The 144,179-nt window shown below is 47.8% G+C and overlaps 1 protein-coding gene across 1 annotated transcript; it reads right to left on the bottom strand.

The window, feature by feature from the left end:
* Positions 1-35,622: 35,622 nt before the first annotated feature.
* On the bottom strand, positions 35,623-139,367 carry sync (syncoilin, intermediate filament protein). The gene is made up of 4 exons (XM_078238357.1): positions 139,328-139,367; positions 97,401-98,174; positions 45,276-45,400; positions 35,623-37,318 (listed from the first exon to the last, which is right to left on the bottom strand). The coding sequence occupies exons 1-4, from the start codon at positions 139,328-139,330 to the stop codon at positions 37,264-37,266; spliced, it is 957 nt and encodes a 318-aa protein (XP_078094483.1). The 5' UTR covers positions 139,331-139,367; the 3' UTR covers positions 35,623-37,263.
* Between the last annotated feature and the right edge of the window lie 4,812 nt (positions 139,368-144,179).

Here is a 144,179-nt window from a genome sequence, read left to right as displayed (position 1 = left end):
ATGAGGCGACCAGAACTGAGCACAGTACTCCAAGTGGGGTCTGACGAGTGTCTGATATAGCTGCATCATTATCCCCGGACTCCTAAACTCAATCCTTCGATTGATAAAGGCCAGCACACCATGCACCTTCTTAACCACCTCCTCCACCTGCGGGGCCGATTTTAGAGTCCTATGGACCCGGACCCCAAGGTCCTTCTGATCCTCTACCGTACTAAGAGTCTTTCCCTTTATATTGTACTCCTTCATCCCATTTGATCTGCCAAAATGGACCACTACGCATTTATCTGGGTTGAAGTCCATCTGCCACTTCTCCGCCCAGTCTTGCATCCTATCTATGTCCCTCTGTAACTTCTGACATCCCTCCAGACTATCCACAACCCCACCAACCTTCGTGTCGTCGGCAAACTTACCAACCCATCCCTCCACTTCCTCATCCAGGTCATTTATGAAAATGACAAACAGCAAGGCTTCCAGAACAGATCCCTGGGGCACACCACTGGTGACCGACCTCCATTTAGAAAAAGACCCATCTATACTCACTCTCTGCCTCCTTTGGGCAAGCCAGTTCTGGATCCACAGGGCAGCAGCACCTTGGATCCCATGCCCTCTCACTTTTTCTCGAAGCCTTGCATGGGGGACCTTATCGAATGCCTTGCTAAAATCCATATAAACCACATCTACCGCCTTCCCTTCGTCAATGTGTTTAGTCACATTTTCGAAGAACTCCACCAGGCTCGTAAGGCACGATCTGCCTTTGACAAAGCCATGCTGAGTATTCTTGAGTATACTAAACCTCTAAATGCTCATAAATCTTGTCCCTCAGGATCTTCTCCATCAGTTTACCAACCACTGAGGTTAGACTCACCGGTCGGTAATTACCTGGGCTATCCCTATTCCCCTTCTTGAAAATAGGAACCACATCCGCAATCCTCCAATCCTCCGGCACCTCTCCCGTCTCCATTGACGACGCAAAGATCATCGCCAGAGGCTCTGCAATCTCTTCCCTCGTCTCCCACAGTAACCTGGGGTACATCCCATCCGGACCCGGCGACTTATCTATCTTGATGCCATTCAAAGATTCCAGCACAACCTCTTCGTTATAGTCCACATACTCAATCTTTTCAGTCCACCGCAAGCCCACAATACATCCACCCAGGTCCTTTTCCTCAGTGAAAACCGAGGCAAAATATTCATTAAGCACCTCTGCCATTTCTACTGGTTCCATACAGACTTTCCCGCCTTCACCTTTTATAGGCCCGATTCCTTCATGTCTCATCCTTTTACTCTTAACATATTTATAGAACGCCTTAGGGTTTTCCTTAATCCTACCTGCCAAGGCCTTCTCGTGACCCCTTCTGGCTCTCCTAATTTCCTTCTTTAGTCCCTTCCTATAAGCCGTATACTCATCTAGATCCCTATCTTCGCCAAGCTCTCTGAGCCTTTTGTACGCTTTCCTTTTCTTCTCGACTCGGTCCCGCACAGCTTTCGTGCACCACGGCTCCTTTAACCTACCAACTCCTCCCTGTCTGCTCGGAACATTGTCCTGTAGAACCCTAGACAGACATTCCTTGAAAAACTGCCACCTCTCTTCAGTACATTTCCCCGAGAATACCTCCTTCCAACTTACTCCTCTAATTTGCTGCCTTATCATAGAAATCATAGAAACCCTACAGTGCAGAAGGAGGCCATTCGGCCCATCGAGTCTGCACCGACCACAATCCCACCCAGGCCCTACCCCCACATATTTTACCCGCTAATCCCTCTAACCTACACAACCCAGGAGTCTAAGGGACAATTTTTAACCTGGCCAATCAACCTAACCCTAATATGTCTTCATATTTCCCCTTACTCCATATAAACGCTTTCCTAGCGTGCCTGATCCTCTCTTTTTCCAATGCAAGCATAAAGGAGATAGAGTTATGATCGCTATCCCCAAGATGCTCTCCCACCAAGAGATCTGACACCTGTCCAGGTTCATTGGTCAGTATCAGATCAAGTACAGCCTCTCCTCTTGTAGGCTTGTCCAAATGCTGTGTCAGGAAACCCTCCTGAACACACCTAACGAACTCCTCCCCATCCAATCCCCTTACCCTAGGGATATTCCAATCTATGTTTGGGAAATTAAAGTCTCCCATCACATCAACTCTGCTATTATTGCAACTCTTCAGGATCTGTTTCCCTATCTGCTCCTCCACCTCCCTGTCACTATTGGGCAGCCTATAGAAAACTCCCAGCAAAGTGACCGGTCCCTTCCCACTCCGAACTTCCACCCACAGAGACTCTGTAGACAAACCCTCCACAGCATACACCTTCTCTACAGCTGTGACACTATCCCTGATCAGCAGTGCCACTCCACCCCCTCTCTTGCCTCCCTCTCTCTCCTTCCTGAAACATCTGTAGTATCCAGTCCTGTCCCTGTGACATCCAAGTCTCCGTAATGGCCACCACATCACACTTCCAGGCATCGATCCGTGCTCTGAGCTCATCCCCTTTATTCACTATACTCCTGGCATTAAAGTAAACACATCTCAATCCTTTGGTCTGAGCTCTCCCCTTCTCTATCCCCCGTCCATCCTCCCTCTTGCACCGTCTATAACCCTTCTCTGTTTGCGAGCTAACTTCCTCGCTCCCAGTCACCTCGTCTCGATCCCCTCCCCCCAACCTATCTAGTTTAAACTCTCCCCAGTAGCCTTAGCCAGCCTTCCTGCCAGGATATTGGTCCCCCTGGGATTCAAGTGCCACCTGTTTTTTGTGAACAGGTCACACCTGCCCCTGAAGAGGTCCCAATGGTCCAGGAACCTGAATCCCTGCCCCCTGCACCAGTCCCTCAGCCACACACTCATCCTCCACCTCACTCCATTCCTCCCCTCCCGTGGCACAGGCAGCAATCCTGAGATTACTACCTTTGCTTTCCTCCTCCTCAGCTGTCTCCCTAATTCCTTATACTCTCTTTCCATGACCCCTTCCCCCTTCCTTCCCACATCAGCGGTACCAACATGTACCGCTACCTCTGGCTCCTCTCCCTCCCCCCTCAGGATTTCTGGGAGTCGACCAGCGACATCCTGGATTCCGGCCCCAGGGAGGCAGACCACCATCCGAGACTCCCGCCTGCCTCCGCAAAATCGCCTGTCCGTCCCCCTGACTGTCGAGTCCCCGATTAATACTGCCTTCCTCCTCCTTTCCTTAGCCCTCTGAGTTACAGGGCCGAACTCCCCTCCTGAGACATGGCCACTGCTGCTTCCCCCAGGCGGGCTGTCCCCCCCAGCAGTACTCAGGCAGGAGTACTTGTTGTGTAGGGGCACACCCACCGGGGTGCTCTCAATCACCCGAGCTTCACCCTTCCTGGCCGTCACCCACTTGGCCTCCTCTCTTGGCCCTGGTGTGACCACCTGATGATAGCTCTTGTCTATCACCTCCTCATTCTCCCATAACAGCCTAAGATCCTCGAGCTGCAGTTCCAGCTCCTTAACACGGTCCCTGAGGAACCGCAGCTCGACACGCCCCTCACAGATGTGGATGTCCGGGAGGCCAGGTGCCTCCAGGACCTCCCACATCCTATACTGGGAACAACACACTGGCTTCACACTCATATTTGCCCCTTTATACCAAGGTACACAGAGAAAAGTAGTAAGAATGAAAAAAAAAACTCACCCCTGCTCGCCCTGTCCCCGAAGCCCTGTGAGCCAAAGCCCTTATAGCTCACACTCTGCTCCCTGCTCACTCCTCTGCCCACTCCCGACACTGCCCGCTGTATACTGCAGCCTACCTTTTATACTTTGCGCGCTTAAAATTAAAACCCTTCCCAGACTCCTTAGCAGCCCACTTCCGGTTTTCAGTTTAAAATTAAGAAAAGAAAAATACTACTCCAAAAATAAAGGCAAAAAAAACACACTAACTGACTAAATAAATAAATAAATCTCTCACCAGCACTCCTGCCACAAATCACTCCCTCTCTGCTTGCTCCAGTGGAACAACTCGATGGGCCAACTGGCCTCCTCCTGCACTGTAGGGATTCTATGATCCAATTTTTAACATATGCTCATATCAACTCATCCCCACGAGCCAGTTGTAATGTGGCTCATGTATCGAATGTTTTTTTGGAAATCCAAATATTGGCACTGGTCCCACTTATCTCCCCTCCTAGTTACATCCTCAAAAACTAATAGATTTAGAACATAAGAAATAGGAGCAGGAGTAGGCCATCTAGCCCCTCGAGCCTGCCCCGCCATTCAATAAGATCATGGCTGATCTGACGTGGATCAGTACCACTTACCCGCCTGATCCCCATAACCCTTAATTCCCTTACCGATCAGGAATCCATCCATCCGCGCTTTAAACATATTCAGCGAGGTAGCCTCCACCACCTCAGTGGGCAGAGAATTCCAGAGATTCACCACCCTCTGGGAGAAGAAGTTCCTCCTCAACTCTGTCTTAAACCGACCCCCCTTTATTTTGAGGCTGTGTCCTCTAGTTTTAACTTCCTTACTAAGTGGAAAGAATCTCTCCGCCTCCACCCTATCCAGCCCCCGCATTATCTTATAAGTCTCCATAAGATCCCCCCTCATCCTTCTAAACTCCAACGAGTACAAACCCAATCTCCTCAGCCTCTCCTCATAATCCAAACCCCTCATCTCCGGTATCAACCTGGTGAACCTTCTCTGCACTCCCTCCAATGCCAATATATCCTTCCTCATATAAGGGGACCAATACTGCACACAGTATTCCAGCTGCGGCCTCACCAATGCCCTGTACAGGTGCATCAAGACATCCCTGCTTTTATATTCTATCCCCCTCGCAATATAGGCCAACATCCCATTTGCCTTCTTGATCACCTGTTGCACCTGCAGACTGGGCTTTTGCGTCTCATGCACAAGGACCCCCAGGTCCCTTTGCACGGTAGCATGTTTTAATTTGTTTCCATTGAGATAGTAATCCCATTTGTTATTATTTCCTCCAAAGTGTATAAGAACACTTTGTCAAACACTATTTCCCTTTCATAAAACGATGCTGAGTCTACCTTGTTCACATCTCCTTAATAATGGAATCCAGCATTTTGGAGTGAAGATGGACTAACTGCCTGTTTATTTTTATTCATTTGTCAGACATGGGCTTTGCTGGCTTTCCAGCATTTATTGCCCAATCCTAGTTGCCCTTGAGAAGGTGGTGGTGATTTGTCTTCTTGAATTGAGTTTGTGTCTGTGGTGGACCTCAGTTGTGCCTTTGTCCTGTCTGGACCACCGTTGTGTGTGTTTGTCATACCTGGACACATCCCCTCCCGGTTTGGTTCCTCCCCTCGGCACCTAGTATAAAGGTGGCTGTCTCCTCCCCCTTGTTCAGTCCAGGTCAGTTATTTGTTGGGATGTGCTCCTGATTCTGTTGTGAATAAAAGCCTACACTTGTACTGGCACACAGGTAGTCTTTCGCCTTATTGATAGCGCATCAATTTTATTCACAACAGTTGACCAACATGGAGGAGTTCCTAAAACCCGACAAGTTAACATTAGACCCTCAAGAGGTCGGAGCCGCTGATAAATTTGATCATTGGCTGGACTGCTTCGAAGCATTCGTCGACACCGCTACGGCCATCGACACCGACGACGCTAAACTCCACGTGCTCCGTGCCCGGGTAAGCGAAGCTGTCTATGGAATCTTCCGGGACGCTGCTACTTACGCGGACGCTATCGAACTCCTAAAAGGGCAGTTCCGAAAGAGCCCTAACGTGGTTTACGCCAGACATCTCCTAACTACCCGCAAGCAGCAGCCAGGAGAATCGTGCGCCCAATTTCTGCGCGCCCTGCGGGTCCTAGCTCGAGCTTGTGACTGTAAGGCTGTTACAGCAGCTCAGAACACGGAGGACCTGATCCGCGACGCCTACATTGCGGGCATTGAGTCTACATACATTCGGCAGCGCCTGCTGGAACAAGATGGCCGAGATCTCCAAAGAACGGCCACGATGGCTGAAACGCTAGAAGCGGCCTCTCACAACCTCGGGTCCTACCCCGCATCCCGTTCTATCAACGGCTCCACCGCGACGGCTGTTCCGGCGGGGCCCAAATGTTACTTTTGTGGCCTACCCAAGCACCCTCGGCGTCGCTGCCCGGCGAACGACGCGATTTGCTCCGGATGCAGTAAGCTAGGCCACTTCGTTAAAGTCTGCCGGGCGAAGCCGCTTCTGAAGCCTCGTGGCGCCACATGTGTTCTGCGGGCGCAGCCATCTTTAATGCAGGCGGCGGCTGCGCGCGAATCGCCATCTTTAATGCGGTCACCGGAAGTGCGGGACTCGCCATCTTTGATGCGGTCACCGGATGCGCGGGAATCGCCATCTTTGAGACTGGCATCAAGACGCGCCGAGCAGGAAGATTTATCCGTGACGTCATCAGACGCGGACGAAGATGGATTCTTCCTGGATTCGACGGTGGCATCGATTTGCCTGGACCAGTCGCAGCCTCATCAACTCTCCAAGTCAATAATGGAGATCAAGGTAAATGACCATGCAGAAAACTGCCTGTTCGACTGCGGGAGCACAGAAAGTTTTATACACCCTCGCACAGTGCGTCAATATGCCCTTCCCGTGCGACCCTGGAGCCAGACCATCTCCATGGCCTCGAATTCCCACTCAGTGGAGGTCCTCGGGTGCTGCTTGGTGACGCTGACGGTACAGGGCACAGTCTACGAGCGTTTTCGGCTCCTCATGCTGCCGCGACTCTGTGCAGCTGTACTGCTGGGGTTAGATTTCCTCAGCCATCATAGGCGCGTCACCCTGCAGTATGATGGCCCTTATCCCCCGCTCTCCGTCTGCAATGCGCCGTCACTGCAGCGCCCCTCGCGCACCAACTGCAGTCTCTCGATCCTCAAGATCACCCCCCCCCCCCCCCTTATTTGATAACCTCACCCCGGATTGTAGGCCTATAGCCACCAAGAGTAGGCGCTATAGTGCGGATGACCGGGCCTTCATTCGGTCCGAAGTACAATGTTTGCTCAGGGAAGGGATTATCCAGGCCAGCACCAGCCCCTGGAGGGCGCAAGTGGTCGTAGTTAAATCGGGGGAGAAACACCGCATGGTGATTGACTACAGCCAGACCATAAACAGGTATGCACAACTAGATGCGTACCCTCTTCCCCGTATCGCGGACATAGTCAATCGCATCGCGCACTATAGGGTTTTCTCCACGATTGATTTAAAATTGGCTTACCACCAGCTCCCTATCCGCTCGGAGGATCGCCCATATACTGCCTTTGAGGCGGACGGTCGCCTCTACCAGTTCCTCCGAGTCCCCTTTGGTGTCACCAATAGGGTCTCAGTCTTCCAGCGGGCCATGGATCAAATGGTGGACCAGCACGGGCTACGGGCCACTTTCCCGTATCTGGATAACATCACCATCTGCGGACATTACCTGCAGGACCATGATGCCAACCTGCAAAAGTTCCTCCGTACTGCCACTCTCCTGAACCTCACATATAATGAGGCGAAGTGTGTTTTTCGGACACGCCGCCTCGCCATCCTTGGGTACGTGGTGGAAAATGGTGTCCTTGGTTCTGATCCAGCCCGTATGTATCCCCTTATGCAGCTTCCCCTCCCTACTACCCTCAAAGCATTGAGGAGATGCCTGGGCTTCTTCTCCTACTATACCCAGTGGGTTCCCCGTTACGCGGATAAAGCCCGTCCGCTTCTAAAATTGACCTCTTTTCCCCTGGCGGAGGAGGCCCGTTGGGCCTTTGACGACATCAAAGCGGACATCGCGAAGGCCACGATGCACGCTGTGGACGAATCCATCCCATTCCAAGTGGAAAGTGATGCATCCGACTTTGCCCTAGCCGCCACCCTTAACCAGAGGGGCCGTCCGGTGGCCTTCTTTTCCCAGACCTTACAAGGCCCTGAGATTCGACACTCCTCGGTCGAGAAGGAGGCCCAGGCCATCGTGGAAGCCGTCCGGCACTGGCGCCATTATCTCGCGGGCCAACGATTCACCTTAATTACGGACCAGCGGTCAGTTGCCTTCCTGTTTAACACCAGGCAAAAGGGCAAGATTAAGAATGACAAGATCTTGCGGTGGAGGATTGAGCTCTCCACCTACAGATATGACATCCTGTACCGGCCTGGAAAGCTCAATGAGCCCCCAGATGCCCTGTCCCGTGGATCATGTGCCAGTGCCCAACTAGACCAGCTACAGTCCCTCCATAACGACCTCTGTCACCCGGGTGTCACCAGAGTTTTCCACTTTGTCAAGTCCCGTAACCTGCCCTTCTCCCTCGAGGAAGTCCGGACGATTACCAGGCAATGCAGGGTCTGCGCTGAGTGCAAACCGCAGTTCTACCGGCCAGGTAGGGCGCACCTGGTAAAGGCCACTCGCGCGTTTGAGCGCCTTAGCATTGATTTTAAAGGCTCCCTCCCCTCCTCTAACCGCAATGTTTATTTCCTGAATATCATTGATGAATACTCATGTTTCGCTTTTGCCTTCCCCTGCCCGGACATGACCACGGCTTCAGTGATTCGGACCCTGAACAAGCTCTTCACCCTGTTCGGCTTCCCAGCCTATGTTCATAGCAACCGTGGGTCCTCTTTCATGAGTGACGAGCTGAGGCAGTACCTGCTCGCCAAAGGCATTGCCTCCAGCCACACCACTAGCTATAACCCCAGGGGAAATGGTCAAGTAGAGCGGGAGAACGCAACCGTCTGGAAGGCCATTCTATTAGCGCTACGGTCTGGGGGCTTTCCAGTCAGCCGTTGGCAAGACGTCCTTCCGGACGCATTACATTCCATTAGGTCACTCTTGTGCACAGCGACCAATACGACCCCTCACGAGCGGATGTTTTCGTTTCCCAGGAAGTCCTCTTCGGGTACTTCGCTCCCGGATTGGCTGATGTCCCCGGGGCCCGTTCTGCTTTGGAAGTATGTCCGGACCCATAAGGCAGATCCCTTGGTCGAGGAGGTCCAATTGCTCCACGCTAATCCTCAATACGCTTATGTAGCGTACCCTGATGGGCGGGAGGACACGGTTTCTGTCCGTGACTTGGCACCCGCGGGTGCCCCTGAGGCCACCACGTCCTTCCGCCCCACGGTTCCTGGTGTTGTCCACTTGGAGACTGCTACGCCTCTTCCTCCCTCAGTCCCTGTCCCCAATGTAGTGCGCCCAGAGCCTGTTGCGGCCCCCCACCCCCCAGCTCCGGTTCCCACTGTTCCCCATACGCCACCAGGACCACTGCTCACTCCTCTCGCCCCTGTGTACAGCTCGCTTGAGTCACCGGAGCCGTCGCCACGCAGTACCCGACGACTGGATGGGACGACGGATCGGTCCGCTTCACACCACCTAGCGCCTTCTCTCGACGCTCACTGTACGGAGCCTGGGCCGACATCGCTCCCTGCTCGGACGACTCTGCGACCTGCACTACGACGATCGCGACGACGGATCAAGCCACTGGTTCGTCTGGACTTGTAATATTGTTTCCGCTTCACCCCCGTGTTGTTTTTTTTAAAGGAAGGGGTGAATGTGGTGGACCTCAGTTGTGCCTTTATCCTATATGGACCACCGTTGTGTGTTTGTCATACCTGGACACATCCCCTCCCGGTTTGGTTCCTCCCCTCGGCACCTAGTATAAAGGTGGCTGTCTCCTCCCCCTTGTTCAGTCCAGGTCAGTTACTTGTTGGGATGTGCTCCTGATTCTGTTGTGAATCAAAGCCTACACTTATATTGGCACACCGGTAGTCTTTCGCCTTATTGATAGTGCATCAGTGTCTATATATGCCCTGTTTGTGAACACAGCCATTGAAAGGGTGCAGAGGAGATTTACAAGGATGTTGCCTGGATTGGGGGGCATGCCTTATGAGGATAGGTTGAGGGAGCTTGGTCTCTTCTCCCTGGAGAGACGAAGGATGAGAGGTGACCTGATAGAGGTTTACAAGATGTTGAGGGGTCTGGATAGGGTGGACTCTCAGAGGCTATTTCCAAGGGCTGAAATGGTTGCTACGAGAGGACACAGGTTTAAGGTGCTGGGGGGTAGGTACAGGGGGGATGTCAGGGGTAAGTTTTTCACTCAGAGGGTGGTGGGTGAGTGGAATCGGCTGACGTCGGTGGTGGTGGAGGCAAACTCGTTGGGGTCTTTTAAGAGACTTCTGGATGAGTACATGGGATTTAATGGGATTGAGGGCTATAGATAGGCCTAGAGGTGGGAATGTGATCGGCGCAACTTGTGGGCCGAAGGGCCTGTTTGTGCTGTGGCTTTCTATGTTCTATGTTCTATGTTCTACAACTCCCACTCACCTGATGAAGGGGCAGTGCTCCGAAAGCTTATGGCTTGTGCTACCTTGTTGGACTTTAACCTGGTGTTGTGAGACTTCTTGAGGTAATGCATTTTGGAAGATCTAATACAGATAGGAAATATACAGTAAATGGCAGAACCCTTAAGAGTATTGATAGGCAAAGGGATCTGGGTGTACAGGTACACAGGTCACTGAAAGTGGCAATGCAGGTGGAGAAGGTAGTCAAGAAGGCATACGGCATGCTTGCCTTCATCGGCTGGGGCACTGAGTTTAAAAATTGGCAAGTCATGTTGCAGCTCGGCACAACATCGTGGGCCGAAGGGCCTGTTCTGTGCTGTACTGTTCTATGTTCTATATGTTCTTTATAGAACCTTAGTTAGGCCGCACTTGGACTATCGTGTTCAATTTTGGTTGCCACACTACCAGAAGGATGTGGGGGCTTTGGAGAGGGTACAGAAAAGATTTACCAGGATGTTGCCTGGTATGGAGGGCATTAGCTATGAGGAGAGGTTGGAGAAACTTGGTTTGTTCTCACTGGAGCGACGGAGGTTGAAGGGAGACCTGATAGAAGTCTACAAGGTTATGAGAGGCATGGACAGAGTGGATAGTCAGAAGCTTTTTCCCAGGGTGGAAGAGTCAATTACTAGGGGGCATAGGTTTAAGGTGCGAGGGACAAGGTTTAAAGGAGATGTACGAGGCAGATTTTTTAACACAGAGAGTAGTGGGTGCCTGGAACTCATTGCCGGGGGAGGTAGCGGAAGCGGAAGCGGATATAGTAGTGACTTTTAAGGGGCGTCTTGACAAGTACATGAATAGGATGAAAATAGAGGGATATAGTCCCCGGAAGGGCAGGGGGTTTTAGTTAAGTCAGGCAGCATGGTCGGTGCAGGCTTGGAGGGCCGAAGGGCCTGTTCCTGTGCTGTAATTTTCTTTGTTCTTTGTTCTTACTGTTCTTGAATTGCAGCAGTCCTTGTTTTCCTTCCCTACTTGAATACCAGAGTTACATTCACTAACTTGCAATCTGCTGGGACCACTCTGGAATCCTGGCAATTTTGGTCCATTATCTGCAGCCATGTTGTAGAACCCTAAGATGGAAATTTGGCAGCTTTAGTTATCTTCATTGACAGCTTATCAATTTCATATTGACTCACTGTAGAGCAATCCTGTTAGTCCCATTCCCCTGTTCTTTCCTTGTAGCTCTGCAAGTTTATTTCCCTCAAATGCCTATTCAATTTCTGTTTGAAATCATTCATTATCTCTGCTTCCAACGCTCCAATGGGCAGCAAGTCCCAGATCATTTCCAAGTCACTGTGTAAGGAAAGTTCTTTATATTCACTAATTCTATGTCCTCTAGTCCTTTTACTATCAGCAAATGAGAACACCTTTTCTTTGTCTTCCTTATCTTACTGTCAATTTAGTACACATCTATTAAATCTACTCTCAGTCTCCTTTCCACAGGTGGAACAACCCTAGCTCCTGCCACATGGCTTGTAACTAAAGTCCCTCAACTCTGGAAGTGTAAACCTCTGCGCCCTCTACTTCCCTAATTTCTGATGACCAGAACAGGAACCAGTATTCTCGTGGTCTAGCCAGAGCTTTATAGAACATAGAACAGTACAGCACAGAACAGGCCCTTCGGCCCACGATGTTGTGCCGAGCTTTATCTGAAACCAAGATCAAGCTATCCCACTGCCTATCATCCTGGTGTGCTCCATGTGCCTATCCAATAACCGCTTAAATGTTTCTAAAGTGTCTGACTCCACTATCACTGCAGGCAGTCCATTCCACACCCCAACCACTCTCTGCGTAAAGAACCTACCTCTGATATCCGTCCTGTATCTCCCACCACGAACCCTATAGTTATGCCCCCTTGTTATAGCCCCATCCACCCGAGGAAATAGTCTTTGAACGTTCACTCTATCTATCCCCTTCATCATTTTATACACCTCTATTAAGTCTCCCCTCAGCCTCCTCCGCTCCAGAGAGAACAGCCCTAGCTCCCTCAACCTTTCCTCATATGACCTACCCTCCAAACCAGGCAGCATCCTGGTAAATCTCCTCTGCACTCTTTCCAGCGCTTCCACATCCTTCTTATAGTGAGGTGACCAGAACTGCACACAATATTCCAAATGTGGTCTCACCAAGGTCCTGTACAGTTGCAGCATAACCCCACGGCTCTTAAACTCCAACCCCCTGTTAATAAAAGCTAACACACTATAGGCCTTCTTCACAGCTCTATCCACTTGAGTGGCAACCTTTAGAGATCTGTGGATATGGACCCCAAGATCTCTCTGTTCCTCCACAGTCTTCAGAACCCTACCTTTGACCCTGTAATCCACATTTAAATTTGTCCTACCAAAATGAATCACCTCACATTTATCAGGGTTAAACTCCATTTGCCATTTTTCAGCCCAGCTTTGCATCCTATCTATGTCTCTTTGCAGCCTACAACAGCCCTCCACCTCATCCACTACTCCACCAATCTTGGTGTCATCAGCAAATTTACTGATCCACCCTTCAGCCCCCTCCTCTAAGTCATTAATAAAAATCACAAAGAGCAGAGGACCAAGCACTGATCCCTGCGGCACACCGCTAGCAACCTGCCTCCAATCCGAAAATTTTCCATCGACCACCACCCTCTGTCTTCGGTCAGACAGCCAGTTACCTATCCAATCGGCCAACTTTCCCTCTATCCCACACCTCCTCACTTTCATCATAAGCCGACCATGGGGGACCTTATCAAACGCCTTACTAAAATCCATGTATATGACATCAACTGCCCTACCTTCATCAACACACTTAGTTACCTCCTCAAAAAATTCTATCAAATTTGTGAGGCACGACTTGCCCTTCACGAATCCGTGCTGACTATCTCGGATTAATCCGCATCTTTCTAAATGGTCGTAAATCCCATCCCTAAGGACCCTTTCCATCAATTTACCAACCACCGAAGTAAGACTAACCGGTCTATAATTACCAGGGTCATTTCTATTCCCTTTCTTAAACAGAGGAACAACATTCGCCATTCTCCAGTCCTCTGGCACCATCCCCGTGGACAGTGAGGACCCAAAGATCAACGCCAAAGGCTCTGCAATCTCATCCCTTGCCTCCCACAGAATCCTAGGATACATTTCATCAGGCCCAGGGGACTTATCGACCTTCAGTTTATTCAAAACTGCCAAGACATCCTCCCTCCGAACATCTATTTCCTCCAGCCTATTAGCCTGTAACACCTTCTCTTCCTCAAAAACATGGCCCCTCTCCTTGGTGAACACTGAAGAAAAGTATTCATTCATCACCTCGCCTATCTCTACTGACTCCATACACAAGTTCCCACTACTGTCCTTGACCGGCCCTAACCTCACCCTGGTCATTCTTTTATTCCTCACATAAGAGTAAAAAGCCTTGGGGTTTTCCTTGATCCGACCCGCCAAGGACTTCTCATGTCCCCTCCTAGCTCTCCTGAGCCCCTTTTTCAGCTCATTCCTTGCTAACTTGTAACCCTCAATCGAGCCATCTGAACCTTGTTTCCTCATCCCTACATAAGCTTCCCTCTTCCTTTTCACAAGACATTCCACCTCTTTTGTGAACCATGGTTCCCTCACTCGGCCATTTCCTCCCTGCCTGACAGGAACATACTTTATAAAGATTCAGCACAACTTTCTGCTTTTGTATACAATGCCTCTATTTATCAAGGATCCCAGGTGCAATGCTAACTATTCTCTCAATTGGCAGGATTTTCAACCTTGAGACAGGAAGCAGGAGTTGGAAAAATTACTGGCTTGGTCCATGTGCCTCCAGAAGATGCGATTTTCGTTCCCTGGCAGGTGTCAGCCAACCTGGGAAAGATTTTGGGGGCGGCTGGTGCTGAGCTGGGCCTCTTCGAAGGCCTTTGTCCAAATTATGCTAAAAGCAGAGAGGCCCTCATTTCTCCCCATCCCCATTCCCACACATTCTGTGCCACCCATTCCTCCATGGCCCCTTGTACCCTCCATGCCAATGTATTTCTTCTACCCCATGCCAAGGTGTGCCCCCACCAGAGGGATCTGGGTGTCTTGGAACATGAATTACAAATGGCTAGTATACATGTACAGCAAGTAATTAGGAAAGCTAATAGAATGTCATTTATTGTGAGGGGGATTGATTCAAAAGTAGGGAGATTATTTTGCTTCATTTGTACAGGGCAATGGTGAGAACACATCTGGAGTATTGTGCAGAGTATTGGTCTTATTTATGGAAAGATGTACGTGCATTAGAAACAGTTCAGAGAAGGTTTATTAGTGTCATGGTCAAGATGTGAAAGATAAATATATTCACCAGCTGGACTATTTTATAAAGTTGTTTTGTGCTTTTTCAAAATGGACGATAGCTGAGCGGACACGATAGTTCAGCTGGTCACAGAATACCTTGTAGCAGTTTCAAACAATGAGGAGAGATTGAATAAACTGCGATTGTTCTCCCTGGAAAGACGGAGGCTGAGGGGCAACCTGATAGAAGTGGATGTTGTCTACCTGGATTTCAGCAAGGCCTTTGACAAGGTCCCTCATCGGAGGTTAGTTAGGAAGGTTCAGTCGCTGGGTATACATGGGGAGGTAGTAAATTGGATTAGACACTGGCTCAATGGAAGAAGCCAGAGAGTGGTTGTGGAGGATTGCATCTCTGAGTGGAGGCCTGTGACTAGTGGTGTGCCGCAGGGATCGGTGTTGGGTCCATTGTTGTTTGTCATCTATATCAATGGTCTGGATGATAATGTGGTAAATTGGATCAGCAAGTTTGCTGATGATACAAAGATTGGAGGTGCAGTGGACAGTGAGGAAGGTTTTCAAAGCTTGCAGAGGGATTTGGACCAACGAGAAAAATGGGCTGAAAAATGGCAAATGGAATTTAACGCAGACAAGTGTGAGATATTGCACTTTGGAAGGACAAACCAAAGTAGAACGTACAGGGTAAATGGTAGGACTCTGAAGAGTGCAGTTGAACAGAGGGATCTGGGAATACAGGTACAGAATTCCCTAAAAGTGACGTCACAGGTGGGTAGGGTCAGAAAGAGTGCCTTTGGTACATTGGCCTTTATAAATCGGAGTATCGAGTATAAAAGTTGGAGTGTTATGGTAAGGTTATATAAGGCATTGGTGAGGCCGAATTTGGAGTATTGTGTACAGTTTTGGTCACCTAGTTACAGGAAGGATGTAAATAAGGTTGAAAGAGTGCAGAGAAGGTTCACAAGGATGTTGCCGGGACTTGAGAAGCCGAGTTACAGAGAGAGATTGAATAGGTTGGGACTTTATTCCCTGGAGCGTAGAAGAATGAGGGGAGATTTGATAGAGGTGTATAAGATTTTGATGGGTATAGATAGAGTGAATACAAGCAGGCTTTTTCCACTGAGGCTAGAGGAGAGAAAAACCAGAGGGCATGGTTTAAGGGTGAAAGGAGAAAAGTTTAAAGGGAATATTAGGGGGGGCTTCTTCACGCAGAGAGTGGTGGGAGTGTGGAATGAGCTGCCGGATAAAGTGGTAAATGCGGGGTCACTTTTAACATTTAAGAAAAATTTGGATGGGTTCATGGATGAGAGGGGTGTGGGGGGATATGGTCCAAGTGCAGGTCAGTGGAACGAGGCAAAAAATGGTTCAGCACAGACAAGAAGGGCCAAAAGGCCTGTTTCTGAGCTGTAACGTTCTATGGTTCTATGGACACACGCATCTCCATTAAGGACGGTTACCTGAGCACCTCACTATACTGCAAGCCCACGGATAACCTCACGATGCTCCACTTCTCAAGCTTCCACCCTGAAAGAAGCCATCCCCTACTGAAGAAGGGAAAGGGTTAATGTTTTTTGTACTCAATGTATTTTGTACCTAAAAGGTTGAACTTTGTACCTGGAATGTATCACAAACCTAACGTTTCCTTGTGGCGAGTCATCCCTTTTTTATATTGCTTCTGGTAGTAGCATAAGCCATTTGTTCATGTCTTTCATCTTTTACTTTAGTATAAGCCATTTGTTCATGGTTCCCTCGCTTGTTTATATCATTCTGATAAAACAGACAGTTGAATATAGATTTTAGTCTTTCTTTCCCGTGGGCTTGTCTATGATTTAAGCAGAGGAAGCAGCGACCAAATGGTAGAGTGCGAGAATGGCCGTTTGAAGGAGGACTCCCACTGGGACAGTTGCACTCAGTCACTCAGTCACTTCAAAGGAAACGCTGCGGGAAGAGCAGGGGACCAGAGGTGACACCTTGACTGCAACGACCAGGAGAATTGTGCTTTATGACCCAAGGATACCAGATAGTCTCTAACCATGATCCAGAGACTATCAGAAGCTGTTAAAGGAACTATAATTTACGATCAAGGACTGTTAACTGGACTTTGCTTCATGACTTGTATTGGGAACCCTGATGTATAAATATCCATGCTTCTTGTGTTCAGTGAGAACTTTGGCTTCCGCTTTCAAGGGGTCAAGTTCTCCCATAAGCTTGTGAGAATAAAGCCTGACTGTATTTTTGACTCATACCAGCCTATAGAGGTATATTTTCCGACTTCACCTACGGACAAGCCCTCCGTATACACAGGATCTGCTCGGATGAGGAGGATCGCAACAGACACCTCCAGATGCTGGAAGATGCCCTCATAAGAACAGGATATGGTGCTCGACTCATCGATCGACAGTTCCGACGCGCCACAGCGAAAAACCGCACTGACCTCCTCAGAAGACAAACACGAGACACGGTGGACAGAGTACCCTTCGTCGTCCAGTACTTCCCCGGAGCGGAGAAGCTACGGCATCTCCTCCGGAGCCTTCAACATGTCATTGATGAAGACAAACATCTCGCCAAGGCCATCCCCACACCCCCACTTCTTGCCTTCGAACAACCGCACAACCTCAAACAGACCATTGTCCGCAGCAAACTACCCAGCCTTCAGGGGAACAGTGACCACGACACCACACAACCCTGCCACAGCAACCTCTGCAAGACGTGCCGGATCATCGACACAGATGCCATCATCTCACGTGAGAACACCATCCACCAGGTACACGCTACATACTCTTGCAACTCGGCCAACGTTGTCTACCTGATACGCTGCAGGAAAGGATGTCCTGAGGGATGGTGCATTGGGGAAACTATGCAGACGCTACGACAACGGATGAATGAACACCGCTCGACAATCACCAGGCAAGACTGTTCTCTTCCTGTTGGGGAGCACTTCAGCGGTCACAGGCATTCGGTCTCTGATATTCGGGTAAGCGTTCTCCAAGGCGGCCTTCGCGACACACGACAGCGCAGGGTCGCTGAGCAGAAACTGATAGCCAAGTTCCGCACACATGAGGACGGCCTCAACCGGGATATTGGGTTCATGTCACACTATCTGTAATCCCCACAGCTTGCCTGGACCTGCAGAGTCTCACTGGCTGTCTTGTCTGGAGACAATACACTTCTCTTTAACCTGTCTTAATGCTCTCTCCACTCACATTGTTTGTACCTTTAAGACTTAATTAGCTGTAAGTATTCACATTCCAACCATTATTCTGTAAATTGAGTTTGTGAACAGAATTCCCACTCACCTGAAGAAGGAGCTTAAGGCTCCGAAAGCTTGTGGCTTTTGCTACCAAATAAACTTGTTGGACTTTAACCTGGTGTTGTTAAACTTCTTACTGTGTTTACCCCAGTCCAACGCCGGCATCTCCACATCTATGGACAGACACATGAATAGGCGGCAATTGGTTTAGATAGGGCAACGTGATCGGCACAGGCTTGACGGGCCGAATGGTCTGTTCCTGTGCTGTACTGTTCTTTGTTCATTAGCAGTCCTAACAGTTTTGACAAAGAGAGCATCAGTTAGTTAACTTGACACCAGTGTCTCCAAAATCAAAATCAAAAGGAATCCCGATTCCAATTAAACTTCAAGATTCCAGTCATCCTGTGTCCAACATTGAGGAAATATGTCTGATTGTTCCCAAGCGATACTATGATATCATCTGTTGGAACTGAATTCTGGCAGTTATTGTTTGACCTCCAATGTGAACAGAACTCCAGCCTGTGCTGTCTAACATCAAGCTGGTGGTAACAGAAAGTTCTCTGACCCTCATAGAATCACTACAGTGCAGAAGGAGACTTTCAGCCCATCGAGCCTGCATCATCAACGATCCCACCCAGATCCTATCCCCGTCATCAAACCCGCCAACTGCTGGAATCTTAAAAGTCAGGAAAATCAGAATAAAAACCATCATTCTGTTTATGGGTGGGTAGAGAACAGGGAAATCAGGGCAATTTAAATTGACCCCCTCCTGTTCGTGAAACCAGACTAACATCAGGAATGGGCGGGCTGTCTTATGAGGAAAGGTTGGAGACATAAGGTTTGTATGCACTAGTTTAGAAGATCGAAACCTTTAAGATCCTGAGGGGTATTGACAGAGTGGATGTGGAGAAGATATTTCCTCTTGTCAAAGAATCTAGAACAAGGGGTCACAGTTTAAAAATAAGTGGTGGCCCATTTAAGACAGAGATGAGGAGAAAATGCTTCAGAGGGTCGTGAATCTCTGGTGCTCACTTCCTCAAAAGACAGTGGAAGCAAAGCCTTTGAATATTGAATGACTCACCTGATGAAGGGGCAGTGCTCCGAAAGCTCGTGCTACCAAATAACCTGTTGGACTTTAACCTGATGTTGTGAGACTTCTTACTTTGAATATTTTTAAGGCAAAGCAATACAGGTTCTTGATCAATAACAGGGTGAAAGGTTATTGGGGTGGCCAGAAATGTGGGGTTGAAATTACAGTCAGACCAGCCATGATCCAATTGAATGATCAAGCTGGCTCAAGTGGCTGAGCGGCCTACTCCTCCTAATTTGTATGTTTGTACACCCACTCTCTACGCCCCTTGTCTCTGATGCCATATGTCCATGCCCATTCACCTACTCTACACTGTATAGAACCAATTAATTCCATTGTCACAATAGAATGTGTAAAACAGGTCATTCATAACATTCTATTTTCTTTTAAAACTTTTTATTACAAGCCAATAGAAAGTATTTTCCATTCCTTTAAACTATCAAAAGCAGAAATTGCAAGCAATTGACAATGTTCCGATGAGACAGGGAGGAGTCGGTAGGTTAAGGGAACCGTGGTACACGAAAGCTGCGCTGAACCTAGTCAAAAAGAAAAAGAAAGCGTACAAAAGGTTCAGAGAGCTAGGCGATGATAGGGATCGAGATGAGTATACGGCTTGTAGGAAGGGACTTAAGAAAGAAATTAGGAGAGCCAGAAGGGGTCATGAGAAGGCCTTGGCAGGTAAGATTAAGGAGAACCCTAAGGCGTTCTATGAATATGTGAAGAGTAAAAGGATGCGATGTGAAGGAATAGGACCTATAAAATGTGAAGGTGAGAAAGTCTGTACAGAACCGGAAGAAATAGCAGAGGTGCTCAATGAATATTTTACCTCGGTGAATTTTATTCACGGTGGAAAAAGACCTGGGTGGTTGTACTACAGGATTGAGGCAGACTGAAAAGATCGAGTATGTGGACATTAAGAAAGAGGATGTGTTGGAAATTTTGAATAGCATCAAGATAATAAGTCGCCGGGACCGGATGGGATAATGATGCAGCTTTATAAAACCCTCGTCAGACCCCACTTGGAGTACTGTGTTCAGTTCTGGTCGCCTCATTACAGGAGGGATGTGGAAATGATTGAAAGGGTGCAGAGAAGATTTACAAGGATGTTGCCTGGATTGGTTGACATGCCTTATGAGGATAGGTTGAGGGAGCTCGGTCTTTTCTCCTTGGAGAGACGAAGGATGAGAGGTGACCTGATAGAGGTGTACAAGATGTTGAGAGGTATAGATCGGGTGGATTCTCAGAGGCTTTTTCCCAGGGCTGAAATGGCTGCTACGAGAGGACACAGGTTTACGGTGCTGGGGAGTAGGTACAGTGGAGATGTCAGGGGTAAGTTTCTCACTCAGAGGGTGGCGGGTGAGTGGAATCGGCTGCCGTCAGTGGTGGTGGAGGCAAACTCGATAGGGTCTTTTAAGAGACTTCTGGATGAGTACATGGAACTTAATACGATTGAGGGTTATAGGTAAGCCTATATATAGCCTAGGTAGGTAGGGACATGACCGGTGCAATTTGTGGGCCGAAGGGCCTGTTTGTGCTGTATTTTCTCTATGTTCTATGTTCTATGAAATACCTTGTGTAAATAAACATTATTCAATTGACAGCATAGATCAGAGAAGCAAAGCTGTCAATCAAACAATACTTTCCCAGATGCTCAGATGTTTCAAATTTTTAATGGATGTCTGGACTCTCACCCCGGAATGCACAATGATACTTGGCTAAGAGCTGAGAAGCTCATTTGAATATTGGTAACCCTGGGAATCCTGGAATCAGGACTCAGCCACCATTTTTAAAGGGCTGCAGAGTCTCCTGACTCTATAAAAATCCAACCCACTAAGTCCTTCCGTCTACAGGATCCGTGTACGTGCAGCTCCAGATCCCTGTGTTTCTGCAACTTCATGGAACTGTGCCATTATATTGTCTGTATCTATTCCTTCTGCCAAAATTAATCTCTATCTCAGGCGAGATAGAGTGGGTGACAAAAGGGGATTGCTTTACTGATTAGGGAGAATGTCACAGCTGTACAGAGTGGGGGGGGGGGACACCTTGGTGGGATCATGCAGTGAGGCCATATGGGTAGAACTCAGGAACAGGAGCGGTGCAATCACACTGTTGGGGTTTTACTACAGACCTCCCAACAGCCAGCGTGAAGTGGAGGAACTGATACGTCAGAATGGACAGGTGATTTTGCGGAGGCAGGCGGGAGTCTTGGATGGTGGTCTGCCTCCCTGGGGCTGGGATCCAGGATGTCGCTGGGCGAGTCCCAGAAAACCTGAGGTGTGAGGGAGAGGAGCCGGAGGTAGCGGTACATATTGGTACCACTGATGTGGGAAGGAAGGGGGAAGGGGTCATGAAAAGAGAGTATAGGGAATTAGGGAGACAGCTGAGAAGGAGGAAAGCAAAGGTAGTAATCTCAGGATTGCTGCCTGTGCCACGGGAAGGTGAGGACAGGAATGGAGTGAGGTGGAGGACGAATGTGTGGCTGAGGAACTGGTGCAGGGGGCAGGGATTCAGGTTCCTGGACCATTGGGACCTCTTCAGGGGCAGGTGTGACCTGTACACAAAAAACAGGTGACACTTGAATCCCAGGGGGACAAATATCCTGGCAGGAAGGTTGGCTAAGGCTACTGGGGAGAGTTTAAACTATATAGGTTGGGGGGAGGGGATCGAGACGAGGTGACTGAGAGTGAGGAAGGTAGCTCGCAAACAGAGAAGGGTTATAGGCAGTGCAAGAGGGCGGATGGACAGGGAATAGAGAAGGGGAGAGCTCAGACCAAAGGATTGAGATGTGTTTACTTTAATGCAAGGAGTATAGTGAATAAAGGGGATGAGCTCAGAGCATGGATCGATGCCTGAAAGTATGATGTAGTGGCCATTACGGAGACTTGGATGTCTCAGGGACAGGACTGGATACTCCAGGTGCTGGGATTCAGATGTTTCAGGAAGGACAGGGAGGGAGGCCAGAGAGGGGGTGGAGTGGCACTGCTGATCAGGGATAGTGTCACAGCTGTAGAGAAGGTGTATGCTGTGGAGGGATTGTCCACAGAGTCTCTGTGGGTGGAAGTTCGGAGTGGGAAGGGACCGGTCACTTTGCTGGGAGTTTTCTATAGGCTGCCCAATAGTGACAGGGAGGTGGAGGAGCAGATAGGGAAACAGATCCTGGAGAGTTGCAATAATAGCAGAGTTGTCGTGATGGGAGACTTTAATTTCCCAAACATAGATTGGAATATCCCTAGGGTAAGGGGATTGGATGGGGAAGAGTTCATTAGGTGTGTTCAGGAGGGTTTCCTGACACAGCATGTGGACAAGCCTACAAGAGGAGAGGCTGTACTTGATCTGATACTGACCAATGAACCTGGACAGGTGCCAGATCTCTCGGTGGGAGAGCATCTTGGGGATAGCGATCATAACTCTATCTCCTTTATGCTTGCATTGGAAAAAGAGAGGATCAGGCAAGCTAGGAAAGTGTTCATATGGAGTAAGGGGAAATATGAAGACATTAGATAGCAAATTAGAGGAGTAAATTGGAACGAGGTATTCTCGGGGAAATGTACTGAAGAGAGGTGGCAGTTTTTCAAGGAATGTCTGTCTCGAGTTCGACAGGACAACGTTCCGAGCAGACAGGGAGGTGTTGGTCGGTTAAAGGAACCGTGGTGCACGAAAGCTGTGCGGGACCTAGTTGAGAAGAAAAGGAAAGTGTACAAAAGGCTCAGAGAGCTTGGCGAAGATAGGGATTTAGAAGAGTATAAGGCTTGTAGGAAGGGACTAAAGAAGGAAATTAGGAGAGCCAGAAGGGGTCACGAGAAGGCCTTGGCAGGTAGGATTAAGGAGAACCCTAAGGCGTTCTATAAATATGTGAAAAGTAAAAGGATGAGACGTGACGGAATAGGGCCTATAAAAGGTGAAGGCGGGAAAGTCTGTACGGAACCAGTAGAAATGGCAGAGGTGCTCAATGAGTATTTTGCCTCGGTTTTCACAGAGGAGAAGGACCTGGGTGGATGTACTGCGGGCGTGCGGTGGACTGAAAGGATTGAGTATGTGGACTTTAAGAAAGAGGTTGTGCTGGAATCTTTGAATGACATCAAGATAGATAAGTCGCTGGGTCCGGATGGGATGTACCCCAGGTTACTGTGGGAGGCGAGGGAGGAGATTGCAGAGCCTCTGGCGATGATCTTTGCGTCGTCGATGGAGACGAGAAAGGTGCCAGAGGATTGGAGGATTGAGGATGTGGTTCCTATTTTCAAGAAGGGGAATAGGGATAGCCCAGGAAATTACCGACCGGTGAGTCTAACCTCAGTGGTTGGTAAACTGATGGAGAAGATCCTGAGGGACAGGATATATGAGCATTTAGAGAGGTTTAGTATGCTCAAGAATACTCAGCGTGGCTTTGTCAAAGGCAGATCGTGCCTTACGAGCCTGGTGGAGTTCTTCGAAAATGTGACTAAACACATTGACGAAGGGAAGACGGGTAATGTGGTTTATATGGATTTTAGCTAGGCGTTCGATAAGGTCCCCCATGCAAGGCTTCTAGAAAAGGTGAGAGGGCATGGGATCTAAGGGGCTGCTGCCCGGTGGATCCAGAACTGGCTTGCCCAAAGGAGGCAGAGAGTGGGTATAGATGGGTCTTTTTCTAAATGGAGGTCGGTCACCAGTGGTGTGCCCCAGGGATCTGTTCTGGGACCCTTGCTGTTTGTCATTTTCATAAATGACCTGGATGAGGAAGCAGAGGGATGGGTTGGTAGGTTTGCCGACGACACGAAGGTTGGTGGGGTTGTGGATAGTCTGGAGGGATGTCAGAAGTTACAGAGGGACATAGATAGGATGCAAGACTGGGCGGAGAAGTGGCAGATGGACTTCAACCCAGATAAATGCGTAGTGGTCCATTTTGGCAGATCAAATGGGATGAAGGAGTACAATATAAAGGGAAAGACTCTTAGTACGGTAGAGGATCAGAAGGACCTTGGGGTCCAGGTCCATAGGACTCTAAAATCGGCCCCGCAGGTGGAGGAGGTGGTTAAGAAGGCGTATGGTGTGCTGGCCTTTATCAATCGAAGGATTGAGTTTAGGAGTCCGGGGATAATGATGCAGCTATATAAGACCCTCGTCAGATCCCACTTGGAGTACTGTGCTCAGTTCTGGTCGCCTCACTATAGGAAGGATGTGGAAAAGATTGAAAGGGTGCAGAGGAGATTTACAAGGATGTTGCCTGGATTGAGTGGCATGCCTTATGAGGATAGGCTGAGGGAGCTCGATCTTTTCTCCTTGGAGAGACGAAGGATGAGAGGAGACCTAATAGAGGTGTATAAGATGTTGAGAGGCATAGATCGGGTGGACTCTCAGAGGCTTTTTCCCAGGGTCGAAATGGCTGCTACGAGAGGACACAGGTTTAAGGTGCTGGGGGGTAGGAACAGGGGAGATGTTAGGGGTAAGTTTTTCACACAGAGGGTGGTGGGCGAGTGGAATCGGCTGCCGTCAGTGGTGGTGGAGGCGAACTCAATAGGGTCTTTTAAGAGACTCCTGGATGAGTACATGGAGCTTAATAGGATGGAGGGTTATCGGTAGGTCTAGAAGGTAGGGATGTGTTCGGCACAACTTGTGGGCGAAGGGCCTGTTTGTGCTGTAGTTTTTCTATGTTTCTATGATAGGAAGATGAAAATACAACAGAGTTACAGTGATGGGCGATTTTAACTTCCCCAACATAGACTGGGATTCCTTTCGTGCCAGTGGCTTGGATAGGGCAGAGTTTGTTCACTGTGCCCAAGAGTGCTTCATGTGGCAATATGTAGATAGCCCAACTCAGGAAGGGGCTATCTTAGACCTGGGAAACAAGCCCTCGTAGGTGATTGATGTCTCAGTGGGGGACCATTTTGGGAACAGTGATCACAATTCTATAAGTTTCAAGATACTTGTCGAAAAGGATAGAAGTCCCAGAGTGAAAGTACTAAACTGGGGGAAGGCTAACCATGACAGTATTAAGCAGGAGCGAGGGAATGCAGACTGGCGGCGGCTGTTTGAAGGTAAATCCACATCCGATATGTGGGAGTCTTTTAAATGCCAGTTGTTAACAATTCAGGACAAGTATGTCACTGTAAAAATGAAGGATGAAGATGGCAAGATTCAGGAACCCTGGATGACAAGAGAGATTGTGATCTTAGTGTGATGTTAGTGTACCTCTAAGAGATTTTTAAAAAATCATGATCTCTGCAACTCTCACAGTCGGGATTTCTCAGCTCACAGCCTTAGCTGATGTCATTATGTGATGAGTAATTTTATTGCTACTTAAGTGGTAAATGGGGTTGTTTGTGTTTATTCTGGGATTAGTTTTACAATCCTTCATTGTTCGGAGGACGGTCATGTATTTTTGGATAGGTTTTCTTCCCAGTGAGTTTAAGGTTTCATTTCTCAGTTTGGAGCTGCAGGTTTGAGTTTTAGTTTTAGAAGGGACAGCAAGCTAAAAAGAAGTGTTTTCCCTCTCTCCTTGTTGGTTTGCTGAAAACAAGTTCTTGTTTTTCTGAAGAGTGAAAATCTGCTGTTGTTGGGAGCTGGACCAGAGTCCCTCTGGTGCTTTGGGAAGCTGTCTTATCAGAGAATCATAGAATCCCTACAGTGCAGAAGGAGGCCATTCAGCCCAACGAGTCTGCACCGACAACAAATTCACCCAGTTCCCATCTCCCTTAGCTACCGTGCTAATCCCTCTAACCTATCACATCCTGGGACACTTAGGGTTAATTTAGCATGTCCAATCAACCTAACCCACGCATCTTTGGAGTGTGGGAGGAAGCCGGAGCATCTGGAAGAAACCCACGCAGACATGGGGAGAATGTGCAAACTCCACACAGACAGTGACCCAAGCCGGGAATCGAACCCGGGTCCCTGGAGCTGTGAGGCAGCAATGCTAACCATTGTGCCACTGCGCCACCCAGTTATCAGTTATCTGCAAACTGTTTGGAGTAAACCCAGAGAACTGCAGACTTCAACCAAAGGACTCAATTTCCATTATCACGTGAGCAGTAGACTTTGCTGTATTGAACCTGTTTAAAGGGTATGATCTATGGTCAGGGTTTTGGTTTGATTGGAACACATTAGATATCTTTGTTAAGGGTTGTTTTGTTTCTTGTTTGTAATTGATAAAAGTTATTGTTAATTTTCTTACTATGCATGTTAACTGTATTCTTAAATAAACTTTGTTTGACAAAAGTGTCTTAGTGGGTCACTTGAATCATGCCTGAAGTGAAACCTATCATGCTTATTCCTAGCCAAATTCAAGATGTAAAACTGATGATCCAGTTGGGCTCCATAGAACACTTTGGAGTTTCTGGACTGAACCATAACATTAGTGAAAAAGAAGAAGGAGGCGTACATAAATTTCAGGAAATTGAAAAAGATCGCAGGAAAGAGCTTAAACAGAGGCTTCGGGCAAAAAGAGGTCATGAAGTGTCCTTGGCAGGTAGGATTAAGGAGAATCTCAAGGCTTTTTAAGGGTGAGCAAGGTAGCTAAGGAAAGGGTAGGTCTACTCAAGGACAGTGGAGGGAATTTGTGTGTGGAGCCAAATGAGGTCGGCGAGGTCCTTAATGAGTACTTTGCATCAGTACTCACAAAGGAGAAGGAAAGGAGGATGTTGACATTCTAGGACATGTTGAGATAAAAAGGGAGGAGGTATTGGAGGTTTTGAAAAATATTAAGGTGGACAAGTACCCAGGGCCAGATAGTGTTCTGGGTTAGATCCTGAGAGAAGCGAGGAAAGAAATTGCTGAGGCCTTGGCCAAAATTTTTGTATCCTCTTTAGCCATGGGCAAGGTACCAGAGGATTGGAGAGTAGCTAACATTGTTCCTCTGTTTAACAAGGACAGAAAAGACAATGTGGGAAATTACAGGCCTGTGGGACTTACATCAGTGGTGAGGAAATTATTGGAGAAGATTCTTAGGGATAGGATGTACTCACATCTGGAAGAGAATAGGGTTATTAGCGATAGGCAGCATGGTTTTGTGAAGGGGAGGTCGTGTCTCACAAACTTGATTGAGTTCTTTGAGGAAGTGACAAGAAAAACTGACCAGGGCAGGGCAGTGGGTGTTGTATATATGGACTTTAGTAAAGTCTTCGATAAGGTTCCTCATGGCAGGCTGATACAGAAGGTGAAGTCATATGGGATCCGAGGTGAGCTGATAAGATGGATACAAAGCTGGCTTGCGCATAGGAAGCAGAGAGTAGCAGTGGAAGGAGACTTTTCTAACTGGAAGTCTGTGACAAGCGGTGTCCCACAAGGATCAGTGCTGGGGCCTCTGTTGTTTGTAATATATATAAATGATTTGGAGGAAAATGTAGGTGGTCTGATTAGTAAATTTGTAGATGATACAAAAATTTGGGGAGTAGCGGATAGTGAGGAGGATTGTCAGAGGATGCAGCAGGATATAAATCAGCTGGAGACCTGGGCCGAAAGATGGCAGATGGAATTTAATCCTGAGAAACGTGAGGTGATGCGATTTGGAAGGTCTACTGCAGAAGACAAGTATACAGTAAATGGTAGAGCCCTTAGAAATATTAGCATCAGAGCGATCTAGGTGTGCAGATCCACAGTTCCCTAAAGGTGACAACTCAGGTGGACAAGGTGGTCAAAAAGGCGTATGGCACGCTGGCCTTCATCGACCGGGGCGTTGAGTATAGGAATTGGAAAATCATGTTGCAGCTGTATAAGACTTTGGTTAGGCTGCATTTGGAGTATTGTGTACAATTCTGGTCGCCACACTACCGGAAGGATCTTGATGCACTGGAAAGAGTGCAGAAGAGATTTACCAGGATGTTGCCTGGTTTGGAGGATATGGACTATGAAGAAACGTTGAACAAACTTGGATTGTTTTCATTGGAGCGTTGGAGGACGAGGGGGGAACCTAATAGAGGTTTATAAGATTATGACAGGCTTGGATAGAGTGGATAGAGTCAGAGTCTTTTTCCCAGGGTCGAAGGGTCAATTACTCGGGGCATCGGTTGAGAGTGAGAGGGGGGAAAGTTTAAAAGAGATGCAAGGGGCAAGTTTTTCACACAGAGGGTGGTGAACGCCTGGAACGCGCTGCCGGAGGAGGTGGTGGAAGCAGATTCTATAACAACGTTCAAGAGGCACCTGGATAGATACATGAATACATGAGCTTGACGTCCGTGGTGGGGAAGTTGTTGGAGAAGATTCTTAGAGATAGGATGTATGCGCATTTAGAAAGGAATAAACTCATTAACGATAGTCAGCATGGTTTTGTGAGAGGGAGGTCATGCTTCACTAACCTGGTGGAGACTTTTGAAGAAGTGACTAGAATGGTTGACGAGGGAAGGGCCGTGGATGTTGTCTATATGGACTTTAGTAAAGCGTTTGACAAAGTCCCTCATGGTAGGCTAGTGAAAAAGGTTGGATTTCATGGGATAAAGGGGGAGGTGGCTAGATGGGTGGAGAACTGGCTTGGTCATAGAAGACAGAGGGTGGTAGTGGAAGGGTCTTTTTCCGGCTGGAGGCCTGTGACTAGTGGTGTTCCGCAGGGCTCTGTATTGGGACCTCTGCTGTTTGTGATTTATATAAATGATCTGGAAGAAGGAGTAACTGGGGTGATCAGTAAGTTTGCGGACGACACAAAACTGGCAGGACTTGCAGATAGTGAGGAACATTGTCAGAGGCTACAGAAGGATATAGATAGGCTGGAAATTTGGGCAAAGAAATGGCAGATGGAGTTCAATCCTGATAAATGCGAAGTGATGCATTTTGGTGGGAATAATGTAGGGAGGAGCTACACGATAAATGGAAGAACCATAAAGGGTGTAGAGACGCAGAGGGACCTGGGTGTGCAAGTCCACAGATCTTTGAAGGTGACGTCACAGGTGGAGAAGGTGGTGAAGAAGGCATATGGCATGCTTGCCTTTATAGGACGGGGCATAGAGTATAAAAGTTGGGGTCTGATGTTGCAGATGTATAGAACGTTGGTTCGGCCGCATTTGGAATACTGCGTCCAGTTCTGGTCGCCACACTACCAGAAGGACGTGGAGGCTTTGGAGAAAGTACAGAGGAGGTTTACCAGGATGTTGCCTGGTATGGAGGGGCTTGGTTATGAGGAGAGATTGGGGAAACTGGGGTTGTTCTCCTTGGAAAGACGGAGGATGAGGGGAGACTTAATAGAGGTGTATAAAATTATGAAAGGCATAGATAGGGTGGACGGTGGGAAGCTTTTCCCCGGGTTGGTGGTGACGTTCACGAGGGGTCATAGGTTCAAGGTGAAGTGGGGGAGGTTTAACACAGATATCAGAAGGACATATTTTACACAGAGGGTCGTGGGGGCCTGGAATGTGTTGCCGGGCAAGGTGGTGGAGGCGGACACACTGGGAACGTTTAAGACTTATCTAGACAGCTATATGAACGGAGTGGGAATGGAGGGATACAAAAGAGTGGTCTAGTTTGGACCAGGGAGCGGCGCGGGCTAAATGTTCTTTGTTTCTCGTTTCAAGGCTTCATTCTATGATCATCTTGCTGGTGCCAGTACAGAGCGAGACTGCGGATAGTTGGGAACCTGTCTCGGGGGCAGGGAATTCAGATGGTGTTCGTAAAGCAGAAGTGGAAATGAATAGGGTTGGGAAGCATTTTCTGATCAGGGCCAGTGTGATCTCCTGGACTCGTTTCGATCGCCTCAGGGGGTCGGAGAGAAATTTCCCAGATTTTCATTTCCCCATATTGGCCCTGGGGTTTTCACTCTGGGTTTTCGCCTCTCCCTGGAGATCACATGGTCTGGAATGGGGGGGTGGGGGTGAGTTAATAGGTTGTGATGAACAAAGCATCGTAGCTGTGAGGGACAGCTCAGTGGATAGGATATTAGGATGTAGATAGGCTGGAAAATTGGGCGGGGATCCTGGATTCAGGATTCAATCCTGGACCGGGGAGCGGCGCGGGCTTGGAGGGCCGAAGGGCCTGTTCCTGTGCTGTATTGTTCTTTGTAATAGGCAGCGAATAGAGGGACATGGACCACGTAGAGGCAAGAAAATATCAGATTAGAGAGGCATCTGTGTCGGCACAGACTTGGTGGGCCGAAGGGCCAGATCCTGTGCTGTACTGTTTTGTTCTTTTCTATAAAATTGCATCCGCTGCTTATCTGCCCATTCTGATAGTCTATTTATGTACTCTTGTAATCAGTTGGTATTATTCTCATTGTTTGCAACACTTAGGTATGGCGTCATTGGCAAATTTTAAATTTTACTCTCTTTTCCCATATCCAAGTCATTTGTCAGTGGTCCTAGCATTGACCCTTGGTTAACACCACCACAGAATCATGGAATTATTGCAGCATAGAAGCAGGCCATTTGGCCTGTTGTGCTTGTGCTGGCTCTCCATAGGGAGCAACTTGCCTCCTACTATGACCCCAGTTCATATTAATATTGGACAAGTCAGATCGAGGAACGTTACTGAACAAATTCACAAGAATCTGCAGATGAACTTTTAAAATAAAGAGTAAAATATTTATTCAACAAGCAAAATAAACCATATTGCATCAGACCAAAAGGTTGTAAAATCTCAATACAAAGATAAGGTTATTCAAATTCACACTATTCCTTTACGCCAGCCATATCTTTACAGATGCATAAACCAGTGAAGAGTTACCACTAGCTTGACACAAAGGTTTCTCACTTGGGAATCACACCGTTGCAATCAGTTTTCTTCCAATGAATTACTAAACCATCGCTTGATGCTTCTCACCAACGTGTTTCTCCCGGAGACATCCAGAAACTGCACTCTAAACTCTTCAACTGCAGAGCAAAGAAATGAGTTCCCCGAACTCAGTTTTCCTTTAGCATCACTGATAGACTAATCATTATACTGAGATCTATAATTGACTATTCCATTAATTACTGTCCTCAATAGCCAGCATTCAACAAAGAGCTTAAAATTCCTGTCCTCTCTCTCCGTTGCTCACTAAATGTTCTCCCTCTCACCTCCTGTCTTTCTTTTGTGTGTGTGTCCCCAGATTACGATCACTCGGTAATGGCACTGTCTTTACCACTTTGTTTATATTTCCTCCAGAATCACAAAACCTTTAATCCTTTTAACCCAACTCCTTAACTTAAAGAGTTGTAAATCCTCATTAAAACATGAATATATATATATATATCACAAATAATCCCTAAAAACCTGAACGTTTAGTTAGGAGTCACAATAGAAACATAGAAGATAGGAGCAGGAGGAGGCTGTTTGGCCCTTTGAGCCTGCTCCGCTATTCGTTACAATTATGGCTGATCGTCCAACTCAATCGCCTAATCCTGCTTTCTCCCCATAACCTTTGATCCCATTCACCCAAAGTGCTGTATCCAGCCGCCTCTTGAATACATTTGGCATCGACTACTTCCTGTGGCAATGAATTCCACAGACTCACCACTCTCTGGGTGAAGAAATGTCTCCTCACCTCCATCCTAAATGGTCTACCCGAATCCTGAGACTGTGACCCCTACTTCTGGACTCCCCCACCATTGGGAACATCCTCCCTGTATCTGTCCTGTATGGAAACAAATGGAAACGAATGTTTCCTATCATTCCAGACCCCTCATGATTTTTAATATCTCTATCAAATCTCCATTCAACCTTCTCCAAGGAAAACAGTCTCAATCTTTCCAATCAAACTGGGTAAGTGAAGTTCCTCATCCTTGGAGCTGTTCTGGTGAATGGTTTGTGTACTCATTTCCAATGCCTTCACACATTTCCTAAAATGTGGTATCCAGCACTGGACATGAAACTCCAGTTGTGGCCAAGCCATTGTTCTGCACAGGTTTAGCAAAACTGCCTTGGTTTTGTAAACTATGCAAAGATCGGTAAAATTAGGATGTTGCATGCTTTACTAAGTGTTCCCTCTATCTGTCCAGCCTTCATCAGTGGGTTATGCACATATACATTATCACAATGATGTGACTTGTGCCCGAGTGATATTAATCCATAATTTCACCATGTAAACAAACATATACTGAACGGTTTACAAAGGACTTTTTAAAGATAAGATATTACATTAACTAAAGATGGCTGCCACAAGTCACCTGATATATAGTATTGCAATTTGACCAGCTTCTAGAAAGTTCCACTGTGAATTGCAATGTAGATATGTCGTGCCACCTTGCTTGGAATTTACTCCTGAGCATGTCAAAAACCACTTCACAGGGATTTATTGAAATGACATAGCATTTCCATTTCTACAAGACTGCCTATCTAGCAGAAACAGAATATTTGCTCGAACAATAGTTTTCCTACCATACCAAGATGGATCATGACTCATTCAGGGGATTAATAGCTGGGATATTATAGAAGCTACTCACCCCACCCCCCACACCTCCTCCCCCTCCCATGAAAGAAAAGCAACTGTTTAGACATTAGATAAAGTCCTTTTGAAATCAATATGAAAAAGAGAGGTCATGTGAGTTTAAAAAATCCAGCACAGAGATAGAGAATCTTCCATTGGAAGGAACAACCTGCAGCATAACTTGTAAATTTGTGAATGTGGGTTACAAAAGTTCAAGAAGCATTGGGTTTGCTTGGGTGGATTTTTGATAAATAACATTTTGTTTTGAACCTCAAGAAAACTTGTCAGACTTGTTCTTTTTGCAATCAGCGCATGAATTAATTCCTTCATCCTAAATCCTTCAATAAACCTGTTACAGCCAGGATTGCAGTGGGCAGATAGTCATCTTTACCCTCTCCTCATGTGGCCATAACAACACCCAGGTCTCTCTATTCCTGAAGCCTCTTTAGAACTGTAGCTTTTATTTGATATTGTCTCCCTTTTTCTTCCTACCAGAATGAAACACTTCAATTTCATCAGCCACTTGTCCATCCATTTCACCTTTTGAAGTTTGACACTTTCCCCTGCAAGGTCTAGGTCATTAACATACAACAGAAACAGCAGAAACAGCCAGGGTCCCAACATCAAACCCGAGGGAACTCTGCTACAAACCTTCCTCCTGTCTGAAAAATATCCATTAATCGCTATCCTTCTATTTCTGTCACTCCGCCAAGTTCAAGAGTGTAATATTTGCAACTCTTCAGTCCTCTGACATCACCCGAGTCTCAGGAAGACTGGAAAATTATGGCTGGTGCCTCTGCAATTTCCACTTTGACTTCTCTCAGCATTCTTGGTTGTAACACCTGGAGCTTTATTAACTCTGAAGTACAAGCAGCCTATCCTATGGCTTCTCCTAATCAATTTTAAAGTGTTTAAAGTCTAAATTGCTTCCTATTTCACCCTGACTTGGGCAGCATTCTCCTTCCTTGGTAAAAACAGATGCAAAGTATTCAATGGTTGAAGGATTAGTCACCAGATTGAATCAATTTAAGATAATTTGTGACAGAAGCGGTGACTATGGTAAAACTGCTTTTAGCAAGAATAACAAACCTAATTAGGTTCAAATATTCAACTTGCATCAATTTGAATTTTCCACCAAAGATGTTTTACAGGCTGACAGGTTTTATAACCGCAGTTTGTACAAAATCTGCACTCATTTTCTGTGGAGACTCTGTTACTGGTGAATCTTTCATATAACCAATTAAACTGCTCTCTGAAATCTCACAGATATGACTATACACCATTAAACAAGTTAAATAAATAATCAGAGCTTCTGACAAGGACCTAATATTATGAAGGAGGAAACCTAAAGGGAGTGTGATCTCCAGAGAGAGGGTTTAGGCTCAACTATAATGTGATGCAGCCACTTAAAGTGGACATATGAAACACATAAACCAAATTTAAAAGTTAGCATCATTCATTGAGATTATTTAGGAGGAATTGTCTTTTAAAACCATGGAAGCAAATACAATGCAGAGGAAAGAGATAAGAGAGGAGAGTCCTTCATTTGTCTTCACACTTTCCCTTGGAGAATACTGTGAAGTATTGGAAAGATTTACAGACTGCTTAACAACCTGATTGGCCACATTATGAATGCTCTTTCGATAACGATTTTCAAGTCATGGGGTGAGGGGCTTAAACTCAGGACCCTCTGTCTTGCCACAGGAGTGTGACCAACTGAACCGCAAAATCTCAATCTTTTGGTCGGTAATGAGGAGATACTGCAGTCAACTCCCTGTTTGATGAATGGTAAAGCAAGTGTCCGCTGTAGATTGCATAAAGACGGGTTGGCTTGTTTGGCACTTAAGGACAATCCCTCAGAGAGTGCCATTCACAATGCCTCACCTGAGGTGACAGGCAGGTTCTTCGGCCTTTTGGCTAAGATCAAGTGTAGTACTGACATGTTGTACTTGGCTGAAGTCAGAAGGTTACATTGAGACTTCCTTTGAAGCAATTTTTAAAAGCGGCATCTTGACCTTTTGGCTAAGATGAAAATGAGATCAAGCCTTGGAGGAGGTGCAATGCCGACTCCAATCAGCTTGGATCATGTAAATCAATCCCAAGGCAGGAAGTGAGAGGCCGTCTTGTCAGCTTGGATCGGGAACGTCTCACTTGATGAGACTCTGAATTGGACTTTGACTGGATTGAATTGGATATATATTACCAAAAAAAAAATTTTGTATATTCTCTGCAAGACCTGGCAGTCATGATGTGGAGATGCCGGCGTTGGACTGGGGTGAACACAGTAAGAGTTTTAACAACGCCAGGTTAAAGTCCATCAGGTTTATTTGGTAGCAAATACCACTAGCTTTCGGAGCGCTGTTCCTTCGTCAGATGGAGTGGAAATGTGCTCTCAAACAGGGCACAGAGACACAAAATCAAGTTACAGAATACTGATTAGAATGCAAATCTCTACAGCCAACCAGATCTTAAAGATACAGACAATGTGGGTGGAGGGAGCATTAAGCACAGGTTAAAGAGATGTGTATTGTCTCCAGACAGAACAGCTAGTGAGATTCTGCAAGTCCAGGAGGCAAGCTGTAGGGGTTACTGATAATGTGACATAAATCCAACATCCCAGTTTAGGCCGTCCTCATGTGTGCGGAACTTGGCTATCAGTTTCTGCTCAGTGACTCTGCGCTGTCGTGTGTCGTGAAGGCCGCCTTGGAGAACGCGTACCTGAAGATCAGAGGCTGAATGCCCGTGACTGCTGAAGTGCTCCCCCACAGGAAGAGAACAGTCTTGCCTGGTGATTGTCGAGCGGTGTTCATTCATCCGTTGTCGTAGCATCTGCATGGTTTCCCCAATGTACCATGCCTCGGGACATCCTTTCCTGCAGCGTGCAGACCTGGCAGTGACAGTGAGACAAATTCAATTTTGTCCCCTGTCTGCGGGAAGCGAGGTTTCAGTGCATCAGTATGTTAATTACCTGAAGAGATGACTGCCAGAGACCTGAGCCAGAATGGGGGGGTTGGGGAGGTGGGGGGAGAGGGGGGGGGGGGGAATAATGCTGATCCAGTTGGAACAAATTTCCAAACCTTACATTAATTGATCCAAGCCAAATTAAATTAAAAGTTTTAAAACCACCTCAGAAGGGAAGTTAGATTGATGCAACAATTCAAAAGCACCTGATATTTGACTCGAGCTCACAGAGATTTGCTGCAGAAAATTTCCACCTGATTCTAAACTAGCAAATACACATTTTACTGCAGTGTCAAACAATGGGGGGGGGGGGGGGGGGGGAGGGGGGGGGGGGAGGGGGGGGGGGAGGGGGGGGGGAGGGGGGGGGGGGAGGGGGGGGGAGGGGGGGAGGGGGGGGGGAGGGGGGGGGCGCGGGGGGGGGGAGAGGGGGGCGCGGGGGGGGGGGAGGGGGGCACCTTGAGCCCGCGTTCACCGTCTCAAGATGAATGGGGGGATGGGGGTACATGGGGGTGGGGTGAAATTGGGCCGGGGTGCTGGGGGTAGATTTAGGTGGGCTGGCTGGTGGTGGGGGATGGACGGTGCTGGGTGGAGGTCGGGGGGAGGTTTATGAAGTTTCTTTAGAAATGGCGCCCCAATCTCTGAGCAGCCGCGTTTTGCCGGCATGTTTAGGTGCCGCGCCCCCTGCATGATGGCGTGAAACACGCCCCCTTGATTTTTTTTGTTGGGGTGTCATAATATCTAGAGAGAAACATGCCGATTTTCTTGCCAGAAATAACAATCTGCCACTTTTTGGTAAGATTTCACCCATAGTTTCTGACCAAGGTCCAAGGGGGATAGATAGAGCGAACGTTCAAAGACTATTTCCTCGGGTGAATGGAGCGATAACTAGGGGGCATAACTATAGGGTTCATGGTGGGAGATATAGGAAGGATGTCCGAGGTAGGTTTTTTACTCAGAGAGTGGTTGGGGTGTGGAATGGACTGCCTGCAGTGATAGTGGAGTCAGAAACTTTAGGAACATTTAAGAAGCTATTGGATAGGCACATGGAGTACTTCGGGATGATAGGGAGGAAATAGCTTGATCTGGGTTTCAGACAAAGCTCGGCACAACATCGTGGGCTGAAGGGCCTGTTCTGTGCTGTACTGTTCTCTGTTCTATGTTATACAACACCCATGACTCTCCCCTCATCTACTGACTGTGTCACCTCATCAAACAGCTCAATTAAATTTGTCAGACCTGACAGCGGCTACTGACACTCTCAAAATGAACTAAAATTGTTGTATAAAGAATTCAAACTTTAGGAGTTCCTCCTAGGTACAGGAGGAGGCTCTTCAGCCAATTGGACCGTAGGTGATCTGTATGCGAACCTTTAATATGATCTTGTCTAACATAAACCTTATCAATTGCAGTCTTGAAATTTTCAATTGACTTTTCTTCTCAGCTTTTGGAGAACAAGTTCCGGATTTTCAGTAACTTTTGCCAGAAAGACTGATTTCTGACATCTCCCTCGAAATACCCAGTTCTAATTTTAATGCCATTATTTTATGGATTCTGCTTGCCAGAGAAAATTAATTTTCTTTATCTATCTTATCAACTCCTTTAATCATCTCAAATAACTCAATTGGATCAGCCTTTAATCTCCTATAATTAAGAGAACACAAGCCGGTGCATCCAATCTGTCCTCACTAATTTAAATCTGTGCTACATGTCCTGTAGAGTAATATCCTCTTCGAGGGAGAATCTGAAATATCCACTGCTGTCTCTATTTACAATCATTCTGCAAATGGCAAGCATTTGTTTGAAATTAAATCATTTATATTTAAATCTGAAAGAAAATAAGTTACAAAAACTCTCCGCCTTTCCACCTCTCTGCCCCTCTTTCCTCCTTTAAATCGCTGTTTAAAACCTACCCCTTTGGTCGTCGAGCCTGATATCTCCTTTCCCAGTGCAGTGTCAAGCTTCTGTGTAGTACCTTGGGTTTTTATTACTTTAAAGGTGCTATATAAATATACATCCTTGTTATTAAGGATTAGATACTTTGTGAAGATGGATTCTAAGCAAGTACATTTTTCACTTTAACAGGAGAAGATGCAAGTGGCCACCAAGAACCATCTGGAAACCACTGGATTGACTCGTGATTCTTCAAATTAACTTGTTTGAGGATTCAATAAGATTTCCGCACGCTGTTAAACTTTCCCTGTAAAGAAAAACACATGGTCAAGAAACTTTTCAAATGGAAAATAGAACTTGAAATAACTTCCATAGAATCATCTTTTTTTTTCCTTCTTCGTTCCTTCTCAAGGACATTAGTTTACAACTGAGTTCAATTTAACATCAAACCCCTGACATTTTTCATCTTAGTTACTAATAAATGACCAAGGGGCCTGTTTGATATTTTTCCGTCTCCAATTGCAATGTCTCTGTTGCTGCTTTGATGAGTACTGCCGACTAAATAAAGACCTTGGATTGACTTTGGGTCACTGTCCGTTTAGTAACAATCTGGGCATTTCCCCACCAGCTGTTGGGAAGTCCTGACTCTGTACTTTTCTCTGATGAATTGTGATGCTGTTGAAATTAATAATCAGTCAAACATTTGACTCCTGAATAAAACTGGCATCTAATAGGATTGTAGAAAAATTAATTTTCGTAACCTGTTTTCACATCACACCTGATTTCATGTTTCGCCCCAGTTCAACATACATGGACTTTCCACTGAGGTTCATGAGAGAGTGATCAACATTGTTAAGTCAGATATTTGATCTACGGGGGCATCAAGGGTTATTGGGGGTGGAGGTCGGGGGAGGGGGGGGTGGGGGAGGCGGGGGGGTGGGGGTGTGGGTAGGTGGCAGGCAGGAAAATAGCATTAGGGCCACAGCACAGCTATCTGGGCGGCACGGTAGCACAGTGGTTAGCACTGCTGCTTCACAGCTTCAGGGACCTGGGTTTGAATCCCGGCTTGGGTCGCTGCCTGTGTGGAGTTTGCACATTCTCCCTGTGTCTGCGTGGGTTTCCTCTGGGTGCTCCGGTTTCCTCCCACAGTCCAAAGATGTGCGGGCTAGGTTGATTGGCCATTCTAAATAGCCTCTTAGTGTCCCGGGATGCATAGGTTAGAGGGGTTAGTGGGTAAATATGTAGGGATATGCGGATAGGGCCTGGGTGGGATTGTGGTTGGTGCAGACTCGATGGGCCGAATGGCCTCTTTCTGCACTGTAGGATTCCATGATTCTGTGATTCTATGATCTCCCTAAACCGGGAAACTGGGTACCTGTACAACGAGCATCTGAGGAATGGGAGCCGTTTAAAATTTAGCAAAGGAGGGCCAAAGGATTGATTAAGAAGGAGAAAATAGAGTGTGAAAGTAAGCTAGTGGGGAACATAAAAACTGACTGTAAAAGTTTCTATAGATCGTGGGCCGAAGGGCCTGTTCTGTGCTGTACTGTTCTATGTTCTAGATATGTAGAGAGAAAAAGATTGACAAAAACAAATGTAGGCCTCTACGGTCAGAAATCGGAGAATTCCTAATGGGGAATAAAGAAATGGCCGAGGAACGAAATTCGTACTTTTCTTCAGTCTTCACAAAGGAAGACATGAATAATGTACCAGAAGTTTTGAGAGAAACTTAGTGAGGAGCTGAAGGAAATCAGCATTAGCAGAGAAATGGTTTTGGGAAATTGATGGGATTGAAGATGGATAAATCTCCAGGTCCTGATAATCTTCATCTCAGAATATTTAAGGAAGTGGCCCTGGAAATAATAGATCCATTTGTGGTTATTTTCAAAAATTCTACGGACTCTAGAATAGTTCCTACAGACTAGAGGGTGGCGAATGGAAACCCGCCATTCAAAAACGGAGGTAGAGAGAAAACAGGGAACTAGAGACCAGTGAGCCTAACGTCGGTACTGGGGAAGTTGCTAGAGTCCATTATCAAGGATTTCATAACTCAGCATTTGGAAGGCAGTGGTATATTCAGACAAAGTCAGCATGGATTTACAAAAGGGAAATCACGATTGACGAATCTATACAGACACCCGGTATACAGGCACCCAGTATACAAATGCCTGGTATACTGACACCCGGTATACAGGTATCCGGTATACAGACATCCGGTATAAGAACATAAGAACATAAGAAATAGGAGCAGGAGTAGGCCATCTAGCCCCTCGAGCCTGCCCCGCCATTCAATAAGATCATGGCTGATCTGACGTGGATCAGTACCACTTACCCGCCTGATCCCCATAACCCTTAATTCCCTTACCGATCAGGAATCCATCCATCCGCGCTTTAAACATATTCAGCGAGGTAGCCTCCACCACCTCAGTGGGCAGAGAATTCCAGAGATTCACCACCCTCTGGGAGAAGAAGTTCCTCCTCAACTCTGTCTTAAACCGACCCCCCTTTATTTTGAGGCTGTGTCCTCTAGTTTTAACTTCCTTACTAAGTGGAAAGAATCTCTCCGCCTCCACCCTATCCAGCCCCCGCATTATCTTATAAGTCTCCATAAGATCCCCCCTCATCCTTCTAAACTCCAACGAGTACAAACCCAATCTCCTCAGCCTCTCCTCATAATCCAAACCCCTCATCTCCGGTATCAACCTGGTGAACCTTCTCTGCACTCCCTCCAATGCCAATATATCCTTCCTCATATAAGGGGACCAATACTGCACACAGTATTCCAGCTGCGGCCTCACCAATGCCCTGTACAGGTGCATCAAGACATCCCTGCTTTTATATTCTATCCCCCTCGCAATATAGGCCAACATCCCATTTGCCTTCTTGATCACCTGTTGTACCTGCAGACTGGGCTTTTGCGTCTCATGCACAAGGACCCCCAGGTCCCTTTGCACGGTAGCATGTTTTAATTTGTTTCCATTGAGATAGTAATCCCATTTGTTATTATTTCCTCCAAAGTGTATAACCTCGCATTTCTCAACGTTATACTCCATTTGCCATATCCTCGCCCACTCACTCAGCCTGTCCAAATCTCTCTGCAGATCTTCTCCGTCCTCCACACGATTCACTTTTCCACTTATCTTTGTGTCGTCTGCAAACTTCGTTACCCTACACTCCGTCCCCTCCTCCAGATCATCTATATAAATGGTAAACAGTTGCGGCCCGAGTACCGATCCCTGCGGCACGCCACTAGTTACCTTCCTCCAACCGGAAAAACACCCATTTATTCCGACTCTTTGCTTCCTGTCGGATAGCCAGTCCCCAATCCACTTTAACACACTACCCCCAACTCCGTGTGCCCTAATCTTCTTCAGCAGCCTTTTATGGGGCACCTTATCAAACGCCTTTTGGAAATCCAAAAACACCGCATCCACCGGTTCTCCTCCATCAACCGCCCTTGTCACATCTTCATAAAAATCCAACATGTTCGTCAAGCACGACTTTCCCCTCATGAATCCATGCTGCGTCTGATTGATCGAACCATTTCTATCCAGATGCCCTGCTATCTCCTCTTTAATAATGGATTCCAGCATTTTCCCTACTACAGACGTTAAGCTGACCGGCCTATAGTTACCCGCCTTTTGTCTCCTTCCTTTTTTAAACAGCGGCGTAACATTAGCCGTTTTCCAATCAACCGGCACTACCCCAGAATGCAACGAGTTTTGATAAATAATCACTAACGCATCCACTATTACCTCTGACATTTCTTTCAAACGTATGCAAACATCCGGTATACAGAACCCCGGTTGGTATTCCGACATCTCGTATACAGACACCTGGTATACAGACACCTGGTATACAAGCACCTGGGAGACAGACACCTGGTATACAAGCACCTGGGAGACAGACACCTGGTATACAGACACCTGGTATACAGACACCTGGTATACAGACACCGGGTATACAGACACCTGGTATACAGACACCTGGTATACAGACACCTGGTATACAGACACCTGGTATACAAGCACCTGGTATACAGACACCTGGTATACAGACACCTGGTATACAAGCACCTGGTATACAGACACCTGGTATACAGACACCGGGTATACAGACACCTGGTATACAGACACCTGGTATACAGACACCTGGTATACAAGCACCTGGTATACAAGCACCTGGTATACAGACACCTGGTATACAGACACCGGGTATACAGACACCTGGTATACAGTCACCTGGTATATAGACACCTGGTATACAAGCACCTGGTATACAGACACCTGGTATACAGACACCTGGTATACAAGCACCTGGTATACAGACACCTGGCATACAGACACCTGGTATACAGACACCTGGTATACAGACACCTGGTATACAGACACCGGGTATACAGACACCTGGTATACAGACACCTGGTATACAGACACCTGGTATACAAGCACCTGGTATACAGACACCTGGTATACAGACACCGGGTATACAGACACCTGGTATACAGACACCTGGTATACAAGCACCTGGTATACAGACACCTGGTATACAAGCACCTGGTATACAGACACCTGGTATACAGACACCTGGTATACAAGCACCTGGTATACAGACACCTGGTATACAGACACCTGGTATACAGACACCTGGTATACAAGCACCTGGTATACAGACACCTGGTATACAGACACCGGGTATACAGACACCTGGTATACAGACACCTGGTATACAGACACCTGGTATACAAGCACCTGGTATACAGACACCTGGTATACAGACACCTGGTATACAAGCACCTGGTATACAGACACCTGGTATACAGACACCTGGTATACAGACACCTGGTATACAAGCACCTGGTATACAGACACCTGGTATACAGACACCTGGTATACAGACACCTGGTATACAGACACCTGGTATACAGACATCTGGTATACAAGCACCTGGTATACAGACACCTGGTATACAGACACCTGGTATACAGACACCTGGTATACAAGCACCTGGTATACAGACACCTGGTATACAGACACCTGGTATACAGACACCTGGTATACAAGCACCTGGTATACAGACGCCTGGTATACAGACACCTGGTATACAAGCACCTGGTATACAGACACCGGGTATACAGACACCTGGTATACAGACACCTGGTATACAGACACCTGGTATACAAGCACCTGGTATACAAGCACCTGGTATACAAGCACCTGGTATAGAGACACCTGGTATACAGACACCTGGTATACAGACACCTGGTATACAAGCACCTGGTATACAGACACCGGGTATACAGACACCTGGTATACAGACACCTGGTATACAAGCACCTGGTATACAGACACCTGGTATACAGACACCTGGTATACAAGCACCTGGTATACAAGCACCTGGTATAGAGACACCTGGTATACAGACACCTGGTATACAGACACCTGGTATACAAGCACCTGGTATACAGACACCTGGTATACAAGCACCTGGTATACAAGCACCTGGTATACAAGCACCTGGTATACAGACACCTGGTATACAGACACCTGGTATACAGACACCTGGTACAGAAACATAGGAACATAAAAAATAAAAGCAGGAAAAGACCATTCGGCCCTTCGAGACTGCCCTGCCTTCATCTTGATCATGGCTGATCATCACATTCAATATCCTGATCCCCCCTTCCTCCCATATCCTTTGATCCCTTTAGCCCCAAGAGCTATATTTAATTTCTTCTTGAAATCACACAACATTTTGGCCTCAACTACTTTCTGTGGTAGTGAATTCCACACATTCACCACCCTCTGGGTGAAGAAATTTCTCCTCACCTCAGTGGAGTTTAGTTTTTATTTATTAGTGTCACAAGTGGGCTTACATTAACACTGCAATGAAGTTACTGTGAAAATTCCCTAATCGTCACACTCTAGTGCCTGTTCGGGTACACTGGGGGAGAATTTAGCATGGCCAATGCACCTAACCAGCACGTCTTTTGGACTTGGGAGGAAACTAAAGCACCCAGAGGAAACCCATGCAGACACGGGGAGAACGTGCAGACTCCACACAATGATCCAAGCCGGGATTTGAACTTTGAACCCAGGTCCCTGGCACTGTGAAGCAGCAGTGTTAACCACTGTGCCACCGTGCTGCCCTTAATCCAGACAAATGCGAAGTGATGCATTTTGGAGGATCAAATTTAGGTGTGAATTATACTGTAAATGGCAGAACCCTTAGGAACATTAACATAGAGGGATCTGGGCATGCAGGTCCACAGTTCCCTAAAAGTGGCAACACAGGTGGCCAAGGTGATTAAGAAGGCAAATGGCATGCCTGTCTTCATTGGCCAGGGCATTGAGTATAAGAGTTGGGAAATGTTGCAGCTATATAAAACCTTGGTTAGGCCGCATTTGGAATATTGCGCGCAGTTCTGGTTGTCACACTACCAGAAGGACGTGGAAGCTTTGTAGAGAGTGCAAAGAAGGTTCACCAGGATGTTGCCTGGTCTCGAGGGTGTTGACTATGAGGAGAGGTTGAATAAACTTGGATTGTTTTCATTGGAAAGATGGGCCTGTTCCTGTGCTGTACTTTTCTTTGTTCTTTGTCCTAGTTCTGAAAGGTTTACCCTTTATCCTCAAACCCTAGTTCTAGATTCCCCCACAATCGAGAACTAAAGTGGAAAACTTCACATTTATCCACATTATACTGCATCTGCCGTGCAGATGCCCACACACTTAGCCTGTTCAAATCACACTGAAGCATCTCTGCATCCTCCTCACAGCTCACCCTCCCACCCAACTTTGTATCATCTGCGAATTTGGAGATAATACATTAAGTTCCCTCTTCCAAATCATTAATATATAACGTGAACAGTTGGGATCCTAGCACAGATCCCTGCAGAACTCCACTAGTCACTGACTGCCGATCAGAAAAAGATCCATTTATGCCAACTCTTTGCCATCCATCTTAAGACATTACCTGCAACCCCATGTGCTTTAACTTTACATAGTAGTCTACTTTGTGAGACCTTGTCGAAAGCCTTCAGAAAGTCTAAATAAAGCACATCCACTGGTTCTCCTCGGTCAACTCTACTAGTTACATCCTCAAACAATTCCAATAGATTTGTCAAGTTTGATTTCCCTTTTGTAAATCCATGCTGACTTTGTCTGATTATACCACTGCCTTCCAAATGCCGAATTATGAAATCCTTGATAATGGACTCTAGCAACTTCCCCAGTACCGACGTTAGGCTCACTGGTCTATAGTTACCCTGTTTTCTCTCTACCTCCCTTTTTGAATTAGCTACCCTCCAATCTGTAGGAACTATTCCAGAATCTAAAGAACTTTGGAAAATAACAATCATTCTGAGATTATTGAAAGCAGCCTACTTAAAGTCTCTTTTATTCTGGGTATAGAAGGCAGACAACTGGCCACAAATTGAATTTGTAAATTAATGGTATGACCTGCTGCTTGAGATAATCTGATGTGGAGATGCCGGCGTTGGACTGGGGTAAACACAGTAAGAAGTTTAACAACACCAGGTTAAAGTCCCACAGGTTTATTTGGTAGCAAAAGCCACACAAGCTTTCGGAGCTGCAAGCCCCTTCTTCAGGTGAGTGGGAATTCTGTTCACAGAGCATATAAAGACACAGACTTAATTTACATGAATAATGGTTGGAATGCGAATACTTGCAACTAATCAAGTCTTTAAGAAACAAAACAATGTGAGTGGAGAGAGCATCAAGACAGGCTAAAAAGATGTGTATTGTCTCCAGACAAGACAGCCAGTGAAACTCTGTGGGGGTTACAAATAGTGTGCCATGAACCCAATATCCCGGTTGAGGCCGTCCTCGTGTGTGCGGAACTTTGGCTATCAGTTTCTGCTCAGCGACTCTGCGCTGTCGTGTGTCGCGAAGGCCGCCTTGGAGAACGCTTACCCAAATATCAGAGGCCGAATGCCCGTGACTGCTAGCAGTCACGGGCATTCGTGAATTTTGTGAACAGAATTCCCACTCACCTGAAGAAGGGGCTTGCAGCTCCGAAAGCTTGTGTGGCTTTTGCTACCAAATAAACCTGTTGGACTTTAACCTGGTGTTGTTAAACTTCTTACTGAGATAATCTGTGCAGTTCTCCAGTCGCAATCATAACACCGTGCAGGGAGTTGTAAGCTTTGAGAATCACCTTCCATGTAAAATCCTTTACCTTCACGGTAAAGATCTTGCGGAGAGTAGGCATTGCTGTGACTTCCTCTGTGGCTATTTGAAACTTACTTGTAATTGAGTAATTCATCAGCCAGACTTTCCTTCAAATGCTTGATGTCATCGTTCTTTTGCTTTTGCAGTTTCAGCTCAGTTTTCAGCAGACTAACTTTTTCTTGCAGTTCACTTTTTTCTTTCTGTCATAAAAATAAACTTTCAACGTTTTTGTAACATATTGAAAGAGTAAAATGCTGCAGGATACAGGAGTGAACCTCCCTAAAAGGTACAGTTTCAGAAAAACTTTGTCTTTTCAATTAACCAAACAACGTAGCAATAACTTAAGCTGTTTCAGGGTTTCAGGGTGAATGTAATACGGGGGGATGGTTAAAGGCAGAGATGGTGAGGTGGTTTTGAGAAGGAAAATTCCAATTCTTATTTCACACCTCGTGGCGCACTCAGGTAGAATTTCATGTTTCCAGATTTAGTTATTCCGAGAACAGGTCACTAGTCTGTCGTGAGGGGCTTGTAGCTTGAGAAGCTTCACTCTGCATCGCGTATGGCTGAATTTCTATGATTTCCACTCCATCTGACGAAGGAGCAGCGCTCCGAAAGCGAATGGTATTTGCTACCAAATAAACCTGTTGGACTTCAACCTGGTGTTGTTAAAACTCTTATCGCGTATGGCTGACCAGGAATCTCTCGCACTTTTACCACCAGCCAATGGCGTATTTGGAAAGATTTGCAACCTGACATTTGACCATGTTATAAATATGCCTGAGAAGGAAAGTGAGGAGAGCTATTTCTTGACAAACTGATTTAAGAAGCAGAAAAGGTAAATATTCAAATATTTAAAAAAGCAGCGAGAGAAATTTGTTGGTAGAAATGGGAATAATTACAAAGATCGGGGAATCCACATCTTAGACATGGCTAAAGATGAGAACAAGAATTTTGAAGTCAATTACAAACTTTAGTCACCTTTCCATTAGGAAAATTCTACTTACATTATTTAGCTCTGTTGTGGTACTTTCCTTCAGCTTGTATCTGACTGAAATGAGGAGAATCTTCTTCCCCCAGAGAATATTAGCCTGTGGAATTCACTACCACAGAAAACAATTGTATGCTTTTAAGAAGGATTTAGATGTAGCGCTTGGGGGGGCAGGGGGGGGGGGGGTGAAGACGGGATCAGACCATTGAGTTGAATGATCAGCCATGACCATAATGAATGGTGGAGCAGGCTCGAAGGGCCGAACGGCCTCCTCCTCTTAATTTCTATGTTCCTATATGATTTGCCAATTGTTATTATTGTTTTTGAGTGCCAGCATTTGTTGTTCATTCCTAATTGCCCTTGAGAAGGTGGTGGTGGGCACTCTGTGGTGTAGGTACACCCAGAGTGCCGGGAAGGGCATTAGGCTGATTTAAATATTCATACGTTAATTTAAATGTTATTAGTGAGCCTGGGACACAGTCGTCGTAGAATGCACGTTCTGCATTGGGGATCATCGGAGCAATGATTAAGGGGGAGGGTGGGTGAGCGGGGACGGCAATCAACCAGGGGCAATCAGGGCCGCAATTGGAAGGCACAATCGGGCAGGGGGGGATGGTTGGGGAGGCCGGGGGGTGGTGCAATGTCCGGGAGAACGGTGGAGTGACAATCTCCCAGTGCAATGCTGACTCTTGACACAGTGCACTAGGAGATCAGGGTGTATGTGCAATAGCACGCTCTAGCAGTCATCAGCCAGCTTCCCGATGTGAATAGACTCCGTTCACCACCCCTACTGGCAAGAAACACACTTAGCCTCATTTTATTCCTAAGTGTCACAAGATTTGATTTTTTCCTCTCGCCAAAAAAAGGTCTGAAACTCTCCTGTTTCTACACACGTTCAGCACTTAGAATTCTTTTGGTAAAATCAACCCCTTAAAGTTGACAAGGCACTGGGACCGGATGAGATGCATCCAAGGATACTGAAGGCAGTGAGAATGGAAATTGCTGAAGAGCTGTCCATAATCTTCCAGTCTTCTCTAGACTTAGGGGAGATGCCAGAGGAATGGAGGATTACAAATCTTACACCCATGTTCAAAAAGGGTTGGTAGCCCCAACAAACACAGGTCAGTCAGTTTAACATCAGTGGTGGGCAAGTTTCCAGAAACAAGTATTTGGGAGAGAATTAATTGTCACTTAAGAAAACGTGCGATGATTTGGAAGAGCCAACATGGATTTCTAACTGGGAAATCATGTTTAACTTGCTGCATTTTTTTGAGGAGGTAACAATGAGAAGATTCTGTGCCTTTAAGAAATGTATTTTAATTTTGTTCCTTTGCAGGATTTTGTCGGCACTGTGTTGTCTGCAGCTGGTGTCCCCTAATTGTTACTGAAGCAGTACAATGGACATCAGACTGATTTTATTCTGGATTAATGTAGTGTTCTGGTGTTTAATAGTCCTTTGGGGATTGCTGAGTGGAGTTTGATTTGGGGATGATTGACATGTCAGGTGATCTGCCTGGGGGCATCTTTTTGTAACAGAGCATTCCAAGTTTTTCGTTTCGGTTTTCAGTAATAGCTTGAAGTGGAGAGAAGCAACAGTGTTTTCCCCTCTCGCTGGAGTTGAAGTTTTTAGTTTCGGTTCAGTTGCTGTTAGAAATTGTTGGAAGAAGGCAGTGCCTCTGTCCCTCTCTCTCTCTGTCTCCAGAGGCATGCTGGAAGTTCCAGGACTGAGGAGCTTCGGAGAGTTGATCTAACATTCAAAGGGCCAATTCACAGCAGGTGTTAAAAAGCTGCCAATCCAGCATCACAGCATTCTTGTTTCTGTGCCAAGTCTGAATAAGGGTGTCAATCTGTGGGATGATGTTTAATTTGGAACAACAGAGATAGCTAGCTGTTAGAGGTATATTGTGATATGTTAAGTTTTGTAATTGGTAAATGTTATGCTCCAGGGAGTCCAAGAGAACTAGGCAGATAGTGCCGTGAGTGGGGTCCCACTCACTAACTGGTTCAGATACCAGTTCCTCAGAGGAGTGCAATCAGACTCAGGTTTGTGGCACCACAGGCAGCTCTGCTGTACTTGAGGAGAGGAAGAAGAGGGAAGAGCAGTCGTGATGGGGATTCATTACTGGGGAACAGACAGGAGTTTCTGTGGCCATAGACCTGACTCCAGGATGGTGTATTGCCTGCCTGGTTCTGGGGTTAAGATGCCAGAGTGGTGGCAGGACATTCTTCTGGGGTAGGGTGAGCAGCCAGGATTCCTAGTCCACTTTAGTACCAATAACTTAGGTAGGATAGGAGATGAGGTCCTGAAAGCTGACTTTAGGGAGCTAGACCCCCAAATAGTGAGAGGGAGTTAGAAAAGCAAAATGTAGATAGATTTCTGAGTGCAAGAACAATAAGGCCGTAATCTTCAACTACCCTGATACCAATTGGGATATATTTTTTATTTAAAGTTTACATTAACACTGCAATGAAGTTACTGTGAAAATCTCCTGGTCGCCACACTCCAGCGCACGTTCGGGTACACTGAGGGAGAATTTAGCATGGCCAATGCACCTAACCAGCACGTCTTTCAGACTGTGGGAGGAAACTGGAACACCCGGAAGAAACCCATGCAGACATGGGGAGAATGTGCAGACTCTACACAGTCAGTGACCTAAGCCAGGAATTGAACCCGGGTCCCTGGCACTGTGAGACAGCAGTGCTAATCGCTGTGCCGCTGTGTCACCCCATGGGATTTGGCTCAGCCAGCATTTATCGCCCATCCTTGAGGGCATTTAAGAGTCAACCACATTGCTGTGGGTTTGAAGTGACATGTAGGCCAGGCTGGGTAAGGACGGCAGATTTCCTTCCCTGAAGGACATTAGTGACCCAGATGTGTTTGTTATAATTGGCAATGGTTTCAATGTCATCATTAAACTTTTAATTCCAGGTTTGTTTTTATTGAATTCAAATTTCACCATCTGCCTTGGTGGGATTTGAACTTGGGTTCCCAGAGCGTTACCCCGGGTCTCTGGATTACTAGTTCAGCGACAATACTGCTACACCACCACTGCCCTATGAACAATGTGAAGGGCACCGAGGGCACAAAATTCTTGAACTGCACCTGAGAGAACCTTTTTATCCAGCATGTAACAAGCCCCATGAGAGGGGGCGCAATTGTAGATTTGGTCTTAGGAAATGAAGCTGGGAAAGTGAATGAAGCAGCTTTCATTCTGGAGATTGTGGACCACAAGATAGTCAGATTCAGCCTAATTACAGAAAAGGACAAAGATAGAACAGGAGTAAAAGTTCTAAATTGAGGGAAGACAAGTTGTACAAATCTGAGAGACGAATTGGTGAAAGTTGATTTAATACAACTATAAAAAAAAAACTGTCAAATCAGCGAGAGGCAGTCAAAAGTCAAATTCTATGGGCACAGTGTAGAAATGTCGCCACAAAGTGAAAGAGTGGCACTGTGAAATCGGGAGCCTACTGGTTATCCAGAAGCATAAAGGCAAAGATAAAGAAGGAAAAGAAAACTTATGACAGTCACAAAAAAGTTTTATACTGTAGAAGCCTAGAGGAGTATAGGAAGTACAGGGGTGAAATAAAAATGGAAATTAGGAAAGCAAAAAGAGGATATGAAAAAATATTGGCAGGTAAAATCAAAGAAAATCCAGAGATGTTTCACCAATACACTAAGAGCAAGAGAATAAGTAAGGAAAGGATTGGACCTATCAGAGATGTACAAGGTAACCTCTGGGTTGATGCAGGAGATGTGAACAGGATTCTCAACGTCTTCACTAAGGAGAGAGATGACTCAGACATTCTTGTTCAAGAGTCGGAGTGTGAAATATTTGACACAATATAGTGAGAGACGATTTACTGGAGGGGATTGGCGTAGTGCATACCCTGAGCATCATTTTCTAATCCTCACTAGATACAGGCGAGGTCTCAGATGATTGGAGGTCTGAGAATGTTTTACCATTGTTTAAAAAGGGTTTGAGGGATAGGACTGAAAACTATAGGCCGCTCAGCCTGACTTTGGCAATGGGCAAATTATTATTATCCACCCTCACCCCCCAAACCCCCCCTCCCCCCACTCCCCCATCCCCCTTCCCCCACCCCCTCTCACCCCCATCCCCCCCACTCCCCCTCACCCCATCCCCCCCACTCCCCCACCCCCTCCTCTCACCCCCATCCCCCCCACTCCCCCACTCACCCCTATCCCCCCTTACCCACCCCCTCACCCCCATCCCCCCCACCCCCCCTCAACCCCACCCCACCCACTCCCCCACCCCCCTCTCACCCCCATCCCCCCATTCCCGCACCCCCCCCCCCCCCGCCTCCTAATTTTGTTTTGGTTAAATTTAGTTGAATTTTTAAACTTTGTTTGAGGTGGGTGCAGCTCCCTCTGGCGGTTGATTTCTGTAATTACAGGCAAACAATAATTTAACATTTAAAATCTGTTCAAAGTTTTATAGTCTGATTGATTTCACTGACATCTGATTATTTTCTATAAAAAAGTCCTATTCCCTTGAACATTCCCAATTCCTGGTGGATCATGATGAGGCCAATTCTGGAGACCCACTCTCACTGAGTAAGATCCAGGGGGCAATACTGAGCCTTCAGTTTAAAGTGACGCTTTTCGAGAATGAATTGGCTGAACCCACTCCTGTTCCCATCCAATATTCATTGCTGCCAACCGCTGGCTTGGGTCAATGGGAGGTGTCTTGCCTGCTGATACCGGTTAATAACCAGTATAAATATCAATCAGTATAGATCCAAAAGTGAACCTGGAACCTTCCCATCTAAAAACATCCGAAATATAAGCAAGAATAGACGATATCACACCCTGTGCCCGCTCTGCCATTCAATCTACCTGAACTCCATTTTCCCACCTACTTTCACACTATTGTCGTGTGGAATGCATTAGTCAGAGTTCCTGCTGCCTTCCTGGAATTTGGAGATCTGCTTGTACACTTAAACATAATTGTTGTATCGTGCCAAAGCCTCTGCTGAGTCCTGTTAGCACTGCAACACGACTTTCCTCATTTACTTTTGCCAACCCTGTCCTCATACCCTTGAAATTGCATTTATTTAAGTTTAAGAGACTAGTTTTAGACCCATATTTCTCACCTTTTTCTCCCTCAGTTGAATGCAAAATTATGATCACTGCTACCCGGAGACTCATTTACTATAAGGTCATGAATTAAACCTTCCCCATTGCACACAGGTGAATAATCTGCTCTCTAGTTGAATCTGGAACATGCTGCTGTAAGAAATTGTGCCAAAAACACTTTATGAACTCATTTTCCAGGCTACCTCTTACAATCTGATTCAATGTAGTTGTAGATTAAATTTACCCCTGATTATTGCTGTACTTTTATTACAAGCCTGCATTTTTTCTTCCTGTATACCCTACCATTTAATTATTGTTAAGGGACCTAGAAACTACTCCCACAAATGACTTCCGACCTTTTCTATTTCTTATCTCTACCGAAGCTGATCCTGCATCCTGATCTTTAGAACCAAGGTCATTTAGAACATAGAACATAGAAAAGCTACAGCACAAACAGGCCCTTCGGCCCACAAGTTGCGCCGAACAATTTCCTTACCTTCTAGGCTCATCTATAACCCTCTATCTTACTAACCTCCATGAACCTATCCAAGAGTCTCTTAAAAGACTCAATCGAATCCGCTTCCACCACCACTACCGGCAGCCGATTCCACGCACCCACCACCCTCTGAGTGAAAAACTTACCCCTAACATCTCCTCTGTACCTACTCCCCAGCACCCTGAACCTGTGGCCTCTCGTTGCAACCATTTCAGCCTTGAGTAAAAGCCTCTGAGAATCCACTCTATCAATACCTCTCAACATCTTATACAACTCTATCAGGTCACCTCTCATCCTTCGCCTCTCCAAGCAGAATAGACCTAGCTCTCTCAACCTATCCTCATAAGGCATACCACTTAATCCCGGCAACATCCTCGTAAATCTCCTCTGCACCCGTTCTATGGCTTCCACATCCTTTCTGTAATGAGGCGACCAGAACTGGGCTCAGTACTCCAGGTGGGGTCTGACCAGGGTCCTATACAGCTGCAGCATTATCTCCCGATTTCTAAACTCAATTCCTCTATTGATGAAGACCAGTATTCCATACGCCTTCTTAACCACAGCCTCTACCTGCGATGCCGCTTTGAGCGTCCTATGAACCCGGACCCCAAGATCCCTCTGTTCTTCCACACTGCCAAGCGTCTTACCCTTAATATTATATTCTTCCAACCTACTCGACCTGCCAAAATGAACCACCACACACTTATCTGGGTTGAAGTCCATCTGCCACTTCTCCGCCCAGTCTTGCATCTTATCTATGTCTTGTTGCAACTGCTGACATCCCTCTACACTATCCACAACACCTCCAAACTTTGTGTCATCAGAAACTTGCCAACCCATCCTTCCACTTCCTCATCCAGGTCATTTATAAAAATCACAAAGAGCAAGGGCCCCAGAACAGACCCCTGGGGCACCCCACTGGTGACCGACCTCCACTCTGAAAAAGACCCATCTACAACCACTCTTTGCCTTCTGTGGGCAAGCCAGTTCTGAATCCACAAAGCAACGTCCCCTTGTATCCCATGCCCCTTCACTTTCTCCATAAGCCTTGCATGGGGCACCTTATCAAACGCCTTACTGAAATCCATATAAACCACATCTACTGCTCTTCCCCCGTCTAAGTGTCAAGTCACATCTTCAAAAAACTCAATCAGACTCATAAGGCATGATCTGCCTCAGACAAAGCCGTGCCGGCTACTTCTGATCATACTGTTCCTTTCCAAATGTTCATAAATCCTGCCTCTCAAGATCTTCTCCATCAACTTACCTATCACTGAGGTTAGACTCACCGGTCTATAATTTCCTGGGTTATCTCTTCTCCCTTTCTTGAATAACGGAACCACATCCGCTATCCTCCAATCCTCTGGAACCTCTCCCGTCTCCATTGATGACGCAAAGATCATCGCCAGAGGATCAGCAATCTCTTCCCTCGCCTCCCACAGTAACCTGGGGTACATCCCATCCGGTCCCGGCAATTTATCTAACTTGATGCCTTTCAACAACTCCAACACATCCTCTTTCCTAATACCCACATGCTCAATCTTCTCAGTCCACTGCAAGTCTGCACTGCAACTACCAAGATCCTTTTCCACTGTGAATATTGAAGCAAAGTATTCATTGAGTACCTCTGCTATTTCAACTGGTTCAATACAGACTTTCCCACCATCAGATTTGATAGGTCCTATTCCTTCACATTTTATTCTCTTGCTCTTCACATACTTGTAGAATGCCTTGGGGTTTTCCTTTATCCTGTTTGCCAAGGCCTTCTCATGTCCCCTCCTGGCTCTTCTAATTTCCCTCTTTAGTTCCTTCCTACTTGTCGTATACTCTTCTAGATTTCTAGCATTACCTAGTTCCCTGAACCTTTTGTAGGCTTTTCTTTTCTTCCTGACTAAATCCGTTACAGCTTTCGTGCACCACGGTTCCTGTAACCTACCATAACTCCCCTGTCGCAATGGAACATTGCCGTGCAGAGCTGCAGACAAATTTTCCTTGAAAATTTGCCACATTTCTTCCGCACATTTCCAATTTATGCCTCTAATTTCCTGCCTAATAGTATCATAGTTGCCCTTACTCCAGATAAGCACTTTCCTAGCTCGGCTGATCCTATCTCTCTCCAATGCTAATGTAAAGGAGATAGAGTTACGATCACTATCCCCAAAATGCTCTCCCACTGATAGATCTGACACCTGCCCAGGTTCATTCCCTAATCTCAAATCAAGCACTGCCTCTCCTCTTGTAGGCTTATCCACATACTGTGTCAGGAAGCTCTCCTGAACAGACCTGACAAACTCCTCCCCATCTAAACCCCTTACCCAAGGGATATTCCAATCGATATTTGGGGAATTAAAATCTCCCAAAACGACCACTCTTATTATTATTGGGGCGGCGCAGTAGCACAATGGTTAGCACTGCTGCTTCACAGTTGCAGGGACCTGGGTTCGATTCCCGGCTTGGGTCACTGTCTGTGTGGAGTTTGCACATTCTCCTCGTGTCTGCGTGGGTTTCCTCCGGGTGCTCCGGTTTCCTCCCACAGTCCAAAGATGTGTGGGTTAGGTTGATTGGCCAGGCTATAAATTGCCCCTTAGAGTCCCGAGTTGGGTAGGTTAGAGGGATTAGCTGGTAAATATGTAGGGATATGGGGGTAGGGCCTGGGTGGGATTGTGGTCGGTGCAGACTCGATGGGCCGAGTGGCCTCCTTCTGCACTGTAGGGTTTCTATGATTTCTATGATTATCACATCTCTCCAGAATCTGCTTCCCAATCTGCTCCTCCACATCTCTGCTACTATTGGGCGGCCTATAGAAAACACCCAGTAAAGCTACCGACCCCTTCCTGTTCCTAACCTCCACCCACAGAGATTCCGTAGACAATCCTTCCGTGGCATCCATCTTTTCTACAGCCGTGACACTATCCCTGATCAACAGTGCCACTCCCCCACCTCTTTTGCCTCCTTCCCTGTCATAAGAACATAAGAACATAAGAAATAGGAGCAGGAGTAGGCCATCTAGCCCCTCGAGCCTGCCCCGCCATTCAATAAGATCATGGCTGATCTGACGTGGATCAGTACCACTTACCCGCCTGATCCCCATAACCCTTAATTCCCTTACCGCTCAGGAATCCATCCATCCGCGCTTTAAACATATTCAGCGAGGTAGCCTCCACCACCTCAGTGGGCAGAGAATTCCAGAGATTCACCACCCTCTGGGAGAAGAAGTTCCTCCTCAACTCTGTCTTAAACCGACCCCCCTTTATTTTGAGGCTGTGTCCTCTAGTTTTAACTTCCTTACTAAGTGGAAAGAATCTCTCCGCCTCCACCCTATCCAGCCCCCGCATTATCTTATAAGTCTCCATAAGATCCCCCCTCATCCTTCTAAACTCCAACGAGTACAAACCCAATCTCCTCAGCCTCTCCTCATAATCCAAACCCCTCATCTCCGGTATCAACCTGGTGAACCTTCTCTGCACTCCCTCCAATGCCAATATATCCTTCCTCATATAAGGGGACCAATACTGCACACAGTATTCCAGCTGCGGCCTCACCAATGCCCTGTACAGGTGCATCAAGACATCCCTGCTTTTATATTCTATCCCCCTCGCAATATAGGCCAACATCCCATTTGCCTTCTTGATCACCTGTTGTACCTGCAGACTGGGCTTTTGTGTCTCATGCACAAGGACCCCCAGGTCCCTTTGCACGGTAGCATGTTTTAATTTGTTTCCATTGAGATAGTAATCCCATTTGTTATTATTTCCTCCAAAGTGTATAACCTCGCATTTCTCAACGTTATACTCCATTTGCCATATCCTCGCCCACTCACTCAGCCTGTCCAAATCTCTCTGCAGATCTTCTCCGTCCTCCACACGATTCACTTTTCCACTTATCTTTGTGTCGTCTGCAAACTTCGTTACCCTACACTCCGTCCCCTCCTCCAGATCATCTATATAAATGGTAAACAGTTGCGGCCCGAGTACCGATCCCTGCGGCACGCCACTAGTTACCTTCCTCCAACCGGAAAAACACCCATTTATTCCGACTCTTTGCTTCCTGTCGGATAGCCAGTCCCCAATCCACTTTAACACACTACCCCCAACTCCGTGTGCCCTAATCTTCTTCAGCAGCCTTTTATGGGGCACCTTATAAAACGCCTTTTGGAAATCCAAAAACACCGCATCCACCGGTTCTCCTCCATCAACCGCCCTAGTCACATCTTCATAAAAATCCAACATGTTCGTCAAGCACGACTTTCCCCTCATGAATCCATGCTGCGTCTGATTGATCGAACCATTTCTGTCCCTCCTGAAACATCTGAAACCCGTTACTTGAAGTACCCAGTCCTGACCCTGTGATAACCAAGTCTCTGTAATGGCCACCACATCACACTTCCAAGCAGCGATCCACGCTCTAAGTTCACTACACTCCTTGCGTTAAAATAAACACACCTCAACCCTTCGGTCTGAGAGCTCCCCTTCCCCTTCATCTGCCTATCCTCCCTCTCACACTGCCGACCAGCCCCTCTTATTTTTACTCTAACCTCCTCTCTCCCAGTCACCTCATTTTGATTCCCACCCCCCAACCATTCTAGTTTAAACACTCCCCAGTAGCCTTAGCAAACCTCCCCGCCAGGATATTGGTCCCCCTGGGATTTAAGTGAAACCCGTCCTTTTTGTACAGGTCGCACCTGCCCCTAAAGAGGTCCCAATGATCCAGGAACCTGAATCCCTGCCCCCTGCTCCAATCCCTCAGCCACTCATTCATCCTCCACCTTATTCCGTTCCTTCCCTCACTGTCTCGTGGTACAGGCAGCAATCCTGAGATTATTACCTTTGCGTTCCTTCTTCTTAACTTCCTACCTAACTTCCTATATTCTCTTTTCATAACCCCTTCCCCTTTCCTGCCTATGTCAGTGGTACCAGTATGCACCACGACCTCTGGCTCCTCTCCCTCCCACTTCAGGATTTCTTGGACCCTGTCGGAAACATCCCTGATCCCGGCACCAGGGAGACAAACCACCATCCGCGTTTCCCGACTTCCTCCACAGAAACGCCTGTCTGACCCCCTCACTGTAGAGTCCCCAATCACCACTGCCTTCCTCCTCCTTTCCTTACCTTTTTTTGCTACAAGGCCGGACTCCGCGCTGGAGGCTCGACCACTGCTGCTTCCCCCAGGTGGGCTGTCCCCCCCAACAGTACTCAAACAAGAGTACTTGTTTTTAAGGGGCACAACCACTGGGGTACTCTCTACCACCTGACTCTTCCCTTTCCTGACTGTGACCCACTTGCCTGCTTCTTGTGGCCCCGGTGTGACCACCTGCCTATAACTCCTATCTATCACCTCCTCGCTTCCCCTGACCAGACGAGTGTCCTCGAGCTGCAGCTCCAGCTCCCTAACTCGGTCCCTTAGGAGCCGCAGCTCAATACACCGAGCGCAGATATGCACTTCTGGGAGGTTAGGCAACTCCACGACCTCCCACATCCGGCACTGAGAACAGCAAGCTGGCTTCACATTCATATTTCCCTTTTTCCTCAGATTCCACAGGGGAAGAAATAAGAGTTAAACGTTGGGGGGGGGGGGGGGGGGGGGGTGGGGGACGGACCTGCCTCTGCCTCTGCCTGTTTACGCCGAAGCCCACTGAGCCAAAGCCCTTCAGCTCTCACTCTGCTCCCTTCTCACTCCGCTGCCCGCTCTCAACGCTGCCCGCTGAATACTGCGGCCTGCTTTTTAAACCTCCCGCGCGCTTAAAAAAAAACTAAACTCCTTCCCAGGTCGCCCCACGGGCGGCCTACTTCCGCTTTTCAAATCTAAACTGCTAAAACTACAAACCCCGTGGAAAAGTAAGTAAAAATAATCAATTTCTTACCCCTTTAGCTGAACACACAAATCGCTCCTCTCTTTGCTCCGGTCGAACATATTTCTCATTATTGTTCGAACATCATCCTTAATTAACAGAGCTACCACACCATCTTTTTCTAACTTCTTGTCTTTCTGGAATGTCAAACTCCCCTGAATATTCAGGTCACCTTGTAGCTTTGTCTCTGTAATACCTAACAGGTCATATATATTTATTCCTATTTGAACTGACAATTATCTGTTTTGTTCTGAATGTTTTTTTTTAACTGGTCGGTGCAACATCGTGGGCCGAAGGGCCTGTTCTGCGCTGTAATGTTCTATGTTCTATGTTCTATGTTGCCGGCAGTTAGATATAGAGCTTTTAGTTATGCCTTTTAGCTAGTTTTGCAAACACTGGCATTATCTGCTGTCAAACTCTTAAGTTTGTAATCTTTGTCCCTTTTTGCCTTTGATGACCATTCAGGCTACCTTGCTCTCTTGTCTTGTACTTACACTTACATTTATTTCACCTTCCCACTATTTAGTTTAATTCCTTCTCTACAATCTCAGTTATACAACTCACCAGAACTTTGGTCCCAGCCTGGTTCAGGTGAACCCAATTCCAACAGCTCCCGCTTTCCACAGTATTGGTTCCATTTCCCCATGAATTGAAACCCATTACCCCTACACCAATCTTTAAGCCATGCCTGTAACTCTCAAATCTTACTTACCCTTTGCCAAGTTGTTTGTGACTCAGGTAACATTCCTTTGGAGTTCTGCTTTCTAATTTAACCCCGATCTGTACATACTCTCCCATTATTCATTCGTGGGACATGGGTGTCGCTGGCTGGCCAGCATTAATTGCCCATCCCTAGTTGCCCTTGAGAAGGTAGTGGTGAGCTGCCTTCTTGAATTGTTGCAGTCCATGTTCTGTGGGATGATCCACAATGCTGTTAGGGAGGTAATTCCAAGATTTTGACCAAGCGACTATGAAGTAAAGACAAAATATTTCCAAGTCAGGATGGTGAGTGACTTGGAGGGGAACTTGCAGGTGGTGGTGTTCCCATTTATTTGCTGCCCTTGTCCTTGTAGATGGAAGTGATCATGGGTTTGGAAGGTGCTGTCCAAGGATCTTTGGTGAATTGCTGCAGTTCATCTTGTAGATAGTACACACTGCTGCTACTGAGCGTCGGTGATGGAGGGAGTGGATGTTTGTAGATGTGGTGCCAATCAAGCGGGGCTGCTTTGTCCTAGATAGTGTCAAGTTTCTTGAATGTTGTTGGAGCTGCGTCCATCCAGGCAAGTGGAGAGTATTCCATCACACTCCTGACTTGTGCCTTGCAGATGGTGGGCAGGCTTTGGGGAGTCAGGAGGCGAGTTACTCGCTGCAGTATTCCTAGCCTCTGACCTACTCTTGTAGCCACTGTGTTTATGTGGTGAGTCCAGTTGAGTTTCTGGTCAATGGTAACCCCAAGGATGTTGACAGTGGGGGATTCAGTGATGGTTACACCATTGAATGTCAAGGGGTGGTGGTTAGAGTGTCTCTTATTGGTGATGGTCATTGCCTGACATTGTGTCACGAATGTTACTTGCGACTTGTCAGTCCAAGCCTGGATATTATCCAGGTCTTGCTGCATTTGAACATGGACTGCTTCAGTATCTGAGGAGTCGCGAATGGTGCTGAACATTGTGCAGTCATCAGCGAACATCCCCACTTCTGATCTTATGACGGAGGGAAGGTCACTGATGAAGCAGCTGAAGATGATTGAACCGAGGACACCACCCTGAGGGACCCCTGCAGAGATGTCCTGGAGCTGAGAGGACTGACCCTCCACAACCATCTTCCTATGTACAGGTATGACTCCAACCAGTGGAGAGTTTTCCCCCGATACTCATTGATTCCAGTTTCGCAAGGGCTCCTTGATGCCACACTCTTAAAGTCTTAAAGAACAAAGAACAGTACAGCACAGGAAACAGGCCCTTCGGCCCTCCAAGCCTGTGCCGCTCCTTGGTCTAACTAGACCAATCGTTTGTATCCCTCCATTCCCAGGCTGCTCATGTGACTATCCAGGTAAGTCTTAAACGATGTCAGCGTGCCTGCCTCCACCACCCGAGTTGGCAGCGCATTCCAGGCCCCCACCACCCTCTGTGTAAAAAACGTCCCTCTGATATCTGAGTTATACTTCGCCCCTCTCACCTTGAGCCCGTGACCTCTCGTGATCGTCACCTCCGACCTGGGAAAAAGCTTCCCACTGTTCACCCTATCTATACCCTTCATAATCTTGTACACCTCTATTAGATCTCCCCTCATTCTCCGTCTTTCCAAGGAGAACAACCCCAGTCTACCCAATCTCTCCTCATAGCTAAGACCCTCCATACCAGGCAACATCCTGGTAAACCTTCTCTGCACTCTCTCTAATGCCTCCACGTCCTTCTGGTAGTGCGGCGACCAGAACTGGACGCAGTACTCCAAATGTGGCCTAACCAGCGTTCTATACAGCTGCATCATCAGACTCCAGCTTTTATACTCTATACCCCGTCCTATAAAGGCAAGCATACCATATGCCTTCTTCACCACCTTCTCCACCTGTGTTGCCACCTTCAAGGATTTGTGGACTTGCACACCTAGGTCCCTCTGTGTTTCTATACTCCTGATGACTCTGCCATTTATTGTATAACTCCTCCCTACATTATTTCTTCCAAAATGCATCACTTCGCATTTATCCGGATTAAACTCCACTCGGTCGAATGTGGTCTTGATGTCAAGGGCTGTCTCACCTCACCTCTGGAACTCAGCTCTTTTGTCCATGTTTGAACCAAGGCTGTAATGAGGTCAGGAGCTGGGTGACCCTGGCGAAACCCAAACTGGGCGTTGCTGAGCAGGTTATTGCTGAGCATTTGCTGCTTGATAGCACTGTCGATGACCCCTTCCATCACTTTACTCATGATCGAGAGTGGACTGTTTGGGCGGTGATTGGCTGGGCTGGATTTGTCTGCATTTTATGTACAGGAAGTACCTCGGAAATTTTCCACATTGCCGGGTAGATGCCAGTGTTTTAACAGTACTGGAACAACTTGGCGAGGGGTACAGCAAATTCTGGAGCACAAAACTTATTTCCTTGTTCTACCTATGTTATTGGTACATAGAAACATAGAAATTAGAAGAAGGATTAGGCCATTCAGCCCTTCGAGACTACTCCGCCATTCATTTTGATAATGGCTGATCATCGAATTCAATATCCTGATCCCCCCCTTCTCCCCATATCCCTTTAGCCCCAAGAGCGAAATCTAATTTGTTCTTGAAAACAGACAACGTTTTGGCCTGAACTACTTTCTGTGGTCGTGAATTCCACACATTCACCACCCTCTGGGTGAAGAATTTCTCCTCACCTCAGTCGTAAAGGTCTTATCCTGTGGCCAAACAGGCCATCTAAAATGGCGGTTTGTAAAGCACTCTGGGACAATTGGACAAGAACTAAAATGACAGGCTGCAGCCTAAAAGACAGAGACAAACAGGCTGCAACCCAGACGAATGAATACACAGGATATGGGTCATCTCCAGGACAAGAGACTTTCTGGTCAAACTGGTTTGTTTACCAGACATAAGGGCGCCGTAACCCCTTATTTGGGAGGGAGGTGTGAACCCTACGTGCCCCCAGCACCTGCAGACATGGCCGTTGGGGACACACCCAGAGATTGGTGTGGCAGCACCTGATTGGACTTTATCGATCAGGGTGATCAAGTCCTGATCGATTGATTGGCAATGGCCAAAAGGAGCGCGAAACCCAACGGGGTATAAAGGGTACTGCACAACCAAGAATCTCTCTCTCTCTCTGACCCCACGAACGAGCTACAGCACCGGTGACCAGCACGAGGAGAGCCACCACACCCGAGAAGGAAGGAAGACCAGAGACAGAGTGCCAGACCAGACCAAAGGACCAGACCTCGCAGAGGACGACCGAGACCAGCGCACAGATAAAGGCCAATATCTGCTTGGGTACTCGCCAGTCACGCAAAGTTAAGTCAAGGTCTCGTATTGGACTTGAACTCTCGTATTTTCTGTAAAGATAACTTATTGTTGGTTGGGTGGGTGATTATTGATTGTGTGTCTTCAATAAATATTGATTGAACTAACCAGACGTCTACTCGCAGTTATTTGTCCACTGTATAAGGATTAAAACAGACTGTGCGGCAGCACAACAATTGGCGACTCCGCCGGGACATCGACAAGAAGTAATTTTGTTGCTCTGATATCGAATCCCACAGAATCTATATTGAAGGATTATTTCAAACTCAGAGCCAACAGGTGTGAACTCCTTATTGGACAAATAACTGCTTTCGGGAAATTGTTTATTGTGCATGCGTTGTTACTAACAAGGAGGATAGGGTAAACTCCGTAGGTTTGCATTAGAATCCGGAGGGATTAGGACCGGAACATCGCCCAAAGCCGTACCCGCAGTCCGATCAGCTCCCTACCCCTTGTCGTTGAATACAGAATGGCACGAAACAGCACAGAGACAGAGAAGTGTCCCATATGGGAAACAAAAATCAGGGAAATTATTAAGAAGAAAGGGTGGCCCCTATGGGGAGAATCTTGTGCCAATCCTGAGACGGGACCGGGATCCCTAGGGCAGAAGTATTGGGATGATCTGAGGAAAGTTCAGAGAAAACGGGCAGACGAAAGCGAGAAAGGAATTGCCATTGTGAGCTGCTTAGGACAGCTGCTAGGAACAGAAAAAGAGTTAAACACAGTTCGTAAGGAACTGGAGGAATCGAAGCGAGCACAGGAGGAAAAGGAGGAGGAGATTGAGAAACTAAAGGAACAACAGCAGGAGAGGATAGAACAAATAAGAGCCGGAAAGGACAGAGATGAATTAAGGAGAAGCAACCAGGCAAATTTATTACATCTGGGCAATTTTCAAACCCAGTATGAATGAGCCTACCAAGACACCCAGCGCGCTGTCTTGGCCAAAGGTGAAGCCGAGCGGGCAGTAGCACGATTGGAAGCCAAGTGCACTGATCTGCAGGCGGCAATAAAAGCGCTACATCAAGCCAGTAAAGAACAAAGACAGGCAACCGCTGACCACTCCAAACGCCAGTGAGAAATTTCACGGCTGGTATCCCTATAACAAAACAACAAAGAACAATACAGCACAGGAACAGGCCCTTCGGCCCTCCAAGCCCATGCCGCTCCCTGGTCCAAACTAGACCATTCTTTTGTATCCCTCCATTCCCACTCCGTTCATGTGGCTATCTAGATAAGTCTTAAACGTTCCCAGTGTGTCTGCCTCCACCACCTTGCCTGGCAGCGCATTCCAGACCCCCACCACCCTCTGTGTAAAATACGTCCTTCTGATATCCGTGTTAAACCTCCCCCCCCCTCACCTTGAATCTATGACCCCTCGTGAACGTCACCACCGACCTGGGAAAAAGCTTCCCACCGTTCACACTATCTATGCCTTTCATAATTTTATACACCTCTATTAGGTCTCCCCTCATCCTCCGTCTTTCCAGTGAGAACAACCCCAGTTTACCCAATCTCTCCTCATAACTAAGCCCTTCCATACCAGGCAACATCCTGGTAAACCTCCTCTGCACTCTCTCTAAAGCCTCCATGTCCTTCTGGTAGTGTGGCGACCAGAACTGGGCGCAGTATTCCAAATGCGGCCGAACCAACATTCTATACAACTGCAACATCAGACCCCAACTTTTATACTCTATGCCCCGTCCTATAAAGGCAAGCATGCCATATGCCATATTCACCAAGGAGAGGGGCCATGTTTTTGAGGAAGAGAAGGTGTTACAGGCTAATAGGCTGGAGGAAATAGATGTTCGGAGGGAGGATGTCCTGGCAGTTTTGAATAAACTGAAGGTCGATAAGTCCCCTGGGCCTGATGAAATGTATCCTAGGATTCTTTGGGAGGCAAGGGATGAGATTGCAGAGCCTTTGGCTTTGATCTTTGGGTCCTCGCTGTCCACGGGGATGGTGCCAGAGGACTGGAGAATGGCGAATGTTGTTCCTCTGTTTAAGAAAGGGAATAGAAATGACCCTGGTAATTATAGACCGGTTAGTCTTACTTCGGTGGTTGGTAAATTGATGGAAAAGGTACTTAGAGATGGGATTTACGACCATTTAGAAAGATGCAGATTAATCCGGGATAGTCAGCACGGTTTCGTGAAGGGCAAGTCGTGCCTCACAAATTTGATAGACTTTTTTGAGGAGGTAACTAAGTGTGTTGATGAAGGTAGGGCAGTTGATGTCATATACATGGATTTTAGTAAGGCGTTTGATAAGGTCCCCCATGGTCGGCTTATGATGAAAGTGAGGAGGTGTGGGATAGAGGGAAAGTTGGCCGATTGGATAGGTAACTGGCTGTCTGATCGAAGACAGAGGGTGGTGGTCGATGGAAAATTTTCGGATTGGAGGCAGGTTGCTAGCGGTGTGCCGCAGGGATCAGTGCTTGGTCCTCTGCTCTTTGTGATTTTTATTAACGACTTAGAGGAGGGGGCTGAAGGGTGGATCAGTAAATTTGCTGAAGACACCAAGATTGGTGGAGTAGTGGATGAGGTGGAGGGCTGTTGTAGGCTGCAAAGAGACATAGATAGGATGCAAAGCTGGGCTGAAAAATGGCAAATGGAGTTTGATAAATGTGAGGTGATTCATTTTGGTAGGACTAATTTAAATGTGGATTACAGGGTCAAAGGTAGGGTCCTGAAGACTGTGGAGGAACAGAGAGATCTTGGGGTCCATATCCACAGATCTCTAAAGGTCGCCACACAAGTGGATAGAGCTGTGAAGAAGGCCTAGAGTGTGTTAGCTTTTATTAACAGGGGGTTGGAGTTTAAGAGCCGTGGGGTTATGCTGCAACTGTACAGGACCTTGGTGAGACCACATTTGGAATATTGTGTGCAGTTCTGGTCACCTCACTATAAGAAGGATGTGGAAGCGCTGGAAGGAGTGCAGAGGAGATTTACCAGGATGCTGCCTGGTTTGGAGGGTAGGTCTTATGAAGAAAGGTTGAGGGAGCTAGGGCTGTTCTCTCTGGAGCGGAGGAGGTTGAGGGGAGACTTAATAGAGGTTTATAAAATGATGAAGGGGATAGATAGAGTGAACGTTCAAAGACTATTTCCTCGGGTGGATGGAGCTATTACAAGGGGGCATAACTATAGGGTTCGTGGTGGGAGATATAGGAAGGATATCAGAGGTAGGTTCTTTATGCAGAGAGTGGTTGGGGTGTGGAATGGACTGCCTGCAGTGATAGTGGAGTCAGACACTTTAGGAACATTTAAGCGGTTATTGGATAGGCACATGGAGCGCACCAGGATGATAGGGAGTGGGATAGCTTGATCTTGGTTTCAGATAAAGCTCGGCACAACATCGTGGGCCGAAGGGCCTGTTCTGTGCTGTACTGTTCTATGTTCTATATGCCTTCTTCCCCACCTTCTCCACCCGTGACGTCACCTTCAAGGATCTGTGGACTTGCACACCCAGGTCCCTCTGCGTATCTACACCCTTTATGGTTCTGCCAATTATCGTATAGCTCCCCCTACATTAGCTCTACCAAAATGCATCACTTCACATTTATCTGGATTGAACTCCATCTGCCATTTCTTTGCCGAAATTTCCAGCCTATCTATATCCATCTGTAGCCTCTGACAATGTTCCTCACTATCTGCAAGTCCAGCCAGTTTTGTGTCGTCCGCAAACTTACTGATCACCCCAGTTACACCTTCTTCCAGATCATTTATATAAATCACAAACAGCAGAGGTCCCAATACAGAGCCCTGCGGAACACCATTAGTCACAGGCCTCCAGCCGGAAAAAGACCCTTCCACTACCACTCTCTGTCTTCTGTGACCAAGCCAGTTCTCCACCCATCTAGCCACCTCCCCCTTTATCCCATGAAATCCAACCTTTTGCACCAACCTACCATGAGGTACTTTGTCAAACGCTTTACTAAAGTCCATATAGACGGCATCCACGGCCCTTCCCTCGTCAACCATTCTAGTCACTTCTTCAAAAAACTCAACCAAGTTAATGAGGCATGACCTCCCTCTCACAAAACCATGCTGACTATCGTTAATGAGTTTATTCCTTTCTAAATGCGCATACATCCTATCTCTAAGAATCCTCTCCAACAACTTCCCTACCACGGACGTCAAGCTCACCGGCCTATAATTTCCCGGGCTATCCTTCCTACCCTTCTTAAATAACGAGATCACATTAGCTATCCTCCAATCCTCTGGGACCTCACCTGTGTCCAGTGACGAGACAAGGATTTGTGTCAGAGGCCCAGTGATTTCATCTCTTGTCTCCCTGAGCAGCCTTGGATAGATTCCATCAGGCCCTGGGGATTTGTCAGTCTTTATATTCTCTAAAAAACCTAACACTTCCTCCCTTGTAATGGAGATTTTCTCTAACGGTTCAACACTCCCCTCCGAGACACTCCCAGTCAACACATCCCTCTCCTTTGTGAATACTGACGCAAAGTATTCATTTAGGATCTCCCCTACTTCTTTGGGATCTAAGCATAATTCCCCACTTTTGTCCCTGCGAGGTCCGATTTTTTCCCTGACAACCCTTTTGTTCCTAATGTACGAATAAAATGCCTTGGTATTCTCCTTAATCCTGTCTGCCAAGGACATTTCGTGACCCCTTTTTGCCCTTCTAATTCCTCGTTTGAGTTCTTTCCTACTTTCTTTGTATTCCTCCAGAGCTCCCTCCGTTTTTAGCTGCCTGGACCTAACGTACGTCTCTCTTTTCTTTTTGACCAGTCCCTCAATTTCCCTGGTTATCCACGGTTCTCGAATCCTACCCTTCCTATCCTTTTTTACAGGCACATGCCCGTCCTGCAGCCCTAACAACTGTTCCTTAAAAGACTCCCACATGCCAGATGTGGATTTACCCTCAAACAGCCTCTCCCAATCAACAGCTGCCAATTTCTGCCTATTCCTACTAAAGTTAGCCTTCCCCCAATCCAACACCTTACCCTTGGGACACCACTCAACCTTTTCCATCGCTATCCTAAAGCTAACAGAATTGTGGTCACTATTTGCCACTTGTTCCCCTACTGAAACTTTGAAGACCTGACCGGGTTCATTCCCCAGTACTAGGTCCAGTATAGCCCCCTCTCTAGTCGGGCTATCTACATATTGTTCCAAAGAACCTTCCTGTATGCATTTTACAAATTCCTCCCCATTCAGAGTCCCAGCACTAAGCGATTTCCAGTCTATACCAGGGAAATTGAAGTCTCCCACTACAACAACCCTATTTTTCTGCCCCTATACAGTATCTCCTGACATATCCGTTCTTCCACTTCCCTTGGGCTGTTGGGGGGCCTGTAGTATACCCCCAACATAGTGACTGCGCCCTTCCTGTTTCTGAGCTCCACCCACAGTGACTCGTTACACGACCCCTCTGAATTGTCCTCCCTCTGCACCGCTGTAATATGCTCTCCAACTAATACTGCTACTCCTCCACCTCTTTTGGCCCCTCCTCTGTCTCACCTAAAACACTTGTACCCCGGAATATTCAGTTGCCAGTCCTGTCCCTCTTTCAACCAAGTCTCTGTCACTGCAACCACATCCAAATTTCTCGTAAGCATTAAGGCCCTAAGTTCGTCTGTCTTACCTGCTACGCTCCTCGCATTGAAGTAGATGCACTCCAGACCTCCAGGCCCAGTGAGGTCATCCTCCCCCAGAGTGCTCTTCTTCTTTGCCAGCCTTGTCCTGGCCCCAAGCTCGTCCCCAGCCTCTTCACTTGTAGACCTAATTTTTAGGTCTCTTTACTTGTAGACCTCATATCGCATTTGTCATTATTAAGGCATTTGATAAGGTGCCTCATGCAAGGCTTATTGAGAAAGTGAGGGGGCATGGGATCCAAGGGGACATTGCTTTGTGGATCCAGAACTGGCTTGCCCACAGAAGGCAAAGAGTGGTTATAGATGGGTCATATTCTGCATGGAGGTCGGTCACCAGTGGAGTGCCCCAGGGATCTGTTCTGGGACCCTTACGCTTTGTGATTTTTATAAATGACCTGGATGAGGAAGTGGAGAGATGGGTTGGTAAGTTTGCTGATGATATAAAGGTTGGAGGTGTTGTGGATAGTGTGGAGGGATGTCAGAAGTTGCAGCGAGACATTGATAGGATGCAAGACTGGGCGGAGAAGTGGCAGATGGAGTTCAACCCTGATAAGTGTGAGGTGGTTCATTTTGGCAGGTCAAATAGGATGGCGGAATATAATATTAATGGTAGGACTCTTGGCAGAGTGGAAGATCAGAAGGATCTTGGGGTTCAAGTTCATAGGACGCTCAAAGCAGCTGTGCAGGTTGAGGCTGTGGTTAAGAAGGCGTATGGTGTACTGGCCTTCATCAATCGAGGAATTGAGTCTAGGAGTTGTGAGATAATGTTGCAGCTATATAAGACCCTGGTCAGACCACACTTGGAGTACTGTGCTCAGTTCTGGCCGCCTCATTACAGGAAGGATGTGGAAGCCATAGAAAGGGTGTAGAGGAGATTTACAAGGATGTTGCCTGGATTGGTTGGCATGCCTTATGAGGATAGGCTGAGGGAGCTCGGTCTTTTCTCCTTGGAGAGACAAAGGATGAGGGGTGACCTGATAGAGGTGTATAAGATGTTGAGAGGTATAGATCGAGTGGATAGTCAGAGGCTTTTTCCCAGGGCTGAAATGGTTGCCACAAGAGGACACAGGTTTACGGTGCTGGGGAGTAGGTACAGAGGAGATGTCAGGGGTAAGTTTTTCACTCAGAGGGTGGTGTGTGCGTGGAATGGGCTGCCAGCAATGGTGGTGGAGGCGGATTCGATAGGGTCTTTTAAGAGACTTTTAGATAAGTACATGGAACTTAGTAAGATAGAGAGTTATAGGTAAGCCTAGTAATCGCTAAGGTAGGGACATGTTCGGCACAACTTTGTGGGCTGAAGGGCCTGTATTGTGCTGTAGCTTTTCTGTGTTTCTATGTTTCTATTGGTTCAAAACGGATTTATGTGAACCTTCGGGACAGGAGAGGAAGAGGAGATAGAGAATGCGGATTGGGGAGAGTTAAAGGAGAATGCTAGACTTTACGTTTCGCAAACCAAGGATTGGGGTCCACCACCATCTTTCCCAGGGGAAGTCATACCCACTGCGCCCCCAGATTCACCTCCAGTACCGATGCACCCAGTGACAACTGAACATCAGGTAGGAGAGTCTCAGGGCCCAGCTGTTACATATACAACCCCGTTTACAGTGACACAATTGGCGGAAATCACAAATAAAATCACAACTTTTGAGCCTTCGGCTGATCCACACAGTTTCTTTGAGGATGTTAGGCAGCAGAAGATAATGCATGGGTTAGATGAAAGGGAAGAGGTGAAGCTGATAATCATGTGCTTAAGCAAGTCTGTATGATCTGCCCTGCCAGCCCCTCAAAATGTCGGGGAAGGAACCTTAAATGAAATTAAGGAAGCGATAATGACCGCGGTAGGATTTAATAAAGGGGATCCTGTGGATGGGTTAGATAAATGTAGGCAGAGGAAAGGGGAACATCCGACTGCATTTGCCGGTCGTTTATGGATCCACTTCAGGGGAGTATATGGGGAATTAGATCGGGCTAGATTGAATGAAGCTGATTCATCCAAATGGGCTAGGACATGAGTCTCACACACCACAGAGGAAGGCAAGAAAGCCTGCGCTAATTTTGACCCCACAGAGACCACACCCAATGAAGCATGGGCTCTCCGACGCTTAGCCCGAGTCTGGGAACAGGAAGTTCAGGGAGCCCCAATGCCACGGTCAGAAAGGGAGGCGAGAATGCTTCCGATGAGGGCGAGCCAGGGTCCAGTATGGAGAAACGAGGGTAGAGGGGATCACTAATACCAGAGAGCTACAGCTCCACCTTACACAGCAGGCCCAAGGAGAGATAGAGGGACATGTTTTAATTGCAGGCAGTCAGGACACTTCGCTCGAGATTGTAGGAGACCCCCACCACCATATACATGGTCCCCGAGACTACCAGGGCCACTGGCTCCACTAGTTAGGCCAGCTCCTAGGTACGAGAGAGAACACCGCCCACCACCAACGGAAGGTCCCGGTCACCCCATGCATACCGTAAGCGCAAGCCCATCACTGTATCCAACTGTCCCCGCCTATGGAACCCTAGATTAACGGTGCCCGACTTCCCCAACCTACTCTGAACTAGGTTGCGGAACTACCTGAATGTATCAAAATTAAAAACAGACATCCCTTGGCCAACTCCGGGCACAATTACACTCAGTGGATTCACAGGACACACGCAGGAGGGATGCATTACAGCCCCTGTACAGGTCTGCCTCGGTAACATGGTGTGTGACCATCCGATAGTGTTAGTTGACCTTCCCCCAAGCGCTGAACACATCCTTGGGTCCGATTACATGAATAAATGTAATCTTTCATTCGATCCAGCGAATCGATACATTTGGCAGATGGCTATGATTAGCAGAGCGCCATCAATCATTCCAGTCGGGACATATGCTGATAGGGTTAGCACAATAGGGGAATTCTGGTTTGATCCTTTAACGATTAGCAGTGATCCAGCCATCAGGGAGGTGCTTCAAAGAAACAATGGGGTGTTTGCGCGGCATAAACATGATTGTGGCCAGATTCCTGGGGAGGTGTTAATTGAAGCGCCGGATCCGAAACCACAGAGACAATACGGTTTCCCCAGACAGGCAGAGGGGGAGGTGGCCAAAGTAATTGATAGTCTATTACAGCAGGGGGTGTTGAGACGAGTGGCATCCACAAATAAAGCGCCGATATGGCCCGTGAAGAAGGTAGATGGATCATGGAGGTTAACGGTCGACTACCAGGAATTAAATAAGGTTACCCCACTCACGGCCCCCACAGTAGCCACAAGCCCCGTCACCATGATGAGACACGGAGCCCAGGCAAAGTTTTTCACGGTACTAGATATCAGTAACGGCTTCTGGTCCATCCCTTTAAATCGGTTTTGCCAGTACAAGTTTGCCTTTACCTTCCAGGGACAGAAATACACTTGGACTTGCTGACCACAGGGTTTCCATAATTCCCCGTCCATCTTTCACAGGCGACTGGCTACCGGACTAGAAAAACTTTCCCAACCCGAGTGCTTGGTCCAATATGTAGATGATTTATGGTTACAGACTAACACTAAAGAGGAACATATAACATTGCTGGATGAATTACTCGCATTGTTCCATTCATTAGGCTGCAAAGTCAACCCGAAAAAGACCCAAGTTTTGCAGCCCAAGGTTATATACCGAGGTACAGTGATTACCCATGGGAAGAGGGAGATTGAACAGAAATGGATAGACTCCATAGTGCACCTCCCACTGCCCCGAGATGTGAGTGCCTTCTGATCTTTCCTAGGTCTAGTAGGGTACTGTCGGAACCATATAGAACGGCTTCGCCACCAAGGCAGCCCCACTTTCCCAATTGCTAAAGAAAAACGCAACCTGGAAGTGGACTGTGCAGCACACAGCCGCAGTGACCAATTTAAAGTGTGCCCTCGCCACAGCGCCAGCCTTACTAGTCCCTGACCCAGATCTACCAGACGCCTTAGAAGTTGCAGCCACCGACCACACACTTTCAGCAGTATTATTACAAGAATGACATGGTAGACCAGGCCCAGTAGTCTATTCCTCACTAGTCTTAGACCCAGTCGAACAAGGCTTCTCCGGGTGTGAACGACACCTGCTCGCGGTATTTTGGGCCGTGCAGCATTTCGCCGATATCACTGGACTGAACCCAATAACCGTCCTCACTGAACACACCCCAACCCAGCTTCTGCTGGATGGCCGCCTTAAAGACGGCTCAGTAAGCCAGGCCTGCGCTGCCCGTTGGACACGACTACTGCAGGGTAGGGACATCACTGTAAAGTGAACTAGAGTGCCCACGTTCCTGGCAGATAATTTAAATTATGGGGGAGATCCGCATGAGTGTCAGGGATGTAGGAAGGAGCTTAAGAAGGAAATTAGGAGAGCGAGAAGGGGTCATGAGAAGACCTTGGCGGGTAAGATTAAGGAGAATCCCAAGGCTTTCTACAAATATGTCAAGAGTAAAAGGATGAGATGTGAAGGCATAGGACCCTTAAAAGGTGAAGAGGGAAAAGTTTGTGCGGAACCGTTAGAAATGGCGGAGCTGCTTAATGAATACTTTACCTCGGTATTCACGGTGGAAAGGGATCTGGGTGGTTGTACTGCTGGTTTGCGGTGGACAGAAAGGATCGAGCATGTGGACATAAAGAAAGAGGATGTGTTGGAACTATTGAATGGCATCAAGATTGGTAAGTCGCCGGGACCGGATGGGATGTACCCCAGGTTACTGTGGGAGGCGAGGGAGGAGATTGCGGAGCCTTTGGCGATGATCTTTGCATCGTCGATGGAGACGGGAGAGGTTCCGGAGGATTGGAGGATTGCAGATGTGGTCCCTATATTCAAGAAAGGGAACAGGGACAGCCCGGGAAATTACCGACCGGTGAGTCTAACCTCAGTGGTTGGTAAGTTGATGGAGAGGATCCTGAGAGACAGGATTTATGATCATCTAGAGAAGTTTAGTATGATCAAAAGTAGTCAGCACGGCTTTGTCACGGGCAGGTCGTGCCTTACGAGCCTGGTTGAGTTCTTTGAAAATGTGACCAAACACATTGACGAAGGAAGAGCGGTGGATGTGGTCTATATGGACTTCAGCAAGGCGTTCGATAAGGTCCCCCATGCAAGACTTCTTGAGAAAGTGAGAGGGCATGGGATCCAAGGGGCTGTTGCCTTGTGGATCCAGAACTGGCTTGCCTGCAGAAGGCAGAGAGTGGCTGTGGAGGGGTCTTTCTCTGCATGGAGGTCAGTGACCAGTGGAGTGCCCCAGGGATCTGTTCTGGGACCCTTGCTGTTTGTCATTTTCATAAATGACCTGGATGAGGAAGTGGAGGGATGGGTTGGTAAGTTTGCTGACGACACCAAGGTAGGTGGTGTTGTGGATAGTTTGGAGGGATGTCAGAAGTTGCAGCGAGACATAGATAGAATGCAAGACTGGGCGGAGAAGTGGCAGATGGACTTCAACCCGGATAAGTGTGTAGTGATCCATTTTGGCAGATCCAATGGGATGAAGCAGCAGTATAATATGAAGGGTACCATTCTTAGCAGTGTAGAGGATCAGAAGGACCTTGGGGTCCGGGTCCATAGGACTCTTAAATCGGCCTCGCAGGTGGAGGATGCGGTCAAGAAGGCGTACGGCGTACTGGCCTTCATTAATCGAGGGATTGAGTTTAGGAGTCGGGAGATAATGCTGCAGCTTTATAGGACCCTGGTTAGATCCCACTTGGAGTACTGCGCGCAGTTCTGGTCACCTCATTACAGGAAAGATGTTGAAGCCATTGAAAGGGTGCAGAGGAGATTTACAAGGATGTTGCCTGGATTGGGGGTCATGCCTTATGAGGATAGTTTGAGGGAGCTTGGTCTCTTCTCCCTGGAGAGACGAAGGATGAGAGGTGACCTGATAGAGGTTTACAAGATGTTGAGAGGTCTGGATAGGGTAGACTCTCAGAGGCTATTTCCAAGGGCTGAAATGGTTGCTACGAGAGGACACAGGTTTAAGGTGCTGGGGGGTAGGTACAGAGTAGATGTCAGGGGTAAGTTTTTCACTCAGAGGGTGGTGGGTGAGTGGAATCGGCTGACGTCGGTGGTGGTGGAGGCAAACTCGTTGGGGTCTTTTAAGAGACTTCTGGATGAGTACATGGGATTTAATGGGATTGAGGGCTATAGATAGGCCTAGAGGTAGGGATATGATCAGCGCAACTTGTGGGCCGAAGGGCCTGTTTGTGCTGTGGCTTTCTATGTTCTATGTTCTATGTTCTATAGCCACAAAGGACCCCACAGGTCCGTTTATCCCGAAACAACAGGAGAGACGATCCGGGACAAAACAGCCACCCGACGGACAGACTCAGCCGTGAGAATTTATGCAGACGGTTCATCCACCATAGAGAATGGGACCAGAATCACAGGATGGGGCATTTATGTGGAAAATCAACAGGGACAGCCACTAATAGAACTCACTCTCAAACTACCCAGCCATTTGACTGCTTAAGCTGCCGAACTAGCAGCAGTCGCAGACGTAGTGAGTCACCCAGACCCATTTCCAACCCCCGCCAACATACACTCCGATAGTATGTACGTGTGCAACAGCCTGACTGAGTTCCTACCGTTATGGGAAGCCAGAGGCTCCGTATCTGCGGACGGAAAGCCCCTACCGTCAGCCCCCTTATTAAAATACATTCTGCAGGCCACCGAAGGGAGCACATATGGGATAATTAAGGTTAGAAGCCACCACAGGACCTCCCCACCTGGTAACTGTAAGGCTGATGCACTTGCCAAAGCCGATGCCCGTACGGGACAGTTTTGGCAGCCACCTGTAGGAGAGCGAGTGAACGCTTTGACCATTTGCCAAACTAATATAGCCGACCTGGTCCAGGCGCAGCGCACTGACAGCTCCCGAAAACAAATTTTAGACGGAGTTTACCCAGCCCCATATGAGAAATGGAAGGACAAAATACAGATTCAGGATGGTTTGATATTAAAGGCAGGCACATACGTAGTCCCTACTCAGCTCATCTACCAGTACCATGACGGACATGGCCATCAGGGCATCGAGACAACAATCGAGCGATTAAAAGAATTATGTTGGTGGCCCGAATTGCACGATGATGTTGTCCATTATATCGATAATTGTTTAATTTGTGCCCAGATCATCCCTGACAGGCATGCCAGGAAAGCGGAACTAAGGGGCCGATTTTACCAAATCAGCTCTGAGTGCCGGGTGCGGCCGTAAATCAGCCCCGCGCCCGGCAGCCGTGCTCCAGCGCCTTTTTTCAGCCCGGGTCCAGTGGGGCCTAGCGCATTTGCATCTGTCGGAGCACCGAACTGCGCAGCCCGGAGCCGACAGCACTCAGCGCGCCCGAGCGCAAAAGTCAAAGGCAGCACTGACAGCACTGCTGAATGCGCTGCCTTTGACTTTCCCTGGTTGGGGGGGGGGGGGGGGGGCATGGGGGGGGAGGGGATGTGACGTCTCTCCCCTGGGGTGGGGGATCTGACGTCTCTTCCCTGAGGGTGGGGGGGGGAGGGTAGGGGGGGGATGTGGCGTCTCTTCCCTGAGGGTGGGGGGGGGGGAGGTAGGGGGGGGGATGCGGCGTCTCTTCCCTGAGGGGGTGGGGGGGGGGGGTAGGGGGGGGGGATGTGACATCTCTTCCCTGAGGAGGGGGGGAGGAGGGTAGGGGGGGATCTGACATCTCTTCCCTGAGGGGGAGGGGTGGGTGGGGGGGGGGATGTGACGTCTCCGTTCCCCCCAGGTGCAGAGACGTCACATCCCCCCCCACCCCCCCCTCAGGGAAGAGACATCACATCCCACCGTACTCCGTCCCCTCAGGGAAGAGATGTCAGATCCCCCCCCTAGCGCCTCCCCCCCCCCCCCGCCCGCCCCCAGGGAAGAGACGTCACATCCCCCCCCTACCCCCCCCCCCCCCCCCCCACCCCTGGTTAGACCCCACTTGGAGTACTGCGCGCAGTTCTGGTCACCTCATTACAGGAAAGATGTTGAAGCCATTGAAAGGGTGCAGAGGAGATTTACAAGGATGTTGCCTGGATTGGGGGGCATGCCTTATGAGGATAGGTTGAGGGAGCTTGGTCTCTTCTCCCTGGAGAGACGAAGGATGAGAGGTGACCTGATAGAGGTTTACAAGATGTTGAGGGGTCTGGATAGGGTGGACTCTCAGAGGCTATTTCCAAGGGCTGAAATGGTTGCTACGAGAGGACACAGGTTTAAGGTGCTGGGGGGTAGGTACAGGGGGGATGTCAGGGGTAAGTTTTTCACTCAGAGGGTGGTGGGTGAGTGGAATCGGCTGACGTCGGTGGTGGTGGAGGCAAACTCGTTGGGGTCTTTTAAGAGACTTCTGGATGAGTACATGGGATTTAATGGGATTGAGGGCTATAGATAGGCCTAGAGGTGGGGATGTGATCGGCGCAACTTGTGGGCCGAAGGGCCTGTTTGTGCTGTGGCTTTCTATGTTCTATGTTCTATACCCATCCCCCCCAGTGAAGAGATGTCATCCTACCCACCAGGACCCCCGGAGCAAGGCCAGGATCCAGGGTCGCAAGATGCTTTCGACGGACACCAGCGATCAAGATAGGTTGGGGGCCCGGGGGGTCCGATCCCAGGGGGGGGGGGCGGAGCTGCTGGCGGGGCCTGCGTCCCAGGGTGGTCCGATCGGGGGTGGGGGTGGGGGTGGGTGGGGGGTGTGGGCTGCCGGGGTGGTTCACGGCAGCGATCCGCGAAGGATGGTCGGGGGCGATTCGACGGTTCAGTTGCTGAGTTGAAGCCCTATCGGACTTGAATTCAGCAACACGGTAAATGCGTGGGCGCTGATCGGATCGGAACCTCGTAAAGTGGGAATCCTTGGGTAAGTTGGGTGCGGGCTTCATTATGCTGATTTAAATGCTTGCAAATGCATTTAAATCGGCCCGCTGGCCGATTCGGGTGCGCGCTGGATCGGCGCCCGGATCGGCCGTTAGTAAAGGCGCGATTGGCCTTGGGTCAGGTCTGGACCGCGTTTTAGGCCCGACGCCCAACTTTACCACGATTTCGCGCCTGTTTTCGGGCGCAAAATTTTGGTAAAATCGGGCCCTCAGACACACACGCCCAGTAGAAGGTCCCCGGACAAATCTCCTCATTAATTATATCGGCCCACTACCGCCATGTAGGAATGGATTTAAATCCGTCCTGGTAATAATAGACACTTTCACCAAATGGGTTGACGCATTCGCCACTAGATCCAACACAGCTAAGACCATCGCAAAGATATTAGTCCAGCAGGTGTTTACATGATGGGGTCTTCCCCGCAGCATAGAGTTCGACCAAGGGACACATTTCACCAGGCAGGTGGGATGACCTTTGAAACTGGGGCTCAAACATCCAAATCCATCCATTTGTTCACACAATGTCACACCTGGCGGTAGTACTGATTTTGTTCACCCTGGTATACCTAATCATCCTCACAGTCCAATTCAACCGATGGAAAAAGAGGATCACCCGGAGGCAAAACGTAGGGTCCGCCCTTGAACCATGGTCCCCTCTAATTCAGTAGAGTAATGTTTACAGGAAGCCTGCCATTTTGCGATTTGTACTAATGAGCCGTTGGAAATCCTACTCCCAAAATGTGCCTCAGATCTGCGAATACTTTATTCTAATGTTTGTTTGAATGTTGGTTTATAATTAGCTTATTGTAATAATGGTGTTTGAAATATCTGATTGTCTGTATTTGTGGGTTATTAGCTTATTATAATAATGGGGTTTAGAATATGTGGTTGTTTGTATTTGTAGAGCGTTGTTGTTGTCTGTAGCTTCTGGAATATGTTGTAGGAATGTATTATTACTGTGCATGCCAATGCCTGGGCCTTTCATGACTGTTGAGTGACTGGGGAATTCCTGAGTTTGTGATCCATCACGCTTCACGTTCAGGATCAAAGGGGAGACTATGGCCAAACGGGCCATCTAAAATGGTGATTTGTAAAGCACTCTGGGACAATTGGGCAAGAACTAAGATGACAGGCTGCAGCCTAAAATGATGTGGAGATGCCGGCGTTGGACGCCAGCATCTCCACATTATGACTACCATCGACACTGCAAACAGCCGGCTCCAAGTGGAGAGGACCTCCAAGAAGATCGCGCATATTGACACAGACATCAAGTTTCTACAAAGATGCAAGGTGCAGCCTAAAAGACAGAGATTAACAGGCTGCAACCCAGATGAGTGAATACACAGGATATGGGTCATCTCCAGGACAAAAGGGACTTTCTGGTCAAACTGGGTTGTTTACCAGACATAAGGGCATCGTAACCCCTTATTTGGGAGGTAGGTGTGTGTCCTACGTGCCCCCAGCACCTGCAGACATGGCCGTTGGGGACACACCAAGAGATTGATGTGGCAGCACCTGATTGGACTTTATCGATCAGGGTGATCAAGTCCTGATCGATTGATTGGCAATGGCCAAAAGGAGCGCGAAACCCAACGGGGTATAAAGGGTGCTGCACAACCAAGAATCTCTCTCTCTCACTGACCCCACGAACGAGCTACAACACCGGTGACCATCGCCAGTGACGACCAGCACGAGGAGAGCCACCACACCCGAGAAGGAAGGAAGACCAGAGCCAGAGTGCCAGACCAGACCAAAGGACCAGACTACACAGAGGACGACCGAGACCAGCGCACAGATAAAGGCCAATATCTGCTTGGGTACTTGCCAGTCACGCAAAGTTAAGTCAAGGTCTCGTATTGGACTTGAACTCCTGTATTTTCTGTAAGATTAACTTATTGTTGGTTGGGTGGGTGATTATTGATTGTGTGTCTTAAATAAATATTGATTGAACTAACCAGACGTCTACTCGCAGTTATTTGTCCACCGTATAAGGATTAAAACAGACTGTGTGGCAGGCACAACAATCCCTTATTCTCAAACTATGACCCCTAGTTCTGGACTCCCCCACCATTGGGAATATTCTTTCTGAATCTACCCTGTCTAACCCTGTTAGAATTTTATAAGGTTCTATGAGATTCCCCTCTCACTCTTCCAAACTCCAGTGATAATAATCCTAACCGACTTAGTCTCTTCTCATATGACAGACCTGCCATCCCAGGAATCAGCCTGGTAAACCTTCGCTGTACTCCATCTATAGCAAGGACATCCTTCCACAGATAAGGATACCAAAAAATAAATAATTTATAAATACTCCAGATGTGGCCTCAACAACACCCTGTACAATTGCAGCAAAACATTCCTATCCCTATGTTCAAATCCTCTCGCTATGAAGGCCAACATACCATTTGCCACCTTTACTGCCTGCTGTACCTATATGCTTACTTTCAGCGACTGATGCATGAGGACTCAAGGTCTTACTGAGTATCCATCTCTCTCAATTTACACCCATTCAAATAATAATCTGCCTTCCTATTACTGCTACCAAAGTGGATAACCTCACATTGATCCACATTATACTGCATCTGCCATGCACATGTCCACACACTCAGCCTATCCAAATCATGCTGAATCATCTCTGCATCCTCCTCACAGCTCACCCTCCTACCCAACTTTGTATCATCTGCAAATTTGGAGATAATACATTCAGTTCCCTCTTCCAAATCATTAATATATAATGTGAACTGATCCCTGCGGAACCTCAGTAGTCACTGACTGCCAATCAGAAAAAGACCCATTTATGCCAACTCTTTGCTTCCTATCTGCTAGCCATCTTTCTATCCATCTCAAGACATTACCTGCAATCCCATGTGCTTTAACTTTAAAGTCTGTTATGTGAGACCTTGTTGAAAGCCTTCTGAAAGTCTAAATAAACCACATCCACTGGTTCTCCTTGGTCAACTCTACTCGTTACATCCTCACAAAATTCCAATAAATTCGTCAAGTTTGACTTCCCTTTTGTAAATCCATGCTGACTTTGTCTGATTATACCACTGCCTTCCAGATGCCGAGTTATGAAATCCTTGATAATGGACTCCAGCAGCTTCCCCAGTACCGACGTTAGGCTCACTGGTCTATAGATCCCTGTTTTCTCCCTACCTCCCTTTTTGAATAGCGGGCTTACATTAGCTACCCTCCAATCTGTAGGAACCAGTCCAGAGTCCAAACAATTTTTAAAAATGACTGTTGAAACATAGAAGCTAGAAGCAGGAGGAGGCCATTCGGCCTGTGGAAGTTACAATGTTCAGATTTTAAAAATCATACCTTCTCTGTAACAGCTTGTGAGAATGTTACCAATTGCAGACCTTCAAGGGAGCCTGTCTGCTTCAGACTGGGCCACACAACATTCTGCTTTGTCACCTTCACCAGAGGCTTCACCTTCACCAGAGGCTTCACCTTCACCAGAGGCTTCACCTTCACCAGAGGCTTCACCAGAGGCTTCACCTTCACCAGAGGCTTCACCTTCACCAGAGGCTTCACCTTCACCAGAGGCTTTCATTGTTCATCCGGAGCAAGAGAGAGAGGAGTGTTTGGTGGATGCAGTAAAAAGGGTAAGGGAGCGACTTTAATTATTTATTTTTTCGCAGGGTTGCAGTGATTTATAGAGTTTAAGTTGAAACCGGAAGTAGACCGGGCGTGGGGTCACGTGGGCGGACATTTTAGTAGTTTTTTTTATTTAAGCGAGCGAAGTATAAAAGGGAGGCCGCAGTATACAGCGGGCAGCGTCGGGAGCGGGCAGCAGAGTGAGTGGGGAAGCAGAGTGTGAACTGTAAGGGCTTCGGCTCACAGGGCTTAGGCGGAAAGGGCGAAGCAGGGTAAGTTATTTTTATCCAAACCTATAAAGGAAAAGGGTAACTATGAGTGATAGACCAGTTTGTTGCTTCCGGTGTGGGATGTGGGAGTTCCTGGAAACACCTAGCCTCCCGGAAGACCACATTTGCGCCAGGTGCGTGGAACTGCAGCTCCTGAGGGACCGCGTCATGGAACCGGAGCTGCAGATTGCTGACCTTGGTCTAGTCAGGGAGAATGAGAGACTAATAGACACGAGTTATAGGCAAGTAGTTACACCAGGGCCTCGGGAGGAAGACACGTGGGTCACAGTTAGGAGGAGTAAAGGTCAGAAGGGTAACGTACGAGAGAGTATCCCAGTGATTGTCTCTCATAGCAGGAAGGGCGCGGCTCTTAGTGAGCAATTAGTGGAGGGGTCACCTGTGGTTGTCCCCCTCCAAAACAAGTATATTGTTTTGGATAGTGTGCAGGAGGATGACTCGCCAGGGGTAAGCCACAGTGACCAGGTCACTGACACAGAGTCAGGCTCTGTGGCCAGGAAAGGAAAGAGAGGAATTAGGAGAGCAATAGTGGTGGGGGATGCATCGGTTAGAGGCATGGACAGGCGATTCTGTGGGTGCAAACGGGACTCCAGGATGGTAGTCTGCCTACCTGGTGCTCGGGTACTGGACGTCTCCGAGCGGATAGGAGGCATATTAAAAGGGGAAGATAAAGAAACGGATGTCGTTGTACACATTGGTGCAAATGACGTAGATAGGAAGAGCAGGGGGATCCTACGAGAGCAATTCAGGGAGTTGGGAAATAGGCTAAAAAGTAGGGCCTCCAGGGTGGCAATATCTGGGCTGCTCCCAATGCCTCGTGCCAGTGAGGCTAGGAATAGGGAGTTAGTACAATTGAACGCTTGGCTAGAGGACTGGTCCAGGAGGGAGGGCTTCATTTTCCTGGATCCTTGGGAAGTTTTCAACAGAGGATGGCACCTGTACAAGAAGGACGGGTCACAACTAAATTGGAAGGGCACGAATATCCTGGCTGGGAGTTTTGCTAGTGCAGTTCGGGTGGGTTTAAACTAATATGGCAGGGGGGTGGGGATCAAAAAATTAGGTCTACAAGTGTAGAGGCTGGGGACGAGCTTGGGGCCAGGACAAGGCTGGCAAAGAAGAAGAGCACTCTGGGGGAGGATGACCTCACTGGGCCTGGAGGTCTGGAGTGCCTCTAGTCCAATGCAAGGAGCGTGGCAGGTAAGACAGACGAACTTAGGGCCTTAATGCTTACGAGGAATTTGGATGTGGTTGCGGTGACAGAGACTTGGTTGAAAGAGGGACAGGACTGGCAGCTGAATATTCCGGGGTACAAGTGTTTTAGGCGAGACAGAGGAGGGGCCAAAAGAGGTGGGGGAGTACAGTATTAGTTAGAGAACATATTACAGCGGTGCAGAGGGAGGACAATTCAGAGGGGTCGTGTAACGAGTCACTGTGGGTGGAGCTCAGAAACAGGAAGGGCGCAGTCACTACGTTGGGGATATACTACAGGCCCCCCAACAGCCCAAGGGAAGTGGAAGAATGGATATGTCAAGAGATACTGGATAGATGCAGGAAAAATAGGGTTGTTGTAGTGGGAGACTTCAATTTCCCTGGTATAGACTGGAAATCGCTTAGAGCTGGGACTCTGAATGGGGAGGAATTTGTAAAATGCGTACAGGAAGGTTCTTTGGAACAATATGTCGATAGCCCGACTGGAGAGGGGGCTAGACTGGACCGAGCACTGGGGAATGAGCCGGTCAGGTCTTCAAAGTTTCAGTAGGGGAACAAGTGGCAAATAGTGACCACAATTCTGTTAGCTTTAGGATAGCGATGGAAAAGGATGAGTGGTGTCCCAAGGTTAAGGTGTTGGATTGGGGGAAGGCTAACTTTAGTGGGATTGGGCAGAAATTGGCAGCTGTTGATTGGGAGAGGCTGTTTGAGGGTAAATCCACATCTGGCATGTGGGAGTCTTTTAAGGAACAGTTGTTCGGGCTGCAGGACAGACATGTTCCTGTAAAAAAGAAGGATAGGAAGGGGAGGTTTCGAGAACCGTGGATAACCAGGGAAATTGAGGGACTGGTCAAAAAGAAAAGAGAGGCGTACATTAGGTCCAGTGTGGTGAACCATCGTTGGTTCCCACTGGATAGTACTGAGCCAGGGTCTGGCCAGTACTACAAGGATGTACATATGTTACTGTTGGGTTAGGGATGGGTTGTGCTACTTGTTGCTGTTGGGGTTAGGGTGGGGTTGTTACACCTTTGTATTGTTGTGTTGTGGTACATCCCAGTCGGGCTCCGCCTCCTGGGAGAGGTATAAAGGTCCCTGCTCTGGCTGGGACCCCTCAGTCTGGGATCGTGTATATAATTATTGGCTGCTTCATTACAGTAAATAAAAGCCTTTATTTCCTGAGCATCTAGCCTCGTGTGTGATAACGCGCATCAATTTTATTTACTGTTGTTGAACTCTCGTCGAAGAAAAAAAAAGAGTATGGAGCAGATACTGAAGCCGGAACGCCTTACACTAGATCCACGTGCGGTGGGTGCCTCTAACACCTTCGACCACTGGCTGAAGTGTTTCGAAGACTACCTGGCAGCCTCCGCAGCGGTCACCACAGATGATGACAGACTCCGGGTCCTCCATGCGAGGGTAAGCGACACTGTCTACCTCGCGATCCGTGCGGCCACCGATTACACAAAGGCCCTCGAGCTTCTGAAGAAGCGTTATATCAAACCGCCCAATGAAATACACGCTCGTTACCTCTGAGCCACTCGACGACGGCAGTCTGGCGAAACGATGGAGGAATATGCGAACGAGCTCCTACAGCTAGCCAGGGGCTGTAACTGCAAAGCTGTGTCGGCTGAGCAGAGCATGAACGACCTCGCCCGAGATGCGTTTGTGGCGGGAGTCGGATCGTCGTACATTCGACTTAAACTATTGGAGAAAGGTAACCTTGACCTTACCCAGGCAATCGAGCTAGCGGAGATGCTGGAGACGGCCTCCAAAAGCCTAGTATTGTATCCGGAAGACCATGTGGAGACGACATGGCAGGAGCAGTCGCCAATCCCTCCTCGTCCCTCAGGTTCGAAATGCTGCGTAATGGCGTGCTCACACTCGGGCCAGACGACGGCAGCAGCTCCGGGCGGCCCGCAGTGTTACTTCTGTGGGGGAGCGAAGCATACTTGGCAACGGTGTCCCGCTAAGGCTGTGTTGTGCTCCGCCTGCAGTAAGAAGGGGCACTATTCGAAAGTGTGCCGATCTAAATCTAGGAACGGCAGTGCGGCCTGCGATTCTTCAGAGCTCGGCTCTTCGTCGTCGAAATCATCGAGGGGTTCGTCCACGTGCGAGGCCAGGACGACGCCATTACGGTCGACGGAGTCGGAGGTGTGTGACCACCAGGGGACGCTGAGTTTGGCGCCATCACCCACGTGCGACCTATGGGAGCGGCCATGTTGGTCGGCACCGACCGCGAACGACCAGCAGGGGTCCTCCTCGTCGATTTCAGCTGCCTGCAGTGGCGCTCATGAACCAACGGTGGCGTCAATCATCCTGGACCAGGCCAAGCCTCATAGACTTAACAAATCTATGATGAACATGCAGGTAAATGACCACGTGATTTATTGTCTGTTTGACAGCGGGAGCACTGAGAGCTTTATCCACCCAGACACTGTGAAGCGGTGTGGACTCCGGATTCAACCTGCCAAACAGACAATCTCTATGGCATCGAGGTCCCGGTCTGTCACCGTGCTAGGGAGTTGCGTGGTAACTTTGACGGTGCAAGGCACAGTTTACGAGCGTTTCAAGCTCCTAGTGTTGCCGTACCTTTGCGCGCCAATACTCCTCGGACTAAACTTCATGGTCCACTTGAGGAGTGTAACCCTACAGTACGGTGGGCCACTCCCTTCACTGTCAGTGGGAGAACAGCAGCCTCCAAATTGCCCAACGCACCTCGCCTGTAGCCTCTCGACGCTGAAGATCACCACACCCTCCCTGTTCCAGAATCTTGTGCCAGGCTGCAAGCCCATCACGACTAAAAGTAGGCATTACAGCGCTGAGGATCGGATTTTCATTCGATCTGAAGTTCAGCGGCTCCTCAAAGAAAGGATCATACAACCCAGCGCTAGTCCGTGGAGGGCGCAGGTCGTGGTGGTCAAGAGCGGGAACAAACCCCGGATGGTCATTGACTACAGTCAGACCATTAATCGATACACGCAGCTGGATGCGTATCCTCTCCCGCGCATATCTGATATGGTCAATCAGATTGCGCAGTACCGGGTGTTCTCCACCATAGACCTCAAGTCTGCCTACCACCAACTCCCCATTTGCCCAGAGAACTGACAATACACGGCTTTTGAGGCGGATGGTCGCTTGTATCACTTTCTCAGGGTTCCCTTTGGTGTCACCAATGGGGTCTCGGTCTTCCAGCGTGCTATGGACCGAATGGTGGACCAGAACGGGCTGCGGGCTACCTTCCCGTACCTGGATAATGTCAACATCTGCGGCCATGACCAGCAGGACCACGACACGAATCTCCTGAATTTCCTACGCACTGCATCTCGCCTGAACCTGACCTACAACAGGGAGAAGTGTGTGTTTCGTACGCGCCGTTTAGCCATCCTAGGATACGTGGTGGAAAACGGGGTCATTGGCCCTGATCCAGACCGTGTGTGCCCCCTTTCTGAACTTCCATTGCCCACTAGTGCAAAAGCACTGAGAAGATGCTTAGGCTTCTTCTCTTATTATGCGCAGTGGGTTCCCAATTACGCGGACAAAGCCCGTCCGCTCATTAAGTCCACGACTTTTCCCCTAACGCCAGAGGCCCGATTGGCCTTCGATAAATTAAAAGCCGACATCGCGAAAGCTACGATGCACGCTGTTGACGAGTCCATCCCCTTTCAGGTGGAGAGCGATGCATCTGATTTCGCCCTGGCCGCCACACTTAACCAGGCGGGCAGGCCCGTCGCATTTTTTTCCCGCACCCTCCAAGGCCCTGAAATCCGGCATTCAGTGGTGGAAAAGGAGGCCCAGGCCATTGTGGAGGCCGTCAGGCACTGGCGCCATTACTTGGCGGGAAAACGATTCACCCTGATCACGGACCAGCGGTCCGTGGCGTTCATGTTTAATAACACGCAGAGGGGCAAGATCAAGAATGACAAGATCTTGCGGTGGAGAATTGAACTCTCCACCTATAACTACGACATCATGTACCGTCCAGGGAAACTCAATGAGCCCTCGGATGCCCTCTCGCGTGGAACATGCGCCAGTATACAGGAGGACCGTTTGCAGGCTCTCCATAATGACCTATGCCATCCTGGGGTCACTCGGCTCTACCACCTTATAAAAGCCCGCAACTTTCCCTACTCGGTGGAGGACGTCAGGTCCGTAACAAGAAGCTGTCGGGTTTGCGCGGAATGCAAACCGCACTTTTACCAACCTGACCGGGCACATTTAGTCAAGGCCACTTGTCCCTTCGAGAGACTGAGTGTCGATTTTAAGGGCCCCCTTCCCTCAACAGATCGGAATGTGTACTTCCTCAATATCATTGACGAGTACTCTAGATTCCCTTTTGTTGTTCCCTGCTCTGATACATCCGCTGCCACGGTTATCAAGGCATTCCGTGATCTCTCGACCCTGTTCGGGTACCCCAGCTATATTCACAGCGACAGGGGCTCGTCGTTCATGAGCGATGACTTGAGGCAATTCCTGCTCTCATACGGGATTGCCTCTAGTAGGACCACGAGCTACAACCCTAGGGGTAACGGACAGGTGGAACGTGAGAATGCTACAGTCTGGAAGGCTGTCTGACTGGCGTTGAAGTCAAAAAGTCTTCCAGTCTCCCGTTGGCAAGAGGTGCTCCCTGATGCGCTCCATTCTATTTGCTGACTCCTGTGTACGGCAACCAACGCTACTCCCCATGAGAGGATGTTTTCATTCCCTCGGAAGTCTTCCTCGGGGACCTCATTACCGTCTTGGTTGACGTACTCAGGACCCGTCCTCCTGCGGCGACATGTAAGGGCCCGCAAGTCCGACCCGTTGGTCGAACAGGTCCATCTCCTCCACGCCAACCCTCAGTATGCCTATGTGGCATACCCTGACGGGCGAGAGGACACGGTCTCGATCCGAGACCTGGTGCCAGCAGGGGACGTAGCAACCCCTGTCGCTCCCATACCCCCTGTTACAAACCCCTTAACTCTTGTTTCTCCCCCGGACACGGCGCGGGCAGCATCGGGACCATAGCTTAACCCTTTTACTCCCGTGTACAGCTTGCCTGAGGCCAGAGGATGGTCGCCACTGCAGGGCGTGTCAGGACTCCATGGACTACCGTCACCTCAGGGTCAACTGGCCTGTGAGTCCGTGGAAGAACAGCTGGACGCCGCCTTGGGGAGAACGCCACCGCAAGTGCCTACTCCGGTGTCACCGCCGATATTGAGGAGGTCACAACGATGGTGCGGTCCCCCTGACCGTCTGAACTTATAGACTGATGACAGTTTATTCTGTTTTTTGTACCCCGCCGGCCTTAGTTCTCAAAGGAGGGGTGAATGTGGTGAACCATCGTTGGTTCCCACTGGATAGTACTGAGCCAGGGTCTGGCCAGTACTACAAGGATGTACATATGTTACTGTTGGGGTTAGGGATGGGTTGTGCTACTTGTTGCTGTTGGGGTTAGGGTGGGGTTGTTACACCTTTGTACTGTAGTGTTGTGGTACATCCCAGTTGGGCTCCGCCTCCTGGGAGAGGTATAAAGGTCCCTGCTCTGGCTGGGACCCCTCAGTCTGGGATCGTGTATATAATTATTGGCTGCTTCATTACAGTAAATAAAAGCCTTTATTTCCTGAGCATCTAGCCTCGTGTATGATAACGCGCATCATCCAGGCAGCTAAAAACAGAGGGAGCTCTGGAGGAATACAAAGAAAGTAGGAAAGAACTCAAACGAGGAATTAGAAGGGCAAAAAGGGGTCACGAAATGTCCTTGGCAGACAGGATGAAGGAGAATCCCAAGGCATTTTATTCGTACGTTAGGAACAAAAGTGTTGTCAGGGAAAAAATCGGACCTCTCAGGGACAAAAGTGGGGCATTATGCTCAGAGCCCAAAGAAGTAGGGGAGATCCTAAATGAATACTTTGCGTCGGTATTCACAAAGGAGAGGGATGTGTTGACTGGGAGTGTCTCAGAGGAGAGTGTTGAACCGTTAGAGAAAATCTCCATTACAAGGGAGGAAGTGTTAGGTTTTTTAGAGAATATAAAGACTGACAAATCCCCAGGGCCTGATGGAATCTATCCAAGGCTGCTCAGGGAGACGAGAGATGAAATCGCTGGGCCTCTGACGCAAATCTTTGTCTCGTCAGTGGACACAGGTGAGGTCCCAGAGGATTGGAGGATAGCTAATGTGGTCCCGTTATTTAAGAAGGGTAGGAAGGATAGCCCGGGAAATTATAGGCCGGTGAGCTTGACGTCCGTGGTAGGGAAGTTGTTGGAGAGGATTCTTAGAGATAGGATGTATGCGCATTTAGAAAGGAATAAACTCATTAACGATAGTCAGCATGGTTTTGTGAGAGGGAGGTCATGCCTCATTAGCCTGGTTGAGTTTTTTGAAGAAGTGACTAGAATGGTTGATGAGGGAAGGGCCGTGGATGTCGTCTATATGGACTTTAGTAAAGCGTTTGACAAAGTCCCTCATGGTAGGTTGGTGCAAAAGGTTGGATCTCATGGGATAAAGGGGGAGGTAGCTAGATGGGTGGAGAACTGGCTTGGTCACAGAAGACAGAGGGTGGTAGTGGAAGGGTCTTTTTCCGGCTGGAGGCCTGTGACTAGTGGTGTTCCGCAGGGCTCTGTATTGGGACCTCTGCTGTTTGTGATTTATATAAACGATCTGGAAGAAGGTGTAACTGGGGTGAGCAGTAAGTTTGCGGACGACACAAAATTGGCTGGACTTGCAGATAGTGAGGAACATTGTCAGAGGCTACAGAAGGATATAGATAGGCTGGAAATTTGGGCAAAGAAATGGCAGATGGAGTTCAATCCAGATGAATGCGAAGTGATGCATTTTGGTAGAGCTAATGTAGGGGGGAGCTATACGATAAATGGCAGAACCATAAAGGGTGTAGATACGCAGAGGGGCCTGGGTGTGCAAGTCCACAGATCCTTGAAGGTGACGTCACAGGTGGAGAAGGTGGTGAAGAAGGCATATGGCACCCTTGCCTTTATAGGACGGGGCGTAGAGTATAAAAGTTGGGGTCTGATGTTGCAGTTGTATAGAACGTTGGTTCGGCCGCATTTGGAATACTGCGTCCAGTTCTGGTTCGCCACACTACCAGAAGGACGTGGAGGCTTTAGAGAGTGTGCAGAGGAGGTTTACCAGGATGTTGCCTGGTATGGAAGGGCTTAGTTATGAGGAGAGATTGGGTAAACTGGAGTTGTTCTCACTGGAAAGACGGAGGATGAGGGGAGACCTAATAGAGGTGTATAAAATTATGAAAGGCATAGATAGGGTGAACGGTGGGAAGCTTTTTCCCAGGTCAGTGGTGACGTTCACAAGGGGTCATAGGTTCAAGGTGAGGGGGGGGGAGGTTTAGCATGGATATCAGAAGGACATATTTTACACAGAGGGTGGTGGGGGCCTGGAATGCGCTGCCAGGCAAGGTGGTGGAGGTGGGCACACTGGGAACGTTTAAGACTTATCTAGATAGCCACATGAACGGAGTGGGAACGGAGGGATACAAAAGAATGGTCTAGTTTGGACAAGGGAGCAGCGCGGGCTTGGAGGGCCAAAGGGCCTGTTCCTGTGCTGTATTGTTCTTTGTTGTTCTTATGTTGGTGAGTAAGTTTGGATTTTTGAATAACAAATACCAAAGGTGAGATATGGGGTTATGCCATGCAAATGAAGGATTCGCAGAAGTCAATTTGTCATCGAATGAGAAAGGGCAAAAAGCCAGGATTTAACTGGCAAATATGGATGTCAATGAAAGATGTGAAAAATCTCTTGTTCCTGATTTGCTGTAATTGACTATAATCGCTGAGCTGTTTCCCTGTAACCTCATGTGGTAAACCACTGTTAGCTTATTGCCTGTGTGTGTGTGTGTGTGACATGCCCGGACACGTCCCTGCCGGCCCTGCCCGGGACTCCTCCCCCCCCCCCCCCCCCCCCCCCCCCCGCGGTCCAGGTATAAAGGTGACTGCTCCCCACCCCCTGCCTCAGTCTCTGGACCAGTTCATCGGCATGGGTGTGCTCCAAGTCTTTTGCTAATAAAAGCCCATTTGTTCTTGCATACAAACTAGCCTTTGCTTGATTGATAGTGCATCAATCTTATTCACAAAAGTTTTGGGATGGAGCAGATACTAAAACCCGATAGATTAGAATTGGATCCTCAAGCCGTAGGAGCCTCTAACAGCTTCGATCACTGGCTGCGATGTTTCGAAACTTTCCTCACCGCCTCCGCCTCCGCCTCCGTCGTCCGGACCGAAACCGACAAGCTACACGTGCTCCACGCCCGGGTAAGCGATCAAGTATTCTCGATGATTAGAGACGCTGAAACTTACAAGGATGCGATCGAACTTTTAAAAGGCCAGTACAACAAACAGTCTAATGAAATCTACGCCAGACATCTTCTGGCTACTCGCAGACAACAGCCGGGAGAATCGGGCGATCAATTCCTGCGTGCGTTGCGAGCACTTGGCAGGGCCTGCAACTGCAAGGCCGTAACAGCCGCCCAAAACACTGAGGACTTAATCAGAGACGCCTATGTCACGGGTATCAGGTCAAACTATATCCGACAACGACTGCTGGAACAGGGTGGGCTGGATCTACAAAAGACTGTGGCGCTTGCTGACTCATTAGAGGTGGCCTTCCGTAATCTCGAGGCCTACACCCCTGACCACGGGGGCGCATCGTGGACACCGCGGCCGCCGCCACCTCTGTACTCGGGAGGACCATAGGCCTACGCCACGTCCGACCAATGACCTGACCGCTGCGGCAGTCTCCGGAGGCCCGAAGTGCTATGTCTGCGGCCTGGGGAAGCACCCCCGACAACACTGCCTGGCGAAGGATGCGATCTGCTCCGGGTGTGGAAAGAAGGGCCATTACGTGAAGCTATGCAGGGCACAATTGATCTCCAAGCCCAGTCGCGCCGTGTGCGACCCGCGGGGGCCGCCATCTTGGGCGCCGGTAGCCGCGTCCGGTTCGCCATCTTGGACGCCATCAGCCGCATGTGGGCCGTGCGAGCCGCCATCTTTGATGCCATCAGCCATGTGTGAACCGTGCGGGCCACCATCTTGGACGCCGTCAGCCGCGTTGCAAAATCCAACGGTGGCTTCGATTACGCTGGACCAATCCAGGCCTCACCAACTCGCTAGGTCCATGATGGACATCGAGGTAAACGGTCGCACTACAAACTGTTTATTTGACTGTGGGAGTACGGAGAGCTTTATTCACCCTAACACAGTGAGTCGCTACGCCCTTTCAGTACTGCCAGTGAAGCAAACGATCTCCATGGCTTCAAAGTTCCACTCGGTGGATGTCCTCGGGTACTGCATGGCGACCCTGACTGTACGGGGCACAGTGTACAAAAATTTCAGGCTCCTCATGCTGCCACAACTCTGCGCTGCCGTACTCCTGGGGCTAGATTTCCTGTGTCACCTTAAGAGCGTCACCATGAGGTATCATTGGCCTTTTCCCCCACTCTCCGTTTGCAATCAGCAGTTCTTCGATCGCCCACCGCGCACCACCTGCAGCCTCTCGACCCTTAAAGTCGCCCCTCCCTCACTGTTTGAAAATCTCACCCCCGACTGCAAGCCCATCGCCACCAAGAGCAGACGGTACAGAGCTGGAGACAGAGTTTTTATCAGGTCCGAAGTACAACGGCTCCAAGGGGAGGGGATCATCGAGGCCAGTACCAGCCCCTGGAGAGCCCAAGTAGTAGTTGTTAAGACTGGGGAGAAACATCGCATGGTCATTGACTACAGTCCGACCATTAACCGCTGCACGCAGCTGGACGCGTACCCCCTTCCCCGCATATCTGACATGGTTAATCAGATTGCGCAATATCGGGTGTTCTCCACCATCGACTTAAAATCTGCATATCACCAGCTCCGTATCTGCCCGAAAGACCGCCAATATACTGCCTTCGAGGCGGATGGCTGCCTCTATCACTTCCTTAGGGTCCCCTTCGGCTTTGGTTTTCCAGTGCGACATGGACCGAATGGTAGACCAGAAATGGCTGCGGGCCACCTTCCCGTACCTGGATAACGTCACCATCTACGGCCATGATCAGCAGGACCACGACGCCAACCTCCACAAATGCCTCCACATTGCCACACTCCTAAATCTGACCTATAATAAGGAGAAGTGCGTATTCCGCACACGCTGCCTCGCCATCCTTGGTTGTGTTGTGGAAAACGGGGTCATCGGTCCCGATCCCGACCGCATGCGTCCCCTCCTGGAACTCCCCCTCCCCACCAGCCTCAAAGCACTGAGGAGATGCCTGGGCTTCTTCTCGTATTACGCCCAGTGGGTCCCCAATTATGCGGATAAAGCCCGTTTGCTCATTAAATCCACCTCTTTTCCCCTGACGGGAGAGGCCCGCCTGGACTTCGACCGCATCAAAGCAGACATCGCGAAGGCAACGATGCACGCTGTAGATGAATCCATCCCATTCCAGGTGGAGAGCGATGCGTCTGACTTCGCCCTAGCCGCCACCCTTAACCAGGCGGGCAGACCCGTGGCCTTCTTCTCACGAACCCTCCAAGGCCCTGAAATTCGACACTCCTCTGTCGAAAAGGAGGCCCAAGCCATAGTGGAAGCTGTACGGCACTGGCGCCACTACTTAGCTGGTAAACGATTCATAGAAGATAGAACAGTACAGCACAGAACAGGCCCTTCGGCCCACGATGTTGTGCCGAGCTTTATCTGAAACCAAGATCAAGCTATCCCACTCCCTATCATCCTGGTGTGCTCCATGTGCCTATCCAATAACCGCTTAAATGTTTCTCAAGTGTCTGACTCCACTATCACTGCAGGCAGTCCATTCCACACCCCAACCACTCTCTGCCTAAAGAACCTACCTCTGTTATCCTTCCTATATCTCCCACCATGAACCCTATAGTTATGCCTCCTTGTAATAGCTCCATCCACCCGAGGAAATAGTCTTTGAACATTCACTCTATCTATCCCCTTCATCAATTTATAAACCTCTATTAAGTCTCCCCTCAGCCTCCTCCGCTCCAGAGAGAACAGCCCTAGCTCCCTCAATCTTTCCTCATAAGACCTACCCTCCAAACCAGGCAGCATCCTGGTAAATCTCCTCTGCACTCCTTCCAGCGCTTCCACATCCTTCTTATAGTGAGGTGACCAGAACTGCACACAATATTCCAAATGTGGTCTCACCAAGGTCCTGTACAGTTGCAGCATAACCCCACGGCTCTTAAACTCCAACCCCCTGTTAATAAAAGCTAACACACTATAGGCCTTCTTCACAGCTCTATCCACTTGAGTGGCAACCTTCAGAGATCTGTGGATATGGACCCCAAGATCTCTCTGTTCCTCCACAGTCTTCGGAACCCTACCTTTGACCCTGTAATCCACATTTAAATTTGTCCTACCAAAATGAATCACCTCACATTTATCAGGGTTAAACTCCATTTGCCATTTTTCAGCCCAGCTTTGCATCCTATCTATGTCTCTTTGCAGCCTACAACAGCCCTCCACCTCATCCACTACTCCACCAATCTTGATGTCATCAGCAAATTTACTGATCCACCCTTCAGCCCCCTCCTCTAAGTCATTAATAAAAATCACAAAGAGCAGAGGACCAAGCACTGATCCCTGTGGCACTCCGCTGGCAACCTGCCTCCAATCCGAAAATTTTCCATCGACTACCACCCTCTGTCTTCGATCAGACAGCCAGTTACCTATCCAATCGGCCAACTTTCCCTCTATCCCACACCTCCTCACTTTCATCATAAGCCGAACATGGGGGACCTTATCAAACGCCTTACTAAAATCCATGTATATGACATCAACTGCCCTACCTTCATCAACACACTTAGTTACCTCCTCAAAAAATTCTATCAAATTTGTGAGGCACGACTTGCCCTTCACGAATCCGTGCTGACTATCCCGGATTAATCCGCATCTTTCTAAATGGTCGTAAATCCCATCCCTAAGTACCTTTTCCATCAATTTACCAACCACCGAAGTAAGACTAACCGGCCTATAATTACCAGGGTCATTTCTATTCCCGTTCTTAAACAGAGGAACAACATTCGCCATTCTCCAGTCCTCTGGCACCATCCCCGTGGACAGTGAGGACCCAAAGATCAAAGCCAAAGGCTCTGCAATCTCATCCCTTGCCTCCCAAAGAATCCTAGGATATATTTCATCAGGCCCAGGGGACTTATCGACCTTCAGTTTATTCAAAATTGCCAGGACATCCTCCCTCCGAACATCTATTTCCTCCAGCCTATTAGCCTGTAACACCTTCTCTTCCTCAAAAACATGGCCCCTCTCCTTGGTGAACACTGAAGAAAAGTATTCATTCATCACCTCGCCTATCTCTACTGACTCCATACACAAGTTCCCACTACTGTCCTTGACCGGCCCTAACCTCACCCTGGTCATTCTTTTATTCCTCACATAAGAGTAAAAAGCCTTGGGGTTTTCCTTGATCCGACCCGCCAAGGACTTCTCATGTTCCCTCCTAGCTCTCCTCAGCCCCTTTTTCAGCTCGTTCCTTGCTAACTTGTAACCCTCAATCGAGCCATCTGAACCTTGTTACCTCATCCCTACATAAGCTTCCCTCTTCCTTTTCACAAGACATTCCACCTCTTTCGTGAACCATGGTTCCCTCACTCGGCCATTTCCTCCCTGCCTGACAGGGACATACCTATCAAGGACATCCAGTATTTGTTCCTTGAAAAAGTTCCACTTTTCATTAGTGCCTTTCCCTGACAGTTTCTGTTCCCAACTTATGCCCCCTAATTCTTGCCTAATCGCATCATAATTACCTCTCCCCCAATTGTAAACCTTGCCCTGCCGTACGGCCCTATCCCTCTCCATTGCAATACCAAAAGACACCGAATTGTGGTCACTATCTCCAAAGTGCTCTCCCACAACCAAATCTAACACTTGGCCCGGTTCATTTCCCAGTACCAAATCCAATGTGGCCTCACCTCTTGTCGGCCTATCCACATATTGTGTCAGGAAACCCTCCTGCACACACTGCACAAAAACTGCCCCATCCAAACTATTTGACCTACAAAGGTTCCAATCAGTATTTGGAAAGTTAAAGTCCCCCATGACAACTACCCTGTGACCCCCACACATATCCATAATCTGCTTAGCAATTTCTTCCTCCTCATCTCTATTACTATTTGGGGGCCTATAGTAAACTCCTAACAACGTGACCGCTCCTTTCCTATTTCTAACCCTACTCACGGACCAACAGTCAGTTGCATTCATGTTTAATAACACGCAAGATCAAAAATGATAAAATATTGAGGTGGAGAATCGAGCTTTCCACCTACAATTACGACATCTTATACCGGCCCGGGAAGCTCAATGAGCCCCCAGACGCCCTGTCCCGGGGAATATGTGCCAGCGCACAAATAGACCAATTGCAGACTCTCCACAACGACCTCTGCCACCCGGGGATCACCAGGTTTTTTCACTTCATCAAAGCCCGTAACCTGCCCTACTCCATTGAGGAAGTCAGGACTATAACCAGACACATAGAACATAGAACATTACAGCGCAGTACAGGCCCTTCAGCCCTCGATGTTGCACCGACCAGTGGTACCAATCTAAAGACCATCTAATCTACACTTTTCCAATATCATCCATATGTTTATCCAATAACCATTTGAATGCTCTTAATGTTGACGAGTCCACCACTGCTGCAGGCAGGGCATTCCACGTCCTCACCACTCTCTGAGTAAATAACCTACCTCTAACATCTGTCTTATATCTCTCACCCCTCAATTTAAAGCTATGTCCCCTTGTGCTAGCCAACACCATCCGAGGAAAAAGGCTCTCACTATCCACCCTATCTAATCCTCTGATCATCTTGTATGCCTCTATTAAGTCACCTCTTAACCTTCTTCTCTCTAACGAAAACAACCTCAAGCCCCTCAGCCTTTCCTCATACGATTTTCCCACCATACCAGGCAACATCCTGGTAAATCTCCTCTGCACCCTTTCCAACACTTCCACATCTTTCCTATAATACGGCGACCAGAACTGTACGCAATACTCCAAATGCGGCCGCACCAGAGTTTTGTACATTTGCAGCATGACCTCCTGGCTCTGAAACTCAATCCCTCAATCCCTCTACCAATAAAAGCTAACACACCGTACGCCTTCTTAACAACCCTATCAACCTGGGTGCCAACTTTCAGGGATCTATGCACATGGACACCCAGATCCTTCTGTTCATCCACACTACCAAGACACTGCCAGGTCTGCGCAGAGTGCAAGCCGCACTTCTATCGGCCAGACAGAGCACACCTCATAAAGGCCACCTGCCCTTTCGAACGCCTAAGCGTCGACTTCAAAGGCCCCCTCCTCTCTTCTGACCGCAACATATACTTCCTCAATGTCATTGACGAATATTCACGTTTCCCCTTTGCTATTCCCTGCCCGGATATGACCTCGGCCACGGTCGTCAGGGCCCTGCACAGCCTCTTCACCCTGTTCGGTTTCCCTAGCTATGTCCATAGCGACCGGGGATCCTCCTTTATGAGTGATGAGCTGCGACAGTACCTGCTCTCCAAAGGCATAGCCTCGAGTAGGACCACCAGCTACAACCCCAGGGGGAACGGACAGGTAGAGAGGGAGAACGCGACAGTCTCGAAGGCCGTTTTACTAGCTCTGAGGTCTAAAGGTCTTCCAGTCACCCGCTGTCAAGAGGTCCTCCCTGATGCACTACACTCGATTAGATCACTCCTTTGCACAGCTATCAATGCTACCCCTCACGAAAGAATGTTTGTTTTCCCCAGAAAGTCCTCCTCGGGGACCTCGCTATCATCGTGGCTGACGTCCCCAGGCCCTGTCCTGTCCGGAAGCACGTGAGGACCCATAAGTTGGACCCCCTGATCGAAAGGGTCCAACTCCTCCATGCCAACCCCCAATACGCCTATGTGGCGTACCCCGACGGGCGGGAGGACACGGGCTCTATTCGAGACCTGGCACCCGCAGGTGTCCCAGGGACCACGATGACCCACAACCCCACACCCCCAACCCCCGTATACAGCATGCCTGAGCCCCAGGAGCCGCCACCACGCACCCGACAATCGGAAGGGACTACAGACGACTCGAGCGACTACGGCCTGGCGCCTGAACCAACACCGCGGCCACCGGAACCGACACCACGACCGGCACTACGGCGGTCGCAGCGGCAGATCAAGCCCCCAGAGAGACTAAATTTGTAAATTTGTAATTCTGTAAATATCGTTCCACCCACCTCACCCCCGCCGGACTCTTTTTTAAAAGCACGGGGTGAATGTGGTAAACCACTGTTAGCTTATTGTCTGTGTGTGTGTGTGACATGCCTGGACATGTCCCTGCCCGCCCCGCTCGGGACTCCTCCCCCCCCTGGTCCAGGTATAAAGCTGACTGCTCCCCACCCCCCTGCCCCAGTGTGTGGACCAGTTCATCGGCATGGGTGTGCTCCAAGTCTTTTGCTAATAAAAGCTTATTTGTTCTTGCATACAAACTAGTCTTTGCTTGATTGATAGTGTATCACCTCAGAACTGCTCCAGCCATTTCGATGGAGGGAGGGGAGTTCTCCCTGTGCACAAGAAATTAAAAACTGTGCATTGGATGCATGGTGTCTGGTCCTGTTTATATTAAGAGTCGAGTAAGTGTGCCTAAGGTTGCTGCTCCCAAGGATCTCTGACAGGCCCTTCGAGCCTGCTCCGCCATTCATCTTGATCATGGCTGATCATCAAATTCAATATCCTGATCCTCCCTTCCCCCATATCACTTGATCCCTTTAGCCTTAAGAGCTATACCTAATTTCTTCTTGAAATCAGGAAACATTTTGGCCTCAACTACTTTCTGTGATAGTGAATTCCAAACATTCACCACCCTCTGGGTGAAGAAATTTCTCTTCACCTCCAGAAAGTCCTGCAGGGGTTCAGACTGTTGCGGGGGAGGGGTGGGGGGGGGGGGGGGGGGGTAATCCCGCAGGAGGTCAGTGTGGATCTGTATAATAGTTACGCAGATGCTGGAAGTGGTTTTAATGGGTTTTTTCTGGGTCGCAAAATCTGAGGTTTCTGATTCAAATCTCATTTCCAAATGGGTTTCAGTGGAGGGCAACTGTCCAGAGGAAGTTTCACTTCCTGGGTAATTGTGTTGCAAACTGTATCTGGGAACATCTGGAGGGGGATTCCCCAGCGCATCTTTGGGGTACCCCCAGTTACACCGCCATGGAGCTGGGAAATTACAGCTCTGTCTCCTTACCTGATATTGCAGAATGTCCTCAGCCCATTTTCTCTGCATAAATTGTAACTGTTGTTCAAGGCGTTGCCTCTGGAGATTTAACCTTGTCACCTCATCCTGCAGTGGTTGCAGCTGTTTAATGAAAGCTTTGATTTGCTGCTGTATGAGTCGCAGTGATTCACTTCTGCTCTTATTCCATTTCGTTAACTTTCCCAGTTTTGGCTCATAATACTTGTCCAGCCATTGCCAAGATTCTCCTGCAAAGTTCTGAAATTCTCTGTTTGCTTGGTAACTCTTTGACGAGGTTCGAATATTCTTTGTGTTTTTAATATTTTCCAGCTGATGGATTATTTGGTTTGTCTCCTTGTGATTTTTAAGTTGAGTTAATTCATCAGAAAGTACCTGAGCTTTGGATCTTAGTGCTTCCTGTTGTGCTGCAACTTGAGGAAGGCTTTGTTTGGTGATGTGCAGTTTATATTTACAAGCCATCTGAGCTTTAATGATCTCAAACAGGTTTTGTTTGGTGCTTGCTATTTCTTGCTTGAAGTTATCACATTCAATTTCTGTCTTTGATTTAGTTAGATAAAGCTTCAAGAGTTCTTCCCTCAGGCTTTCAATTTCTTTATGCATCGGTTCCTTCATGAAGACTAACTCTTTGATGAGATTCTCTCTTTCTTCCAGGAGCTCTTCCACACTTTGTATACATTCCTGGAAATGTTCTCCGACAGCTTGCAATGAATCAACAATTCGAATGATCTCCATGGGATGGTCCTCTTGAAATTCACTCATTGTATCCTGGGATCAGAGAGATATGAAATCATTTGCTGATGTTGATTAGAGTTTATACAATTAACAATGTAGTAATAATTTGATATTAAAAGTATTTCATCCACAATGTACAACATTATTGAGTTTGACGGAAACGAGCGCAGTTTGTTTCCATCAAACTGGGGATATCCCCCAGAATACTGAGAGGGGCAAGGGAGGAAATTACTGGGGCCTTGAGAGAAATCTTTGCATCCTCACTGGCTACAGGGGAGGTCCCAGAGGATTGGAGAATAGCCAATGTTGTTCCTTTGTTTAAGAAGGGTAGCAAGAATAATCCAGGTAATTACAGGCTGGTGAGCCTTACATCAGTGGTAGAGAAATTATTGGGGAGGATTCTTCGAGACAAGATTTATTCCCACTTGGAAATAAGTGGACGTATTAGTGAGAGGCAACATGGTTTTGTGAAGGGGAGGTCGTGTCTCACGAACTTGATCGAGTTTTTCGAGGAAGTGATGAAGATGATTGATGAGGGTAGGGCAGTGGATGTTGTCTACATGGACTTCAGTAAGGCCTTTGACAAGGTCCCTCATGGCAGACTGGTGCAGAAGGTGAAGTCGCATGGGATCAGAGGTGAGCTGGCAAGGTGGATACAAAACTGGCTCGGTCAAAGAAGACAGAGGGTAGCAGTGGAAGGGTGCGTTTCTGAATGGAGGGCTGTGACAAGTGGTGTTCCTCAGGGATCAGTGCTGGGACCTTTGCTGTTTGTAATATATATAAATGATTTGGAGGAAAATGTAACTGGATTGATTAGTAAGTTTGCGGATGACACAAAGATTGGTGGATTTGCGGATAGCGATGAGGACGATAATAGTAAAATAGCGATAGTAGTAAAATGGACTATTATTTAAATGGTGAAAAATTACAACATGCTACTGTGCAGAGGCACCTGGGGGTCCTTGTGCATGAATCACAAAAACTCAGTTTGCAGGTGCAGCAGGTAAATGGAAGGCAAGTGGAATGTTGGCCTTTATCGCGAGAGGGATGGAGTATAAAAGCAGGGAGGTCATGCTGCAACTGTACAGGGTACTGGTGAGGCCGCACCTAGAGTACTGTGTACAATTTTGGTCCCCTTATTTAAGAAAGGATATATTAGCTTTGGAGGGGGTACAGAGAAGGTTCACCAGGTTGATTCCGGAGATGAGGGGGTTAGCTTATGAGGAGAGATTGAGTAGACTGGGCCTGTACTCATTGGAGTTTAGAAGCTTGAGGGGAGATCTTATAGAGACATATAAGATAATGAAGGGGCGAGACAGGGTAGAAGCAGCGAGGTTATTTCCACTTACAATGGAAACAAGAACTAGGGAGCATAGCCTCAAAATATGGGAGAGTCAATTTAGGACAGAGTTGAGGAGGAACTTCTTCTCCCAGAGGGTAGTGAATCTTTGGAATTCTCTGCCCAATGAAGCAGTAGAGGCTACCTCGTTAAATGTGTTAAAGTCACAGATAGATAGATTTTTAACCATTAAGGGAATTAAGGGTTATGGGGAGCGGGCAGGTAAGTGGAACTGAACCCACTATCAGATCAGCCATGACCTTATTGAATGGCGGAGCAGGCTTGAGGGGCTAGATGACCTACTCCTGCTCCTATTTCTTATTATAGAACATAGAACATAGAAAGCCACAGCACAAACAGGCCCTTCGGCCCACAGGTTGCGCCGATCACATCCCCACCTCTAGGCCTATCTATAGCCCTCAATCCCATTAAATCCCATGTACTCATCCAGAAGTCTCTTAAAAGACCCCAACGAGTTTGCCTCCACCACCACCGACGTCAGCCGATTCCACTCACCCACCACCCTCTGAGTGAAAAACTTACCCCTGACATCTCCTCTGTACCTACCCCCCAGCACCTTAAACCTGTGTCCTCTCGTAGCAACCATTTCAGCCCTTGGAAATAGCCTCTGAGAGTCTACCCTATCCAGACCTCTCAACATCTTGTAAACCTCTATCAGGTCACCTCTCATCCTTCGTCTCTCCAGGGAGAAGAGACCAAGCTCCCTCAACCTATCCTCATAAGGCATGCCCCCCAATCCAGGCAACATCCTTGTAAATCTCCTCTGCACCCTCTCAATGGCTTCAACATCTTTCCTGTAATGAGGTGACCAGAACTGCGCGCAGTACTCCAAGTGGGGTCTAACCAGGGTCCTATAAAGCTGCAGCATTATCTCCCGACTCCTAAACTCAATCCCTCGATTAATGAAGGCCAGTACGCCTTCTTGACCGCATCCTCCACCTGCGAGGCCGATTTAAGAGTCCTATGGACCCGGACCCCAAGGTCCTTCTGATCCTCTACACTGCTAAGAATGGTACCCTTCATATTATACTGCTGCTTCATCCCATTGGATCTGCCAAAATGGATCACTACACACTTATCCGGGTTGAAGTCCATCTGCCACTTCTCCGCCCAGTCTTGCATTCTATCTATGTCTCGCTGCAACTTCTGACATCCCTCCAAACTATCCACAACACCACCTACCTTGGTGTCGTCAGCAAACTTACCAACCCATCCCTCCACTTCCTCATCCAGGTCATTTATGAAAATGACAAACAGCAAGGGTCCCAGAACAGATCCCTGGGGCACTCCACTGGTCACTGACCTCCATGCAGAGAAAGACCCCTCCACAGCCACTCTCTGCCTTCTGCAGGCAAGCCAGTTCTGGATCCACAAGGCAACAGCCCCTTGGATCCCATGCCCTCTCACTTTCTCAAGAAGTCTTGCATGGGGGACCTTATCGAACGCCTTGCTGAAGTCCATATAGACCACATCCACCGCTCTTCCTTCGTCAATGTGTTTGGTCACATTTTCAAAGAACTCAACCAGGCTCGTAAGGCACGACCTGCCCTTGACAAAGCCGTGCTGACTACTTTTGATCATACTAAACTTCTCTAGATGATCATAAATCCTGTCTCTCAGGATCCTCTCCATCAACTTACCAACCACTGAGGTTAGACTCACCGGTCGGTAATTTCCCGGGCTGTCCCTGTTCCCTTTCTTGAATATAGGGACCACATCTGCAATCCTCCAATCCTCCGGAACCTCTCCCGTCTCCATCGACGATGCAAAGATCATCGCCAAAGGCTCCGCAATCTCCTCCCTCGCCTCCCACAGTAACCTGGGGTACATCCCATCCGGTCCCGGCGACTTACCAACCTTGATGCCATTCAATAGTTCCAACACATCCTCTTTCTTTATGTCCACATGCTCGATCCTTTCTGTCCACCGCAAACCAGCAGTACAACCACCCAGATCCCTTTCCACCGTGAATACCGAGGTAAAGTATTCATTAAGCAGCTCCGCCATTTCTAACGGTTCCGCACAAACTTTTCCCCCTTCACCTTTTAAGGGTCCTATGCCTTCACCTCTCATCCTTTTACTCTTGACATATTTGTAGAAAGCCTTGGGGTTCTCCTTAATCTTACCCGCCAAGGCCTTCTCATGACCCCTTCTCGCTCTCCTAATTTCCTTCTTAAGCTCCTTCCTACATCCCGTATACTCCTCTAAATCCTTAACACCTCCTAGCTCTCTGAACCTTCTGTACGCCTCTCTTTTCTTATTCACCAGGTTCATCACAACCTTCGTGCACCACGGTTCCCGTACCCTACCAACACCCCCCTGTCTCATCGGAACGTTGTCATGCAGAGCTCCAGACAAACATTCCTTGAAAATCCTCCACTTTCCTTCGGTACTTTTCCCCAAGAATGCCTCCTTCCAATTTACCCGTCTAATTTCCTCCCTGATGACACTGTATTTCCCTTTACTCCAGAGAAACACTTTCCTAGCCTGCCTGATCCTATCTCTTTCCAATGCTATCGTGAAGGAGATAGAATTATGATCGCTATCCCCAAGATGCTCACCCACCGAGAGATCCTCCACCTGTCCAGGTTCATTAGCCAGCACCAGATCAAGTACAGCCTCTCCTCTAGTAGGCTTATCCACATACTGTGTCAGGAAACTCTCCTGGACACACCTAACAAACTCCTCTCCATCCAAACCCCTAGCCCTAGGGATATTCCAATCTATGTTTGGGAAATTAAAATCTCCCATCACGACAACTCTGTTATTCCTACATCTCTCCAGGATCTGTTTCCCCATCTGCTCCTCAACATCTCTGTTACTATTGGGCGGCCTATAGAAAACACCCAGCAACGTTACCGACCCCTTCCTGTTCCTAACCTCCACCCACAGAGACTCCGTAGTCAATCCCTCCACGGCGTCCACCTTCTCTACAGCCGTGACACTATCCCTGATCAACAGTGCCACTCCCCCCCCTCTCTTGCCTCCCTCCCTGTCCTTCCTGAAACATCTAAAACCCGGCACCTGAAGCACCCAGTCCTGTCCCTGAGACATCCAAGTCTCCGTAATGGCCACCACATCACAATTCGAAGCAGCAATCCACGCTCTAAGCTCATCCACCTTCACTACACTCCTGGCATTAAAATAGACACATCTCAGACCTTCAGCCTGAGCACTTCCCTTCTCCATCACTCGTCTAACCTCCCTCTTACCCTGTTTACATTCCTTATCTATTTGCGAGCTAACCTCCTCACTCTCAGTCCCCTCATTTCGATTCCCTCCCCCCAACCTTTCTAGTTTAAAGTCTCTCCAGTAGCCTTAGCCAACCTTCCCGCCAGGATATTGTAGGACCATCAGAGGATACAGCAGGATATAGATCAGTTGGAGACTTGGACGGAGAGATAGCAGATGGGAGTTTAACACGGACAAATGTGAGGTAATGCATTTTGAAAGGTCTAATACAGATAGGAAATATACAGTAAATGGCAGAACCCTTAAGAGTATTGATAGGCAAAGGGATCTGGGTGTACAGGTACACAGGTCACTGAAAGTTGCAATGCAGGTGGAGAAGGTAGTCAAGAAGGCATACGGCATGCTTGCCTTCATCGGCCGAGGTATTGAGTTTAAAAATTGGCAAGTCATGTTGACGCTTTATAGAACCTTAGTGAGGCCGCACTTGGAATATAGTGTTCAATTCTGATCGCCACACTACCAGAAGGATGTGGAGGCTTTGGAGAGGGTACAGAAAAGATTTACCAGGATGTTGCCTGGTATGGAGGGCATTAGCTATTAGGAGAGGTTGAAGAAACTTGGTTTGTTCTCACTGGAGCGACGGAGGTTGAGGGGAGACCTGATAGAAGTCTACAAGATGATGAGAGGCATGGACAGAGTGGATAGTCAGAAGCTTTTTCCCAGGGTGGAAGAGTCAATTACTAGGGGGCACAGGTTTAAGGTGCGAGGGGCAAGGTTTAAAGGAGATGTACGAGGCAGATTTTTTACACAGAGAGTAGTGGGTGCCTGGAACCCATTGCGGGGGGAGGTAGTGGAAGTGGATACGGTAGTGACTTTTAAGGGGCGTCTTGACAAGTACATGAATAGGATGGGAATAGAGGGATATGGTCCCCGGAAGGGTAGGGAGTTTTAGTTAAGTTGGGCAGCATGGTCGGTGCAGGCTTGGAGGGCCGAAAGGCCTGTTCCTGTGCTGTAATTTTCTTTGTTCTTTCTTCATATTGAGTATAATAACAACTTGCATTTTTATGCATTAAAACTCAGATCAGTAACAGGTAGGTGAATGGACTTTGTCTTCCATCCAGTAGATTCTGCACTCTGAGGACAATGGACAAAAACTCTCCATGCATCCTTCTCCTGAATTAATCTCAGCCTCAAAACCCATCTCTTTCGTGAAGCTTTTAGTCATTCTTCTTAATATTTACCCCATAATCACAGTATTCATTTTTGTTCATGTTTTGGAATGTTTTTCTACATTGGGGACTCTATAGAAATGTACATTCTTGTTGTTGCTGCTGTGATTTTTAAAACATGTCTCACAACCGTTATCTGACCAAAGCAGGAAGGATAGAAAGCACCGTGGTTGTTAGATTACATTATATCGAAACTCAGGTTACAATGACTTTGTTATAATGGTGAATGGTAAATAGATACAATTTTGTACATGTTTGTATTCTTTGAGTTTAAATATATTTTTAATGAAACTTTTAAATTGGGAACTTTAATTGAAATTTATTTTTCTCATTTATTAGATTATCGAATTTAAACTTCATTCAATCTTTGGAGAAAAGAATGATTTGGATGAAAAAATTATGAAAATTAAAAAGTTATTTGATTGTCTGAAGTCTCAGGTGGGAAACACAGTGACGAGTGCAGATCATAGAATCACAGTGGGGATTCTCCCAAAAAATTCGAAATGTTGAATTCACATAAAAACTGGAGTGAACCTGGAGTTTCAGAATGAATCTCCCTCATTCTGTGCGCTGCAGAGAGCCTCAGGGTCAATCACTCCAAAAAGCTCTGGGCGGGGTCTATTCCCGCTGGAGAGGCCGGCAGCATCGCGCGGAGTGTGCCACTGCGCATGTGCTGAGCTGTCAGTGCCACAATCGGCGCACGCGCAGTGGCCCCACACTGCTGGCCTCCCAATCACTGGCCAGCCCCGGGACCCCCACATCGCTGCCATGCGGCCCCCCCAACCCCCCATGGCCCAATTGCTGACCCCCCGGATGTGCCCAGGCCAACCTCGACTACCCCGCCCCCATTTTGTTCCCCCCCACGCTGATCTCCCAATTCCTCCCCCCACCAATTCCGCCCCCCTTTGCAGCCCCGAACCCCCAGCAAGCCCCCACCATCCCAATGGCCAGTCCCGATCGCTGGCCTGCCTCCCTCTGCCACTCAGCCCAAATGCAGAGTGGCAGCGGGAACCCCCATCCCCAGCGAACGCCTCCTAGAGGCCCTGCCCCATTAGATTCCTCCTCCTTGGCACTGCCCACTGCCTGGTGCCCGGTGGGCAGTGCCAAGATGCCTCCTGGGTATTGCCACTTTGCTCCTTGGGCAGTGCCAGGGGGCCCAAGCCCAGGGACAGGCCCTGGCACCGACCCTCTGGGGGGGCCTCAATTGCCCTCTTTCACTCCAGCGGGGTTCGGCTGCGAGCCCCCCCGAAAGTGGGGAGCTTTAGTAAACCCCATTGGAATGAAGTACTCCTGGTGGGGGGTGGGCGGAAAGGCTTGCGGGCCTGGAACTTCAGTCCCAGGGCCGCTAATGATATGTTAAAGATAATATAATAAGAATTAGCATAAATTATTCAGATCCGTGCCGATTCCGACGTGAAGCTGATGGCGTTGCAAATTTGGCTGCCGAAGACACGTGGAGGCAGTGGCACCCAACGTGGAGCCCGCGAAATGTCCACTGCTAGAGTCTCCCAGCCCCCAAAATCATCCCCATAGAGTCATAGAGGTTTACAGCATGGAAACAGGACCTTCGGCTCAACTTGTCCATGCCACCCTTTATTTACCACCAAGCTAGTCCCAATTGCCCACGTTTGGCCCATATCTCTCGATACTAATTTTACCCGTGTAACTGTCTAAACGCTTTTTAAAAGACAAAATTGTACCCGCCTCTACTCGACCCCTAGCAAATATTCCAGACACTCACCACCCTCACTACCAGCCACAGATTACTCTTCCCTGCAGGGGCAAGAGAGCGGGAGAGATGGCTGTGGCTGGTAATGTACCAGTGATGGTGTATCCCTCTACAGGCCCAGCTTGGTCCTTCTCCAGTGTCTCCTCTTGGACTTGTACTGATCTTGTAGCCGGTTTTCATGTGGATCCACTGTGGAATCGGCCGGTTCTGCTTCATCTTCTTAGCGAGGAATCGCTTCATCCTGAAGGTTTTGTGGGATGGCATGGCCGCACGTCCACTCTGGCAGGAGGGATTCATTCCTCCAGTGGGGAGGAGGGATCGCCAGCAGAGTGGCGATGGACCACCCTGCCCCCTCCCTCCCCACTGATCGGCCGCAGACTGGCAGCGGACCCCCCTCCCCACCCCAACCAGAGGATGACCTGGGTCAGAGAGCCGTTGCAGGCTCTGAGCCCGCTCTTCGGAAGCTGCAGCGACGACTTCATTACCAGGTCGTTAAAAGTGCGGATCCGGATCGGGCCAGAAGACGGTAAAGTGGGATTTGGTGGTAGAGTTGGGCGCACGGTTCATTAAGTCGATTTAAATGCAAGCTCATGCATTTAAATTGTTGGGCCGCCCGATTTGGGCGTGGGCAGGACCCACACCCGAATCGGGTGTCGGTAAAGCCGCGATCTGCTCGGAATCGGGTGCAGATCGCGGTATAGGCTCGCGCCCAACTTTACCACGATTCCGCGCCCGAAAACAGGTGCAAAGTTTTGATAAAACAGGCCCCCAGTCTATCCAACCTCTCCTTATAACTCAAACCATCAAGTCCCAGTAGCATCCTAGTAAATCTTTTCTGCACTCTTTTTAGTTTAATAATATCCTTCCTATAAAAGGGTGACCAGAACTGTACACAGTATTCCAAGTGTGGCCTTACCATCATTATTTACTGTTGAGAAAAGCATAGATGTAAGGGAACTTGGGGAAATAAATAGCGATGTCTTGAGGAGTGTATATATTACAGAGAAGGAGGTGCTGGAAGTCTTAAAGCGCATCAAGGTAGATAAATCCCCGGGACCTGATGAAGTGTATCCCAGGACATTGTGGGAGGCTAGGGAGGAAATTGCAGGTCCCCTAGCAGAGATGTTTGAATCATCGATAGTCACAGGTGCGGTGCCTGAAGATTGGAGAGTGGCAAATGTTGTGCCTTTGTTTAAAAAGGGCTGCAGGGAAAAGCCTGGGAACTACAGGCCGGTGAGCCTCACAACTGTGGTGGGTAAGTTGTTGGAAGGTATTTTGAGAGACAGGATCTACAGGCATTTAGAGATGCAAGGACTGATTAGGGACAGTCAGCATGGCTTTGTGACTGGAAAATCATGTCTCACAAACTTGAATGAGTCTTCTGAAAGGGTAACCAAGAAGGTAGATGAGGGCAGTGCAGTTGATGTTATCTACATAGACTTGAGCAAGGCCTTTGACAAGGTACCGCATGGTAGGTTGTTGCATAAGGTTAAATCTCATGGGATGCAGAGTGAGGTAGCTAAATGGATACAAAATTGGCTTGATGAAAGAAGGTGGTTGTAGAGGGTTGTTTTTCAAACTGGAGGCCTGTGACCAACGGTGTGCCTCAGGGATCAGTGTTGGGTCCACTGTTATTTGTCATTTATATTAATGATTTGGATGAGAATATAGGAAGCATGGTTAGTAAGTTTGCAGATGACACCAAGATTGGTGGCATAGTGGACAGTGAAGAAGGTTATCTCGGATTGCAACGGGACCTTGATCAATTGGGCCAGTGGGCTGACGAATGGCAGATGGAGTTTAATTTAGATAAATGCGAGGTGATGCATTTTGGTGGATTGAACCAGGGCAGGACTTACTCAGTTAATGGTAGGTCATTGGGGAGAGTTACAGAACAAAGTGATCTCGGGGTACATGTTCATAGCTCCTTGAAAGTGGAGTCACAGGTGGACAGAGTGGTGAAGAAGACATTCAGCATGCTTGGTTTCATTGGTCAGAACATTGAATACAGGAGTTGGGGTGTTTTGTTGAAGTTGTACAGGATATTGGTAAGGCCGCACTTGGAATACTGTGTACATTTCTGCTCACCCTATTATAGAAAGGATATTATTAAACTAGAAAGAGTGCAGAAAAGATTTATTAGGATGCTACTGGGACTTGATGGTTTGAGTTATAAGGAGAGGATGGATAGACTGGGACCTTTTTCTCTGGAGCGTAGAAGGCTGAGGGGTGACCTTATGGAGGTCCATAAAATAATGGGGGGCATAGATCAGCGAGATAGTCAATATCTTTTCCCAAAGGTAGGGGAGTTTAAAACTAGAGGGCATAGGTTTAAGGTGAGAGGGGAGAGATACAAGAGGGTCCAGAGGGGCAATTTGTTCACACAGAGGGTGGTGAGTGTCTGGAACAAGCTGCCAGAGGTAGTAGTAGAGGCGGGTACAATTTTGTCTTTTAAAAAGTGTTCAGACAGTTACATGGGTAAGATGGGTAGAGAGGGATATGGGCCAAATGCAGGCAATTGGGACTAGAACATAGAACATTACAGCGCAGTACAGGCCCTTCGGCCCTCGATGTTGCGCCGACCAGTGAAACCAATCTAAAGCCCCTCTAATCTACACTATTCCAATATCATCCATATGTTTATCCAATAACCATTTAAATGCCCTTAATGTTGGTGAGTCCACTATTGCTGCAGGCAGGGCAATCCACGCCCTTACTACTCTCTGAGTAAAGAACCTACCCCTCAATTTAAAGCTATGTCCCCTCGTGTTAGCCATCACCATCCAAGGAAAAAGGCTCTCACTATCCACCCTATCTAATCCTCTGATCATCTTGTATGCCTCTCTTAAGTCACCTCTTAACCTTCTTCTCTCCAATGAAAAACAACCTCAAGTCCCTCAGCCTTTCCTCATATGATCTTCCCACCATTCCAGGCAACATCCTGGTAAATCTCCTCTGCACCCTTTCCAACGTTTCCACATCTTTCCTATAATGCAGCGACCAGAACTGTACGCAATACTCCAAGTGCGGCCGCACCAGAGTTTTGTACAGTTGCAGCATGACCTCATGGCTCTGAAACTCAGTCCCTCTACCAATAAAAGCGAACACTCCGTATGCCTTCTTAACAACCCTATCAACCTGGGTGCCAACTTTCAGGGATCTATGCACATGGACACCGAGATCTCTCTGTTCATCCACACTACCAAGTATCTTACCATTAGCCCAGTACTCTGTAATCCTGTTACTCCTTCCAAAGTGAATCACCTTACACTTTTCCACATTGAACTCTATTTGCCACCTCTCAGCCCAGCACTGCAGCTTATCTATGTCCTCTGTAACCTGCAACAACCTTCCGCACTGTCCACAACTCCACCGACTTTAGTGTCATCCGCAAATTTACTAACCCATCCTTCTACGCCCTCATCCAGGTCATTTATAAAAATGACAAAAAGCAGTGGCCCCAAAACAGATCCTTGCGGTACACCACGAGTAACTGAACTCCAGGATGAACATTTCCCATCAGCCACCACCCTCTGTCTTCTTACAGCTAGCCAATTCCTGATCCAAACCGCTAAATCACCCTCAATCCCATGCCTCCATATCTTCTGCAATAGCTTACCGTGGGGAACCTTATCAAACGCTTTACTGAAATCCATATACACTACATCAACTGCTTTACCCTCATCCACCTCTTTGGTCACCTTCTCAAGGAACTCAATAAGGTTTGTGAGGCACGACCTACCCTTCACAAAACCGTGTTGACTATCCCTAATCAAATTATTCCTTTCTAGATGATTATAAATCCTATCTCTTATAATCCTTTCCAAAACTTTGCCCACAACAGAAGTAAGGCTCACCGGTCTATAATTACCAGGGTTGTCTCTACTCCCCTTCTTGGACAAGGGGGTAACATTTGCTATCCTCCAGTCTTCTGGCACTATTCGTGTAGACAATGACGACATAAAGATCAAAGCCAAAGGCTCTGCAATCTCCTCCCTAGCCTCCCAGAGAATCCTGGGATAAATCTCATCCGGCCCAGGGGACTTATCAATTTTCACACTTTCCAGAATTGCTAACACCTCCTCCTTGTTAACCTCAATCCTGTCTAGTCCTATCGCCTGTATCACAGTATTCTCCTCGACAACATTGTCTTTTTCCTGCGTGAATACTGATGAGAAATATTCATTTAGCGCCTCTCCTATCTCTTCAGGCTCCACGCACTACTTCCCACTACTGTCCTTGACTGGCCCTAATCTTACCCTCATCATTCTTTTATTCCTGACATACCTGTCGAAAGCTTTAGAGTTTTCCTTGATCCTACCTGCCAAAGACTTCTCATGTCCCCTCCTGACTCTTCTTAACTCTCTCTTTAGGTCCTTCCTGGCTAACTTGTAACTCTCAAGCGCCCTAACTGAGCCTTCACGTCTCATCTTTACATAAGTCTCCTTCTTCCTCTTCATAAGAGATTCAACTTCTTTAGTAAACCAGCTTAGGGACTTTTAAAAAAAGGGCGGCATTGATAAGTTGGGCCGAAGGGCCTGTTTCCATGCTGTAAACCTCTATGATTCTCTTACTCTAATGTTTTGTACAACTTCAACAGACGTCCCAGCTCCTGTACTCAATGTTCTGACCAATGAAACCAAACATGCCGAATGCCTTCTTCACCACTCTGCCCACCTGTGACTCCACTTTCAATGAGCTATGAACGTGTACCCCTCGATCTCTTTGTTCTGTAACTCTCCCCAATGCCCTACCATTAACTGAGTAAGTCCTGCCCTGGCATCACCTCACATTTATCTAAATTAAACTCCATCTGCCATTCATCAGCCCATTGGTCCAATTGATCAAGATCCCGTTACAATCCGAGATAACCTTCTTCACCATCCAGTATGCCACCAATCTTGGTGTCATCTGCAAACTTACTAACCATGCCTCCTAAATTCTCATCCAAATCATTAATATAAATGACAAATAACAGAGAACCCAACACTGACCCCTGAGGCACACCGCTGGTCACAGGTCTCCAGTTTGAAAAACAACTCTCTACAACCACTATCTGTCTTCTGTCATCAAGCCAATTGTGTATCCATTTGGTTACCTCACCCTGGATCCCATGAGATTTAACCTTATGCAACAACCTCGATCTTAGAGCCATGTGACCACCAAGATTTTAGGTTCAATTCTTGATCTGTACAATTGTCCACAGTGAACAGGACTGTGGAAATGACAGATTAGTGAGGATTTCTTTCAAGTACATGATGTCAACGTTTGAGATGTGGTTCCTTCTCTCCACAGGGTGAAACTGATTCTTATTGTTGAAACTAAATCACAGCAGGAAAGGATGAGATTTGAATAATGCTCAATAACCATTGGATCCGCATCCACTGGGACTCTGGAAAGTTGGCAGAGAAACTGGAAGAGGACATTGTCGGAATGCCTTCAGTTCTGGAATTCCCTTCCTCTCTGCCCCTCTACCTCAATTTTCTCCTTTAACCACTAGGATAACCCCGGGAAATTATAGGCCGGTGAGCTTGACGTCCGTGGTAGGGAAGTTGTTGGAGAGGATTCTTAGAGATAGGATGTATGTGCATTTAGAAAGGAATAAACTCATTAACGATAGTCAGCATGGTTTTGTGAGAGGGAGGTCATGCCTCACTAACCAGGTGGAGTTTTTTGAAGAAGTGACTAGAATGGTTGACGAGGGAAGGGCCGTGGATGTCTCTATATGGACTTTAGTAAAGCGTTTGACAAAGTCCCTCATGGTAGGTTGGTGCAAAAGGTTGGATCTCATGGGATAAAGGGGGAGGTGGCTAGATGGGTGGAGAACTGGCTTGGTCACAGAAGACAGAGGGTGGTAGTGGAAGGGTCTTTTTCCGGCTGGATGCCTGTGACTAGTGGTGTTCCGCAGGGCTCTGTATTGGGACCTCTGCTGTTTGTGATTTATATAAATGATCTGGAATAAAGTGTAACTGGGGTGATCAGTAAGTTTGCGGAAGACATGAAAATGGCTGGACTTGCAGATAGTGAGGAACATTGTCAGAGGCTACAGAAGGATATAGATAGGCTGGAAATTTGGGCAAAGAAATGGCAGATGGAGTTCAATCCAGATAAATGTGAAGTGATGCATTTTGGTAGAACTAACGTCGGGGGGAGCTATACGATAAATGGCAGAACCATAAAGGGTGTAGATATGCAGAGGGACCTGGGTGTGCAAGTCCACAGATCCTTGAAGGTGACGTCACAGGTGGAGAAGGTAGTGAATAAGGCATATGGCATGCTTGCCTTTATAGGACGGGGCATAGAGTATAAAGGTTGGGGTCTGATGTTGAAGTTGTATAGAACGTTGGTTCGGCCGCATTTGGAATACTGCGCCCAGTTCTGGTCGCCACACTACCAGAAGGATGTGGAGGCTTTAGAGAGAGTGCAGAGGAGGTTTGCCAGGATGTTGCCTGGTATGGAAGGGCTTAGTTATGAGGAGAGATTGGGTAAACTGGGGTTGTTCTCACTGGAAAGACGGAGGACGAGGGGTGACCTAATAGAGGTGTATAAAATTATGAAAGGCATAGATAGGGTGAACGGTGGGAAGCTTTTTCCCAGGTCAGTGGTGACGTTCACGAGGGGTCATAGGTTCAAGGTGAGCGGGGGGAGGTTTAACACGGATATCAGAAGGACGTATTTTACACAGAGGGTGGTGGGGGCCTGGAATGCGCTGCTGGGCAAGGTGGTGGAGGCGGACACACTGGGAATGTTTAAGACTTATCTAGATAGCCACATGAATGGAGTGGGAATGGAGGGATACAAAAGAATGGTCTAGTTTGGACCAGGGAGCGGTGTGGGCTTGGAGGGCTTGTTCCTGTGCTGTATTGTTCTTTGTTCTTTGTTAAGATACTCCTGAAAATCTATCTCTTTGAGCAAGTTTTTAGTCACCTGCCATAATAAGCAGCCAGGAGTCAAAGTTTGTTTTTTAATACTCCTGTGAAGCACCTTGGGACATTTCACTGCATTCAAGGTGCTATATAAATGCAATTTGTTGTTTTTAACCTGCGCTGGTTTGCTATTTAAAATTTATGCATGGTATAAACTAAGATTGATGATGTGGTTGCACTGTCTCTACCATTCAGATATAACATTCTACAGCATGTCACATATACGTAGCAATGTTAATAAGAATCATGTTCTGTAAAAGCTAAAAGTTTCATGCTTTTTGCCAACAATGGTGTCTGTTTCTTGAAAGTTACAATTAAAGTTGATATCAGACAAAAACTTTCAACATTTGGGTAACATTCCACAAACAAGCAAACAGGAATGGTGACTTTAAGTAAATTATTCTCTTGGAATGAGAATCGTACATTAAACTTCTTTATTCTTCTGGGAAATTGTTGAGTTATTTTTTCTTTTTCGCATTGAAACAATTTTTTGTCATTTAGTCAGAAGTTCCTGATCCCACCATCTATGGACATTCACCACACCAAATTATTTGCCACACAGCTCACATCAAACCAGTAAATTGTTGTCATCGTTTATGAAATAAAAACTTCTTGTGCTTGGATCAGGAAAGTATATTTTTCACTCTCAAATCTAAACAACTTTCTATTTTGGTTTTGTAATTAAAGTGCTCACCAACATGGACATTTCATGGGATTTGTAGTTGAATGAATTGTCTGTTTGTTGTGGCTTGTTGCTACTGGATACTAAACAGTTGTTGGGCATCGAAGCTATTCTGGTTTTGACATCTGGGCCCATTAAATGTCAGTAGATTGGACCTGAGCCGTCTTATCGAATTCAGACAGAAATCATTTTACATTCAGTAAAATGATTTCTGTGAATTTGAATCAAAGTTGTTTGTGCTTAATTTGAATATTGGGATAATGCATAATTTAGGACCAAAAACAATTTTGAATTATCTGGATTAAGATTGTACTTGAATGAATTGTCATGGATTTGGTTTCCATTTCCACTTCAGTGACTCATTAGCATTGTAATTTCTGAGAAATAGATAATGATTTATTGCCAACTGGGGCCACATGCTTCACAATTTCCTCATTCAGCAAATTGGAAGAAGCACTCTGAAGTTTATAAAATGGTTAAATTTTGGAACTGCCTCTTTAATTTATTTGATTTGATTTATTGTCACAAATATTGGGATACAGTGAAAAGTATTCTTTCTTGCGGGCTATACAGGCAAACCATACCATTCATAGAGTACATAGGAGACAAGGAAAGGAGACGGTGCAGAATGTAGAGCTATAGTCATAGCTAGGGTGTAGAGAAAGATCAACTTAATATATGGTAGGTCCATTAAAAAGTCTGACAGCAGCAGGGAAGAAACTGTTCTTGAATCATAGAAACCCTACAGTGCAGAAGGAGGCCATTCGGCCCATCGAGTCTGCACTGACCACAATCCCACCCAGGCCCTACCCCCACATATTTACCCACTAATCCCTCTAACCTACGCATCCCAGGACTCTAAGGGGCAATTTTTAACCTGGCCAATCAACCTAACCCGCACATCTTTGGACTGTGGGAGGAAACCAGAGCACCCGGAGGAAACCCACGCAGACACGAGGAGAATGTGCAAACTCCACACAGACAGTGACCCGAGCCAGGAATCGAACCCGGGACCCTGGAGCTGTGAAGCAGCAGTGCTAACCACTGCGCTACCGTGCCGCCCTACTGCGCTACCGTGCCGCTGAGTTGGTTGTACGCGATCTCAGACTTTTGTATCCTTTTCCCGATGGAAGAAAGTGGAAGAGAGAATGTCCGAGGTGTCCTGATTACGCTGGCTGCTTTTCCAAGGCAGCGGGAAGTATAGATAGAGTCAATGGATGGGAGGCTGGTTTGAGTGATGGACAGGGCTTCATTCACAACCCTCTGTAGTTTCTTACAGTCTTGATCAGAGCAGGAGCCATACCAAGCTGTGATACATTCGGAAAGGATGCTTTCTATGGCGCATCTGTAAAAATTGATGAGAGCTGTAGCGGACATGCCAAATTTCCTTAGCCTCTTGAGAAAGTAGCGGTGCCGGTGGGCTTTCTAAACGATAGTGTTGGCATGGGGGGACCAGGACAGATTGTTGGTGATCTGGACACCTAAAAACCTGAAGCTCTCGACCATTTCCACTTCATGTTCTCTTCTATGCTTCCTGAAGTCGATGACAATCTCCTTCATTTTACTGACATTGAGGGAGAGATTATTGTTGCTGCACCAGTTCACCAGATTCTCGATGTGAGGAGGAATGAAAGAGTGATGTGACTTGCTCTGCATTCTGCCCGACAATAGATTTGTTGCTCAGTTGTTAATGGTTAGGGGGAGGTCCAGGTTGTCTTCCTGGGAAGAAGGTGCATTATATTCACAACAGTGAACAAGGAGCAAGCTGTCTGTCAGAGTCTCCAAGTCACACAGAGGCGTTTGGAATATCAACTTTTGTAAATAGTTATACTTTAAACTGTCTGTTCCATTCTAGGATAGAATGAAGTTGGAGATGTAGGGGTTAGCTGCCATGTGATTCTCAATGGCTTGGAGATGGGCTGGGAGACAGGAGAAGTCTGTATAAACCATTGTATTATTGGCTCACAGGATTTTCGAAGATGTCAATAAACCTGACAGAAAGAGGGCAGTCTGCCAGAATGTGAGAGAGAGGGAATAACAGAAAGGTAGAGTTCGTTATTTCTACTTGTTCACCACACGAAACATGATAGGAACTCATGTTCAGAGTGAAGAGGTCAGGATTGAAATGAGACCGGAAGATTCACCGAGGGAGGAATGCAGCCTGTGAGGCCATGCTCCTGGTGGATCGGGATTGAATGGAAGCTGCTTTTCTTTCACAGAGAGCTTTACTCAAGCAGGGCAGAGGAGATATTGACGCAGTGAGATCTGGCAGTGTCTGAGGGAGAGAATGTGGGTTGTGCTGGACTTACAAGGATTCATGAAGGACAGAGGGATGAAGCTGGACTACACAGCAAACGTCAACATCTAGAGATGGGAGATCAAGCAAGACTGAGGAAAGATCCAGGGTTATGCAGGAAAGGTCAGGGGTGAGTCGGGGGTAACAGGGAACAGGATAAGGGTGATACAGGGAGGTTCAATGATGATAGATGACAGGTAAAGGGTAAGAGGTAGCAGATCGATGGTATTGAGAGAGCTAGCACTCTCAGGTGAATGAAAGTTGAGCAAGGGTAATGGTGGGTGACTATAGGGTCAACAATAGTACAGCAAGAGTGATGGAGTGAGGGTTGAAGCTGATGCAGGGAAAGTCAAAGGTGACTGAGGAGGATGCAGGGTGATTTTTCCTAGCTTTAGGGTTAATGTAGGTATGTCCAGGGGCGTCACTGTGACAACAGGAAAAGTCTCCTGACTATATGTTGAAGATGGAGATGTATACAATGGTGGCTGGAGACAAGGGTGTGGTCAGTGCAAAGCACTGGGCCCCTCATTGGATGAAAGCTGTCAGTTCAGAAAAGAAGCTCATAAAGACTGTGCCCACCAGGTCTTTGCCTGTTTTGTGCCCACTGTTCACCTCAGGTGGACAAGATGGGTCTCGAGCTCCCATTGCTTCTGCTTGCTTTGGTGCTGCTGCAGAGGAACCAGTAGAGGGTGCCCAAGAGCCAGTCACAGCAACAGCCAGAACACCAACATCAACTCATGGCAAAACCCATTGCCACTCAGTCCAGCAGGAAAGAGTCAGGGAACTCAGACAACCAGCGGCCAACGAGATGTCCAACTTTGCTGTGTAATTGTCTATATCGCAAGTGGAATAATTGCCTGCAATGTCGGAGGTGGCAGAGGATGTCCCAGGTTTAAATCACTCGGCCACGACAGCTGGCTCAGGAAGAATAATGTCTCTTTCAGTCTTCCACTCACAACTGCCTCAGAAAAATCACCAATGTCCTGTTCAGAACAGCCAATGAATTTGTACGATTGACAATTCACACCTCTTTAACCTGTGCTTAACCCTCTCCCCACTCACATTGTCTGCACCTGTAAAGACTTGATTACCTGTTAAGATTCGCATTCCAACCATTATCTTGTAATTGAGTTTGTGTCTATGTAGGCCCTGTTTGTGAAACAAATCCTGCGCTCACCTGATGAGGGAGCAGTACTCCGAAAGTTCATGCTACCAAATAAACCTGTTGGACTTTAACCTGGTGTTGTGAGACTACTTATTGTAGGATTGAGCACAAACGCTGAGAACAAGACAGCCAGAGAACTTCCAAGGAACTGTCCTAACTCTGACATCCTCACTCACTCTCAGATATTACAACTGGTCTCTCCTCACCAGCATCCTGCAGGGTTGACTCCTGGGGGACCTGGGATATCCTCTAATGACTAGGCTCATGTTCAGCAGAGGGGAGGAGTTCCCTCAACAAGCTCAACAATAGATGTACCCCTCATAATCTTATACACCTTAATCAGGTCCCCCTCAGCCTCTCTGCTCTAAAGAAAACAATCCAAACCTATCCAGTTATGGCTCAAAAATTCCATCCAGGCAACATCCTGGTGAATCCTGGGGGTGGCGATGGCCTAGTAGTATTACTGCCAAACTATTAATCCAGAGAATCAGCTAATGTCCTGGGGACCTGGGTTGGAATCCCACCACGGCAGATGAATTCAATTAAAAATATCTGGAATTTAGAATCTACTGATGGCCATGAAACCATTGTCGATTATCGGAAAAACCCATCTGGTTCATTAATGTCCTTTCATGAAGGAAATCTGCTGTCCTTACCTGGTCTGACCTACATGTGACTCCGGAGCCATAGCAATGTGGTTGACTCTCAACTGCCTCTGAAATGGCCAAGCAAGTCATTCATTTTCAAGGAGAACTGGGGATGGGCAGTAAGTGCTGGCCCAGCCAGTGACTCCCATGTCCTATGAATGAATAAAAATTTTTTTGTCTGTACCTGCTCTAGTGTAATCACATCCTTCCTATAGTGAGGTGACCAAAGCTGCACACAGTACTCCAGCTGTGGCCTCACCAACATTCTGTACAGCTCCAACATTACTCTATGCCATGACTGATTAGGGCAACTGCCCCATATTCCTTCTTAACTACCCGACTGTCCTGGCACCTTCAGGGATCTGTGGACAAGCACCCTATCTGTTCCTCTAAGCTTCCGAGCATTGAGTATTCCCATGTCTTGTGCATCATCATTTCCAAAGTGCATCATCTCATACTTTCCAGGGTTTGCACATTCTCCCTGTGTCAGCGTGGGTTTCCTCCAGGTGCTCCGGTTTCCTCCCACAGTCCAAAGGTGTGCGGGTTAGGTGCATTGGCCATGCTAAACTGCGTCTTAATGTCCCGGGATGTGTAGGTTAGAGTGATAAGCGGGGTAAATTTGTGGGGTTGTGGGAATAGGGACTGGGGTGGGATTCTGCCACTGCTCTGCCCATCTGACCAACTCATCTATATCTTCCTGTAACCCAAGACCTTCTTCTTCACACTTAACCACCCCATCAATCTGTGTTATCCACAAACTTACTAATCCCCCCAAATTCTCATCTATATCGTTTATATATATCACAAACAACTAGGGACCGAGCGCTGATCCTTGTGGTACACCACTGGAGACTGGACTCCAGCCATTCAAACAGCCATCTACCACCGCTCTCTGTCTCCTAACACTAATGATGTGGAGATGCCGGCGTTGAACTGGGGTAAACACAGTAAGAGTTTTAACAACACTCCGAACAGCAGCAGCGCTCCAGAAGCTAATGGCATTTGCTACCAAATAAAGCTGTTAGATTTTAACCTGGTGTTGTTAAAACTCTTACTGTCCTAACACTGAGCCAGTTCTGGATCCAACTTACCAAGTTATCCAGTATCCCATGTGCTTTTATGTTTTTTACAAGTCTCCCATGTGGGACCTTTTCTTTTTAGCACAAAACAGGCCCTTCGACCCCACAAGTTGTGCCGAACATATCCCTACCTTTTAGGCCTACCTATAACTCTCCATCCTATTAAGTCCCATGTACTCATCCAGGAGTCTCTTAAAAGACCCTATTGAGTTTGCCTCCACCACCACTGACGGCAGCCGATTCCACTCACCCACCACCCTGTGTGTGAAAAACTTCCCCCTAACATTTCCCCTGTACCTACACCCCAGCACCTTAAACCTGTGTCCTCTTGTAGCAGCCATTTCCACCCTGGGAAAAAGCCTCTGAGAGTCCACCCGATCTATGCCTCTCAACATCTTATATACCTCTATTAGGTCTCCTCTCGTCCTGCATCTCTCCAAGGAGAAAAGACCGAGCTCCCTCAACCTATCCTCATAAGACATGCCACTCAATCCAGGCAACATCCTTGTAAATCGCCTCTGCACCCTTTCAATCTTTACCACATCCTTCCCGAAATGAGGCGACCAGAACTGAGCACAGTACTCCAAGTGGGGTCTGACGAGGGTGTTATATAGCTGCATCATTATCCCCGGACTCCTAAACTCAATCCCTCGATTGATAAAGGCCAGCACACCATACACCTTCTTAACCACCTCCTCCACCTGCGGGGCCGATTTTAGAGTCCTATGGACCGGGACCCCAAGGTCCTTCTGATCCTCTACACTACTAAGAGTCTTTCCCTTTATATTGTACTCCTTCATCCCATTTGACCTGCCAAAATGGATCACTACACATTTATCTGGGTTGAAGTCCATCTGCCACTTTTCCGCCCAGTCTTGCATCCTATCTATGTCCCTCTGTAACTTCTGACATCCCTCCAGACTATCCACAACCCCACCAACCTTCGTGTCGTCGGCAAACTTACCAACTCATCCCTCCACTTCCTCATCCAGGTCATTTATGAAAATGACAAACAGCAAGGGTCCCAAAACAGATCCCTGGGGCACACCACTGGTGACCGACCTCCATTTAGAAAAAGACCCATCTATACCCACTCTCTGCCTCCTTTGGGCAAGCCAGTTCTGGATCCACCGGGCAGCAGCCCCTTGGATCCCATGCCCTCTCACTTTTTCAAGAAGCCTTGCATGGGGGACCTTATCGAACGCCTTGCTAAAATCCATATAAACCACATCTACCGCCTTCCCTTCGTCAATGTGTTTAGTCACATTTTCGAAGAACTCCACCAGGCTCGCAAGGCATGATCTGCCTTTGACAAAGCCATGCTGAGTATTCTTGAGCATACTAAACCTCTCTAAATGCTCATAAATCTTGTCCCTCAGGATCTTCTCCATCAGTTTACCAACCACTGAGGTTAGACTCACCGGTCGGTAATTTCCTGGGCTATCCCTAGTCCCCTTCTTGAAAATAGGAACCACATCCGCAATCCTCCAATCCTCCGGCACCTCTCCCGTCTCCATCGACGACGCAAAGATCATCGCCAGAGGCTCTGCAATCTCTTCCCTCGCCTCCCACAGTAACCTGGGGTACATCCCATCCGGACCCGGCGACTTATCTATCTTGATGCCATTCAAAGATTCCAGCACAACCTCTTTGTTAAAGTCCACATACTCAATCTTTTCAGTCCACCACACGCCCGCAGTACATCCACCCAGGTCCTTCTCCTCTGTGAAAACCGAGGCAAAATACTCATTGAGCACCTCTGCCATTTCTACTGGTTCCGTACAGCCTTTCCCACCGTCACCTTTTATAGGCCCTATTCCTTCACGTCTCATCCTTTTACTTTTCACATATTTATAGAACGCCTTAGGGTTTTCCTTAATCCTACCTGCCAAGGCCTTCTCGTGACCCCGTCTGGCTCTCCTAATTTCCTTCTTTAGTCCCTTCCTACAAGCCGTATACTCATCTAGATCCCTATCTTTGCCAAGCTCTCTGAACCTTTTGTACGCTTTCCTTTTCTTCTCGACTAGGTCCCGCACAGCTTTCGTGCACCACGGTTCCTTTAACCTATCAACTCCTCCCTCTCTGCTCGGAACGTTGTCCTGTAGAACTCTAGACAGACATTCCTTGAAAAACTGCCACCACTCTTCAGGACATTTCCCTGAGAATACCTCCTTCCAATTTACTCCTCTAATTTGCTGCCTTATGTCTTCATATTTCCCCTTACTCCATATAAACGCTTTCCTAGCTTGCCTGATCCTCTCTTTTTCCATTGCAAGCATAAAGGAGATAGAGTTATGATCGCTATCCCCAAGATGCTCTCCCACTGAGAGATCTGACACCTGTCCAGGTTCATTGGTCAGTATCAGATCAAGTACAGCCTCTCCTCTTGTAGGCTTGTCCACATGCTGTGTCAGGAAACCCTCCTGACCACACCTAATGAACTCCTCCCCATCCAATCCCCTTACCCTAGGGATATTCCAATCTGTTTGGAAAATTAAAGTCTCCCATCACAACAACTCTGCTATTATTGCAACTCGCCAGGATCTGTTTCCCTATCTGCTCCTTCACCTCCCTGTCACGATTGGGCGGCCTATAGAAAACTCCCAGCAAAGTGATCGACCCCTTCCCACTCCGAACTTCCACCCACAGAGACTCTGTGGACAATCCCTCCACAGCATACACCTTCTCTACAGCTGTGACACTATCCCTGATCCACCCCCTCTCTGGCCTCCTTCCCTGTCCTTCCTGAAACATCTGAATCCCGGCACCTGGAGTATCCAGTCCTGTCCCTGAGACATCCAAGTCTCCGTAATGGCCACCACATCACACTTCCAGGCATCGATCCACGCTCTGAGCTCATCCCCTTTATTCACTATACTCCTTGCATTAAAGTATACACATCTCAATCCTTTGGTCTGAGCTCTCCCCTTCTCTATCCCCCGTCCATCCTCCCTCTTGCACCTTCTATAACCCTCCTCTGTTTGCGAGCGAACTTCCTCGCTCCCAGTCACCTCGTCTCGATCCCCTCCCCCCAACCTATCTAGTTTAAACTCTCCCCAGTAGCCTTAGCCAACCTTCCCGCCAGGATATTGGTCCCCCTGGGATTCAAGTGCCACCCGTTTTTTGTGTACAGGTCACATCTGCCCCTAAAGAGGTCCCAATGGTCCAGGAACCTGAATCCCTGCACCAGTCCCTCAGCCAAACATTCATCTTCCACCTCACTCCATTCCTGCCCTCACCTTCCCGTGGCACAGGCAGCAATCCTGAGATTACTACCTTTGCTTTCCTCCTTCTCAGCTATCTCCCTAATTCCCTATACTCTCTTTTCATGACCCCTTCCCCCTTCCTTCCCACATCAGCGTTACCAATATGTACCGCTACCTCTGGCTCCTCTCCCTCCCCCCTCAGGATTTCTGGGAGTCGACCAGCGACATCCTGGATTCCGGCCCCAGGGAGGCAGACCACCATCCGAGACTCCCGCCTCCGCAAAATCGCCTGTCCATCCCCCTGACTATCGAATCCTCGATTAACACTGCCTTCCTCCTCTTTTCCTTGTCAAAGGCTTTGCTGAAATCCACATAAACTACATCAACTGCACTACCCTCGCCTACACATCTGGTCACCACCTTGAAAAATCCAATCAAATTGAACGACCTCTCTGTGACGGAGCCATGCTGACTATCCTTGATCAAGCTTTGCCTCTCCAAGTGGAGATAGATTCTCTCTTTCAGAAGTTTTTCCAATTATTTCCCTGCCACTGGCGTGAGACTCACTGGGCTGTAGTTCCCTGGTTTATCTCAACAACCCTTCTTAAATAGCGGAGCCACATTAGGTGTTCTCAAGTCTTCTGTGTGAAGTGGTCAGTGATTATCTCATCAAATAATTAACTTGGTTCTCGCACATAGACACGACGATTTGTGTTGATCTCGCACTTCCCAAAGCTTCTTGACGTCCCAAAGCTCTTTACAACCAATCACATACGTTTGAAGTGCAGTTACTGTGATATGAGAACATAACAACTGTGCAAATAGCACGGTAAAAATAAAAACATTGTTGACCGTTGCCATGGGAATGTGCTAAAAATAGAACGTTCATTTTGAGGAAATAAGCTGACAATTCTTTGGAATGTTACATCTTTGTAAAGGAAAACTCCAACCAATTTGGATTGGACAGTTTAATCTTTGGCTGATTGTAAAGACAACATCTAAAATGTAAACTGGACACACGGTTAAATTCATTCAGCACAGTTGCAGCAAGAGGTGGCAGTGAATTCAGCAGCCGGGTTGCAGGCGTTCAGTGTAACGTGGGAGGGGAAGGTTAAAGCTGCGACTGTGATGATCCGAATCTCAGAGCGATGGAAGTTAATCAGGTTGAGGCATAGATCAGGTGGACTCTCAGAGGCTTTTTCCCAGGGTGGAAATGGCTGCTACGAGAGGACACAGGTTTAAGGTGCTGGGGGGTAGGTACAGGGGAAATGTTAGGGGGAAGTTTTTCACACACAGGGTGGTGGGTGAGTGGAATCGGCTGCCGTCAGTGGTGGTGGAGGCAAACTCAATAGGGTCTTTTAAGAGACTCCTGGATGAGTACATGGGACTTAATAGGATGGAGGGTTATAGGTAGGTCGAGAAGGTAGGGATGTGTTCGGCACAACTTGTGGGCCGAAGGGCCTGTTTGTGCTGTAGTTTTTCTATGTTTCTATGTTTCTATGAATTGGCTGCAAATCTTCAACATTACAGAGGGGGTTTTCCAAGAACTCTTGTGTACGGAGCAAGAAGACCTTCTTGGCGTGGGGTTGGGGTGCATTCAGGGAGTAAAGGTTAAAGTTTACGTAAACTCTGGGTCGACGCCGATATTTTTCCGAGTCCGGCCTGTCCTCTACGCCCTGCATCTAAAGGTTGAGGTGGAGTTGAGGCGATTGAAAGACCGAGGGATAACGAACATTCACCAACTGGGCTATGCCGATAGTCTCAGTGTTAAAAGCAGACTACATAGTGAGGAATTGTGGAGATTACCAGGGTGAGGTTAGGGCCGGTCAAGGACAGTAGTGGGAACTTGTGTATGGAGTCAGTAGCGATAGGAGAGGTGATGAATGAATACTTTTCTTCAGTGTTCACCAAGGAGAGGGGCCATGTTTTTGAGGAAGAGAAGGTGTTGCAGGCTAATAGGCTGGAGGAAGTAGATGTTCGGAGGGAGGATGTACTAGCAGTTTTGAATAAACTGAAGGTCGATAAGTCCCCTGGGCCTGATGAAATATATCCTAGGATTCTTTGGGAGGCAAGGGATGAGATTGCAGAGCCTTTGGCTTTGATCTTTGGGTCCTCACTGTCCACGGGGACAGTGCCAGAGGACTGGAGAATGGCGAATGTTGTTCCTCTGTTTAAGAAAGGGAATAGAAATGAACCTGGTAATTATAGACCGGTTAGTCTTACTTCGGTGGTTGGTAAGTTGATGGAAAAGGTCCTTAGGGATGGGATTTACGACCATTTCGAAAGATGCGGATTAATCCGGGATAGTCAGTACGGATTTGTGAAGGGCAACCCGTGCCTCACAAATTTGATAGAATTTTTTGAGGAGGTAACTAAGTGTGTTGATGAAGGTAGGGCAGTTGATGTCATATACATGGATTTTAGTAAGGCGTTTGATGAGTTCCCCCATGGTCGGCTTATGATGAAAGTGAGGAGGTGTGGGATAGAGGGAAAGTTGGCCGATTGGATAGGTAACTGGCTGTCTGATCGAAGACAGAGGGTGGTGGTCGATGGAAAATTTTCGGATTGGAGGCAGGTTGCTAGCGGAGTGCCACAGGGATCAGTGCTTGGTCCTCTGCTATTTGTGATTTTTATCAATGACTTGGAGGAGGGGGCTGAAGGATGGATCAGTAAATTTGCTGATGACACCAAGATTGGTGGAGTAGTGGATGAGGTGGAGGGCTGTTGTAGGCTGCAAAGAGACATAGATAGGATGCAAAGCTGGGCTGAAAAATGGCAGATGGAGTTTAACCCTGACAAATGTGAGGTGATTCATTTTGGTAGGACAAATTTAAATGTGGATTACAGGGTCAAAGGTAGGGTTCTGAAGACTGTGGAGGAACAGAGAGATCTTGGGGTCCATATCCACAGATCTCTGAAGGTTGCCACTCAAGTGGATAGAGCTGTGAAGAAGGCCTATAGTGTGTTAGCTTTTATTAACAGGGGGTTGGAGTTTAAGAGCCGTGGGGTTATGCTGCAACTGTACAGGACCTTGGTGAGACCACATTTGGAATATTGTGTGCAGTTCTGGTCACCTCACTATAAGAAGGATGTGGAAGCGCTGGAAAGAGTGCAAAGGAGATTTACCAGGATGCTGCCTGATTTGGAGGGTAGGTCTTATGAGGAAAGGTTGAGGGAGCTAGGGCTGTTCTCTCTGGAGCGGAGGAAGTTGAGGGGAGACTTAATAGAGGTTTATAACATGATGAAGGGGATAGATAGAGTGAACGTTCAAAGACTATTTCCTTGGGTGGATGGAGCTATTACAAGGGGGCATAACTATAGGGTTCATGGTGGGAGATATAGGAAGGATATCAGAGGTAGGTTCTTTACGCAGAGAGTGGTTGGGGTGTGGAAAGGACTGCCTGCAGTGATAGTGGAGTCAGACACTTTAGGAACACTTAAGCGGTTATTGGATAGGCACATGGAGCACACCAGGATGATAGGGAGTGGGATAGCTTGATCTTGGTTTCAGATAAAGCTCGGCACAACATCGTGGGCCGAAGGGCCTGTTCTGTGCTGTACTGTTCTATGTTCTATTACAAGTTGACTGCGATCACCGCTGTCCAAATAGATAAGATAGATTGGAATATTTTGGTGGAGAGGGAGGAAGTTGGGTTTGTGGCGAGAGGGAGGCAGCACACGTCCCTCAGTCCGGCCCTGGGTCCAGTGTTATTCCCCCCCCCCCCCCCCCCCACCCCCCTGCCCCTCCCCCCTCACTCCTGACTGGTTCAAAGCCTCCCTGTGACAAACCGCCAGTTCCGCCATCAACGCTCGGCTGTTGATATTCAATTGGAGGTGAAGGGTTTTCCCAGCCCCATTGGGGGGAGGGGGTCTGGCAGTGAGTGGCCGGTTAGTGCTATCAGCCTCCCCTCTCCTCCACTTCCTCCTCCTCTTCTCTCTCGGTGTTGACATGACGCACCGGGCAGCCATTTGTAAAGCAGCAAGAAAGGGTTGCCGAGGATAGAAGACCTTTACATTCAACTGGCAGGAGGCTTTAGGTACACAAAATTGGACTGAAGTCATGTGTACCAATACTCTGAGCTGGAGGAAGACTCGGGGAAATTTGTCACCCTTAATACACATAAAGGCTTAAAATTATAGAATCTCTACAGTGAAGAAGGTTCGAGTCTACACTGACTCTCCGACAGAGCATTTTACCCAGGCCCAACTCGCCCTATCCCTGTAACCCCACACATTTACCTCGTTAATCCACCTGCACATCTTTAGAGTGTGGGAGGAAACCGGAGCACCGGGAGGAAACCCACGCAGACACGGGGAGGACATACAAACTCCATACCGTCACCCAAGGCTGGAACTGAACCCGGGTCCCTGGCGCTTTGAGGCAGCAGTGCTGACCACCGTGTCACCCTAAATTCCAATATATGAAGTTACCCTTTGGCATTTCATCTGCACGAGCTGTTTGAGCGCATCGGGAAAGCCCCAGCAAGGGACCCCCAGAGTGGTCATGTATCTGGACAAAGTCCGAATAAAAGGGGCATCACCCGAGGTCCATTGGGCCAATGTGCAGAAGCCTTCAAAAGATTCAAAGAAGCTGGTGTTCGCTTGAAGAGAGAAAATATATTTTTCAGGCTGATGAGATCATATATTTAGAGTCAGAGTCGATGCAAAAGGCTTGCACCCATTGGAGGAAAAGATAAAGGCAATGAACAAGGTGCCTGCAGCAAGGAATGAGTTACAGTCCTTCCTCAGGATGGTTAACTATTGTGGCCGCTTTTTAGAAGTCAGTTCTATTCACCCGATGCCGATGGTCTGTGACCAGCAGCCCACATGCTGAGCCTACAAAACATAATTGATCCTAATTGCTGGAGTGTTTGTTTTAATCTGGACTAATGCACTTTAGTTATTTTAGTATAAAAGCAAAATACTGCGGATGCTGGAATCTGAAACAAAAACTTGTTTCCTCATTTACATTTCCTTTGTCCAATTCCACCCCTCTCCCGCCCCAATAGTTTAAATCTCTGCTGATTCTCTTTGCTCTCAGCTCTGACGAAAGGTTATCCAGACTCAAAGCCACAGATGCTGTCAGACCCGCTGAGATTTTCCAGCATTTTCTGTTTTTGTTATTTTAGTGTTTCTCCTGAGGTTTTCAGAATAGGGTTTGAGTTGGTTGATTGACCGGCAAATCATGTGACTGGGCGGAGCTAATCTTGCAAGAGAAGCAAGCACCCACTAACTGTTTTGAATCTTTTCAGAGCAGTAGCTTTCTCTCTCTCTCTGGAGATTGGAGTCTGGGGCCTGCCAGAAAATAGGTCTTTTTCTCTGAAGTTCTGTTGTTTGAAGATAGATCTTTCTCTGGAAGCTGCTGTGTGGAAGTCAGATGGCAGATGTATCTCTGTATCTCTGTCCAGAGATGTTAAAAGGCTGGAAACCTAGCACCCTTATTATTATTAATTTGTGGGACATAGGCATCATAGGCTATTTATAGGCTGGCCAGCATTTATTGCCCATCCCTAGTTGCCCCGATCAGTTTTGCTAACTGATTCTGAAAGGGAGTTTATGTCTGTGGGGATATTGCTTAAATTGGAACTATAGAGATAGCTAGCTGTTAACATAGAAACATAGAAACATAGAAAACTACAGCACAAAACAGGCCCTTCGGCCCCACAAGTTGTGCTGAACACATCCCTACCTTCTAGGCCTACCTATAACCCTCTATCCTATTAAGTCCCATGTACTCATCCAGGAGTCTCTTAAAAGACCCTATTGAGTTTGCCTCCACCACCACTGATGGCAGGCGATTCCACTCACCCCCACCACCCTCTGTGTGAAAAAGTTCCCCCTAACATTTCCCCTGTACCTACCCCCCAGCACCTTAAACTTGTGTCCTCTTGTAGCAGCCATTTCCACCCTGGGAAAAAGCCTCTGAGAGTCCACCCGATCTATGCCTCTCAACATCTTATATTCCTCTATTAGGTCTCCTCTCGTCCTGCATCTCTCCAAGGAGAAAAGACCGAGCTCCCTCAGCCTATCCTCATAAGGCATGCCACTCAATCCAGGCAACATCCTTGTAAATCGCCTCTGCACCCTTTCAATCTTTTCCACATCCTTCCTGTAATGAGGCGACCAGAACTGAGCACAGTACTCCAAGTGGGGTCTGACGAGGGTCTTATATAGCTGCATCATTATCCCCGGACTCCTAAACTCAATCCCTCGATTGATAAAGGCCAGCACACCATACGCCTTCTTAACTACCAATTAAGAATTGTACTTTGTCATGTTTAAGTATTTCAACTGGTAAAAGTTATGCTAATTCTTTTTGTTATATTTTAACTGTGTTCTTAAATAAAGTTTGTATTAATAAAAGCTTCCTCGTGACCAATAGAATCATACCTGGAGAGGCACACCTTCTACTTACTCATAGAGTCATAGAGGTTTACAGCATGGAAACAGGCCCTTCGGCCCAACTTGTCCATGCTGCCCCTATTCCTGCTGCCTCTATTGCCAAAATCAGAAGTGTTAGGGTCTTGGCAAACTTCATCATATTGGAATTCCTGATCTAGTCAGTAACAGGGGTGAAATCTGCTATGAGGATGGGGTGCTTTTGTGGGGGAACCGAGTGACCGTACCCCCCACCGGGGCGACACCCCCAGATTGCTGCACGGCTCACACCCTGCGAAAACCAAGAAGAAAATGCTGGCCGAGAGACAGAAAGCTGATCAACTCCTGCCAACATCATCAAACTCAGCACACCCCTCCGCCTGCAAGAAACCTACACCCCTGGGACTGGCCCGGTCACCCTGGGAGTGGCCCGGTCACCCTGGGAGTGGCCCGGTCACCCTGGGACTGGCCCGGTCATCCTGGGACTGGCCCGGTCACCCTGGGAGTGGCCGGTCATCCTGAGACAAGGCTCTGCATTGATCTCATTGGCCCTTTCATGGGGATGGTGTAATTGATACGAGTGGATGTCACTCGAAATGTTTTGGTGATCCAATCGTGTTCCACTCCCACGTCATATCCTGTAGACAGACTGCAGCAAATGTGTGAAATTCACGGCATTCCCAGGGTTCATTTCTGACAATGACACTGCTTCCACAGCTGAAGAGTTTCATAACCTCACAGCCCCGTACCACCCTGCACACAGCCCCATACCACCCTGTACACAGCCCCGTACCACCCTGTACACAGCCCCGTACCACCCTGTACACAGCCCCATACCACCCTGCACACAGCCCCGTACCACCCTGCACACTGCCCTGTACCACCCTGCACACTGCCCTGTACCACCCTGTACACAGCCCCGTACCACCCTGCACACAGCCCCGTACCACCCTGCACACAGCCCCATACCACCCTGTACACAGCCCCGTACCACCCTGTACACAGCCCCATACCACCCTGTACACAGCCCCGTACCACCCTGCACACAGCCCCGTACCACCCTGTACACAGCCCCGTACCACCCTGTACACAGCCCCGTACCACCCTGCACACAGCCCCGTACCACTCTTCACACAGCCCCGTACCACCCTGCACACAGCCCCGTACCACCCTGTACACAGCCCCGTACCACCCTGTACACAGCCCCGTACCACCCTGTACACAGCCCCGTACCACCCTGCACACAGCCCCGTACCACCCTTCACACAGCCCCGTACCACCCTGCACACAGCCCCATACCACCCTGTACACAGCCCCGTACCACCCTGTACACAGCCCCGTACCACCCTGTACACAGCCCCGTACCACCCTGTACACAGCCCCGTACCACCCTGTACACAGCCCCGTACCACCCTGCACACAGCCCCGTACCACCCTGTACACAGCCCCGTACCACCCTGTACACAGCCCCGTACCACCCTGCACACAGCCCCATACCACCCTGTACACAGCCCCGTACCACCCTGTACACAGCCCCGTACCACCCTGTACACAGCCCCGTACCACCCTGCACACAGCCCCGTACCACCCTGTACACAGCCCCGTACCACCCTGTACACAGCCCCGTACCACCCTGCACACTGCCCCGTACCACCCTGTACACAGCCCCGTACCACCCTGCACACAGCCCCGTACCACCCTGTACACAGCCCCGTACCACCCTGTACACAGCCCCGTACCACCCTGCACATAATGGAGCAGGCTCGAAGGGCCAGATGGCCTCCTCTTGCTCCTATCTTCTATGTTTCTTTGTTAAACCACAGAGGTCCCAGCACTGATCCTTGTGGAACACCGCTTGTCACAGACTTCCAGTTAGGAAAGTACCCTTCCACTGCTACTCTCTGCTTTCTATGCCCAAGCCAGTTTTGTATCCATTTTACCAGCTCACCTCAGATCCCATATGACTTCACCTTCTGTATCAGCCTGCCATGAGGAACCTTATCGAAGGCTTTACTAAAGTCCATGTATACAACACCCACTGCCCTGCCCTGGTCAGTTTTTCTTGTCACTCCCTCAAAGAACTAAAGACCAGTTTCCTACACTGCGGTAGCCACCCTGCACCCCCCACCACACCCCGCACCCCCACCCCTCCCCCCACCGCACCCCTGCCATGCTACTACAGGGGTTACGCTGTCCAATTTCCTGATGGGTCGATGCCTGAGGCCCCGCTTTGATCACGAGCGAATTTTATTTTGGATGTATATATCTGTACATAAAAGTTTTGTTTGTATTTTAGTAAAATAAATTAAGGGAGGGTAGGGATGTGGCAGTGTGGCCCCTTTAAGGGGTGGGTGTTTGTGGATCAAGAGACCCCCTGGGGCCCATCAGGAGGAAGTGTGCAAACTGTCGCCTATCGGGTGTTAGGGTCCGGGTCATGTGAGCGCAGGAGTTGGCGGGGCAAGATTGTGATTGCGTGGAGTTTATTGCAGAGAGTTTCTTTTTCCTTCAATAAATCAGCATTGTGATTGTGATACCTCGCACTAAAACAAAGACTGAAACTATTTCGGTTAAAATAAAACTATTAAGAACATAAGAAATAGGACATAAGAAATAGGAGCAGGAGTAGGCCATCTAGCCCCTCGAGCCTGCCCCGCCATTCAATAAGATCATGGCTGATCTGACGTGGATCAGTACCACTTACCCGCCTGATCCCCATAACCCTTAATTCCCTTACCGATCAGGAATCCATCCATCCGCGCTTTAAACATAGTCAGCGAGGTAGCCTCCACCACCTCAGTGGGCAGAGAATTCCAGAGATTCACCACCCTCTGGGAGAAGAAGTTCCTCCTCAACTCTGTCTTAAACCGACCCCCCTTTATTTTGAGGCTGTGTCCTCTAGTTTTAACTTCCTTACTAAGTGGAAAGAATCTCTCCGCCTCCACCCTATCCAGCCCCCGCATTATCTTATAAGTCTCCATAAGATCCCCCCTCATCCTTCTAAACTCCAACGAGTACAAACCCAATCTCCTCAGCCTCTCCTCATAATCCAAACCCCTCATCTCCGATATCAACCTGGTGAACCTTCTCTGCACTCCCTCCAACGCCAATATATCCTTCCTCATATAAGGGGACCAATACTGCACACAGTATTCCAGCTGCGGCCTCACCAATGCCCTGTACAGGTGCATCAAGACATCCCTGCTTTTATATTCTATCCCCCTCGCAATATAGGCCAACATCCCATTTGCCTTCTTGATCACCTGTTGTACCTGCAGACTGGGCTTTTGCGTCTCATGCACAAGGACCCCCAGGTCCCTTTGCACGGTAGCATGTTTTAATTTGTTTCCATTGAGATAGTAATCCCATTTGTTATTATTTCCTCCAAAGTGTATAACCTCGCATTTCTCAACGTTGGGGGGAGGGAATCGAAATGAGGGGACTGAGAGCGAGGAGGTTAGCTCGCAAATAGATAAGGAATGTAGACAGGGTAAGAGGGAGGTTAGACGAGTGAGGGAGAAGGGAAGTGCTCAGGCTGAAGGTCTGAGATGTGTCTATTTTAATGCCAGGAGTGTAGTGAATAAAGTGGATGAGCTTGGAGCGTGGATTGCTGCTTCGAATTGTGATGTGGTGGCCATTACGGAGACTTGGATGTCTCAGGGACAGGACTGGGTGCTTCAGGTGCCGGGTTTTAGATGTTTCAGGAAGGACAGGGAGGGAGGCAAGAGAGGGGGGGGAGTGGCACTGTTGATCAGGGATAGTGTCACGGCTGTAGAGAAGGTGGACGCCGTGGAGGGACTGACTACGGAATCTCTGTGGGTGGAGGTTAGGAATAGGAAGGGGTCGGTAACTTTGCTGGGTGTTTTCTATAGGCCGCCCAATAGTAACAGAGATGTTGAGGAGCAGATGGGGAAACAGATCCTGGAGAGATGTAGGAATAACAGAGTTGTCGTGATGGGAGATTTTAATTTCCCAAACATAGATTGGAATATCCCTAGGGCTAGGGGTTTGGATGGAGAGGAGTTTGTTAGGTGTGTCCAGGAGAGTTTCCTGACACAGTATGTGGATAAGCCTACTAGAGGAGAGGCTGTTCTTGATCTGGTGCTGGCTAATGAACCTGGACAGGTGGAGGATCTCTCGGTGGGTGAACATCTTGGGGATAGCGATCATAATTCTATCTCCTTCACGATAGCATTGGAAAGAGATAGGGTCAGGCAGGCTAGGAAAGTGTTTCTCTGGAGTAAAGGGAAATACAGTGTCATCAGGGAGGAAATTAGACGGGTAAATTGGAAGGAGGCATTCTTGGGGAAAAGTACCGAAGGAAAGTGGAGGATTTTCAAGGAATGTTTGTCTGGAGCTCTGCATGACAACGTTCCGATGAGACAGGGGGGTGTTGGTAGGGTACGGGAACCGTGGTGCACGAAGGTTGTGATGAACCTGGTAAATAAGAAAAGAGAGGCGTACAGAAGGTTCAGAGAGCTAGGAGGTGTTAAGGATTTAGAGGAGTATACGCGATGTAGGAAGGAGCTTAAGAAGGAAATTAGGAGAGCGAGAAGGGGTCATGAGAAGACCTTGGCGGGTAAGATTAAGGAGAATCCCAAGGCTTTCTACAAATATGTCAAGAGTAAAAGGATGAGATGTGAAGGCATAGGACCCTTAAAAGGTGAAGGGGGAAAAGTTTGTGCGGAACCGTTAGAAATGGCGGAGGTGCTTAATGAATACTTTACCTCGGTATTCACGGTGGAAAGGGATCTGGGTGGTTGTACTGCTGGATTGCGGAGGACAGAAAGGATCGAGCATGTGGACATAAAGAAAGAGGATGTGTTGGAACTATTGAATGGCATCAAGGTTGGTAAGTCGCCGGGACCGGATGGGATGTACCCCAGGTTACTGTGGGAGGCGAGGGAGGAGATTGCGGAGCCTTTGGCGATGATCTTTGCATCGTCGATGGAGACGGGAGAGGTTCCGGAGGATTGGAGGATTGCGGATGTGGTCCCTATATTCAAGAAAGGGAACAGGGACAGCCCGGGAAATTACCGACCGGTGAGTCTAACCTCAGTGGTTGGTAAGTTGATGGAGAGGATCCTGAGAGACAGGATTTATGATCATCTAGAGAAGTTTAGTATGATCAAAAGTAGTCAGCACGGCTTTGTCAGGGGCAGGTCGTGCCTTACGAGCCTGGTTGAGTTCTTTGAAAATGTGACCAAGCACATTGACGAAGGAAGAGCGGTGGATGTGGTCTATATGGACTTCAGCAAAGCGTTCGATAAGGTCCCCCATGCAAGACTTCTTGAGAAAGTGAGAGGGCATCGGATCCAAGGGGCTGTTGCCTTGTGGATCCAGAACTGGCTTGCCTGCAGAAGGCAGAGAGTGGCTGTGGAGGGGTCTTTCTCTGCATGGAGGTCAGTGACCAGTGGAGTGCCCCAGGGATCTGTTCTGGGACCCTTGCTGTTTGTCATTTTCATAAATGACCTGGATGAGGAAGTGGAGGGATGGGTTGGTAAGTTTGCTGACGACACCAAGGTAGGTGGTGTTGTGGATAGTTTGGAGGGATGTCAGAAGTTGCAGCGAGACATAGATAGAATGCAAGACTGGGCGGAGAAGTGGCAGATGGACTTCAACCCGGATAAGTGTGTAGTGATCCATTTTGGCAGATCCAATGGGATGGAGCAGCAGTATAAAATGAAGGGTACCATTCTTAGCAGTGTAGAGGATCAGAAGGACCTTGGGGTCCGGGTCCATAGGACTCTTAAATCGGCCTCGCAGGTGGAGGATGCGGTCAAGAAGGCGTATGGCGTACTAGCCTTCATTAATCGAGGGATTGAGTTTAGGAGTCGGGAGATAATGCTGCAGCTTTATAGGACCCTGGTTAGACCCCACTTGGAGTACTGCGCGCAGTTCTGGTCACCTCATTACAGGAAAGATGTTGAAGCCATTGAAAGGGTGCAGAGGAGATTTACAAGGATGTTGCCTGGATTGGGGGGCATGCCTTATGAGGATAGGTTGAGGGAGCTTGGTCTCTTCTCCCTGGAGAGACGAAGGATGAGAGGTGACCTGATAGAGGTTTACAAGATGTTGAGGGGTCTGGATAGGGTGGACTCTCAGAGGCTATTTCCAAGGGCTGAAATGGTTGCTACGAGAGGACACAGGTTTAAGGTGCTGGGGGGTAGGTACAGGGGGGATGTCAGGGGTAAGTTTTTCACTCAGAGGGTGGTGGGTGAGTGGAATCGGCTGACGTCGGTGGTGGTGGAGGCAAACTCGTTGGGGTCTTTTAAGAGACTTCTGGATGAGTACATGGGATTTAATGGGATTGAGGGCTATAGATAGGCCTAGAGGTGGGGATGTGATCGGCGCAACTTGTGGGCCGAAGGGCCTGTTTGTGCTGTGACTTTCTATGTTCTATGTTCTATGTTCTATGTTATACTCCATTTGCCATATCCTCGCCCACTCACTCAGCCTGTCCAAATCTCTCTGCAGATCTTCTCCGTCCTCCACACGATTCACTTTTCCACTTATCTTTGTGTCGTCTGCAAACTTCGTTACCCTACACTCCGTCCCCTCCTCCAGATCATCTATATAAATGGTAAATAGTTGCGGCCCGACTACCGATCCCTGCGGCACGCCACTAGTTACCTTCCTCCAACCGGAAAAACACCCATTTATTCCGACTCTTTGCTTCCTGTCGGATAGCCAGTCCCCAATCCACTTTAACACACTACCCCCAACTCCGTGTGCCCTAATCTTCTTCAGCAGCCTTTTATGGGGCACCTTATCAAACGCCTTTTGGAAATCCAAAAACACCGCATCCACCGGTTCTCCTCCATCAACCGCCCTCGTCACATCTTCATAAAAATCCAACATGTTCGTCAAGCACGACTTTCCCCTCATGAATCCATGCTGCTGATTGATCGAACCATTTCTATCCAGATGCCCTGCTATCTCCTCTTTAATAATGGATTCCAGCATTTTCCCTACTACAGACGTTAAGCTGACCGGCCTATAGTTACCCGCCTTTTGTCTCCTTCCTTTTTTAAACAGCGGCGTAACATTAGCCGTTTTCCAATCAACCGGCACTACCCCAGAATGCAACGAGTTTTGATAAGTAATCACTAACGCATCCACTATTACCTCTGACATTTCTTTCAATACCCTGGGATGCATTCCATCCGGACCCGGGGACTTGTCCACCTTCAGTCCCATTAGTCTACCCAGCACTGCCTCTCTGGTAACATTAATTGTATTAAGTATTTCTCCTGCTGCCAACCCTCTATCGTTAATATTTGGCAAATTATTTGTGTCCTCCACCGTGAAGACCGACACAAAAAACTTATTTAAAGACTCAGCCATATCCTCATTTCCCACTATTAACTCCCCCCTCTCGTCCTCCAAGGGTCCAACATTCACTCTAGCCACTCTATTCCTTTTTATATATTTATAAAAACTTTTACTATCATTTTTTATATTAATTGCTAGCCTAGCTTCATAGTCTATCCTTCCTTTCTTTATCGCTTTCTTAGTCTCTCTTTGTTGTTTCTTAAATTTTTCCCAATCACTTGTTTCTCCACTATTTTTGGCCACTCTGTACGCAGCTGTTTTTATTTTAATACTCTCCTTTATTTCCTTCGTTATCCACGGCTGGTTCTCCTTTTTCTTACAATCCTTGTTTTTTGCTGGAATATATTTTTGCTGAGAACTGAAAAGGATCTCCTTAAAAATCCTCCACTGTTCCTCAGCTATCCTACCTGCCAGCCTGCTCTCCCAGTCTACCTTAGCCAATTCATCCCTCATCCTATCATATTTCCCTCTGTTCAAACAGAGGACACTGGTTTGGGACCAAACTTTCTCCTCTTCCATCTGAATCAGAAATTCGACCATATTGTGGTCACTAGACCCAAGAGGGTCCTTCACAATAAGATCCTTAATTCTACCTACCTCGTTACACAATACCAGATCCAAAATAGCTCGTTCCCTCGTCGGTTCCGTAACATGCTGTTCAAGGAAACTATCCCGACAGCATTCTAAGAACTCTTCCTCCATTCCACCCTTACCGACTTGAGTCTGCCAGTCAATGTGCATGTTGAAGTCCCCCATGATTATTGCCGTTCCGTTTTTACACGCATCCCTTATCTGCTTGTTTATAGCCCTCCCTACCTCAACATTATTATTTGGGGGCCTATATACCACACCTACTAGTGTCTTTCTCCCTCTACTATTCCTCATCTCTACTCATAATGATTCCACGTTTTGTTCCTCAGAGCCTATGTCATCCCTCAGTACTACCCTGATATTATCTCTTATTAATAGCGCGACCCCACCACCTTTTCCTTCCTGTCTATTCTTCCTAAACGCCTGATACCCCTGGATATTCATCTCCCAGTCCTGGTCACCTTTCAGCCACGTTTCTGTAATGGCCACTAGATCGTACCCACTTGTGCTGATTTGCACCATCAACTCATTTACCTTGTTCCGAATGCTTCGTGCATTCAGGCAAAGTGTCCTTATTCCAGCTTTTATCTGGACCCGCTTTGATGAGTCGCGAACACCCTCTCCCTCTACTCCCTTATCTAAATTACCGCCTTCATTCACTTGCACCCTCTCCTCTACCATTAGTTTTGTAATTCCCCTTACCCCTGCATCCTCCCACACATCAATTAGTTCCTTGATCCTAGTCAAGTGTTAAGTAGAACCATAGAACCATAGAAAATTACAGCTCAGAAACAGGCCTTTTGGCCCTTCTTGTCTGTGCTGAACCATTTTTTGCCTCGTCCCACTGACCTGCACTTGGACCATATCCCTCCACACCCCTCTCATCCATGAACCCGTCCAAGTTTTTCTTAAATGTTAAAAGTGACTTCACATTTACCACTTTATCCGGTGGCTCATTTCACACTCCCACCACTCTCTGCATGAAGAAGCCCCCCCTAATATTCCCTTTAAACTTTTCTCCTTTCACCCTTAACCCATGCCCTCTAGTTATTTTCTCCCCCAGCCTCAGTGGAAAAAGCCTGCTTGCATTCACTCTATCTATACCCATCAAAATCTTATACACTTCTTTCAAATCTCCCCTCATTCTTCTACGCTCCAGGGAATAAAGTCCCAACCTATTCAATCTCTCTCTGTAACTCAGCTTCTCAAGTCCTGGCAACATCCTTGTGAACCTTCTCTGCACTCTTTCAATCTTATTTACATCCTTCCTGTAACTAGGTGACCAAAACTGTACACAATACTCTAAATTCGGCCTCACCAATGCCTTATATAACCGTACCATAACACTCCAACTTTTATACTCGATACTCCGATTTATAAAGGCCAATGTACCAAAGGCACTCTTTACGACCCTATCCACCTGTGACGTCACTTTTAGGGAATTCTGTACCTGTATTCCCAGATCCCTCTGTTCAACTGCACTCTTCAGAGTCCTACCATTTACCCTGTACTTTCTTCTTTGGCTTGTCCTTCCAAAGTGCAATATCTCACACTTGTCTGTGTTAAATTTCATTTGCCATTTTTCAGCCCATTTTTCTAGTTGGTCCAAATCCGTCTGCAAGCTTTGAAAACCTTCCTCACTGTCCACTATACCTCCAATCTTTGTATCATCAGCAAACTTGCTGATCCAATTTACCACATTATCATCCAGATCATTGATATAGATGACAAACAACAATGGACCCAGCACTGATCCCTGCGGTACACCACTAGTCACAGGCCTCCACTCAGAGAAGCAATCCTCCACTACCACTCTCTGGCTTCTTCCATTGAGCCAGTGTCTAATCCAATTTACTACCTCCCCATGTATACCCAGCGACTGAACCTTCCTAACTAACATCCCATGAGGGACCTTGTCAAAGGCCTTGCTGAAATCCAGGTAGACAACATCCAACGCCTTCCCTTCATCCACTTTCCTGGTAACCTCCTCAAAAAACTCTAATAGATTGGTCAACCATGACCTACCACGCACAAAGCCATGTTGACTCTCCCTAATAAGCCCCTGTCTATCCAAATATTTGTAGATCCTATCCCTTATCACACCTTCCAATAACTTGCCCACCACCGACGTCAAACTTACTGGCCTATAATTTCCCGGATTTCTTTTGAAACCTTTTTTAAACAATGGAACAACATGAGCCACCCTCCAGTCATCTGGCATCTCCCCCGTGAATACTGACATTTTAAATATGTCTGCCAGGACCCCTGCAAGTTCAACACTAGCTTCCCTCAAGGTCCGTGGGAATACCCTGTCCGGTCCTGGGGATTTATCCACTCTGATTTGCCTCAAGACAGCGAGCCACCTCATCCCCTTTAATCTGTAAAGGCTCCATGACCTCCCTTCCTGTTTGCCCTATTTCCGTAGACTCCATGCCCGTTTCCTCAGTAAATACGGATGCAAAAAAACCATTTAGTATCTCCCCCATCTCTTTTGGTTCCATACACAGTCTACCACTCTGGTCTTCAAGAGGACCAATTTTATCCCTCACTATCCTTTTGCTCCTAACGTACCTATGGAAACTCTTTGGATTTTCCTTCACTCTGTCTGCCAAAGCAACCTCATGTCTTCTTTTAGCCCTCCTGATTTCCCTCTTAAGTAGCTTCTTGCACTTTTTATACTCCTCGAGCAACTGATCTGCTCCTTGTTGCCTGTACATTTCATACAACTCTCTCTTCCTCTTAATCAGTGTTACAATTTCCCTCGAGAACCAAGGTTCCTTATTCCTATTTACTTTGCCTTTACTCCTGACAGGAACATGCAAACTCTGCACTCTCAAAATTTCTCCTTTGAAGGCCTCCCACTTTCCATTTACATCCTTACCAGGGAACAGCCTTTGCCAATCCACACTTCCCAGATCCCTTCTCATTTCATCAAATTTAGCCTTTTTACTGACTACCATTCAGTACTTTATCACTGAATAAGTTTTTCAATTTCTCACATATCCAGCTCCAGTTTTTTAACAAAAGCAAATACTGTTTAAATATGACAAAAAGAAATACAAAATCTCAAATGTAGATTTGTTCTGATTTGGGGACTGCGGTAAAAGTGCTGCCATCCTGCAAGCGTGCTGCAGTTTGGTGAATTTGCTGAAATCTGGCAGGCTTGCTACACTTATAGACAGTACAAGGGGAGGTAGTCGTTTCGAACTCTGGCAGCTTGCTTTGCTATTTACCATTCTTAGTCAACTCTTTCATTATTAAAATAACGCAAAGTCGTTCGCTGTAAATAAGAGAAGGGATGAATTTAAACTTTAAATTGAATTTAATCCCACGTTATTACACATTTATAGAACAGGATAAAATCCAGATCTTACCATCTTGTCTGAGCCACATTCGCACTTTGTGTAGGACTGAGCAAATATAAAAATAAGTATTGACTGTTCCTCAGAACAGCCAATAGGGAATAAGGTTGGCCTCAGAGACAGATTAGTTGACATTGCCAGCTGCTAACTGATACTTCACATCCTTGGCACTTTCATTAGATCAGAACTCAAAATAGTTTCTGTGCAAAGTTTCAGATTGAATATTTGACTGAATAAATAGCTGAATGATTGGCTAATAACTTCCGATTTCCAGGGCATCATATTAGTGAGAGGTACACTGAGGGTGTGCTGAGTCCCCCACAGAAATTCCCAGGTAAGGTTTGCAATTTAAATCGTAAACTTCAGATGGTTTCAACTGTCTTACAGCAACAGTAGCCCCGATTTAAAACCTCTTCTAACTTCTGTCTCGTTATTATACAGGCCCACCACACTAAACACCGCAGCCCTCATGTGACTCCCACCCACTCCCCTGAACCGCTAGGAGATTCCCCCCAACCCTGACCATTCCCACTCATTGTACTCCCCCACCCATTCAACTACCCCCCCCCCCCACCCCCCCCCCCCCACCCACCCCCCCCACGGAGTCTCCCCCCAAATCCTTCCAACTATCCCCTACCACGAAAACAGCTCCACCCTGCATGACCTACAGCCCCAGGCAGGAACTCCCCACCCCCCACATGTCTCTTTCCCGCATCCAAGCTCAATTTACCAACTCTTATCAAGAGTATTTTGCTTTTATATTAATCTTGTAAATCTTCTCTGAACTGCTTCCAATGCCCAGTTATGCCTAATCCCTATTTCCTGTTGGCTAATCAATCTTCTGTCCATTCCAATATGTTACCCCCACATCAGAGAATTCCAGCCGATTTCTCTTTCACTAAATCATGTTGACTCTGCCTGATTGCCTTGAATTTATCTAAGTGCCTTGCAATAGCATCTTTAAAATGAGCTTCTAACTTTTCCCTCTGACAGATGCTAGACTAACTGGCCTGTCGTTTCCTGCTTTCTGGTTCCTTCCCTTTTTGAATAATGGAGTTACATTCGCTGTTCTCCAATCGAATGGAACATTCCTGAATCTCGGGAATCTTGGAAAATTAAAACCAACGCATCAACGATCTCACAAGTCACTTCTTTTCAGACTCTAGGGTGAAATCGATCTGGACTCTGGGATTTGTCAGCCGTAGCTCCATCAATTTACTCAGTCCCATTTCCCTGGTGATTGGAATTTTCCTGAGTTCCTCCCTCCCTTCCATTTCCTGATTACAGAGATTTCTGGGATGTTTCTGGTATTCTCTATAGTGAAGACCAATGAAAACTGTCTGGCAGCTTCTGTGGAGAGAGAAACAGAGTTAACATTTTGAGTCTGTCCGACTCTTCTTCGGAAGTGAAGAGCGGTTCTTCAGCTCTGAGTTATACAGACTTGAAACATTTGCTGTTTTTTCTCTCCACAGATGCTGCCAGACCTGCTGAGGTTTTCCAGCATTTTCTGTTTTTATTTCAGATTTTCAGCATCTTGCTATTACCACAGGATGTAGTTGATGCCAAAACATTGAATGTATTCAAGAGACGGCTGGATATATCACTTGGGGTGAATGGGATCAAAGGTTATGGGGAAAAAGCAGGATTAGGCTATTGAGTTGGATGATCAGCCATGATCGTAATGAATGGTGGAGCAGGCTCGAAGGGCCAAATGGCCTCCTCCTGCTCCTATCTTCTATGTGTCAATGTTTCTATTTCAGGGCTAGTATTTCCGACATGGGAACAAAACCCTTGAACCCGCAATCACCGATGAGTCATTGACAGAAAGAAGACCTTTGGATTCTAATGCTGATTCTTGTCTGTTTCTCACTGACACCATCAGGAAGATGGAGGTTGGACTGATCATCACCTGCATTCACTTCAGGCAGGTGAGAAGAAAGAGAAGATTGCAACCGATGTGCCTAGCTCGCCAAAGGGAGGAGCAAATCCCTCAAGACTAAGGGCCAACAGGACCTCCTCCAACCACAGAGGATCAGGCTCACATTGATGTCATTTGCAAGATCCAGGGTGCACAGTCCACACAAGCATAACCTGCAGATGAGTGAGAGACAGTGTCGCTGATTCCCCCGCATGTCCAGTGATCTGCTAACTCAATATTTCCACATTTTCCAAGAATTAGTGCCACGGAGGATGGGAGGGCCGCCATTACTGGTGGATGCACTGACCTTCCAAGGTTCCACTGGGGACCTCTGTGGGATCTCTCCCACGCCCATGCAGGAATACTTTCATGAGGTCACAGGCGCCCATTTTGCCAAAGTTCACAATTACGTCAACATTGATAGAGATCAGCGCTGGGATTTCTAGATTCCCAAAGGTATAGGGTGCCATCGACTGTCCTCTTATGGCTATAAAAGCTCCCTGGTAACAGGCACTGCATTACATAAACCAGAAACTACCACTCAATCATTGTGCAGCTGGTCTGTGACTAGAAGAAACTGACCATGCAGGTTCGCACCAGGTACCCAGTAGATTTGTTAAGTATGATTTTTCTTTCATAAAGCCAAGCTGGCTTTGTCCAATCCCGTTTGTGCTTTACAAATGTTCTGTTATCACATCTTTTATAATAGACTCAAGCATTTTCCCCAGCACTGACCGCAGGCTAAACGGTCAATAATTCTCCCACTTTCTCCCGCTCTTTTTTAAGTAGTGGGGTTACATCCGCTGCCTTCCAATCTGTAGGAACTGTTCCAGAGTCTATAGAATTTTGGAAGATGACCACCAAAGCACCCAATATTTCCAGGGCCACTTCAATACTCTGGGAGGTAGATTATCAGGCCCTGGGGCTTATTTAGCCTTTAACTCCAATAATTTCCCCAGCACCATTTTCTTACGAATACTGAATTTCTTCAATTCCACCCTCTCACTAGACCATTGGTTCATTAACATTTCTGGAGTGTTATTTACCCTCTTTTGTGCAGACAGAACCAAATCACGCGTTCAATTCTTGTGCTATTTCTTTGTTCCCCATTATAATTTCCCCGATGTGATACGGGGCATTTAGAAAAGAATGGTGAGATTGGGCAGAGTCAACATGGATTTATGAATGGGAAGTGGTTTTGACAAACCTCTTGGAGTTTTTGAGGATGTAACGAGCAGAATAGATAAGGGGGAACCAGTGGAGGTGGTGGATTTGGATTTTCGGAAGGCTTTCGATAGGCACACAGGTCTGCTGCCTCCGTACACAGACCAGAGGCAGTGTCAGAGCAATGCCGATGACAAGGTGGGCTGGATAGAAAGCTCACCTCATTCCTCAGGGACATCGGCTTAGCTACCCACTCAACCCTGCAACACCTAGATAACAAAGACATCTATATCAGACTCTTATTTATCAACCACAGCTCAGCCTTCAACACCATTATTCCTACGAAACTCATCAGCACACTGTGTGGCCTGGGGCTTAGCTCCTCCCTCTGCAAATGGATCCTGAATTCCTCACAGACCACAATCAGTAAGGATAGGCAACAACACCTCCTCCACGATCATCCTCAACACCAGTGCCCCACAAGGCTGTGTCCTCAGCCTCCTAATATACTCCTTATGCACCTATGACTGTGTGGCCAAATTCCCCTCCAACTTGATTTTCAAGTTTGCTGATGACACAAACGTAGTGGAACGGATCTCAAACAATGATGGGACAAAGTACAGGAATGAGATAGAGAATCTAATGAACTGGTGCGACTGATGCGCTATCAATAAGGCAAAAGACTACCGATATGCCAATATAAGTGTAGGCTTTTATTCACAACAGAATCAGGAGCAGATCCCAACAATTAACCGACCTGGACTGAACAAGGGGGAGGAGACAGCCACCTTTATACTAGGTGCTGAGGGGAGGAACCAAACTGGAAGGGGATGTGTCCAGGTATGACAAACACACACAACGGTGGTCCATATAGGACAAAGGCACAACTGAGGTCCACCACAGCGACAACAATAATCTCTCCCTCAATGTCAACAAAACGAAGCAGATTGTCATCGACTTCAGGAAGTGTAAAGGAGAACATGCTCCTGTCTACATCAACACGGATGAAGTAGAAAGGGTCGTGCGCTTCAAGTTTTTAGGTGTCTAGCTCACTAAAACCTGTCCTGGTCTCTCCAGGCTGATGCTATAGTTAAGAAAGCCCACCAATGCCTCTACTTTCTCAGATGTCTGAGGAAATTTGGCATGTCTGCTATGACTCTCACTAACTTTTACAGATGCACCATGGAAAGCATTCTTTCTGGTTGTATCAGAGCTTGGTATGGCTCCTGCTCTGCCCAAGAACGCAAGAAACTACAAAGGGTCGTGAATGTAGCCTAGTCCATCACGCAAACCAACCTCCCATCCATTGACTCTGTCTATACTTCCTGTTGCCTTGGCAAAGCAGCCAGCATAACTAAGGACCCATGCATCCCAGACATTTTCTCTTCCATCTTCAAGTCTGAGGTCCCGTACCAACTGACTCAAAAACAGCTTTTTCCCTGCTACCATCAGACCTTTGAATGGACCTACCTTGCATTAAGTTGATCTTTCTCTACACCCTAGCTGTGACTGTAACACTACATTCTGCACTCTCTCCTTTCCTTCTCTATGAACGGTATGCTTTGTCTGTAATAGCGCGCAAGAAACAATACTTCTCACTGTATGTTAATACATGTAACAATAATAAATCAAATCAAATCAATCACATTGTCCTTCTGCATCTTCAGCCTAATCCCCCTTCCTCACATGCCTCCTTATATCTCCCATGCCGCCTCCATCTTCCAATACCACCTTGCCCTCTCATGCCGACCGCCCCCATGTATCTTTTGTTAGGGACCAGAT

This window comes from Mustelus asterias, chromosome 21 (assembly GCF_964213995.1).
Source record: "Mustelus asterias chromosome 21, sMusAst1.hap1.1, whole genome shotgun sequence".
Classification (NCBI taxonomy): domain Eukaryota; kingdom Metazoa; phylum Chordata; class Chondrichthyes; order Carcharhiniformes; family Triakidae; genus Mustelus; species Mustelus asterias.
The sequence above is the reverse complement of the archived record's forward strand: the minus strand, read 5'-3'. Positions and strand labels throughout refer to the sequence as shown.

What these genes read in the sequence shown, in the direction of transcription:
- sync (XM_078238357.1), bottom strand. An exon ending in AGGACATTCTGCAATATCAG is followed by an intron (nt 45,401 to 97,400) that starts GTAAGGAGACAG and finishes TTTTTATGACAG; the next exon opens with AAAGAAAAAAGTGAACTGCA. An exon ending in GATGAATTACTCAATTACAA is followed by an intron (nt 37,319 to 45,275) that starts GTAAGTTTCAAA and finishes TTTTCTTTACAG; the next exon opens with GGAAAGTTTAACAGCGTGCG.